This window comes from Ptychodera flava, unplaced genomic scaffold (genome assembly GCF_041260155.1).
Source record: "Ptychodera flava strain L36383 unplaced genomic scaffold, AS_Pfla_20210202 Scaffold_116__1_contigs__length_214205_pilon, whole genome shotgun sequence".
In the NCBI taxonomy this organism is placed as follows: domain Eukaryota; kingdom Metazoa; phylum Hemichordata; class Enteropneusta; family Ptychoderidae; genus Ptychodera; species Ptychodera flava.
The window spans coordinates 10939-155117 of NW_027248298.1; the positions used below are offsets into that span (position 1 = coordinate 10939).

Sequence of the window (144179 nt, forward strand, 5' to 3'; positions counted from 1 at the left end):
TAAAATTTCTGGAAACTTGCCCGCAGGGCAAGTAGGTAAAAAAGTTAAGTTCGAGCCCTGCTTTGACTTTCGGACGAGTCTGTACGTACGGGTCAAGACTGGAGACGACGCGACACTCTCTGACTTATTATACGCCACGATGGTAGACTTTTTTGCAGTCTATTTGAAAATGACCTCTACTCAACAATGATTTTAAAGACTAACATTTTTCTGACCTCGCATTCAACTTCAAGTTTTGAAAAAGCACATTATCGGAACCACACTATTATTGGTGTGTATTGTTGAGAATACGGCCCCGCCTATTGAATAATGGTATAGTCAGGTCACTGTGGGGTCAATATTCCTGTTTGTCATCGCGGAACTTGCAGAATTAGAAGCCATACAAGATATCGATGCTCGATACTTCTATATTCAATTCGTTCGTTCGCGCTCCTGAACAACAAAAAAAACATCACTCAAAACCAACTCATCACATTCCAAACTTACCTAGCTACACTCAGTTCGGTAGATAAGTTCCAGGCATCAGTCGTAGTATAAATGCTGACGTCGATTTGTCGACGCGACGTCAATGAAGTCGGCGTCGACGTAATATTTTTACAAATATATTTATTTATTTGGCGTTAATTAGAGGAAAATCACATCAGAGGGTGGATGACGTATGTATTACAATATCGTGGGTAGGCTAAACTGGCCGTTTTGTTTATCGCTATTATTGCCTACTCCCACCGTACCGCCCATCGTCTGTAACTTGCACGCGATGTTTGCACACGAACGAACGAACGCCCAATGCCAGTCACTCAGAGTCGTCGGTTTTCTTGCTACCCAAGTTGAAATATATGCAATTATGAATGTCATTTTTGAAAATTCACTAATGCATGCAATACCAATTACGATGAACCCACAATTTATTGTTGTTGAGATTTTGTCAACAGTGTTATAAATATAGCAAAGTCAGTAGTTGGGCCTACCCAAGTTAAATTCATCATCACCACTTAACATTCAAGTTGCAGGAGATTTTCTTGAACAGGTTACGGATTTCAAATATTTAGGGATTTGGCTGGACTCTAAACTGGATTTTTCCATGCATGTTACAAAAATTGCAGCAAAAATTACGTCAAAGCTGGGTTTTCTATCTAGAATCAGACATTTCTTGCCTGTACATCAACGTAAAGTTTTGTTTAACAGTCTTGTTCTCCCACATTTTGACTATGCAGCAAGTATTTGGAGTAATACACATCAGAAGTATTTGAACATACTTGAACTCCTCCACAAAAGAGCCGGTCGACTAATACTGGAGGTTCCACGGGATACTAGAACAGAATCAGTGTATGAACGCCTAGGTTGGATTAGTCCATCTATTAGATGGAAGCGCCAACTAGCGGCTCTAACCTATAAAGTCATTAATAATAGTGCGCCAAGTTATTTGACAGAAATGTTCAATCTTTCAAATTCCATACATAGTCACAATACGAGACATGCTAGTAACGGCAATATTTACATTCATAAAGTGAAAACTGAATATGGCAAGCGAGCATTTTCATATTATGGTGCTTGCATATGGAATAGTCTGCCTACTCAAGTTAGATCGGCTCCTAGTTTGGCGACCTTTAAATATAAGCTTAAAAGGTTGTTCACTTTTAACTTTGTGTGAGTGTGAGTAGTGAGTGTTTGAGTGAGTGATTTTGTGTATGTGTTGTGTTTTGGTGCTTTTATGTAAGTTTTTGTTCTTGTTTTATTGTGTTCTCTTTCTTTTTTATCTGTTGGTGTAATTTTTCTCTTAATTGTTGTGGTTTTTGATTTGTACATCTTGCATGACAGGAGATATTGGAAGAACAGTGTTGGACACTGAAATATCGGCCTGTATATGAATGACAAATAAATAAAAAATAAATAAATACCCACGGTACGTTTTGAACTCGTTCCTGTACTTGCTATATATTCAAGCTGAAATCAGTCAAGTCATTACGTGTTTATTTCGCATATTTGCTATATTTTAGCACCCATACTCAGAACCCCACTTTGACATTCTGTTTGGCATGTTTCTACGTTCATTTCGAATCCTATTTTGTCTTTTTTTTTCAACGCTCAGTTCGACGCTGTTTTTGTTTTTCCACGCTCAGCTTGACGCTCACTTTGTCGATTTTGGGACCTGCATTACGTCACTCGTACTTTGAAAGTACGGCACATTACGTCACTCGTACTTCGCTCGTACGAGCTCGTAGGTCTGCTCGTAGTTCGTCCGTTTTGAGACGATTAGATAAATGGAGGAGTAGCAGCCAACAAGTAAAGTGCGATTGGTTCCATAAAAAGGTTTCGTTTTTTTTTATAAAACAATAGAAAAGCAGAATATATTGAATGCCCAGCACACTATATTGAATGCCCAGCACACTATATTGAATGCCCAGCACAACATATTGAATGCTTAGCAAAATATATTGAATGCCCAGCACAACATGAATTAGACCATATAAGGCAGTCATGGCTTTCCATTAAAAACAGTTAATGAGTACTTGTACACGGTGGTTCTCCTGGTAGCATATCGTTTTCAAACTATCGACCAATCAGTCAGCCTCCGCCCATAGTATTATGGGTAGGATTTATGTCCATTGACCCCTGACATCCACGTGCAACCGACAGTTGTGCACATGTGCTTCGATCGAACATAATAGTATTTACGCATATTGAAGTTGTTCGGACATGGTTTCACATTGACAACGATCACATTGATACAGTGTTTATACTTCTTCGAAGCTCAAGCTATTCATGGATAACCTGAACATCAATATTCGCGCAGCCTTGGATTGCTCGTTTCCGGTCTACGAGTATTTCAGGCAAAACAGGTAACAGTACATGTAGTAACAATCACAAGTGCTCAAATCAACCAGTGATCGCGAAGCCCCCTGTAAACGTACATAAATGTACGTTTACACAGGAGGCTTCGCGATCACTGGTTGATTTGAGCACCTGTGGTAACAATTAGCTACGGAACACCATATTTCTTGTGCTATTGCTCGCAACTTTCACCAGTAAACTCGTACGTTTTGGTCAATAGGCCTTGAATTTGAAATGCGCAACGTCCCTGTGTAGGGGTATATCTACGAGCTACAACATATTACGATCACGAGCTCCGATAGCTCGGCGTGGCACTGACAGGGCTGTGTGTTACCGGCGTTGTTTGGCCTCCCACCACAGTGGTGGGAGGAGGCCGTATAACGCCGGTAACACACAGCCCTGTGTAGAAAAGTGCTCGTGTTTGCCTGCGGCCTTTTCCACGGATAACACTACTTGCACCAATGAGCCTAAACGGCGTTAATATTAATGCAAATAATAATTGCTCACCTCTCGTTAGCCTTGAGCGTCGGACACAAGATGCTGTTCATACGTCGGTCAACGGGAGAGTAGGCAGACTTGCCCCAGGGCATGATGGTTGTTGAAGCGCCTCCTAGCGACCAGTTGGCAAGATCCTGTCGATCTGCATTCACCACACTCCTCCCCTGTCTGTTTCAGGTCTGGACACTGGTACCTGCTATCTGCACCTTTGGTACTTGTCACCTCCGGTGTTGGGGGTAATATACCCCTCCAATCATTAACCATTAACTTTAAAATCCCAAACGCTCAAAATTCAAAATTCGAAACATGTTCTGTTCAACTCTTAAAATTCAAATTAACTCTCAAATTTTTTTTTTTTTTGTTTTGAATGAGATGTCACTTTGTTCCCGTAGCCTTTTGGAGCATCCCCCCGGAGACAGGTGCTTATACTCCTTGGTGTCCGGAATCCCACCAGACCGGCTGCCGTAATACAGCTGCCGGGCATTAAGGGTAGTTGCTTGACACATCTCTTCAATCCGCACTCTACGCACTCGAGCTACTATCTGGGCCACTTCCCCCAAGTACGCAGGCGTGTTCACCCATGGTCCTGGTCTTACTCGGTGATGTGGCGAGTTCGATTCAAGGAGGAGTCGGTCAACCGACACCTCCCGCAGAGCCATCTTCTGCACGTCATCAAAACCCTGCACAGCTCCCGAAAAACCAAAATAGCATCGCTGGAAAGTGGTGCTCCACCATCTCCGCATCTCTGGACTTCCGGAAAAGCTGTGCAAGACCATAGGTTGTATTGCGGGACACCAATCTCTCATCTTCAGCAGAGCGTAGCTGTATGTTTCTTCTGCATATTTATCTCCAGGTGTTCCCACAATATGCAGAATAACTGGTTTCTCCGGCCGGATCAGCTCAACCATCTCCTTGAAAACCCTTGTTTGGATACCCCATTCCTCAACGGGACCAGATCTATCGAGTCCAACTGGACCAAAAGCCGCCACTTGTGGTGCTCTCACCAAATAGCGAAGTACCCCCTTCTTCTCTGGCGTGAGTTCCTTCGCTCGGCTGGGATGGACACCCACCGCAACCTTCCATTCCTCCTCTCGGGTCAGATCTACTGGGTATTGGTTTGGATCTGTGAACACTTCCAGCCCTCCGATGACGGCAACGGGTGTGGATGGTAATCGCCCCACCTCGGCTTCCAGCAAATCTGCAACAGATCGCTCTGACCGTCTGCCCCAGATCCTGGTACTTGTTCTTTCTCTGTCCCAGTGCGATCCCATACCCGAAGACGACTTGCCTCTTTACCTAGTCCTACAGATACCAGATACCCTTGTCCTGCAGGTGGAGCAAACTGTCTTCGCTGATCTTCTGTCACCCAACAGAGCAAGATGCACACAACACGCCAATGTATCAATGCGGCAGGTGAGTTTAGGGGATGAATGGTAAAGTGGGGCGGTTCCTTCCACCTCATTTCTACACACAATACAGACATCATCCGTATGTTGTCAGCATTCACCCTGGCTGTCTTGGGAAGCAGTGGTACACCATCATGATTAAACTTGTCTAGCAACCCCGCGATGGTACCCCGTGGCCCTAGAATCCACCGAGCTAGCTTCTCCAGTGCCAATCGCATCATCTTGGGATCGAGTTGCTTTCTTTTTTCCCGGAGGTGGACATTTATATGTCTCTTTAAACAGTGCTCTTTCATTTTTCTCGTAACCTCACGGCACCCGGTAACCGGGCACCGCATGGCTGCCCCCAAATCACCTCCTCGTTCCTCAGTTACGCTTGAGGGCTTTTCCTCCATAGCGCAAGATTTGACTACTACTCTGAACTTGCTGTGTTCTTCCCCATTCACGCTTGAGGGCTTTTCCTCCATAGCATGTGATTCGGCGGCCATCTCGAACTTGCTGTGTTCTTCCCCATTCACGCTTGAGGGCTTTTCCTCCATAGCATGTGATTCGGCGGCCATCTCGAACTTGCTGTGTCCTTCCCCATTCACGCTTGAGGGCTTTTCCTCCATAGCGTGTGATTCGACTGTTGTCCTCTCTTCTGCCTTATCCATAATTTCTCCCCAGGAGGGTTGGTTCCCAGGAGATGGAGATTCAATCTCCTGGGAATTGTCAAACTCCAATTCCTCACCAGATGGCAGCTCTATTACAGCAACATCACCAGAGTCTGCTGGATTTGCTGCCTCAATACCTTTGGTTGATAGCTGTACAGGATCACGCTCCGGAGTCTCCAGTGCTTGACCCAGTGTTGGCATCATCTCCTTCCGCTGACGTTTTATCTCACCTTCAGCACCTGCCTGGATGAGCGCTTGAGTTGTGGTTTCCTTCGCCCATTCCGGATGTTGCAAAAGGCGAATATCTCGATATGCAAATGGAGAGTCCTGCATAAGGGTCTGGTATTCCAGCCCCTTGTTATTCTTCTTCTTAGACTTCCTATGATGAGATGTCGAAGCGGTGGAAGCCATGGTTCCTGTAAAATAAATATACAAAAATTGATCATTAGTCAATATGCACCCCCACGGTATACCATAGGAATACTCTCTGCGTTTTAACCTTAATCTGAATTTATTTTTCCCCTCCTAATATTACTACCCTATTGCTCCTTGCAATTCGGACAGTAAAATGTGCTTGTGGGAGTCACCTCCCGGGGTTCTACTCCGACACATTCAGAGTGGAACCATTCATAACATGAGTCACACTGCACCATGTGTGTCCCAATATCTGGCCCTCTACAGATGCAGTAACGGTCACCATCCTCTGCCCTATCGGTCAACATAGCCACTTTTTTGTACTTCTCTATCCATCGTGGTAGTGGCTCGTCTTGGCATAGTTTCAACCGATCGTGATGTGCGGTGACTACTACTCGTTGTAACTTTACCTTATATATGTATGGGGTGATTTTAGGTATGACGATGCCCGGTCCTTTCCAAGGGGAATGTAGCTTTCTACACTTCCCTTTGGTAGCTGGTGCATTGAGGACATACACACAATCGCCTTTGTGATAACTCTTAATATTGACCCGGAGGTCATAGTCACGTTTCATCCGCTCCTGACTAGCTCGGAGTGTCCCCCGTGCCACCTCATGAGCCTTAAGTATAGACTCTTCCAGTTCTGCCACATATTCGTTGGTTGTACGAGATATCGGCTCGCCGGGTAATCTGAACACTAGATCAGCAGGAAGGTTAACCTCTCTACCCAACATCATTCTATTGGGAGTGAATCCGGTCATTCGGTTCACTGAAGCACGCATTGCTCCTGCAATCTGCGGCAGATAGCGATCCCATGTATGCTGTGATTTACCAATATAGCAACGAACGGCGTCCATCAGCACGCTATTCTGCCATTCAACCTGACCGTTCGAGGATGGACGATACGACGTGGTGCGTTTTTTGTGGATATGCAGTAGTTCGCACACTGCCATGAAAAGCTGGCTTTCAAAATTTCTTCCCTGATCAGTAAACACCTCAAAGGGGTACCCGAACCTGGCGAAGAAGTTGTTAATGGCTGCCTTGGCAGTCATTTCTGCTGTTTGCGATGGCAATGGGATGCATTCGACCCATTTAGTAAACTGATCGACCATCATCAACACGTATTCATTTCCATCCTCAGTCTTGGGAAGTGGTCCTAAGAAATCTAGGTGGACCGGTTCCATGGGAGAGCCCACATGGTATTTCACCATCTTGTACCTGTTCTTCTTGTTCTGTTTCTTGTTCAGATTGCACACCGAACACTTTGCCACAAACCTCTGTATGTCAGCTATCATACCATGCCAAAAATATTTCACCCGAACCTTTGCCAGAGTCCTCCCTTGGCCCTGATGTCCTGCTGACGGAATTGTGTGATGGAGGTCTATAACTTCCTGTTTCATTTCATTTGGAATCACCAGCTGCTCAGGACCACCATCCACACATTTTCTCCATATTACTCCATCCCTGATATGAAACACCTCCCGATTTGTCCAGTAGTATTTTACCGCAGGACTGGCAAGTGCCAACTCACTCTGTTCTGCCTCTTTTTGTTCTTCAAGCCAGGCCCGCAAAATCTGCAATTCCGGGTCTGATACTTGTGCATCACTCAACTTTTCTAGGCCATACCCTAGAGTGGCGGTGTCCTCCTGACTTTCACTACTTTGGGTTACCACATAGATTCGATGTTCAGCTGACTCCTTTTCCATTGAAATTATGTCTATGTGGGATAATGGTGTTTCCTCAAAAGCTCTTTCTTCAGTCATGTTTGACTCTTCACCATTTGGAGTCAACTCAGTGCAACCCACATCCGCGTCGTCTTCCGCCATTTTGTCATTCATCGGTGGTGAATCAGTCACCTCTGATACGTGTGATGGTTCAGCTTTAGTATCTGTTGGTTGGAAGCATGAAAGTGGCTTAGCCTCTTCACATCCAACCATCCTAGCTAGTGGTATTATATCGTCAACATCTTCAATGAAGTCACCCCACTTGGCGTGTGCTCGCTCACAATATCGACAGCCACCACATGGTAGTTGTTGCAAAGGCACACCATGCCGATAGGAGTAGCAATTGACACCTGCAGGTCTACGTGAGAGTGCATCTGCATTGACATGTTTGCGGCCCAGGGCGATGTTCCACCGTCATATTGTACTGGCTGAGCTCCTCCAGCCATCTAGCCAGCTGCCCTTGTGGTTCCTTGAACCGGAGTAACCAGATCAAGCTATTATGATCGGTCCTAACAGTGAAATGATTCCCTAGGAGATAATGCCGGAACTGGCGGGTGAATTTCACCACTGCCAACAACTCTTTTCGGGTTGTACAATACCTCCTTTGTTCTGCTGTCAGCGCAACACTAGCAAATGACACCACCCGTTCGACTCCGTTCTGGACCCGGATTAACTCAGCTCCAATTGCCAAGTCTGAAGCATCAGTATCTAGTATGAAAGGATCCTCGCGGTTGGGTAGAGCAAGTACTGGAGCGGCAGACATAGCGTCTTTAATAGCTTGGAATGCATTTTCCTGCTCTGATGTCCACACAAATGGTTTTTTCCCAGTCACTGCATACAGCGGTGTCGCTAGTTGTGCGAAATCTTTGATGAACGCCCAATGATAGTTAGCCAAGCCGGCAAAACTTTCGACCTCTTTGGTATTTTGAGGGGTGGGCCACTCCTGTATGACTTTGATAGATTCGTCCTCAAGGCCAAGTCCATCATCTCGCACCCGCCTTCCCAGGAAAGACACTTCTCGCTGGAATAGCTCACATTTCCGAGGTTTTAACTTGAGTCGGTATTTCCGCAATCTCTGGAAGACGGCACGTAGATTCTGCAGATGATGTTCAAAATCTCGTCCTAGTACCAAAATGTCATCTAGGAAAGCTAACACTACTTCCCACGTCAGACCCCGGAGTACCAGGTTCATAACGCGACAGTATGTTGCAGGTGCGTTGCATAGCCCAAACGGCATCCTTACAAATTCAAAAAGGCCATATTTGGTTGTGAATGCCGTTTTCTTGCTATCCCCTGGTGCAATACCGATTTGCCAATACGCGGAATTGGCGTCTAGCTTTGAAAACCAACAGTTTCCTGCGAGTGTGTCCATGCAGTCTTCCACTAACGGCAATGGAAATACATCCTTTATGGTATGGTTGTTCAAAGCTCGGTAATCAACGCACCAGCGAACCGAACCATCTCTCTTCCGAACCAGCACTGGCGCAGATGCCCACTCAGATATTGATGGTCGAATAACTTTGGCATCTAACATTTTCTTCAGATGTGATGCCTCTTCCTCGGCAAAACACATGGGTGTTCTCCGCATACGTTGTTTGATAGGTCGAGCATCGCCTGTGTCTATTTTGTGGTGTATTGCTGTGAACTCACCCAGGTCGAACTCATTTTCTGCGAAGACGTCCTGGTACTCAACCAACAAATCCTTTAACTTCTTGCTCTCGTCTGGTTGGAGTTGGGTTGAAGATTTGTTGAACATTTCCTCTAAGTGATTGGGCAATGCTTTCGTATCATTTGTGAGTTTGACCTCGCGAACTTGAAAATCAAGTTCAGAGTCAGCATCTGGTTCCAATGGGTAATCAACTACTTGTATCTCAGTAGCAGTAGCGACTTGTTGACCTCTAGGCAATACAATGGTTCGGTCAGTTGGATTTACTAGGCAGATTTTTGGTTTTTCCCCTGTCGCATGCACTGTCCGTGGAATAAGCAGTTCCAATCCTTCCACCGGCTCTACCAGATACTCATCTAATTCCAATTCCAGGTTGCAAGTGGTGCGGACTACTGAATTCGGTGGTACCCTAGTTTTCTCCGACAAAGAGACTGTTGCCGTTTCACTCGGTTTTCCAATTCTGCCATATGCTAGTGGTATCACTTCGTCATCAAACATTAGGAAATTGCTCTCCATGTCCAACCTTACTTTTCTTGCTCGCATAAAGTCAGCCCCCAAAAGCATATCATCACCGATTGGAGCTACATAGATATTTTCTCGAAAGCAAGCTTGACCAAGCTGTAAGGTAATCGGTCCAACCATCTGTGCTACCATGGTTTTCTCTCGGCTTGCAGTCTGCATAGTGATTTCCTTAATGACCGGCAACTCGACACCCAAAGAATTGTAGAGTTGTCTGAAATGATCGTCACTTCCGCGGCGGTATCCACTACGGCCTGTACTATTTTCCCTTCTACTTCGATAGGGACACTGTACATTGATCTTGGACACTAACAAGCAGACAACTGGATCCTCTGACAAACCATTGTTGACCTGGCCATTGTCAGATGTCCCAGCCCCTATGGCGTCTGTGACACTATATACCACACGGACACCGGGATTATTCCCAGTCTCTGTCTGGACATCGGATACAGTCCTACTAGTATTGGGGATAGAGTTCTGTGATCCATGGTCATTGTACTTGTCGACGAAGGATACTTTCTTTTCAGATAAGTTATCTGCTCGTTTCCTTGGACAATCCTTGCAGAAATGCCCTCGTTCTCCACACCCAAAACACGCACCTGGAGACGGTGAACGGCTAGTCGCTCTTGGTCTCCATGTTGTGGTCTGCTTGAGTTCCCTAAGCTGCGCGGTAACCAGTTCGAGTGCAGCCCAACTCCAGCCATCTGGGTACCTATCTTCGCCACCTGTTTCTCCAGTCGTGACATTCTGCCTTCCCCATTGGAACTTTGATCTGATCGGAACCGATCTGTTCGCTCATACCTCCGCTCCGGTGAGGGTTACGTTTTTCTACTCTCGTTAGGTTGTGACTTTGTTGCAGATCTGATCCTCATTGTATCTTCATCCCCAGAGCACGGACTAAGACGGCGGACATCTTTTCGGGTTGTTTTTGTACCAAAAATTTCTTTGTTGTTGTACTGGTACCAACGCACACCATCAATGGCATCTTCCATTGTTTTTGGTCGTTGTGTGGCTGCGGATAATCCCGCGTCCCTATCCAAGCACCCTTGACAGAACCTCATCACCGCTTGTGATTGAGTAGCTTTTTCTGAGAGCTCCGGAAATGCATGAGCAGCAAGGGTCAATACCCTGTCTGCCCACTCCTCCAGTGTCTCATCGGTTGATTGTCGAGAGTGTTGAAATTTCATTTGTGCTGCCTGTGGTAATTCGCTGTACCCAAAACGTTTTTCCATCCTCCGTATCAATCAGAATAACTAATATTCTCTTTCCGTTCAACCAACATTGTATAGAAGTCACTAGCGGCACCCTCCAAACACCAACATAAATAATCTCTACGTTCGGAATCAGACCACTGCTGAGCATCGGCATATCGTACAAACTTCGTGAAGAAAGTCCGCCATTTACCACCTCCAGAGTATATCAACGTTTTAGGGATTGTCGTCGGACCACAACGTCGCCCCCCGGTTCCACCAGTGGGCGTATTGTCTCCTGGTTCGTCGTTATTATTCCCATTTGATGTGTTGATGTTCCGACCTTGACGGCCCATAGGGTCAACACCCCTGGGATGGTCTGGGCGGACATCACTTCTTCGATAATCCATTAATAATTCTCTGTTTCCTGAATTAACCCTGTTGGAATATCGGCCTTGCCTACCCATAGGGTTAGCATTGCCATCAGATTGTCTGTTGTCAATACCAGGCCAATCAACCCGGCTATTTGACCTCTGACCTGTGAAAGGAATTTCCTCATGACCTCCACGACAGGCGGTTCCTGATATGGTGTTTGACCAGTCCCACCACACCTCTGGGAATTGTCCATGTTTTGACCTTGATAATAATCTACCACTGAGGGCGCTCCGCCAGTTGTTTGTTGACCATAGCCCTGGCTAACATTTCCAACGCCAGCTGTGTAGTAAGTGGGATTGGCCGCTAAAGGGAATGGAGGCCGAAGAGAAGGCATCATCATATAAGGCCAGCCTGAATAGCCAAGAAATTCCCTGGCTAAATACGGAGGTTGATGAGTTGGTTGTCCCAACCCAACGGTAGGCTGATTAACTGACCCCTGTCCACCCATGTATATACCCTGTTGGACCCCTTGATCAAGTTGTCCGATCATCCTTTCTTGATTTCGGTCACCTCAGCAAATCCAGGTCCTCTATTGAGGGTACATTGACTGGGGTCTGTGCCCTCCCGTCAGAAACAAATTCTCGTCCTCTATTGGAGGGTAAACTGACTGGGACAAATCCTCGTCCTCTATTGGAGGTATACTGACTGGGGTTTGGTGCCCTCCCCTCAGAATAAGTACCCTGGGGTGTCCCATTGAACCTATATCCTCCATCAGAATCACTACTCCCATCCTCACTCTCCCCCTCAGCTAAGAGATCACAGGAGTTCCTCCTCTGGGTACTACTGGTCTGACCCTTATTCCTGTCATTAGAATTATATTTGTCCTGTAATTGGTCCACAATTTTTGCCAATCCTGCAGGACTTACTTCACCAGCTATATTATCTTGAGCAGATTGTACGTCAACAACATCAAAGGTCACCTTCTCATAAAATTCATCCGATGGACAGAAATGTTTTATTTTATGAAGAAGTGATGATGTAATGGTCCATGCTTATGCCTTAACTTCATTATCTCTTGGGCTACTTTCTTACCCACCCCGGGCAAACTTTTTAATTCCCTAATATTACAAGTGTTCAAGTTAACTTTATCCATGTTTAGACTATTATCTAACGTCTAATATTAACTAAATATTGAAATATTTCTAAACGTCAGTTATATAACAGTGAAGTTTAATTTATATGGATAATAAAAATCTAGTTAATATATCTAGTAATTTTGGAACAATAGACCAGCAAAAAATCACTCCAGTCTATGCAAACAACAATTTGTTAATTTCCTACTTACTTGTAAAATCGCAAACAAGACCTAAAATTGTTTACCTATTCTTCTAAAGCACACCAAAAATGAACAATTTCCAATACGAATAGAAATATGTCACTACCTTCCTGCACCCACTATTTAAAAATTGAGAAACCTAGTGCCGGGAAAATGTAACGGTAAATTTACTGCTCAAAAAGATTTTGTTTAAAATTCACTTTCTAAAAAATGCTATGAATAAATCGGTTTAAGTGAACACTTTTTTCTTTTTAATAAATAAAATCGTTTATTTCTGAAAATTTTCAAACAGAAAATTGAATAGATTCTCGTGCGCGCGAGCGAACACCCACACGCAACGAGAGAAATCAACGGACGACCGATTCTCTCACCTGTCAATCACGAGCACAGAACAAAAGACGTTAAACTTTAAACAAAGGAAATGGTCACGTGAGCAGATCGCGGGCTTTGCCGCACGCGACCAAACGTCTAAAAATTTACACAAAATTTCCCGATTGACAAAAAATTCACAGAAAATACACCCAAAACTCTCTAAAATTCACAAATAATTCAAATGCAAACAAATTCAAAAGATTTAATATCACCACTGACGTGCAAACGGTAGGTACGGGACGCTTGATTCGCCCCGAACGAACTATTTGCAAGTTAACAATGCCTCCCCGTCGCGAGGCCACCGAGAATTTTTTTTTGGAAAAAACGCTATTTATCCCCAAAATATATACGTATTGTACGCTGGTTAGTTAGCTGTCCCAATAAAATTTCTCAAATGACGAGGGCCACTAGTTTCAGTCACGAAAGTAAAATTAACGGGTGTTTTCGGGTCTTGACCAAAACGTTTGGCACCCCACTATCCTTTTTGCTGAACGACTAACAGCTCGCGCTGCGGCTTACGCCAACACTGTCGATGCAAAAATTCAAAATTTTACCAAACGTAAGGGAAAATCCCCTAGGTTTTGTGCTCATACAAGCTGGTTTTTGACGAGTGCTTCAAACCTTAAAACACTCTTTCCCTTCCTTTTTGATAAAGAAAGAGCGGATCGCTGGGAAAGAAACGAACGGTGGATAAACCACCAGTCGGGTAGGAATATGTATTTCAAATTCCGCGGCTGGAAATTATCGCACAAAGTTCGGATTTCTCGCAGCGCCAATGTAGAAAAGTGCTCGCGTTTGCCAGCGGCCTTTTCCACGATAACACTACTTGCACCAATGAGCCTAAACGGCGTTAATATTAATGCAAATAATAATTGCTCACCTCTCGTTAGCCTTGAGCGTCGGACACAAGGTGCTGTTCATACGTCGGTCAACGGGAGAGTAGACAGACTTGCCCCAGGGCATGATGGTTGTTGAAGCGCCTCCTAGCGACCAGTTGCAAGATCCTGTCGATCTGCATTCACCACACTTGCCACGCAGGGCTAGTACCCAACATCGTGTTCATGTACCTATGGCATGATCTATTTTTTACATCCATGATCCACCGAACAGGTGAATATCGCGTCAGGGTACACTGTTCTACACATAGAAAATGGGGACCTTGTCAATTATGCTACCACAGAAGTACCAACTTGGGCAAACGTGCTGTCTATCGGCTATATTCAGCCCTTTACACCCGCCAGACACCCCTAAAAATAATGATACAGTCCGCTAGGTACTCCCGTGGCAGCATACTTGACAAGATCCGAAAATGGTGGCTGTGGATATGAAGACTGGCCATGATGCTTTGATCATGGAGCTAAAAAAAGGATTCTTTGATGTAGACCAGGGTGACTGTATGAAACAATTGATAACGGGTAAACGGTATAGTGAACGACAGATAGACGTTCATCACACCCGTTTGGTGTTTATTGAGGCTGTGTCTAGTAAAACAACTTCGAACGAGTAACGTTTATGCAGCATTGCGGTAATGCCTTTTCACTGTTCAGTTCCATGATTGTAAATCAGTTCATATCCCACACGTGTTTTCAATCCTGTATAAAAATCAAACACACGCTGTAATTCAGTGTAATACATACAACATAGACATGCTAGAGAGAGAATTTTTTTTTACTTACTGGTAACTTGAGTTTTAAAAGAATGAAGTTAAAGAAAGTTCAGCTGCTCTTTATAGGAAACTGTTGTATCCCAAAGTTTAGTTTAAGAGTTATCCAGAATTACTTGGAGATTTGTTCCCTGTTTTTACAGTCAAACTAGTTGTGGGTCCATAGCTGTGGTGTTTTCAAACTGGATTCCTGCCTAATACGGGCTGATTTTGACTTTTATGATATTTAACTCACCACCTCAGTGGCGAGTTAAAAATCGTAAAAGTTAAAACCAGCCCATAAAAGGCAGGAATCCTGTCTGAAAACACCACAGCTATGGACCCAAAGCTACAGTCAAACTGAATTACGTATGGGATATACACATAATACAGTGTTCTCACCAGAAAAAAAAATTTGTGGGACATTTTGTCCCGCTGACCAAAAAAAAGCGGGACAACAGATGATTTTTGTGAGACAATATATAAATATGTTAAAAAAGTCAAACTGCAAATACGAACCTTCTTCTATGCATGGAAAAAATAAAGGACTCAACAACTCATTCAGCTTAACAACTTTTTTGTAAACATTCGGTAAACATATCAACTGATATTGAATATCAGTGCCTTTTAATGAAAAGTCTATGGGACTTTTGTTCTTTCCAGTGTGAAAGTCCATTTTGGGACCCTCTACCATAATAGTTGCTAGAGTGTCCAGCCGTTCAGCACCAAGTTGATTTCTGTCATAAGTTATGTTGTTTTGCACACTAAATCCCCTTTCACAGTCAGCAGAAGGAACAGGCCAAATCAGTGCTATGGCATCTATTTAGATTAGGAAACATATCCCTATGATGTTTGTAAATAATCATCACATTTTGACGTGAAATTTCGGTCGCCAGCCAAGGCTACAAATTTTGCCAATTGATCGAAGCATGGAAAAAAGACGTCCATGTTCTCACGTATGAGTTCGCCTGGAATAATATACTTATCACATGCGCAAGCCAAGAATTGATAATTTTTTGCATAATAAGAGAACTTTCCTCCAACAATTCCACATTTAAACCTCTGAACTACTTTTGGAATAATATTATCAATCGGCAGTGGGCCAGTTGTCAATCATTTCCAGTCGTAGGTACTAGGTCGCGTGGGCGAGGAACGGAGCAAATGCCTGATAACATCACACAATGTACCTCCCGCGAAGTTTATACATGATTCCAAACATAGCAAAGACCTAAAAATTACCTCAGACAAAGTTGCGTTATTTTTCGAGAACAAAAATTCACTGAATCTCAACGGCACGAACACTATAACGTCGCGCCCGTCCAGACCCTGGTTGCCATGCGGAAATCACAGTATAATGCTACCAGCTTCGAGTTCGTTGTAAATGTTCATGTAATTCCTTAGGGACATACAAGCTTTACATCTTGTGTTTTCGTAGTTCGGATTATTGTTGTCGTAGCCTATGAAAATATCTATCGTGCCCATGACGCCTCCAGCTTCCGCGAATTCCGTGGACATGTCCCGGTATGCATGCAACGCGAACACGTCCAGTGTGTCAGACTATCACAGTCTCGTGTAGTTCAATACACGACGGCCGCTGTGTGGTATACGTAATGCATACCACACATCGGCCATCATGTATCGAATCACAAGTGACTGTGGTTTAAGTACGCCCTCTGACGGGTATTGCTTCCAGATTGCCTCGGTTTCAAGCAGGAAGTGTAATTACTCGCGTCAATCATTTACGTCCATTGTGAAAAGTACTGGCTGTATGATATGGCCGGCCGGCCATACCGCTGGCTCCACGAAAGTTTATAATTTCAAAGGCGCGCCACTATTGGCGCGCACGCCCAAGAAATCCGCGACAAAACAGAAAAATACGCGAGAATGTCGCGGAATCGCGGCCTGGTGAGAACGCTGCATATAATTTAAATACATACCATGTAACTAACAATCTCAGTCATACAGTGAATATAAGTTGACATACAGATTACTTGACTGTCTTGCCAATGATGTCAACTTTAGTAATTGTTTCCTGTCTAACTTGATCTCAGATATGGACACAGCATGACAGACATGAGATATTGGAAACTCTAGCCAAGTACTTGATTGTCCCATGTTGTACCATTGGTATCAGCATTGCGTTCAGACCCCTTCTACTAGATTTGCTGGAAAGAACACTGAGTAAAGCATCCAAGGGAGACATTGGAAATTTGACCATCATGAACAATTATGTATTGCCCTTGGAAAGTTGGTGCGCATAACTCAAGATGCTCTTGGGTGAGTATTGCGATGATTTAAGTCTCATGAACATGTTGTTTGTTATGTGAAATGTGCCCTGTTCAGACAGGCATCTTTGGACCACTGCTGCACCAATGTATATCTGAGGGTGGCGTGAAAAATTGTACATGTGAACAGCGGTCACTAGCTGTCTCCAGGGCTTGCCCAAATTAGGGCCATTTTAGATGGCTTGATCTCCGAGTTGGAGTTTTGATCTAAATTAGAGGTATGTATTGGTGTGAGACGCCCTTGTATGGAGAGCCATAATGTTGAAATATCTTATAAAGAAAGTTAATAGTGATAAAAATGTAAGATAACTGTGGCAGAATATACATAAATACCCTCCAAGAGCAATAGCAATAAAACTAATGAAATTTTTCATGAGTGATATGTTTGTTGAACATGGAGAGTATTTTAGATACATTCCATTCTCCAAACCTCAAGGAATCTCATCTGGTGCAAGTGTACATAACATACATGTACATTTCCATATATAAACAGTGTTCTCCACAGCTTAAAGAAACAGAGGATGGCTAATTTACATAATAATATATAATTTGCATATTCTTTTGTTGTGAAAATGTATTCTTTTCTACAGTAACATGTATGAACATTTGAATAGATTGCTCAAAAAAACAGGGGGAGGCCCACGCTAAAAGTTCCCTTGTGGAAAATGCTGATAAAAAAATATTGAAGGCCTACTTGCAGCATAGACCTCTTGGGAGTCCATGTGTGCAGACAATCATAGACATTAGTCACACCTTATGTTACAAATGAAAGGAGAGAGTTGTGATGAGAATATGATAACCATTCGCACCCTCTGGAGAAAATGATATGAATGGTTCTGTGAAGTGAGGTTAGACAAGTGTACATGATGACAAATACAGAGATTGAAAATTTGACTGTAAGTGATGGTTATGTTTGCACGAGAAGACAGTTACCTGCTTATTTCATCAGATGCATTCATGAAAGTATGCTGAAATTTCTCTGAAAGTGTTCATTCTTATTCTTTTTCTTGGTCTAAAGTTTTACTGTAAAGTATTTCCAGACTGCTCCACCATTCTTCCAGCGGCTTGTAGATGAATCGAATACAGGAAGGCCACCACCACGAAGAAGGAATGTAACAAACCCTTTACCATGACAACGTAACGACAACGTAAAATATTTTTAGCAAATGTTAGCAGGGTTATCATTGAATTGATGACATTCGTAGACATTCGTGATTGATTTGAAATAACAGTTAGTTTGTAAGACTACAATTGTTCACAGAGCCTGGATAGGTGATACTAACTTCAACAATTTTCCCTATATCTCTCAGTACCACACAGTGTATACATCCAAGATCACTTTACCTAAGATTACTTCATTTCTCATTCCAGATTAAGACCAGTACAATTCAAAAAGGTGAACACTGTGACCTAGCTGTGACTGCATATAGATTTCTTAGCGTGGTGCCGGATAAATTCCGGGATCTCTGAAACTAGAGTCTGTTCATGCAACTTGTGCAGGACAAAGACACAAAAACGAGATGGTAAGAAAAAGTTGACCTTGTTCTCAACAATCATATTTCCTCTTATGAATATACAGTACCTGTATAACTCTGTTACTGTGCTTTGAACTCTGAACTCTGTCATACCCATGTGCTTTAAACAATGGAATCATTACAGTTTTCTTGATATTTACATGTGTATGAAAGACGTACTTCAGTTATTTAGTGGATTAAAGAGGTAGGTTTTGTTTCGGCTTTATCTCTGAGCAAATTGACTGTGCACAAGGTTCAAAGGGAAAGAAAGGACTAAAATCACACAAACAGTCAATGTAAACAACCACTGATGTGAGAACCAGGGACTGAAGACTTCCCCTTTAAGTAGTTCCCCATACACATTGGTATAATTATAGGTAGCAAAGTGTTCAAATCTGTCTTACTATTGGCATACAATCACATTTATCTTTTCTACAGGTTTGTGACCCAGAGCATTGCTATTGTACTCAGAATGACAGATTTACAGAGGAAAGAACTAAACATGAAGCTCTTCACGACGGAAGATAGAAGAAGTGCACACTCAGGTACATTACAAATATGCCCTGATCTTAGGTGGCTTTGAACACAGTCCCTCCATCACACGATGGAGGGACTGTGTTTTGAAGGAGGATGTAAATGCAGGATTTCCAGTGTTCTTTCCAGTATTTAATCATCCTGGTTCTGCCATGCTGACTTCCTCCACTGTGAAAATGGCCATATGAAAGCCATGTTCCATGTCTGTGATGCTGCACTGTATTTGTAAAATCCTTTCACTTTTGCTGATGTTCCTAGTTTCAAAAAGAGGTTTTTTCCTTTGCGTTCTTAATTCACATGGTGTGACACATGTGGGCTTATGGTTTAGCAATGTCTGCCTGTGTATGTGCAAATGTGTGTGTGTGTGCGTGTCTGTCTGTCTGTCTACACAATATCTCAAGAAAGGCTGGACTGATTTCAACCAAATTTTGTACATATCAAATGGGAAGAACTGATTAGATTTTAGTGGGCGTGGTATGCATATTAATGAAGTTATCAAAGTTTTAATTTTTCTGTTACATGGGTGTCTATGGGACGCGTGATGGAAATTGTGTTATATACCAAGACTTACTTGACTAAATATGATGAAACTTGCCATATAAAATGTAATATGCAAGAAATGATAATATTTGAAACATCATGCCAAATAAATGCTAATTTGAAAATTGTAATTAGTGATACAATTCTGAAATTGGTTCACCAATTTTGATAAAACATGCAGATATTGAAGTGACAGACATTTGACGGTGCTGTGAGACACTCAGCAGAGCCATGTTAATTAACAGCTCGCAGTATTGATGGTATAATCTAAACCTGTGAAGGAAAGGATTGTTGAGTACTGAATGCTGGATTTTTCATGTCTTTGTCACCTCAGTCCTGTGGTGAAAGAGGCTAGTGATAGGGCCACTGTTGTGTGGAGTGTGAATATGTTAGTAAAACGATAGTTTGACCATATCGGCCGTTTGAGGGCGCTGTAAGTACCATGCAAATGCATATGTGTGACCGGACAGAGACTTTGAATATCTACTGGGATAACTATAAAAGTCCTTGTTCCAGCTTTTAAATTTAGACAAAAAAGTGTCAGCAATGCTTTAAATGACCTAAACTGGAAGACATATCATATAGGTTTAGTCACAGAAAGTTTGGCAAAAAATTTCAAAGTTAGTGATGGGAAATGCCACATCTGTGGGGACGAAGAGACCATTGAACATGCACATTTTGATTGCAGATGTGCAAACAAACTATGGGATAAATGCAAATTAATCTTAATAAACGAGCATGGACTACATGAAGACACTGACTTGAAAAATATGGCAATAACTGGAGCAATAACTTGATCAAGCATGAACTTATCGAGGTTTCACTTCAGTGACGGGAAAATACTTTGCTTTAAAGCTAAAATCGGCTAAACAATTCAAAGTGAACAGTGTCCACAAAAAGTAATATTACATGCTCGAATATTAAACGTCGCACGCTCCATAGGATTCAATGGTAACTCGTCGATGACGTCGCAGGCCGCATAGTCATCATTGGACTGAAAGTGAACCGGAACTATTTTCAACTTGACAACTTTTTTATGTAAAAATGTCGAAATTTCATGTTTTGCACAGGAAATCCGGTTTTGAAAAATTTTGCAGAAAAAAATTGATAAACCGCATAACAGTAGTTTAAATATATCATTGCGCCATTCGATGATGAAAATCGTTCCATTTTTAACGGATTTTCGTCTAAGATTGAAATAAAGCATTGGATTATCATTTGCCAATAAATCTAAATATTTTGAGAGAAAACTGTGTAAGAGAGGCATGTAATAAAAACATTATAGCCCAAACATGGGACTATGTACCCTCGGGGCAGGAGACCATTTGCCCTCCTTACGTCGGGCAAATGGTCACCTGCCCTCGGGCACATAGTCCCATGTTTGGGCTATAATATATAAAACCACATCAAGGCATCATATTTTTTTAAAGAAACCTATTTATTCCGTATATTTTACACAATAAAATTGTATATGGAAGTGCTGATATAGTAGCAAGAAAGACATTTCAGGATAAGCAAAATTCTATCAAAATTGGGGGTACGTGAAAGCATCCTCAATGCCAAAGATTGAGAGAAACAGACCGTAACTTCTGCACCTGCACACATAAGGGTGCACTTTTTACTCCACTCCACTTTTAGGTATCGCAGTTACATAAACAAATCCATACTGAACCCTCTTCTACAAAGACATTTCCAGGAAAATTTGTATAATGAATAGTAGGGCAACACTCCAAAATCTAATAGCATCTACACTGTATCAAACCAAAGGAGCAATTTCTCCAAACATTCTATGATCAACTTTTATCATCATTTTTTTCTGAAAACATATTAGCATATTAATCTTACAGACATCTTTCTGCACTATGTGACTACATTTAAGAATGAAACTCATCAGCCACTAATTATCATATCCTGTAATTAATCACAAACATTAATGAAACTTGCTACTTATGCTTATGTCACATACAACTCACATTAGAACCTTATTAGGGGTTGACCATTTGATATCCTTGGGGGGGGGGGGGCATTATTTTTTTTTTCACACGTTCCACTGGATGTTTTGTTTTTTTTTTCCTTGTGCATCCTGGCAATTTTTTTGCACTCTTCCTTCAAAGAATTTTTTTAATGCAGCGATGTTGCAAAATCAATCTGTTTATCATACATCAACGGACTTGTACATAAAGGACTAGTGAGTTTCTTTGCCATGAGGAGGCGGTGGATTATTTTTTAGCGACTTCAAAAAGTGGCTACCCCTCCATTCCAACTTTCAAAAACAGGGTGACCCCCCTGCGCACGACAAAGGTAAAACAAAAGTGGAATATAAATTGAATAATTCAGTGTGTGTATATATATATATATATATATATATATATATATATTATATATGCGAAGTATGCAGTTTCGACTTTCGACTTGTCCGATACAAAGTACTCAATACATATATATGAATATATATATATACGAAGTATGCAGTTCGACTTCGACTTGTCCGATACAAAGTACTCAATACAAAAGTAGAGTGAGATATATAATAATAATAATAATAATAAACTTTAATTCAGGATAAAAGCACAATAAGTATTAAAAATACAGTTTGTTGCATCCCATATAAAAAAAGAATAAACAAAAAAGGACATAACATAGTACATAGACTAAAAAAAAAACTTGCCACAAAAGCTAAAAGAGTCAAAAGTTACTAGGTTAAAATATACATCGACTTTCTATATGTCGCATTAAAGCTAGAATAGACAAATGCATCCGAATTTCGAATTGTGGCTAACACGCTATTATCACTATTTTGCAATCGGTCTGAGAATTTAAACAAGAAACTTGCGTCGCAGAGCTTGGAAAGATGGAATTGAATTTTCAACAAACATTGCACTTGCACTACAATCACGAGGCAAATGCATGAGAATACGAAACGCATTGTTGTAAGACACTCTGAGGTTGTTCATACACTGACGGCTGAAATTCCACCATAATTATGACAATACATGTTGGTACAGTATGAACGGAAAATAGTCACCTTAACAGCATTATTACAACTATGAAATTTACGTAGCAGTGAATTCGCATAACCATAAAATTTACGTGTTTTGTCTCTTAATGTCATAGTCATCACACAAATTATCAGTGAATACATATCCCAGGTAAGTATGTTTTGAAACGGCATTCAGTTTCTTGGCGCTCAAATAGACAGGTGGAACCAGGTCAACAGAAAGCCCAAATGAACGAGGGATAAAGTACATGCATTCTGACTTTTTCGGATGATATACAATGTCATGTTCCACTCCATAATTTTCACAAATTGAAATCAGTGCACGCAAACCTGCAATCGATGGACTCATTAAAGCAGTGTCATCTGCATACATGAGGTGGTTTATCATCAAACCACCTACATTGCAACCTTTGTTACATATAAGGGTTGCTGGAGAATTGATTTTACAATTCATCTCTACAACGTTGTATCGTGAGTCATGAGACTCACTCATCAGGAGACTAGTCTAGTCTCCTGATGAGTGAGTCTCACGACTCATGAAACAACGTTGTAGAGATGAAATTGTAAAATCAATTCTCCAGCAACCCTTATATATAAATATATATATATATATATATATATATATATATATTATATATATATATATAAATGGGATTGTGAAATATTAGTGCATGTTGCTTTCTAACACTGAATTCTCATAGAGGAAACAGAAAAGTATCAGGAACTTGTAATGCTTTTCATATGAACTGCAGATTTCATACTGATTAGTACACTTTGCAAACAGACTTTTAATTTACAGACATCAGATATTTCTGACATATATCTCTGATATAATCGTTTTACTGCGCCAAAAGGGCATGCTGAAAAATATTAAACATCCAGATATCTGATATATATATATATATATATATATATATATATGTATATGTATATATGTATATATATGTATTTATGAAAGTCATGCAGCTGAAGGACATGCTGAAAAATATTGTTTGATATTTAAAAAATGCGCCCAAAGAGCGCGCCGAAAAATTTCAAACATACATATATCTCAGATATATGTATGTCTGATATATTAAAGTTTTGCTCTAGGACGGGGCTCTGAAAAATATGTCTTATTATCATTAAAGTTACGCGCCCAAAGGGCACACCCAAAAATTTTAAACAGACAGATATCTCAGACATTTGTATGTCTGATATATTAAAGTATTGCACTAGGACTGGGCTCTAAAAAATATATCTTATTATCATTAAAGTTACGCGCCGAAAAATGAAATTGAATAATGAAATTCATGGCTAGCACAATGTATTGCAGGGCTCGAAAATTTTTTTAAAAATTCACTTGCCATAGGGCAAGTGAATTTTCAATTTCACTTGTCCGGAAGAAAAATTCACTTGCCCTGAATTTCAGATGATTTAAGGAGTAAATGTGTATGGTTTTATTCATGTCATTGTAAAGAAACAGTAGCTGTAACTTACTGATAAATTTGTGTCCTTATTCTGTGTATCAAAAATAATATCTTATGTAATGTATACATGCACAGTGTTTCGGCCAGCTTTTGCTAGCATGGGGACACAGTGACCCATAGTAGGTCTTAATGGGGACAAATTAAATTTTGGGGGGACATGTAGTGTATTTCAATTAAACAACACCAGTACATTATCATTTTGTGTCATCATGACCTGGTACCTTGTGTTAAATAGGCAAGTCTTAGTCAGGTTACTGAGGTAGGTGCACTAAGGGTAAGTATATAATAGGCCACCGGTGTTGTGTCAAATTGTGCCCATGTGAAACTTTCAGTATCATTTAGTTTACTGCTACCACATGGTATGTGAATAAACTGCAGGGTTCCCCATTAAAGTCACCAAAATGATTAGCCAACTCATTAGCCAGATCAAAATCTTGTAGCCACTTTAAGCAACTTTTAAACAGTTTATGATCTCAAGTGTAGCAACAGCTTTCTTGGCATTCAGGAGTTCCTAATTTTACAAATCAAGATGTTTGGTATGTTGTTCATGATAGTTTTAACATTAAAGAAATAATTTTTTAGTTTTTATTACATTAATTATCTGTTATTTTTATGACATTGAAGGGATTGAAATACTTTTTCATTTCGAGTGGTAAACTTTTGCTGCAAGAAATATTTAGGTGGCAATTCTAAAAATCAGGTAGCAATGTGAAGTGTATATTACCACAGATACAGAATACTTCTGCAGCATTGAGTCAGTGTTCACAGTATGACAACTTATCATACATATACACTACAAGCTCCTTGTGTGGTTTTGTTAGCCACACAAATACAAATTTTCCATGCAGAAGAAAGCATTCGGTAGCATAGTGACAGTGTAGATACAAGTATTGTGGTGTTGTGTCATAGTTGTGATCAAGTAGGCTCAATAGCATCTTCAGCATAAGTATTTTTCTTGAGACAAAAAGGGTCAGGTCAAAATCCTTTAAAACAAGACACAATGATATTGTTCAATTCATTTCCCAATGTTTTAAAGAGAATAATAGTTTTGATGATAATGATAACATTGTAGCCCAGGAACATTTTCATATGATATTTTGATATCATCAAGAAATGTCTGGTGATGTTCACTATTGCATCATTAAACTGGAGGAATCTGCAGAAATATTAATGTGATGATTTAAATGGATATGCTTACTGCAACTACTGTTGACAATTTCCCTTTGCCACAACTGTTAATAAAATTTAATTTAAAACTGACAGTCAAGCTAAATGCCATTAAATTGGAAAGCACAAGAAATTACCTTTTATCATAAGATTGTACCTATTAGACCTCCCTAGGTGGTTTCTTTTGAACGATAATTGTGTACTTAAGGGTCTTTATTTATGACATCACATAAGATGACCCAGATTTGACCTTTCAGAAAACCTCAAGTTTTTCTCCTTTTCTCTTGTATTCTGACTCTGTTTATGAAAGTTTCCTTTGAAATAATGGTTTTTACTATCAAACTGAGTAATTGCAGGCCAAATTTTGATTCAAGCAAAGCAGGTAAAACTTGGACTAAAAAGGACGACCGGTACGCGGGACTCACAGAGGCAAAGCCAGGCCTCAGTGTATTCATGGTCGTCCATGATGTATTGTAGCACGGTCCGTCCATGAGGTACTAGAGGGACTGTGATTGCAGTATCGAACAGCAACAATGTTTGCTTCACGTACCAGGGAATTTGTAACTTTGTAGAAAGGAGAGTAAAGTGTTTCAATACATTGTAACGTTGTAGGAAGGAGGGTAAATTGTTTCAACACCTTACAACATTTTATTGTAAGCTGTAGTTTTCTGTTGAGGAGGCATCGTGACATGATTTCATGAGAAGAAAAAAACATCAGATCGTGCAAAGACGTCAATATTTTGCCATTTTGTAACCAAGCAGAACAGAGCTATTTTATCAGCCGGCCATATCGAAAGCGGTACACTCAAAGAACTAGAGAGTGGCAGCGCGTACGTACAGTGGCCTCATTGAAATTCACTTGTCCGTCGGGCTGGGAGAATGTTGTTTTCACTTGCCCGGACTCAAAATTCACTTGTCACGGCGTCGGCGGGCGGCGAGAATTTTCGAGCCCTGTGTATTGGTGCATTTTGGGCAAGTATGAGCCTGCATCGAAATTTAAAAACGCGCTGACCTCCAATTTGGCATTTCAAAATAGGTGACTCCATCACCAAAGTTAAAAAAACAGGGTGACTCCGTGAATCCACTGGCAATCTAGGCCGAAGAAACTGCCGCTAATTTTTAAAAGTATCTTGTGTGAATTATCATAACCAAGCCCTCCCCCAATATATTTAGTCACACTGAGATAAATGGTTACAGCTTAATTCTTATTCGATACAGTTATTTCTGCCATAGTAATGAAAAGATACTGGGCCATGCCCCGAATGAAATGGGAAAATTGGACATTTGGTTTATTGGAAATTGAAAACATAGAGCCAAAGTTCCTGAAGCTACTATAGACATGGATACAAAATTAAGTATTTCCTGACTGTATGAAATTATCTCACTAAGGTCATCCTAGGGACATGTATACCAAATATTAAAGCTGTCTGACCAGCGGTTTTGAAAAAACAAGAGACCCAACAGTCGACAGAGCTCTGCTGTGTTATGTAGAGAATAACTTTTTGTGACACATGTATTGATGAAGAAGGTGGATATCTTTGATAGCTCATTTCAGGATGGCCTGACCAAAATGGCAAAATTAGCTGCAAAAATACAAAATTGAAGATTTCATCATAATTTCAATATATTACGTTAAGATAAAGCCCAGGAACCTGTATACCAAATATAAAAGCTATCAGATGAGTAACTTTTGAGAAACAAATATTTTGACCAAAAATGGCAAAAATTGACCCAAAAATACAAAAATTGAATATTTCATCAGATTTCAATATATCACACGAAGATAACACCTAGGAACCTGCATACCAGATATCAAAGGCATCAGACAAGTAGTTTTTGAGAAACACATTTTTTGACCAAAAATGGCAAAAATTGCACCAAAAATACAAAATTGCAGATTTCATCATATATTCAATATATTATATTAAGTTCATCTGTAGGAACCTGTATACCAAATATCAAAGCTGTCAGACGAGCGGTTTTGATGAAATAAAGTTTTGACCAAAAATGACAAAAAAATTCCTTAAAAATACAGATTTGCATATTTCATCACAATTTGAGCAAATCTAAGTTGGGTTATCCCTAGGGACCTGTATACCAAATAACAAAGCTGTCTGACCAGCGGTTATAAGAAGAAGATTTTTAACCAAAAATGCCTTTTTTAATGTTAATTTGCATATTTTCAACAATATCAAAAATTGAAAAAAAAATGGTTTCTCATAATCATATTTTTCATCTACACAACAAATATCAAATCAGTAAGTACTGCGGTTCTCAAGATATTTGAGTGGACGGACGCCTCACAAACGGACATACATACATACATACATACATACATGACGCTGGACGCCGGACGGATACCCATCCCAATAGCTTCTATAGACTATGTAGTCTATCTTAGCTAAAAATGGAAATGTGCATTGTTGGAAATAGAGTTTGTCAGAGGGAAATTTGAATGGCCGCAAAGTGCCATCCTCAGTATACACACCTATACATATACAGTATACATACCTGTTTCCTATATTTCAATTTCAGCCAAAGATTTTAAATTTAGAAATAGGCCTAAAAGTTATAATCAAGATGGTAAAACCATTTGAAATTGAAAATTAGTTCCGTTTCGATTTTCTTTTGAAACACAAAATGCAAATTGGTTGGCCAAAGTGTGCCACGGATTATAATACTTGACGATGACAGTTTTGTTTTAATATCTTCTGAAATTCTGTCATTTGACTTGTCAGTGCAATCTCTCCATGTCGCAATCATACCAGAGAAAAAATTATCTATTGGTCAACACACAAGAAATGATTTGCCTGTATCTACAGAGTGTGTTCACTTATCTAAAATCAGTGAACAGTTCAAAAAGCCAAATGTAACTGAAAATTAATTTCAAGAGGCTTTTGGAAAGACAATGGTGCACGGAAATGAAAAAGGTACATCCAAAAGGTTCTTGCTGATACTGTGATAGATTTTTTTTCTTCCACATTAACTTGCCAGTTTTTTTTTTTAAGTCATCTGAGGCAGAATTTTTTTTTTTCCCTTGTATCTGCTTGGAATTTTTTTTCGAAAATCTTCCAGACCCCCCTCCAGGATATCAAATGGTCCACCCCTTAGTGTTGATTGTACTGTGAACAAAATGGGGTCTTACTCGGCTGAGAGTGTACTAGTAGTACATGTAATATTGTAGTCAGTGGTAAGGTGTGAATGCAGAGAGTGTTCTCCCAAATGCATCAAGTTTACAATACTGGTACACAGTAGATATACACAATGTTATAAACTCACAGGAATGGTGCATGGTACTGGAAGAAGTTTTGCTAGGGCATTACTCTACTTGCTGCATGTTGTACTGCTGTCTAGGCACTGTACTTCACAGGATAGTACTGCTTCAAGATTGCCATTCACATTTTTATCATTGCCACTCTCTCACAGGTCTGATGAAGTTATCGACCAAAATACAGAGAAAGCCGTCTTACTGACCAACCCAAGGAACAGGTGGCAACTGAGGTCTCTGATGCATTGACGCACACACAAGGCAGTGTTGTCAGTAGCGATCTCAGTGATACCCTGGTATCTCTATGCGGTGTTGTATTACAGAAGATATCTGTTGAAGAGGTAACCGTTTTTGGCCAATATATGGCGGTTTTAGGGTAATTTAATTTGTGCTATCAGCTTTGACCAGCTATTGTGGCATTCCTTGTCGGTATAAGGCTCAGTACGTGTGTAGTTAAAGTGATGTCTTTTCATTTACAAACTCAGTTGTTTCTTTCGATAGAAGTCTTGGCACAAGTGAAGATACTATCAGAACTCTGTTCAGTTATATTTTCAAAGATGGAGTCTTTTTGAACAACAGAAACAATTTTTGCTACTTTTAAAAATTCACATTTAAAGGTGTGTCTCATTGCACTGTTTTACACATGCGCTGTGTAAAATTCACATGTTAAAAGTATGTCCAAAGCATACATGTGTTGTGTGGCAGACCTGCATATACAGTGTAGGAGAAGCATGTCTTCTGAAATTTGTTAATTTGTTTGAGAAAATATGCACTTGTTTAAATTTGCTCAGTGTGTAAAATGAAGCACCTCTGCTCTGTGATGTTAGCTGTAATTGGCATTTGATATTAGACAGTGGTCAGACCTAGTAAGATTTTCAACTTCAATTGTGAAAGAAAACTTCCCCTTATTGCATTATGGTACAGCCATATAAGTTATTCTGATGTTGTCAGGTCTAATTTGTTATGCATTTGTTTGCTTCCAGACACCACCAACAAATCTAGTACCAGTGCCGTCAACACCGAGGAATCTCCACAGTCTAGCCCTAGCGGTAGCCAACAATCAACCAGTCTTACTGGAAGGGCCAGTGGGCTGTGGTAAAAAGCCCTTGTGGAACACCTAGCAGCTGTCACAGGCAGGGTGAAGACTCCACATTTGATGAAAGTACAACTGGGTGATCAAACAGATAGTGAGGTAATGTTGAATAGCTATTTGAGTGTTGTGAAACATCATATCAGGATATCAAGGCATTTACCAGTGTATACCTTGAAGAGACCTTGAAACCACTTTGAAGTGTTTGGAAGAGGCCATTCTTGCTGCTAAATAAACTAATGAATAACCAAGATATTTTGATTACATAACTTTTGAATCCTTACTTTGAAATTGTCGTTTGAATAGTATCATCATTTTGAGAGGGGGATGTGTGCGCTTTGAGAAAGTTTTTGAATTGTAAAGCCTGGGAAAGCCATTGGAAAAGAATCCTTGAAAGTCTTTGAAAATTGAAAATTTGTGAAAATTCAAAAATTAATATTGATGATGCCACAAAAATAGTTTGTAAAATGATGTCTTATCCATGATACTTGAAAAATGGTAATTTGGATCCCAAGAATCAAAAAGTCCTTGAATATTGCTGAAAACGTTGTTGAATTTCAGGTGACTTTAGTGTTTGGAACTTGTGGGAAATGTCATTAATTTTAGGATGGCACTCTTTTCCTGTGAAGAGTAAATTTGAACCCCGTGGAAAGCCCTCAATCTGATTAAACCATCCACAACTCTAGAGAAATATGAGTCACACAGTAGAATGGCACTGCCCTTACAAAAGTTACCTGCTTGTAACAAACTTTAGGCAAGTTATGTTTTCAACTTTGTGACAAGTGTACAGACCATATGACTCTCCACCTTGTCCACATCCGTGTTAACAAGCTTGTCAACACGCTTGACATGAAACTTACACAAGCGTGGGACAAGTTTGAATCTTACAAGCTTGTAACAATTCAAAAGGTTCAGGAAAGTGGAAGGTTGAGAATTACAAGCTTTTAACAAGGTTGTGGAACACTATGTGTGTCTGCTGGTATATTCATCTATCAAAGGTTGTATCAAGGTTGTATATTACCCATAAGCCTTTGCTTCGCTGCCAGCATTATTGCTGCCCGTTGCCATAGGCAACTATATTGAGCCCAGTTGGGGTCATCATGCCACAGGCACTCAGGGCACATTTGTGGGATATTAACCAGATTTGACTGATTTGATAACACAGTGACTTCATTGTTTATTAAAAGAACCAATATTGTATGTGTTACGAGTGTAGGTTTGGCAATCAAGAATGAGACAACAACATGCTAGAGAGAATGTGTACACAAAGTATGTCCTCAATTATGGCTGGAATATGGCTCTCATCACCAAACCTCTATTTGAACTACCCTACCCAAAATCCAAAGTACATCGTTGGACTTACAGCAAAAAACAGGATGGTTGAACAGTCTCATATACATTACGATTACTTTTTTGTACGTGGCACACAAGTTTTGTAGATAACATTGTAGATAAAAAGAACAGAGTCATTTGAGTGTCTGGATAGAACACACAAGGGAATTGCTAAATTAGTTATCGTGTTGATAGTAGAGACCGAAGTTAATTAGGACAGCACTCTGGCTAAACAAACCATAATACAATGTATAGGTACTGATGCCAATCTGTCTAGACACACAAAGATAAACAGTGGAGTGGAGAGTTACATGATTAGTATTTCACTCAAATGAGTGGGTTCTTTTTATCTACAATGTATCTACAAACTTGTGTGAGACGTACAAAAAAGTAAACGTAATGTATATAAGACTGTCCAACCATCCTGTTTTTTGCTGTAAAACTTACCTCTTACATCAACAGATCTCAATTTCAATTACCTTACCAAAATTTTCGGCCTCTCGCAAACTATTACTGCAAATTTGCCGCAAGCTTTGCAGTAAATTTGCAGCAAACTTTTTTCTGCAAATAAGCCGGCGATTCATTTTTCAGATGCAAATTAGGTTTCTTGTGAACTTGCTGCAAATATGCAGCAAACTCCCTGCTGCAATGTTGCTGCAAACTCTTTGCAGCAAATTTGCGGCACAATCCTTGCAGCAACTTCCGCCAAATTAATTTAATGTTACTGAAAATTTGCCGCAAACTCCATACAGCACATTATTTTCCATGTTACTGCAAATTTGCTGCAAATTACACATGCAAAATTGCCTTCAAAAGTGGTATAATTCCACAACAGTCAGCTCTGGATCAGTAATAGTAAGAAAACTGAATACATATTGAAAACCAAGAAGCGACACAATTTCTTATATTGTACACAAGTTTCAAAATTTTTCTTTTCTCCAAAAATATAATAAGTTCAGCTCAGATGTGTACACACAGTTGTAAAAATCACTTGTAGACATGGTTAATGAAAACCTGGCAAATCTTAAGGCAGACTGTGGACAGCACAAGATGTGTTTTATCCAACTAAGGTCTGAAATATCAGTTTCACGAGAAACATTGGTCAGCGCAAATAAAGTTATTATTTAATAAAAAGACAACAGAGAAAAAAAGGTTCAATTCAAATTGTGGTACAATTTATTTTATATGCCATGTTCATTTCATGCCACATAAGTGTCTTCAAGATATTTTCCTTACGGTTTGAGAAGTTTCATTATATTTACATTACTGTCAAAGGCTGCGATTTGGCTTTCTATTCTCTGAATTTCTTGTCCCTTTAGGCTTCAATTAGAGAACCGGCAATGCATTCTGAAAAATACAAATCGTTCAGGGAAGAGTGTAAGTCTTTTACCGTTTGACCAAATATTGTAAATTTCATGAAAGAAATCAATAATTATTTGAAAATGAGACAGAGTCAAGTTGAAAAATTGATGCAGAAAAATGCATAAATATTCACGATCGTTTAATGATTTAATGTCCGACAACGGACAACTCGCCGTATGTTGTTTACATACACGACGGCGACAATCTGCAAAAATCTCAGCACTTAGTTACTGCATGGAGGTAGTACCACCTCCATGGTTACTGTAACTGTTGTGAAACGAAAGTGAATTCAGTATGAATCAGTTCTCAACGAAAATTTATCTGTAGGTAAACATAGGAATATAAGGATTACAGAACATAATAGCGATGTACAGACGGACGGTACATTGACTTACATTTGTGAACGGCTCGCAGACGCTGGAAGATTTTCGGTTGCAGGTCTCCCGTCTCCGTGCTGTACCACGGTCCCTCCACGACGACCGTGGCTGTACATACAAATATAGTCAGCATCTTTACTGCTTTTCGCGTTCACAAAATTAGAACTCCGTCTGTCCCTGGTACTGTATACACGTTTTTCCAACACTGTGATATCATTTGGCTGGCGATTCCATAGAAAGATCACGAAATTGTCCACTAGTCTAGATAACTCCCTGATCACAAGTACACAGCCGATGGTACCAAAATCTAACTTCGCGCCGATCAAGCCTCATGACGTTAACGGAAGTGATATCTATATATCATTACGCGATTGATAATGTAGTTCCGATTTTAAACGCTGGAATTGACTCTACATCTGCACCAATCCGTTATATATCATACTTAATATAGCATTTAATTTATAAGTTTAATGAAAATGGTTATTTTTACCACAGAAAGACCAAAAAGAGAGTTCTTTCAGCACGAAGAATCAATATCAATACGCGAACTGAACTTGATGAACCGTGACCTCAGAGTGTAAACATGTCGGTTAGGCTCCTCGTCGCTGGATACACAGGACCTGTTTGACGTTGCAAGTAGCGCATTTGATTTGCGTACAGCGGCTCGGGATGGAGTGTAATCCTAAACCTCAAATTTGTGCTCGGCAATATAATTCTAACGCTGAACACATGGACAAAAGCCTTTTACCTCAATTCATGTCATCAGAAGGCGAGATTTTGTTAGCGACATCGATGGGACGGGACACACAGTGTGGATATAGAGGGACTGAATGTACGTACCATGGCATGGCCTGAATGTTACGTACCATGCATAGGCCTACTATATGATGTGATATTTAGCTAGCTTCGAGCACAGCCACTACTCTGCTTGGAGGGAGTAGCGGGTCCTTGCTTATACCAAACTCGAATGCATTGACATTCACTTGTCTGTTTCTACAATGAAAAGTTCTCATCAGTCGTTTACAAAAGTTTACGACGTGTCCGTAACAGACGCACATTTCGTTCGAAAGTGCTTGCATTTTGGTATCATTCGTAGAACATACACGGTGTAACTTGCAAGACAGACAAGTCTCTGTTTTAAAAATTTGTTTTCCAAAAATTCAGTTGTCGATCCAACCATGATTTACCCAATCGGATTGTCAAAGGGTACTATTATTAATGTCACTACGGCATACACTATAGATGCGCTCTTTATGCCAGCTTAACTGAAGTATCAATTATATACCAGTTATTATTATTTTAACAAGAGGATTGTCTGTTACGAAATAAATGAATATAAAATACAAATGAAAGATCAATTTTGTGTTGCTTGCATATGACAGGTCACGAAGTGCAATGGTACACACTATACTCCCTGGTAATGAAATAGTGGGCAATCTGTCAATCATGTGTTGCTGCATATTTGCAGCAATAACCTGGCTTGACTGAAGTGCTTGTGAAGTGCTTGTGACAAACTTGAAGTTACAAACCTTGCAATTTAATTATCACAAGCATGGTACAAGATTGTAAGTTTTCACTGTGATGTCTTACAACCTTGTCAAACCTTGAAACAAGTTAAGGTCTTGCCTTTAAAACTTGTGTGAAGGTTGTCGCAAAGTTGTACAAGCATGGCACAAGATGATATCTTTGGCAAGGGTGAATGGCTTGGACCTGTTCACCCCAATTCCCTGTAAACAGGTCTCACCGTAGATAACAGTGACTGTGGGGTCAAACCATGGTGTTTGAAGGGTTAATCTAACCACATGCTAAAATCGTGTGACTGAAATATGTTCCAGTGCTTGGCCATTCAGTTTGGTCAGGCCACCTGTGAATAAGTATTTCCAGACCAAATGGTTTGATGGTGGAAACTGCACTGGAAACCTTAACAAACTCAACCATGATTTAGAGAGATGTCATCATGTAGGTGTATTTCTATCATTTGAGTTGATAGTATATGGTACATACCTTGAAATGTGAAAGGCATCAAATTTCATACATAGTCGGTATGTTTTTGCCATTAAATGTTGTTTATATTTCTTTTTAGGCACTTCTTGGCACATACAGATGCACTGATGTTCCAGGGGAATTTGTATGGCAAGCTGGTGCCCTCACACAGGTAAAATTCACTTTTGTTTGAAAACTTTCAAAAGGATGTACATTGATAAGACATCTGAATGTGTAATTATAGATAACTCTTTTAACAATAAAGTACCAGACTACTGATAAAACCAGTCACTTTTGTAAGTGTACAATGTAAGGGACAAATACTGGTGTGTGTGTTATGTTTAAAAAAGTAGATGTTAGATTTTGTGGTAGCATACACACCACTGCATGTGCGGTACACATGTCAGTAACCTTTCTGTACTCAGTCAACCATTATACTTGAATGTTGATTGACAGGGCATAGCTCCGTTTCATTTCATGCATCTCAATGGATGGTGCTTCTATAGTTCATCAACCACATTGAATTTCATTGAACATTTCTGAAGAGCTCATGACATCTTTAAAAATACAAGGTGACAAGTGAATTCTGGATGGGACTAGAATTCAAATATAAACACTAACAGTGCATTTTGCACATATAGACACTGTGTTAACAAGCTAAGAAGCGGGTGATTCGACAGGGAGTACAACAAGAACTCACAATTGACACAAAATACAAAAGTAGTGAAAAACCATCAAACATCAAAATAGTGAAATTAATTTGCCATGAAAATTATGAATTTTACAGGCAGTGACCCAGGGTCATTGGATTCTTCTGGAGGACATTGACTTTGCTCTGATGGATGTCGTGTCAGTTCTTGTACGCTTCTTGAATCTAACACTCTGTCAATCCCTGGACATGGAGACACCATCAGAGCAGTGCCGGGGTTTCAACTTTTTGCATCTCAAAGGTAATAGTATTCTATGTCTGTTTAAGATAAGTTTTGAATAGATGTGTGTTTCCTGAGAGGACATGGTGAGTGGTTGTTGGTGTGTGATGGGGAGCAATGATAGAAGTATGAAATGGATTTCAGAGAGGATAGTTTTTACAGCACATGTAAATCTGCATAGCGCACAATCCTCTTCAGATAGTACAGTGGTTTGCATTGAACCATTGGTGATAAGGGAACGAGACATACTGTCAAAATTAAGGAGTCGCCAACACTGTCAGGTGTAATTATCCTTTAAACAGCAGGGATTACCCTGGCTCAAGAACGGCATGAGATAAAATCGCACATGAAAAAAAACAGTGGGAGAATTTCAAAGTCTGTGGGAACCGGACCTAACTTCCCTGATTTTCTGCATATTGGTTAATTTGCATAACAATACACTCAGTGAGACAGTTTTCGGACGACCTCAGTTTTCAGACATTTGATGACATGCTGTTCGTTATACGCACTTCGCTCCGTTTTGATAGCGTTTTACAAGTCATGCTACAGCATATTAAGTCAGGTGACGCTGCCATCCCGTTTTGGATTTTTTGGGGGTATAAAGCTATTTCGGGCTACAAACTTGGTGAAGTTAGCCCCACCGTACAATACGAGGCATAGAATGCAACACACAGGGACAGCCCGTGTCCGATATCTAGAAGCGCTATACACGTTGAAATATACAGTTGCGTCGTCCATGGATTAAACGTAACTAATTATCACGAATTATTTCCATATAGTTTTCTAAACACATTGAAATTGAAAATCGGTGTTTGAAGTTTCAAAATATCGATATTTAGCCCCTTATCACATTCAAAATACAACGTCCGATTACTGCGATAGTAGTCCGATTACACGCGCTAAACATGGGGCAAAAATTTGGCAACTTTGACCCCCCTAAATCAGTGTGTGAAATTAACTTGAAATGCATGCTGGTCCGAAGGACCAATAGCAAACGGAATCTGCTGGTCCTTCTTGATGTATGTTGGTCCGACAAAAAACTAATAAAAAAACCTTCAAAAATGTACTTTCAATCGAAAATAACTGATAACATGGTACTTTATCTGTCTCTCCTACTCTGATGTTGTTATATAATATTGATACAAATAAATGAACATTTAATTTTTTTTGTCAATAATATATGCCATGATTTCTTGGTGACACCTACCTCTAGTCATGGGCCATGACTAGAGGTAGGTATCACCAAGAAGCAGATCTCTATGGGAGAAGGTTTTAGTTCATTCCAAAATTAACATGAGGAAAAATTCTTTCAGTTTTCAAAAATTGTTTCAGAACTCATTTCCAATTAACATGGGAAATATTATCAGTTTTCATTTCAAATGAACATGGGGAAAGTCTTTCAGTTTTTATCTTATATCTCTACTACATGGGAACAAGTCTTCAGTTTTCATTTACACCAGCAGCTATTTCAAACAGATGATGGGCATCATCATCCTCAGCGCAGCTAGAGTCTCCAATCTCAAAGTCAGATTAATAGTCTGATTCTGCATCAGTATCCTGATCAGCACACTCAGTAGCAACTGCATTTGCAGCATCTGCCTCCTTTTGCACAGTTTCCTGTTCCTTACTAGATGTAGATGCAGTGACTGTCACAGCATCTGTCAGCAACTCCTTTTTACGTCGAGTGAAGCCATCCAGACAAAATCTTTTTATGGACGGTTATTCATACATTAGCATGGGCATTACGGAACAGCTACTGAGATAGCAGAGTTTTGTGAAGACAGCACTGTTCATATTTTGCTGTGTTACCTCAGCTGTGGCGTATTGCGGTTCTTAGCGTGTTCCACGGTGATGTTATGAACCTCTGACTGACTATGTGAGGTTAAATTCGAGTGTCTATAGTAGAGCCAAAAAATCGTACCCTTAGAATAAATTGAGAAAGCAGGCTTACAAGATATGCAGCTACCTTATTGGCAGAGAGATCGCCTTCGGCATGGCATGGACTACAAACATCTTCGACTATCAAGTAACAACCAGGCGCGGAACTGATTCTGCCTTGTATGCTGAAAAGATCGCGGTTTTCGTCTTTCTCGATCAGGCGAAAAATGAAAAAATAAAAAAGTAAATAGATCGTGCTGTTCCGATAACATGGTTTCCAAAAATAGGGTAGGTAGGTCGGCAGGGACTTTTTTCCAAAATATTTATATTTTCAAATATTCACTTTTCAGGGATTCGGGGCGATCAAACACTGGCCAAAACATTTCCAGAAATTAAAAACGTATCTTACATATAAAAAGAATAAAGACATAATAAACTCCTCGTTCAAGTAAAACTCAAATGTCAGGTAAAGAACTCTTGATTTTACGGTTTTTTCTTTCTTTTTTTTTACTTCGATGTTTACGTAGCTCTTAAAAGTTTAGGGTCGGCAGGCAAAAATAGGGTAGGTCGGGTTATCGGAACAGCACATTTTTTTTCTTTGGCCTCATATTCCCTTCGTGCCTGTTGCTTCTCCTTGTCGTTTGTTTTTGTATTCTTCTTGGAGGGCTCACACCCTTCAAAAAAACGCCACATATTGGTAGGGCGATCCGCAACAGCATAGTCAGGTCGCGCACGTGTGACAACAGACTTGCAAGACCTATTACCTTTCTAACAAACTGTGTTAGTATCAAGAATTTTGATTGATCAAAATAATAGCCTGCACGTGAATCGGCCAATAGCTGTTGCGGCTGTCGGTCTCTGTCCGCAATAGCAAAACTAAGAAAAACACGGGGATCGGACCGACAAGCGGGAATTGGACCGAAAAATAGTTGGATACATAGCCATACAAATTCGGTTTTAAAAAATTATAATGTGAATTTTGCGCTGGTCCGAAGGACCAATGGTGTGGAAAAACTGCTGGTCCGTCGGGGATTTTGTTGGTCTCGGACCAGCGGACCAGCGTTAATTTCGCACGCTGCCCTAAATGCCACTTCTGTCGGTGTTAACAGTTTGAGGATAAACACAATAAAGTTTCGAAGGGTATGGTAATAAGATTTCGTTGTGCTCGTCATTTATGAAACGGCTTTGGGCGAAATTCACTACCCTGTCCGAAAACTGTCATTCTGAGTGTAGTTGTAATCGGAGGCGGTCGAATCCATACTTTCCAGTGCGGGAGTAACGGAAGTACAGTAGTCCAGAATAGTGCATTTTCATTTTTTCTTCGCACTACCACTCGTACTGGACACGAATATTCCTTCGATTCGAAAGCGCCATTTGAGCTACGACAACACACTGTACATCAGCAATGAACACTCGCTGTATCGACTCCAATGATTTGTCAATGAACGCAAAACTTCCTGTTGGCAACCAATCACAAACGCTGTTGAAACGGGTAACTCTGCAACAGCTTTTTTCTAGCGTAATTATAGCGCTCTCTACGGCGACACAATGAGTGGTTCTGTACTGAAAACCGGCCAAATGTTACCGATGAATTTAGATCGCGTAAAGGTATCACGTACGCGCCATTTGAATGATCGGCGCGACTTTTTTGCCCAATTGATTTTTCTGAATGCGATTTTTCTGATTTTTGAGCGTAAATATCGCGTTATCGCGCCCCAAAGTGATCCCTGAACAGTAATCAGTGTTCTCCACGGCGCCTTTTAAGTGGGCGGTGCGCCCACTTTATTTTCACGGCCGCCCAGATAAAATCTACGCCGCCCAGTTTAATTTTCGGCCGCCCATGCTTTCGAAACCCACCGTCAGCCTTTGTTCTGGGGTGGCGGGTTTGGTTCACGGCAATGTTTTTATGCCGTGCTTTTGTTTGTTTCTGCATTTAATTTCAATAAGGTGTTAATTTAAATCAATAAGGCTGTTGTTGAATGTGTGAATTTGTCATTTTATACCTCGTCAAGATATGTCACGACGACCATATAGCGGAGGAAAGATCGCGAGAGAAGCTCGACCAGCTTGTCAACCCATTCACACATCACCGTCCCGCCATTCGGACGGCGACACAATAAACTGTGCGGTCGCATCAAGATCTAAGTGTTGTCTCGATTGATTCTGCCGAATTTCCCCCCAAGAAAGTACACATTCTTTTAACACCCTCAAATTCAGGGTTCTCCAAGCCCAAAACAGCGTCGCGACCCGCGACGCTATCGTTCAACCCTTGACTCCACCGACCCATCCAAAGAAATTGTAAAGGACAGAAAAATTGATATAAAACCATAGTCAAAAGACAGCAATAGTTAGCGACGATTTCTGCTCTTAATTGACGAAATATTTGAAATCAAACTGATTACACATTCCCTAGATACAGAAGTGGCAATTTGGTGAAATTTCTGTTTGACTCACACCTTGAAATAAAAAGTAAACGTGGAACGAAGACATGTATGCCGCCGACCAACAGCGTAGCATAGCTTACGGAACTGTCTGTCACTGCACCGGCATGCGTTGGCTGCACCATGGATGCTGCATGTAAAAGCAACTCAACTTTCCAAGATCGAACGGTCAGTATCTTGTGAAAACAGCAACATAGCAATGAAAATTGTTATAGTCAGCGGTAAAAACTCTTAACAGATGGAGCGTTAATTGCTTTAAACAAATGGAAATGCATGTGAAGAGAATAAAATCCTAGATCGCGTGCGTGAATGAAAATATACCGTAAACAATGGCGGATATGACATCAGAGTGGGACTCTTCTATTTTGGTACCGGGGGTGCGCATTGTCAGAGAACCCTGATAAACCGATAAACGTACTGACAAACGTAGTTTTTTTCCTAGCGATGCTGTCGAGGGAACTTCGATATCTCATTGTTTTACATCTTTTAATAGTTTCTTTGATCTGAGCAGTTTTACCAACTTTAACGGTATATTTTACTCTCCTAACCTTTCTTTATTTGAGTTAAACAAGGGTAGGAGCTTATGGAACTTAGTGAGGATGTACTGAATTTTGAAAAAATCAGTGGAGGAGCTCTGCTCCATGAGTACCCTGGTTTGTCAATTTTTGGTGAACACAAACTATATGTTAATATTATGCAAATGATTATGTTAATATTATGCAAATGATTATGCAAATTAGCCACCCACTTAATTTTTTTATTTGTGGAGAACACTGTAATATCAGTCAATAACAAAGAATCAATTCTGCAAAAGTTGAAACATTGTCTGGAAGGAGGGCATGGGTAGTCAAAAAAATACATCCACACACATCCCGCTAACTGTCCAGAACGAATCATTTGCAAAAGTTATTCGTAGACAGTAAGCACAGTACAATAAATTACCCACAATTCTCTTTTATTTGTATCCTTGAAGGTTACTTTTCTTATAACTTTTTCAGTTCTTTATGCAAACAATCATGTGCAGCATCAGAATACGTTTACAAATTTCAGCAAAAGTTTACAAATAACCATTAAACAACCATGGAAGTCACGTTTTGTAGGTACTACAAATGCCATACTTTTTAGGCAGCAAGTAATGACGAACTGAAGGGGTCATTCTCTGAGAAAACTTAGAATGCAAATTTCTTTTGTCATTTCCATTGGAAAAAATCAATATCCTTTTGTTTCAAAAAACAGGTGCAACTGGTCTCCCTACTTTCCATCACATTATTCTGTATGGCTGAAGACACAATCAGTGGAAAATTTTTCAAAAATGCTATCTCCTCTCTCAATCTTGCATGATTTTCCAAATCATTTAAATGAGAATTGAGAAGAATGGTGTGCTTAAAAGTATGTTTTCAGAATTTTTAACTAGTCTATGAATATGTCTACACATGGGAGACCTGATAGACTTCTCTGGGGAATCTCTGAGGATACAAATCGTAATGAATTTTGGAAATTTACAGTTCTGTGGTAAGCCTGCTTCCCGCATTGCCAATTGTTCAATGCAAATCACTATCAATCAATCAATCAATCAATCAAAATTTTATAAAGTGCTGGTATCCTTTGTTTCCATAGTTCAGAGGGGCTGATGGGTTTTGAAGCAAATGCTTCAGTAAATAAGTTTTAAGATTCTTTCTGAAGCTAGTGGTTTAGGGCTTCTGTCTAAGTTCAAGAGAAAGTTTATTCCACAATCTATAATATCCTTGTTCCAGAGAACATCAACGTCCTTCTTGAGACAGTGCAACACAATTGTAACCATAGATTTGTTATTTGCTTTAGGCTGCTTAGCAGTACCAGTGGCTTGTATAAACAACACAATTCAAACTACTTTGCTGGAGAGAATGTGGACAAAGATAAGTGCGGAACCACTATCAAGGGATGAACTCAAAGAGGTCAGTTTCTTTTCCGGGGGGGGGGGGGGGGGGGGGGGGTTGGTTGGTTGGTTGGTGTTAAATGGTTGGTAGTAAACTGAATACAAAAACAAATTGAAACATCAAATGTTTCAAACAACTCTCTGTTGTATAAAGGCATGTGTTGGGTATGAAAAGCCCCCTAACTTTGTAGGGATTCATCTTTGCAGTGACCACTTCAGCTCCCAGAAGTTGGCATCTCTTTACCATTCTTCAGATTCAGAATACATGTTTGTGAATATATCTATGATATGACATGGGTGTAATTGTCACCAAATTCCTATTATAAGTCAGTCAAGTTGGGGAAAATGTCACAAAACTCAAGTGTGCATCGCATGGACACAACACTTGTTTTGACTTCATATTTAGGTTCATCAATATAATAGGTAAAATGGAAATAAAGTGGAAAAGATTTCATAAATACTTTTCATGAATTTTCTCCATAATGTTTTTAAAAAAGTTATTACACTGTGAAAGTGCTGTCAGGGAAAATAAAAGACGTATTCTGCATAAACAGTCAATATCAACTGATACAAAGAATCATATCTTTTGCACTTAGTGTGTAATCCTTCTTTGCCTTCTTCAGGTGATTGTGATTTAATATCCAGGACTACTTTCTGTAGTAGATAAATTACTTGACATCTACTCTATGCTGTCTGTCTATTTGAATACTGACACTGAGAGCAGGGAGGAATTTTCAACCATGAACATTCATCACCATGAAAGCCGACTCATATCAACAAGGTAGGGTTTATCATGAAGGAAGTATTGTGGATACCAGTTGCAAATCGTTTTTTCCAGAAATGAGTTTTTCAGTTCAGTATGTGGGATTGTGTTTTCATCTATCAGGTGTTGAAGTGCATCTCATTCCTGAAACAAAAAGCTGTCAATCACACAATGGATTTCAATCAAGGTTTAGTGCAAGAACAATGCCCTATGGTAAATCACCGTCCCTCTATCACCGGTCTGGCAATGGCAGGTGTCCTATTGTCCCTATCTGCAATGACGGCAAACAAACCATTCACACTTGATACGATACCCAACGGGTTGCCGTCTTATGAATATTCAGATCTACGTCAGAAAAATCACCAGCATGCAATGAAGTTTGGAGTTTTGCGCTTGCATACTGTGCGTTTGTGTACAGTTGACATAATAACATATGCAACGTTACTGCCGCGGTTGGAGCAGAACATGTGGAAATGACGTGGCAGTTTTGTCGATTTGGACAATTAAAATACTAGTAGTGATTGGAACTTCATTCTCGAAGAAACTGTCAATATGGAATGCCAAATTTTTAATGACGATGAGGTGAATGCAAGCATTCAACAGCAGCCCGGGGCCAACGTCACATAATGACATAATGTCACGATTGCAACAGAGTGGAACACTGATAAACAAATCATGTTAACAAAAATAAATGCTACGAAAAGAGTCTAAACTTCACATTAGGTGGTCGGTCATTGCCAACTAAGGATCATCCATTATTATGCATTCATCGGATTGTACCTACTGAAAACAACTACCAAGTCTCATTTCGTGTAACATTTAGATCGCTCAAAATCAAGAATCCACATTTTTGTGACCGATTTCAAACAACTATCACAAGTTTACGTACTAATATAACTATAGGACATTTATCGACGAGGTTTAAGTACACGAGGTACTGCTCATGATAGCCACCATCTTGACTCAAAATATCAATCACTAGTTTGAAAAATCACTCGATATTTCAAGCGGCATTATGATATGTAGTCGCCAAAAACCTGCCCACCAATTACAAGTAGGTTTAAAGCATACGATGAGGATAGTAGTAATTGTGTTCTTAAAACGTACACCAAGAAAAAGAGTCTAGTACAACATCGAATATGTTTCGATCAGCATACAGGCAAAGGAGATCAAACACAAACACAAAAATCATTGCAAATGTTACAAGGAAATGCTGCTAACTATTCATATAAGGCAACACTCACCCGAGAAAATGTACATTTCTGCTCATTGTAAGATGATTCGGACTCAAAAGGTTTGCTGATTTTACAAGAAAATGGCAATAAACTTGCTAGAAACAAAGAGCACTGCATTGGAAAATGGCGTTCAAACACTCAGTTGATTGCATCGCTATGGACTGACACAATTATCACAGTGATTCACACCTTTGACAATTAATGGAAATTGATCTGCATTGCCAGACTGGTGATAGAGGGACCGTGGGTAAATCTATGGGTAGTTCAAAATGATCAGATATGGCTGCCGCATGCATGGCAAATGCATTTCAAAATGTTTTTGATGGAGTACGTGCTAGCACTTGGATGCTCTGGCACTTGTCTCATTCAAACTTCCATAAGTAGTGCGTGTACGTGATACAAACATTTTCCAAATGTCAGTTTGGTCAGACTCTTCAATGTAACTCGCAGTGCATATATTCTGAAACTGGTTTCTCCCTAAAGTGACTTCCTCCATGGTTGTCTTTGCTATGTGTTTCAATATACAAATGTAGCTGAATAAGTCATTTTGTTCGAATCACTCCATTCACGGGTCAGTTCATCAATCTGTTGGGTCTTGTGACATTGTTATACATCACTGTAGCAGCCATACTTCTATCCAACAGACACGTCATAGACAATGGTTTATTAGTCCCCACGGACACCGTCCGGGGGGACTTATAGGTTTGGTCATGTCCGTGCGTGCGTGCGTGCGTGCGTGCGTCCGTCCGTCCGTCCGTCCGTCCGTCCGTTCATGCAGATATCTCAGAGATGCAAGAAGCGATTTCATTCAAACTTGGTACAAGGATTACTTCATATGTCATACAGATGCACGTCAATTTGTTTTGTGATACAATCCAATATGGCCGCCAGGCGGCCATTTTATTACGATTTTTTCATGTACAGAGCCATAACTCAGACATGTTTCAACCGATTTTATTCAAAGTTGGTACAAGGACATTGACCAATGTCATACATATGCACGTCAATTTGTTTTGTGATACGATCCAATATGGCCGCCAGGCGGCCATTTTATTACGATTTTTTCATGTATAGAGCCATATCTCAGATATGTTTCAACCGATTTTATTCAAGCTTGGTACAAGGACATTGATTAATGTCATAGATATGCACGTCAATTTGTTTTGTGATACGATCCAATATGGCCGCCAGGCGGCCATTTTATTACGATTTTTTCATGTACAGAGCCATAACTCAGACATGTTTCAACCGATTTTATTCAAACTTGGTACAAGGACATTGACCAATGTCATAGATATGCACGTCAATTTGTTTTGTGATACGATCCAATATGGCGCCAGGCGGCCATTTTATTACGATTTTTTCATGTACAGAGCCATAACTCAGACATGTTTCAGCCGATTTTATTCAACGTTGGTACAAGGACATTGACCAATGTCATAGATATGCACGTCAATTTGTTATACATATATACGTCAATTTGTTATGTGATACGATCCAATATGGCCGCCAGGCAGCCATTTTATTACGATGTTTTCATGTACAGAGCCATAACTCAGATATGTTTAGACCGATTTTATTCAAAGTTGGTACAAGGAGATTGACTAATGTCGTACATATGCATGTCAATTTGTTATGTGATACGATCCAATATGGCTGCCTTGCGGCCATTTTGTTACATCTTTTCATGTACAGAGCCATAATACTCTCAGGCATATCTCAACCGATTTTATTCAAAGTTGGTACAAGGACATTAACCTATGTCATACCATGTATGTCAATTGTTTCATGATATGATCCAATATGGCTGCATGGCAGCCATTTTGTTACAATTTTTTCTGTGTCCTTAGCCAAAACTTGGGCATGTCTCAACTTATTTTATTCACCAATTTTAATCATTGTACAAGGACAGTGACCTATGTCATACATATGCACATTGATTTGTTTTGTGGCCATTTTTTTCCGATTTTTCATGTCTGGAACCATAACTCAGACATGTATCAAGCGAATTTATTCAAAGTTGGTACAAGGACATTCACTTATTTATGTATGTTGATTGGTTTCACGAGATGGTCCAATATGGCCACATGGTAGCAATTTTGTTATGGTTGTTTCATGTCGAGAGCCATAACTCTGGCAAGTCTCAACTGATCTTATTCAAAGTTGGTACATGTACATTGACTTACGTCATACATATACGTGTTGAGTTTTGAAACAGTAAGATCAAATATTGCTGCATGGCGGTGATTTTGTTACAATTTTCAAATGTACAGAGCCATAATCAGACATATTTCCACCAGTATCATTCAAAGTTGGTACAAGGACATTGACCTACGAGTATTTCATACATATGCTCGTCAATTTGTTTCATATGTCATGTAGCAGTAACATGTCAATTATTGAAGTTTTGTAAGTAGGCTGATATGTCAAGAAATATGTACTGCATCAATTCATGAAACTTTATACAGATGATAACTGATGTTAAGCTCACATTGCTTTAACATTGAAAAAGACATTTATCAGTGTCATTTTAATTAATTTGTAATTGCATAAGTAATGAACTTTCCTAATTAGGGTGATATAGCCATAAATTAATATAACGTCAAATGTGATGAAACTTGATACAGATGTTGATCTCATAGTGTTGTAAATACTGCATCAAACTTTATGAAATATGGGTACCAGTGATAATCCGTCAAGTGTTAGAATTGTGTGCACAAATGTTTTGCACATCCTGTTGATTAATTCCTAGTTGACTCATTTTCTGAACTTTAGGATGGTAGCCTACATTGGTTTTATGTTTTCATCACCATGGAACTCATTCTTGGCCATTGGCGTCATCTGTATCAAAGTATTTTTATCACAGACCTAATTAATGAAGAGGAACTCTATCCTCTCTGAGGACATGTAATCAAAGTACCCATTAACAAGTGGGGACTGTGTCATCAACGATGACTTGTTTTATTCAGAGATTTGGTGAAATGGTGTGCAAGAATTGTGTCTCATTACGAAGTTGCACTGTCTTCGACTGCCAATATGGTCTTTCAAGAGGTAAGGTCAAGGTCATATTAGGTCTCATTACCTATCCCCAGACTCAATTATCAGTCATGCCGTTGTTCTAGCTTTAACTTAGTTATATATAAAAAATGTGTTCAACAATGCGATAATGACTTACGCATAAAAATATGGCCAGTTACATGTTGGGCAGCACAAGAACAAAATCTTGCAATTACAGTGTTCTCCCCAGAAATTTCTGAAACAGGATCGGCTAATTTGCATCACAATAACTATGTAAATGTATGTTAATTATGCAATACACACATCACTCCATTGCTCCATAGCATCAGAAAAAATCCCACAATAAAAGGATAAAGTAAAATCTTTTATGCACTTTAAGAACTTCATATATTACATCCTTATTTTCATTCAAAGTCTTCCAGTTCTCTCCTGAATAACATTCAAAATCAGACCTTTTATGTGATCCTCGTTTACTAAATGTTTGTCTGTAGCCGGATTGCTAAAACCATGGACGTCTTTTTTAAACGTCTATGGCAAAACGGTTACACGGACCACAAGTTCATACGGGACTCAAGCAGAGAAATATGTTGACCTTAAAACTCAATTCATAATAAAGAGAAGCCCGAAAATATTGATACCAGGTATTTTCAAGAACAAGATTTGAAATTGCATCCACTTCTACTTCGACAAACGTACGAAACTTCGACAACTGCGCGGACACAGCCGCCATGCATTGTGTGGAGCATGCGTGAACACACGCGACCTTTGAACTTATACTGTATACCCTAACTGTACGTACATACGGTACATAGCTGCTGTATTCAGATGATCAAACGAATGATTATTTTCGCTTATGCAGTTCCTTTTTGTTTCATTTCATGGTGCCTTGAATATTGTAAAATGGGTCATGGGTTTTGAAACTGGATCGAGTGCAACTGTTTCTCAAAGTCAATTGAACAAATCCATGCAAGTTACGAATGCGTGAAAACCTCACCCAATTCATAAATCTGGACCATCACTAATTTAACATGGTGTGTCTGTTCCAGTGACATTTACCTGATTACCATTTTAACTTTATGCAAATATTTCTCTTTACACCAGGTGTGCTTGTTTCTGCCATGCGTAAAGGTCACTGGCTTATTAGTCCCCACGGACACCGTCCGGGGGGACTTATAGGTTTGGTCATGTCCGTGCGTGCGTGCGTGCGTGCGTGCGTGCGTGCGTGCGTGCGTCCGTCCGTTCACGCAGATATCTCAGAGATGCAGGAAGCAATTTCATTCAAACTTGGTACAAGGATTACTTCATATATCACACAGATGCACGTCGATTTGTTTTGTGATACGATCCAATATGGCCGCCAGGCGGCCATTTTATTACGATTTTTTCATGTAAAGAGCCATAACTCAGACATATTTCAACCGATTTTATTCAAAGTTGGTACAAGGACATTGACCAATGTCATAGATATGTACATTGATTTTTTTTGTGATACGATCCAATATGGCCGCCAGGCGGCCATTTTATTACGATTTTTTCATGTAAAGAGCCATAACTCAGACATGTTTCAACCGATTTTATTCAAAGTTGGTACAAGGACATTGACCAATGTCATAGATATGTACATTGATTTGTTTTGTGATACGATCCAATATGGCCGCCAGGCGGCCATTTTATTACGATTTTTTCATGTATAGAGCCATAACTCAGACATGTTTCAACCGATTTTATTCAAAATTAGTACAAGGACATTGACCAATGTCATAGATATGTACATTGATTTGTTTTGTGATATGATCCAATATGGCCGCCAGGCGGCCATTTTATTACGATTTTTTCATGTATAGAGCCATAACTCAGACATTTTTCAACCGATTTTATTCAAAGTTGGTACAAGGACATTGACCAATGTCATAGATATGTACATCGATTTGTTTTGTGATACAATCCTATATGGCCGCCAGGCGGCCATATTATTACAATTTTTTTCATGTACAGAGCCATAACTCAGACATGTTTCGACCGATTTTATTCAAAGTTGGTACAAGGACATTAACCAATGTCATAGATAGGCACGTTGATTTTTTTGGTGATACAATCCAATATGGCCGCCAGGCGGCCATTTTATTACGATTTTTTCATGTAAGGAGCCATAACTCAGGCATATCTCAACCCATTTTATTCAAAGTTGGTACAAGGACATTGACCCATGTCATACATATGTACATCGATTTGTTTTGTGATACGATCCAATATGGCTGCCAGGCCATTTTATTATGATGTTTTCATGTACAGAGCCATAATACTCAGACATGTATCAAGCGAATTTATTCAAAGTTGGTACAAGGAGATTGACTAATGTCATACATATGCATGTCAATTTGTTATGTGATACGATCCAATATGGCTGCCGTGCGGCCATTTTGTTACGATTTTTTCATGTACAGAGCCATAATTCTCAGGTATATCTCAACCGATTTTATTCCAAGTTGGTACAATATTACCCTATGTCATACATATGTAGGTCAATTTGCTTCATGATATGATCAATATGGCTGCATGGCAGCCATTTTGTTACAATTTTTTCATGTCCTTAGCCAAAACTTGGGCACATCTCAACTGATTATATTCACGGATTTTATTGAAACATAGTACAAGGACATTGACCTATGTCATACATATGCACATTGATTTGTTTTGTGATACAGTCCAATATGGCCGCAGTGGTGCCATTTTTTTTCTGAATTTTTCATGTCCGGAACCATAACTCAGACTTGTATCAAGCGAATTTTTTCAAAGTTGGTACAAGGACATTGACTTATTTATACATATGTATGTCGATTTGTTTCACGAGATGGTCCAATATGGCCACATGGTAGCAATTTTGTTATGGTTGTTTCATGTCGAGAGCCATAACTCTGGCAAGTCTCAACTGATCTTATTCGAAGTTGGTACATGGACTTTGACTTATGTTATACATATACCGTACGTGCTGATTTTTTAAACAGTAAGATCAAATATCGCTGCATGGCTGTGATTTTGTTACAATTTTCGAATGTACAGAGCCATAACTCAGACATATTTCCACCAGTATCATTCAAAGTTGGTACAAGGACATTGACCTATTTCATACATAATGCTCGTCAATTTGTTTCACGTCATGTAGCAGTAACATGTCAATTATTGAAGTTTCGTAAGTAGGCTGATATGTCAAGAAATACTGCATCAAATTCATGAAATTTGTACAGATGTTAAGCTCACATTGCTTTAACATTGAAAAAGACATTTATCAGTGTCATTTTCATTAATTTTAGTAATGAACTTTCCTAATTAGAGTGATATAGCCACAAATTAATACAACGTCAAATTTGATGAACCTTGATACAGATGTTGATCTCATAGTGTTGTAAATACTGCATCAAGAAATATGGTAACAGTGATAATCTGTTAAGTGTTAGGATTGTATGCAAAAGTGTTTTACAACATCCTGTTGATTAATTCCTAGTTGACTCATTTTATGAACTTAAGAATGGTGGCCTACATTGGTTTTATGTTTTCATCACCATGGAACTCATTCTTGGCCATCAAGCACCATCTGTATTGCAGTATTTTAATCACAGACCTAATTAATGAAGATGACTCTATCCTCTCTGAGGACATGTAATCAAAGTACCCATTAACAAGTGGGGACTGTGTCATCAACGATGACTTGTTCTAGATGAATTAAACCTTGCTCCAACTGATGTTTTAGAAGCCCTCAATCGTGTAGGTTGTTTCACTTTTTTTAAATGATCTATCCAAGCTATGTGCTGTGCTTTTCTTTGCTGTTTGAAACTCCAGTGCTCTGTCGCGACTGAATCAAAGCAAGAAAAGGAGTTTGAAGTAATTATGGAATGATGATTTGGAAATGTATCAGATGTCTAAGTGGAGTTGATTATAAATTAATCTTGTAATAATTTTAAACAAAATTGTAGAGGTACTTTGACAATCAGTATATTCTTAACAATTTCAGATCTGATACAAGTTTTCTGTAACGATGCCTTTTATCCTGGTTCATAATTACTATAAAAGAAACCCAGTTGACTAAAATTGGTGGCCAAAGGATTTAATCAGTGATCGCTATATCACCATAATATGATAAATTGCAAATCTAAGTTTGATAATGTGCCACAGGAAATGGAAGTGTTTTTAGCTACTGTAGACTATAGTCTATAGAAGCCATTGGGATGGGTATCTGTCCGGCGTCAGTCTGTATATATGTATGTATGTATGTCCGTTTGTGAGGCGTCCGTCCACTCAAATATCTTGAGAACCGCAGTACTTAGTGATTTGATATTTGTTGTGTAGATGAAAAGATGATTTTGAGAAACTGTTTTTTTTATTTTTTGATATTATTGAAAAGATGCAAATTAGCACCAAAAAAAGGCGTTTTTGGTAAAAAAATCTTATTCATAATCGCTGGTCAGATAGGTTTGTTATTTGGTATACAGGTCCCTAGGAATAACCCAGCTGAAATTTGCTCAATTGTGATGAAATATGCAAATCTGTATTTTAAAGGAATTTTTTGTCATTTTTGGTCAAAACTTTATATCAGCAAAACCGCTCTAGATTGTCTGTCTGATAACTTGGCCAGCAGATTTGATGAAAGTGATCAGATGTAATTAGTGCCTCATTTGATATACTGGTTCCATCAAAATCCCCAGCTGATGATGGTGAGCTTTTAGAATATGGAATTCATGAGATTTAAACTTTGGGTGATTTCTTTGGTACAGAGAAAGTTGCAAGTGAAGGTAATACTGTAAATCCACCATTATGTAAAGAAAAACTTATCAATGATGGTCAGTTTTTAAGTATGTCATGTGAATGCACAGAAATCAGAATTTCTGTGAGTTTTGGGAGTGGGTATTGAGATCACATGGGCAGTCCTATCCAAATTGTGTACCCTGGCAACTATCTGCTTAACATGCCCTGTGACATCAGTCAATGTAGAAAGGGGTTTCTCTAGATATAATATCATTAAGACAGCACTCAGAAATGCTCTCCACACAGAAAATGTAAATAACCTTCTTGTGATCAAAATAGAAGGTCCAGATATCCATCTTTTCAACTTTGATGAAGCTTTTCAGAGATGGTGTGTTAAAAAGATAGAAGAGCATTCAAACAAACATATATTGAAAAAGTAAAGAGTTGTATTGATGACTCTGGGGAGACTGAGCTGAAATATTCACAAGAGGATTTTGATTTTGTGGTAAAATATGTTGCATCAAAGTTTATTGACAATATTGATACCACATCAGGTGAAAATCTGTAAAACCAATACCATCAGTGTAATGTGTATTTTCACGTTTGAACAATAAACTGAGCAACTTGTCATCCATATAATGTTTTTAATCTTTCTCATTTTGAGTTCCACAATTATGGTGCATTGGCTAATGGTTGCTTCATTTGGCTAAAGAAAATTATATTTGGCTAATCAGATGGCTAATGATTGTCATAGCCTAGAGTGAGCCCTATATCCATGTCTATAGTAGCTTCAGGGACTTTGGCCCTATGTTTATCTTCATTTGACTTCCTGTAAAAATATTCACTATTGACATGGTTGTTCTCACCATTGTTATTGTTTTTACAGCTTCTTGATGACAACAGAGAGCTGTTTATTCCAGAAACTCAAGAGACTGTGAAAGCACACAAGAGATTCATGCTGTTTGCAACTCAAAATCCACCAGGACTGTATGGGGGAAGAAAGGTAGGTGCAAACTTTTATGTGAAATTTAAAACCTTACATTTTTTTCTGATCAGATATGTATACAAAAAGCAAGAAAATAGGTAAATGCATGTAGTCAGGTTGGTACATAGTTACATGTATATGAATAGGCACACTTTAATTTTGGGTAATTAGATGTAAATTTTTGAATGATTAATATTGTTTATGATTTTTGTTTGTAATGCCAACTCTTCTCTTTTTCTGATCTTCAAAGCATATTTAAATACACAGCGTTCAGCTTTTCAACTCGGCCTGTACAACAGCATTCTTATTGTTGACAAGTGAATTCAGGTCCAGACTAGAATTCATGTTGACAAGAACACTGCAGTTTACATATATTGACACTGACTTCACAAGGAAATAGCAGGTGTTTAGACATGCCTTGGGGAGTAGAACAAGAACTGGCAATCGACGTATCAATAAAAAATTGTAAACTCCTTTTGTCAATAAATATTTGTAAAAAAACTGTCAAAGTTACAGATACTGGCCCGTTAATGTTAAAAAATACATATATTTCCAAAGTTTCTTTTTTTCCAGACTCTTGAACAATATGCTTCCAAGAACGGCACAATTGGTACTTTCTTTCTGCCAATCCGATGATTGACATGAAAACCGTGTGTCAAGGGACCCTCCCACAGGGCAACCATTAAGACGGGTGTAAAGAGACAAAATTTTGCCTGAAATTCTGTTGGCTGAAGCCAATATATTATGTATACAGTGACATAATTAGTAACCAACCTTTGATGCCAACAAGTTCTGGTTAATTTCTGTTCAATGTCAATTTACCTGTATACATCCATTTCTGCTTTGTGCAAGAGTCATCTAAAATTTGTGTATCATGCCAGAACAGTTGACAACTTATGACCGTATGAAGATGATCGTTTTTTTTACATATCGACTCCCTTCCTCTAAACTTAGGTTTTGTCCAGAGCCTTCAGAAATCGATTCTTAGAGCTTCACTTTGACAAGATTCCAAGCAGAGAGTTGGAAACCATACTCCATCAGAACTGTGAAATACCTTTGTCTACTGCAAGAGAATGGTTTCTGCTATGTTAGATCTGCAGGTACGTATAAGCAGTCTTGATAGTACCCAGTTATACATAACATTTCATTTACTTTTCAGTCATACCTTAATTACTTTTCAAGAATGTCAAAATCTTGAAATATTTGGAAACGGCATGGTTCACCTTTGACCTGCATGTTTTCATCACAGACTTCACTGCGCGCATAGAAGAGCTAAGTCTTGATGATAGTAACCGGTGTCTGGTCACCTTTATAACCCCACTTCCAGAATCATGTCGTAATTTCAACTTTCTTCTGATATCAAGACTTAAATTTATTCATAAACTTTTTTCATGCAGAGTCATACATAATATTGATTATGAAATAGGACAGATTCTCATCAAGCAGATTTTTATACAATTCTTCATTTCAATTGAAAGTCAGATCTATCAACCATTGCAATTGGAATTTAGATATACCCATCAATGTGTAGTCCTCAAATCATATTGAAACGTCCCTCTATTTTGCTTTTCAACACAGCGTCTGTACATGTAAAATGCACTGTTATTGTTTACATTGGAATTCTAGTCTGGACCAGAATTCACTTGTCAACAATAACAATGCAGTTTACACATGTACAGTCTAAGTTGACAAGCTGAATACTGTGTATCTTAATATATTTTGAGGAGAAGGACAAGAAACTGTAGTTGACATTAAAGACAAAAAGTATGAAAAAGTCATCAAAAGTTACAGCTATTGGCTGTTTAAGTCCATAATCATGACATCATTACTACTATCCACAAACTTACTTACAACGCAGTTTTACAGGTTTAAATTCTGTTTTGTCAACAAAATAGTGGATGGTGAGCAGAAAAGAAAATTCAATTGAATTTAAAAACATAAATAGTTAAAAAATCATTGAAAGTTACAGCCAATGGATCTTAAAATGGCATGCCACAAATTCAGATACTGCACCTATAGCCTCATATCCAGATTGTACTTTTGTAAACAATCTCCTATCAGGCCTTCGACACGGTTTTCATACTGGCATACATGAAGCACATATATAAAGTGACGTTGATGAGGAGCAATGAGAACATAGTTTGTTTTATCCTGATTAACTGTAAGTTTGTTGGCTTCACACCATTTTACAACATGTGAGAACTCATCATTTGCTTCAGTCATATCTACTATATTGTCTGAGAAAGCATGAAAAAAGTTAGAGTCGTCAGCAAAAAGTTTTGATGAAAAGTAATGAGAGCAATCAGGCAAGTCGTTGATGTAAATAAGAAAAAAAATGGGACCTAGGATTGAACCTTGAGGTACTCCATGTGTTATGGATTTGAGTGTTGAAGTATAATTTTCTGTACAAAGATATTGTTTCCTTGAAGTCAGATAGCTTTCAAACCACTTCAGAGGGATACCTCTAACTCCATAACATGGCAATTTGTCTAATAAATACTATGGTCGATGGTATCAAAGGCTTTAGTCAAATCAAGACAGATCCCCAGGAGAACATTTCCCTCATCAACATTATGTAAAACTTCGTCAATAAGATTAATAAGAGATAATTTTGTACTATAGGTTTTTCTGAAGCCATACTGTTGAGGGTAGATCAGAGAATGTTTATAAAGAAAAGCAACAAGCTGTTTACAAATTGTGCGTTCAAAAATTTTACTTAGTCATTGTCAATGACTTGTTGAGTTAATGGTTGTATCACAGTATTCGATATTTCTAATTCTGTATTTTTTCCATTTTATATTCTGAATAAATACATTAAACATATTTCACTGTATCCAGTAAATTACATTTAAGTATTTTCACTTCATGCACTTTATCCCTTTCATTCTGACCAGAGAACAAACACTAAATAGTCCAGGATGGGAGCTAAGTGTCATCGACGCTATTTTTATTAGCACACATTTGGTGTACCAATGTGAGGTTATCGTAAAAGCTGAATCAGATCATTTGAATCTGATTTGCATGTCTGTATGTCTGTATATTTGTGGGTATGTGTGGATGTATGTCCGTCACACAAAGGCTCCCATACTGCCAAAGCTACCATCTCAGTATTTGGTGTACAGGTAGATGCAGGGTTGAGATGTGAATTTGTTCAAATGAACACATCAGTGTCAAAAATGTGCAAATGAGGTAAGAAAAAGTGAAATCCTGCAAATGTGCAGGAGGCATGGCAGTGAAAAACAGGCAAACTCCACTGATCTTGACTCATTTCCTGTCATTGTTTATGAACTGTTACATATTAACAGACCAGCTGCAACCATAGACAGTAGATGGGAGAAAGACCGTTTATACTAAACTAAGAGGGGCTTGTTTCTGCTATGCATGTTGCTAAAGTTGACCATCAGTACCTAAAGTTAGACCTTAATTACTTTTGTCATTCTTGTTTTTCTGGTTTAAATATTTCTTGTTGTTTTTCTGGTTGTACTGTGCAGAAATCATTGCCATAACATCAACGTAGAATTTTCCTCCACTGAACAGATAGAGACAACATTTATTGTAGATCATTGGTATCCCATACTGGTATATACCAATTCTGATCAAATTGCGGGTTTTTTTATTTTTGGAAAGTGATATTGAAATTATTTTGTTTTATTTTCAGCATGCTCCCCATAAGAAGATGTAAACATATCATTTTCATATAATCTTTCTTTTCTATTTCATTTCTTTAGCAAGGTTATATGGTGATACATATAACCTTTGTCAATAAGTCAATGATTTGTTAATTCACCAAAGATGATAAGATCCTGAGGTATGACAGATTTGTCTGTCTGTCTGTATGTCTGTCTGTCTGTCTGTCACTACTACAGCCAACATTGATTCACATTGCTGTACAAGACATCACTCTTTCACATTCATCATCATGTTTGTCTTCATTTGATCAAATAAGGCTTACATCTGTGTGTCATTTCATTGCGTGGTACGTTGCGTGGTTGCGCGCAGGCTTCTCAATTCATTTCATTCATCTCAAAGATTGTCTTAAACTGTTACTATAAGCATACAGATGTAAGTCTTACAAATTCAGGAGTCTGGAATCTCTCCAGGTTTTCAGATCTCTGAATAAACCAGACAGATTTTGGATCAGGAACTCTATCATTTTGAACCACTAGGAACTTATCATTGACATCAGCTTCCTATTCCAGGAAAACATCCCCTTTGCTGTACATGGAAACCATCCCAGTCTCACACCATCCCAGTCACCCAACCCCAGTCATTTTCCAAAATGACTTTGTGTAGATTTAACAGTTACCTTTTTGTTGTTGTAGGTATCTGGTGAAAAGGTCAGTAAACTTAGCTTGGTTGATTTGGCGGGTAGTGAGCGTGCTCAGAAAAGTGGTGCAACAGGTGAACGCCTTAAGGAAGGTAGCAACATCAACAAGTAAGTCATCCATCTTGAATTTGTTCAAAATACGTGTGTTGTGGATCTGTAGCCTTAAACAGCTGTTGCCTAATGTTGTGAGTGCTATACCAGGTCTTCAAGAAATAGATTTTACTCCAAACTGTCTTTGTTATGGAACAAAATAGTGCCTGTATGTCTTTTCAAAATGCCAAGAAGATACGGAATTTATTAGTTTTATATGTAACCCTTTGAGCACCAAAGTCAGTTTTTGTCACCTTTATAAAATATATTCCAAACAATTTTTTTCAGAGTTTTGCCAAAATTGTGATAAAAATCTGTAGCCTATGAAATATGATGTCCATTTGGTCAAAATTATCAAAAAAATTGCAGAAAAATGTCATAAAAATTGGTAAAATGTTGCACTTTAATTTTGGCAGGAAAAATTACAGGACTCAAAGGGTTAATACAACAACTTTGCTTTGTAGTCTTCAAGAAGGCTTGGCTAGTGAACGATGATTTCCGTATCACATTTTATATGACCACAAATTAAGTCGTACACATGTAAAAATAGTGTGCAGATTGGAACTGAAGGTCAAGATTATTGTTTTCATAATTGCAAAATTGTCAAGAAGGGATGCTCTGTGTCTGGATGTTTAAGAATTTTGAAATAATATAGTGTAATAGGGAGAGAAAACTTTGTGATTAGGTGCTCAATGAAGAAACTTTAAAAGGCTGTGTGAGTAATGGAACATGGCTTGCATGAAAAGATAATTTAGTACAGTGTCAAGTGTCATCTTCCTTTAGAAGTGTACAATTTCAATTATCTTGCCTCTTGAAACAGAATAGATCTGTGTGAGCTGTCAATCAACACAGAGGTCATGTGAGGATATAACCGGTATCAGATAAGATCACATGACCTTATCTGGTTGTATGATTCAATGACCTCAACCTCTACTTCATTGTACTTGCTTCTTGCAGTAAACACTGAACTGTGTCATTATACATCGGTAAAATTTGTTTTCAAGGAGCAATCAAAACAGTATGTTTTATTAGTTTTTAATAAGAAACGGTAAAAGAAAGAAATGCAAAGATATAATGTAATATTCCTCTTTTTTCAGATCTCTGACAACCCTTGGTCTTGTGATATTGGCCTTAGCTGACCAGTCTGTTGGCAAACATAAACAAAAGTTTGTTCCATATAGAGACTCTGTACTGACATGGCTACTAAAGGTGGGTCAATAAATGTGATTATTTCCGTGTTTTACAGAGTATGTTATCATATACCAACATTTGTGAATGGTATTTTGTATCAATATTATTGATATTACACACTTGTAGTTTTGTATGTTTGTTTAGTGTGACTTTCAGTCTGACATTGTGAGAATAATTGATGTCTCAGTGTGTTGAGAGGAACATATTATTGCAAATTCCATGATCTCAAAATGTTTCTATTTTGAATGCATGGATAGGCAATATGTATAGGATAAAGCCCGAGTACGAGGGCTCTTCTGGTATATAAAGTCCAACCAATGATAAAATGTCGAGGCCGCAGGCCGAGACATTTTATCGCAGGGTTGGACTTTATATACCAGAAGAGCCCGAGTACGAGGGTTTTATCCGACTTAAAAACTATCGCCCCTAACTGATATATTTTCGTTTTCAATGTGTTTACGTCAACCGTCCCTTTGTCAATGTAACATGTTTAGGATATGAATTACAACTTTTATTTGTGAAATAGCCTTCCAATGTAATGGAACATCCTATAAATGCCCTAGGGCACAGCAGATTTTGTGTTGCAGCTGGTTTCCGCTGTGTTACCAAATTTGAATATTAAAACGTACAGATGTCTACAGAATATGACATGTTCACTCTTGATTGGACAGTACTTTACTACGGCGCTGTCATTCGTTTCTGGAATTTGGTGACCAAGGCTTTACGAGTAGATAAAACACCCTGAATTGAGCACTCTGATTGGTCAATCAACAGTAGATAGTTTTTAAGACATTGTTATTGACCGTAGTTCCTGTTTTGGTAGGAATGCCTTGGGGGAAACAGCAAAACTGTGATGTGTGCAACCATCAGCCCTGCAGCTGACAATTTTGATGAAACATTATCAACTCTAAGGTATGCAGACCGTGCCAAGAGAATAGTGAATCATGCAGTTATTAATGAAGATCCAAATGCCAGGGTAAGTGTAAAGTTGTCATTGACCACCTTTAGGGCAATATAATCTCATATTGGGTTAGGTGTCTGGTTGATTGCACCAAGTGAATAGTGAATCAAGAGAATAGTAAAACATGCATGGTTAGATATCTGCCAATATTTACTAAATGTAAAGTCAACAATATCTACTTTTAGGGCAATATTGTGTCACTTGGGGTTAGGTATTGGTCAATATTTACTTTCTCTTGGCAAATGTGATGCTTCATTGACTCATCTTTACTGCAAATAATGTTTGATATTGACTAATTTCATCTTGATGCTGGTTTTTGATTCCCATAAGAGACATGAAGTGGCAATTACTCTTTCTTTAATCTGAACTGTGAGAGCTGCCATACCAACTACATGTAAGTATACTGATCTTTGAAAAACAAACTGTAGTAATTGTTAATTAATGTACTTTAGAAAGAATAATACAGGTTTTGGTTTTTCACATAGATTATAGAGAGCTCAGAGATGAAGTTGATTCATTGAAGAAACAACTGAAGGTAGCAGAGGTAAGATTAGCTAGTACAGTGATGCAGTATGATGTAATTGTGTCTGGTTTCTACTTATCTGTATGTGCAGACATAATACTGTGACATTTCATGCCTTGCTTTGCTGTTGTAGATTAATAACTAAAAATGTCATGATTTTACTGACTTCCGAAATATAGATTCAGTTTATGCAGTTTGATGTAAGGTATTGTCTTATTTATGTTATACTTATGTATACAATACTATGCGGACTGCTTGAAATTATTGATTTGATAAAATTGTGTCTATTTCATTGCTTCAGAGTATGAAAGCCGACACGCTGAAGGAACAGCTTGTAGAATCTGAAAAATTGATGAAAAAATGACAGTGACTTGGGAAGAAAAATTGCAGAATACGGAAAGAATCATTCAGGTAAGATATTGCTGGCAGTATTTCAGGGTTCGTACGCTCCTGGAAAGTCCTGGAAAGTCCTTGAATTTAAAACCACTCCTGGAAAGTCCTGGAAACTCCTGGAAAATCAAATTTACTCCTGGAAACTCCTGGAAAATCGCTAGTTACGATCGCACACGGTCGAGAACGGCCAGATCGTAAAGGCGAATGTCAAACAGTATAATTGTCGAACGTCAAAATCGTAAAATGCGAAAAGTTGTTTTGCGACAGGTGGGGAGCCCTCCTGAGACAAAATTTGGAAAGCGTAGTAATGTTTCTTATAATGTCGTAAAGGGGTACTCTTGCACTAGCGTGGGCGAGATCATATTGTGTATTCGATTGTCCATGGTTTTGCACGCACGTACAGTGACATCGAAGTGGGCATGAGTTGCTTGTGGAGGGACCGTGTTGAAATTTTAAGTTTGTTCGGGTCATCAGTCACAGTAATGCCTCCTGGAAAGTGTTTATTCAGCGATCATTGGTTTAAACAGCCCGAGTACATAGGATGGCTGGAGCGGGCACAAGATAAATTCCCGGCATGATGCAAACTTTGTGAAAAGACTTTCGATGTATCGAAAAGCCTAGCCCTGCGTATGATGCTCCGTGTTTCTGTGGCTCGCCATTCGGTACCTTCATGCCAGATATCGCTGGCCTTTGGGCCCTTGACCTACGGTAGCCCTACGTACGATGCTGTGTGTTCCGCTACAGCTAATCGCCCGGGGCGATTAGCTGTAGCGGAACACACAGCATCATACGCAGGGCTATCCTTGACCGTGCATCGCCAGCAAACTAATGGTTTTGGACGTCATGCGAACAGTTCTTTTACAGTCTGTGAGCGGTTGAGTTATTCGGGTAGGCATACGGTAGATTGGAATCGAGTTGATTTCAGCCGAAAGTAGTTAGAAAAATAGTTTTTCGTGTGCGGTCCAAATTGGTACCGCATGTCTATGGACCTTAGCAGGGCTGTAGTGGGAGGCTTCATAACGCCGAGAACACACAACATTGTACGCGGGGCTATGAAAAGCCATGCTAAAGGAGCAAAACATCGAGCTCTGGTAGGAAAAAAACAGGAGCAAGTAAATCACAAATTAATGATTTCTTTGCCCGATCTTCATCAAATGTAAAGTCATCGACTAATTCTAAGCCTTCCCCGAGTTTATCTTTCCCAACGCCACACTCTCGACTCTCTCAGTTGTCAGGGATGTTATTCAAGATGTCGTCACCGTCAAAACCTGTCAACTCGTCATTGACTGCATTTGTCAGCAAAATGATGTCTTATGGGCTGAAGTTTTGTGGACAATGAAAACTTTAGAAAAAATTAGTGTATGATGCTTATTAAAATTGCAAGCTTTATCGTGCAAACACTCCTGGAAAATGGCATTTTTCAACCACAAATACTCCTGGAAAATGGCAAAAAACTCCTGGAAAGTCCTGGAATTTTGATTTACTTGAAGTGTATGAACCCTGTATTTGGTTTCAGTCAACTTTATGGTTCTATTTGTTTTAGTGTAGTTACTGATTTGAAGTTGATATGTTATAGTTATTTTAAGTCTGGAGGTACCACTATTTAACCAGGTAACTGGTTGGTTTTTTGATGGATTACATGTTTGTTGGTGTGATTATCAGATGGGGATTGGTTGTATGTCTCTTTGTATGGCATGGTAATTTGTATGGTTGTGTGTCTCACAGTAAGTGAGGCTACCCACAATTCTCCATGATCTGTACACACGGAGATCACTCAATGAACTGAAGCAAATTTCTTCTGTACACAGAACAACTCGGTCCATATTTCAAAATTCTGGCAACATAGTTCTGATAATCATAATTTTCTGATTTCCCACTGTGAATAATGAGAAGATCAACCCCTTTTCCGCGGAGGAGATAGCAATTTTGTAATTTTGTCAACACAGAATTTTGACAGCCATACACAATATTTTCAAGGAAACTAAGGGAATAAGTTGCATCTGTGTTGGCAAAAGAAAGGGTATTGATTTTTTTTAATGTTCGTAACAAAGGAAATTTGCATGTCTGACAGGTGGTATGATGAGACCATCTTAGTTGCTGATAACTTTATCTTGAAAAGTGTGCAATTTTTAGCACCTCTAAACATCGACTTCTCATTCAATTTACTCTTGAATTTTAAACATAATCAATAATTTTGGAACATAGTTTTAACAAATAATCTTGAACTTAAATTGTAAGTTAAAAATTGTTAAGAAACTGATAAAATTGAAAAAGCCTTTAGCAAAAAATGTGTGTGTGAACAAATCCAGGGGCATTGTGGGTAGCCTCGCTTACTGTGTGTCTGTTGGCTTGATTGTTTGATAGCTTTTATGTTGATTGACTGGATTATAAAGTGATGTTAATAAGGATGATTTAGTGGTTAAATGGGGTGTTGAGTTTCAATTTTGTGATGGGATAATTTTTCTGTTGAGTGGAATACCTATGCTTGTTGATGCTATGTATTAATACATTAGAAAAAATTCATGAGTATTTTTACACTTTAGTTACTCCAAGTTTATTACAGTGATGAGATTATGTTTGCTCAGGATATTTTTGACAGTTTTGATATTTAGTGAAAGATCGTGTTTGCAAGTGGATGAGTCAATTATTTATGCTGTTGTTGCTCATAAAAATGTTCACAATTTTGTTTTGACAGGAAAACCAGCAAGACTTAGAGAAGATGGGAATTTCAGTACAGACACGTGGCATCAAAGTGGAAAAAGAAAAATGTTTTCTTGTCAATCTGAACGCAGATCCTGCACTTAATGAACTACTGGTCTACTACCTCAAGGTGAGAATATGATTAACCCTTTGAGCGCTGTAATTTTTCCCACCAAAATTATAGTGTGCAACATTTTACCAATTTTATGAATTTTTCTGTAATTTTTTACAATTTGAACCAAATGAAAATCACATTTTATTGGCTTCAGATTTTTATCAAAATTTTAGCAAAAATTAGAAAAAACTTGCATGGTGTATATTTTGATATAGGCGACAAAAATTGACTTTGGCGCTCAAAGGTTAACTGAACTGTAATTGAAAATAATGAGTTTTGTATGATACTTCTCATTTCTGTAACTGCAGAAGTGTTTGGTGTTTAGTTATAAATGTTATAAGTAAACTGGTTGAATAAAGCATGTTAAAAATGAAGTATTATGGGATAATTGTTACAGTACTGGATTCACTATTATCTGTGGTGAGTTTGAACACAGTAAGTCCAGAGTAACAGACTTATGATCACAAGATGGTGAGTTCAAGACTCCAGCACCGTGCTGTGTCCTTGAACAAGGCACTTTACTCCTCATTGCTCTGTTAGGTTATGGGTAGTGGGTATCTCATCCTGTAATGTGGGTTCACCTGTTGGACGACAGAATAAATGAAAAATATGGATAAAAGATCAAGAAAATCAGGACTTTACAATTTCTACATTGATCTCCATAAATTTTAGGATCACACATTGGTTGGTCGACCTGATGCACCATCAAATCCTGACATTCAACTCAGTGGACTTGGAATAATGCCAGAACACTGTGTCATTGACATTGACAATGAATATGAAGTTTATCTGACACCAATGGCAAATGCAAGGTAAGACGTGAACTTTGACCCTTCTCTTAGAAATTAGCTCTTTAAGTTATAGGTATATGGTGTATGTGTTTGGCCACATTTCATCCTTTCACCACAATTGTTAGGCCCAAAACTTTTGCTATCAATGGTGAGTGTGGACCAGTTTACAGGGCAATAGGGATGAACAGGTTTCGAGAGAAGAGCTGAGTGATCTTCTGTATACTTAGACAAAATAATTAAAGCTGTACATAGCACCAATGAAAGATGTGCAGGTTTTGACACAGTACTGAAAATATACCATCATTCATTTTGATTTTTTTCCCCTCAAATATTCCTCAGTGAAGCACTGGCATGTCTTTCAGTTTTAGACAAATTCACAGACTAGTTCCAATTAGAATGATTTGAACAAAGATTTTTTTACAAAGAGAGGATATAGGATTGTTTATAAACTTTTCCAGCCACTATGACCTCAGTCATACAGAATACAGTAGTGTAAGGAAACAGTAGGAGACTACTTGCACCTGTACTGTAAAACAAAACAGTTTTGATTTTTTTCCATTTGATTTGACAAAGGACATACACATGTCAGCTTTTTATGTAGAATGATTACTTCAATGAGTCAGAACTTGCTTCCAAAAAGTTTGGCATTTGTGGCACGGACCATGACTTTTGTAGGTATTTTACGGCAATTTTAGAACTTTTACCATATATCTAAACATTTTTTTATCAGATATAATTAGATAATTATTGGGATCCTTCTCAGCAAATATGCAAATATGTAAAACAGAAAAAGTCATTAAACTGGCAACCTTGAAGTGTACCAATCAAAGGGAACTCTGGGTAATTTATTGTACTGTGTGATTGTTCATTTCATAGAGTTCAAGATTAACCCTTTCCCTGCCAAGTCCATATTTCACCATCAGGTCAAGATGGTTAAAATTAATGAAACACAACATATTCCATATGGTGTATTTTAACATAATACTGTACATTTGAAGGCTGTTGAAAACATAAATACTGAAAACTTGATTTTTTTGGACTAAAGATGCTATAACATACCAAGCCAAGCGGGTGAAAATACGTCATGTTTGGACTCAATACCGCTTTTTACTGACTTGGCTGATGGGGAGGTAATAGTCTTACTACTGTCTGGCAGGAAAAGGGTTAACTGCAACGTTCTTTGCGTCTTGAAAATTTAACTTTGAAAAACTTGGACATACCAAGCTCAAGAAAGTGACAAATTAATCTTTTATAGGAATGAAAATTGAGAGTCATCACACAAATATGTGGATTAAAGAAGCAAATTCACTCAAATTTACTGGTATATGCAATTTCAAACTGGCTATCATTCATTGTGTAACTTTATGATAAAAAAGAAATGCTCAATTTTCATGAGTGTAGCAGAAAGGTTTAAGTCCAAGTAAGCTATCAGCCAGCAGAGAAGAGTAAGGTCATCTATCATTGGCATACTCATCTCTAGAACTTGAAAATGTATTTAGCAAAAGTTTTTTGTCCTTTTCCCATATAAGTATTCATTTGCAATTGAAACAATATTAAGTTAAAAAAGACAGAAGATTGTAAAGAGTGTAGAGTTTTTCACCGCCACAAATGTTACTATAAACAAAAAACCACTTTTAATTATCACAAAGCAGTAATCAATATGACCTTGAAGTGTTCCTTTCAACATTGAGTTTGCTGGCGGAGCACTCTCATTGATTTTTTTAGTCCCCACGGACACCGTCCGGGGGGACTTATAGGTTTGGTCATGTCCGTGCGTGCGTGCGTGCGTCCGTGCGTGCGTGCGTGCGTGCGTCCGTCCGTCCGTTCACGCAGATATCTCTGAGATGCCTGGAGCGATTTCATTCAAACTTGATACAAGGATTACTTCATATGGCATACAGATGCACGTCAATTTGTTTTGTGATACGATCCAATATGGCCGCCAGGCGGCCATTTTATTACGATTTTTTCATGTACAGAGCCATAACTCAGGCATGTTCCAACCGATTTTATTCAAAGTTGGTACAAGGACATTGACCAATGTCATACAGATGCACGTCAATTTGTTTTGTGATACGATCCAATATGGCCGCCAGGCGGCCATTTTATTACGATTTTTTCATGTACAGAGCCATTACTCAGGCATGTTTGGACCGATTTTATTCAGAGTTGGTACAAGGACATTGACCAATGTCATAGATATGCACATCAATTTGTTTTGTGATACGATCCAATATGGCCGCCAGGCGGCCATTTTATTACGATTTTTTCATGTACAGAGCCATTACTCAGGCATGTTTTGACCGATTTTATTCAGAGTTGGTACAAGGACATTGACCAATGTCATAGATATGCATGTTAATTTGTTTTGTGATACGATCCAATATGGCCACCAGGCGGCCATTTTATTACGATTTTTTCATGTACAGAGCCATAACTCAGGCACGTTTCAACAGATTTTATTCAAAGTTGGTACAAGCTTATTGACAAATGTCATAGCTGTGCACGGCAATTTGTTTTGTGATACGATCCAAAATGGCCGCTGTGCAGCCATTTTATTACGATTTTTCCACTCAGGCATATCTCAACCGATTTATTCAAAGTTGGTACAAGAAGGACATTGACCTATGTCATACATATGCACGTCAATCTGTTTTGTGATACGATCCAATATGGCCGCCAGGCGGCCATTTTATTACGATTTTTTCATGTACAGAGCCATTTCTCAGGCATATCCGCATGTTTTGACCAATTTTATTCAAAGTTGGTACAAGGACATCGACCAATGTCATAGCTATGCACATCAATTTGTTTTGTGATGCGATCCAATATGGCCACTGTGCGACCATTTTGTTACGATTTTTTTCATGTCCTGAACCATAACTCAGACATGTATCAAGCGAATTCATTCAAAAGTATTTTTATCACAAACCTAATGAAGAGGACATTGAGGACCTGTAATCAAAATACTGATTAACAAGTGGGGACTGTGTCATCAACGATGACTTGTTAGTCATAGTCCTCTTTGTTGAAACATTTACATAAAACATGTTGTCCTTTGCAATTAATTATGTGCGTCATTGACACGTTGTGATAAAACTGAAAGAGTTTCAAGAATTCCGTCACGTTGTGATACACAGTCTGTTAACGTCAGTGACCAGTCTAGGTATGCTCTTTCATGTTTTGTAGTGGTATCACTTCTTGATTTTACTCCAGTCCATTAATTGCTAATACTGCAGAATGTGACTATCAGGTTTCTAAAGTTTTTTTGTCAAATTCTGATGATAGTTTGAGAAACCTATAAACATAATAAATATGGAAATTAGATTTCAGTGTTGTTGAATTGAAAATATCTGTTTTGTTCAGATCTATCAACAGTTTTAAAACTTCATAGAATATTAACTCTTTTTTTATATTCTGCAGAACGTGTGTAAATGGCTCTCATATCGAAACCAAGACTGCACTTCGTCACGGTGACAGGATACTTTGGGGCAATAACCATTTTTTCAGGATAAATTGTCCTCGTCCACCTGGAGCAGGTAAGATAGACATTGTGACAAATTTTGTTGGATTAGGGCCATGAGGATGAAAGGAGGGTAGCAGAGGAGGGGAGATCCAATGAAGAATATGTTGATTTGGCATGTGGAGATATTATGAATAGATTGTGCCATTTTAGTAGAGATATTATGATAGATTGTGCCACCATTGTAGAGATATTATAAATAGATTGCTATTATATTCCACTTACCTGTTTAGATCTGTTCAAATAAGGCATCAGTGTTAAGAAACTACACAGAGATTTTTCAAATTTGTTGTGGAAAGTTGTCATTGTTCAATTTTACATAGGCAGTACCATTGGAAGATATTGGCAAGAACCGATTTTGAACTTTTTTATATATTTTAACATTGTTAATGCATTTATGGCTTAGATTAGTCAGTCTCCCAAACTGTACACAATGTTCATTATTTTATTGCAATTCATTAAACATTAATGATGTAGATTCTTATAACATCAAAAACCCTGATTGTCACTGTAACACTCTTACAGGTTCCAGTGGTGCTAACACTCCAGAATCTGAAGTTCCAGCAGACTTTGACTTCGCACAGAGTGAAGTTGTTATGAAAGAACTTAGCAATGGTGAGTTATTTACGGACTCTGCTTATTACCAGGTCTGATCCATGTGGGCAAAATAATCCACTCATAAACATTTCATGGTAATATATGTCTTAAATGGAACACTTAAAATGATTTTTGCCAAGTTGGCAGTGTTTCTGATACAAGTAAAGCATTAATGCTATTGATTGTGTGGCCAACCGTGTATTACTGTGAACCACCTGTTGCTTCAGCCAAGCCATGAGTGCATGATATAAACATTATGTCAGAGACTTCTGAATCAATTACAGAGAGTATTACATTTCTATAAAGATAGTTGTTGGCTACTTCCATTAGTACTGTCTGTGTATTGGTTACATCATACAAACATCAACCAATCACAGAGAGTATAACATAGTACCGGTAGATAGTTCTTGGTTACTTCCACCAGTACATTCTGTTTACTGGTCACATTATACATACATCAAATTTTATAATAATCGTTTTGTTTCCCCAAACGTTCTCAGATCCAATACAAAATGCAATGAAAAATCTTGAAAGCCAACACAGAGAAGACAAAGACAAGGCTCTTGAAAGACAGAAAAATATGTATGAGAGACAACTAGAAATGCTGCGAAATAACTAACACCAAATCAAAGACAACAACTAGACAGATTTGACATTGCACAGTTGAGTCCACAGTCTGGAAACAGCAATGCTATCAATATGCAAACACGGTACCAGCAATGGGAAGAAGAGAGAGATGATGTCTTTAGGCAAAGTCTGTCCAAACTCAGAGAAGAGGTTGTGAAAGCCAATGCAATGGTCAGAGAGGCTAATTTCCTTGCGGAAGAGATGGAAAAACAGACGGAATTCCATGTTACTTTACAGATCCCGGCATCCAATCTTACTCCAAACAGAAAGGTTGGTTGAAACTTTCACATCATCCAAAGACATGCCACAGAATATATATCAGTTTAGGGCATTGCGATACCAGTAACATAAAGCCGCATTTTCAGTCCCAGGTTCTCGCATTAGTGGACTTCTCCCAGTCAAATGCTTGGCCAGTATGACGTTTGATTTCTATAACATTAATTACACAAACTGATCTCAACCTTTTGTCACATTTTGCTAATCCTGCAAACAGAGTTTATGCAAGCTTTTGATTGACGGTCGGTTCAAATCGCCAACGGTCATTGATTCCCCACCACAAACGCTCGAATTTCCTAAAAAATTGTCTTCCAGTCGTGTTAGACTTTGAATATAACCACAGAGTTCGATTGGCAGCAACTTCACGCTGACCGCTTGGCAGTCTGTCTGTGTTTTTTGCGGCTGGGGAAAACTAAAAAGTGGCATTTTGTGGAGCGTTTACCCACGTGTTGCCTGTTTGGTGTCCACTTACACAATACACGCCACCATACCTTGGTGTCCTTTTAAAGGGAGGCTCCGCCTTTAACAATTGTTTAGATAAAAAGGACAAACAGCAAGACTGATAAGACTCAAACCAGCAATCTTTAATCAAAACTTTCATATCAGAACTTTATTAATTCATTGACATATTCACTCAGTAGTCCTAAGATAAGTATCAAGATAAAATCCATGAACATACAAATAATTTTTTTGTTGTTGAAATTACATATTATTCTCTTACATCCATCGTGAAATGTTGTTCAGTAAAGAAATAAGCCAAATTTGTGCTCCTGTAGTGACATACAAACGCTAAATATTGCCCGATCGAGTTGGATTGCCGCGCGGGTTTGTTGACAATTTGTAGGCTGTGCACGTGATCGAGAACGCCGATACTGATGACATCATCGAGCCTGCAACATTCCTGGGGCCTTGCCATACCACGCCACACTGCCCGGGTAATCGCCCATGGTCGCCGGCTGAATGACCTGCGAATGGTTTTATTTTGTTCTTCTCCGTTCAAATACGTACTGCTACTGTGTTTCAGAGGATACAGAACTTTGGCAGAGGAGGCTAACATTCTATTCTGGTACCGTGTGCGTTATATACGGATTATTCAAACTGCAGTCGGCAGTGCACCGATGCGAACCCTGCAGTTGGTCACTTCGAGCTCCGGGTACCGATGTAAAATCAAGACGACACTATATACACTTTGCTCACTTCTTTAGGCAAATAGCTATCAAAATTGAGTAACTTGAAGTAATAAATTACAGCTGATTGTCGCTTTAGGGGCAAGGTGATTGCGAAATCGAAGCAACATAGTTTGGCAGTGTATGGTTGCCTGTCGAATGCAGTGAACGCGATGGCCTTTGGCAGCAAGTAAGGGAACCGTCAGTATTTACAACCTGGGGGTCATTCAAAAATTGAAAGTTGTAAGGGGGTGCTCAAAATGTTTTTTCTTTGTCTTACTCTGTCCTCAATGACATAATGATTAGTTGATTATATATATTTTACTCTGATACATATTAAATAAAAACAAAATAAGTACTCTAACAGTACAAATAAATATCAACTAGATGAAGCAAGGCGAAAAACTACAAGAAGGTGCTACTACTAGCAATACTCATTATGAAAGAGAAGATAGTGACGATGAGAATGATATCGTGGTTTATGTACTCAATGGCACCAGCGACATTAAAGATGAGGATCAACAGTGGTGATGATGATGTCACACAGTAGTTTTCTGCAGTCGTTACCAGGGTTGGAAGGGGAGGCTGGGTCATGGAGAAATGTTCTCGACAGATATCACTATAAGTGCACAGGATCTAGGACAAAACTGAACTGTTGTGAATTCATCCTTTATATTATCATAGAAGTGTATATTTTATTTGACTTGAGTTCAACAACCACTTGGACATTTACCATACTATAATGATATGCTACCCATCCAAATTTAACAATACTATATGGTCGGAGACTGCTTATTAGGTGAGCTTTTACATATTATTACATGGGCTCAGGTAAGGGAAGCCAAACTTTCTGTTAGAGAGGGGGTTACTCAAAGTCATCATGGTTGGCTGGGGTGCGACTCAAAATTTCGGAGTTTCTAATGTAATTCCTCCGATCCCCAGATCGTAAATAATGACGGCTCCCTAAACAGCTGTGAACGCCCGAGTAAGAACGATCGGGACCAGTATACGCACGGCTGTATCTCAGCGAAAATTTAGAAAAAAACGATGGAGCTACTGCTAAGAAATTTACAGACTCTTGGCTCTTGATGCATCAGTTACTGGGCTTTTATACTGGTAAAAAGGCATTCTGGATACAGCGGTAAATTTCCTCCCAAACGAGATAGGATAACACGCGGGCATTCTGCAATGGACGCTGTCAATTTTACCTTGCTGCAGGCCCCACACCAATCTCGGCCCCGCTGCACTTGTACAGTCTACTACCTCCATGTAGTACAGCCTTACAGGTCTAGTAGCTGGCCAAACACACAAAAAACAACGTCGCAGTGTAAATTCCGTAGGTTAGAACCGTTGATCATAAATTTTCAGAACCAGTGATGTTTAAAAGTTTTGTATTGATCACTTCATTTAGGTTTAGGCCTATGTGAATGACTTTCTCATCGAGCTGCGTCTATAATTGTCCCGGGCATTGTCCATGCAAATTTGGGGCCTGCCTTAGCTCCCTCCGATCGTCTGTAGACTACAGCCTGAGCAAATTGTACAGTTGTGAAAGTCAGATATGTATCATGAATTTTATACAAAAATATAAACAACAGAATCAAACCAAGAGGTTAGTTTGCTGTCGGGCCGGGTGCGCAGGGGACGACTTTGCAGTGAGGCCGGGATCTCTCTTGTGTTCGAACTTCCATCGCATCGCAGCTAGCCGATACTTGTTGTACTACTGTAGTCCTTGTGAGGATTAGATACCCGTTACGTTAGATATTATTTTGAAATACTTTTAAATTTAATAAGTAAAACTTTTGTACTGCATTCAAGGTATAATTTTTCCTTTCTGAGTGTTTTCAATTACGCCGTACGGCAACGGTAAGCGAAGTTGATAGGCTGTGTTCCCTGCAGCGTAGCCTGGCCGTACACAAAACTTCGTTTGAGTAGACGGAGCAGAATCAGTCCCGTCATTTATTTTCAACGAAATTTTCATTGTACTCCATAATGGAAGAAACGACTAGTTCAATGATTACAATGGTGAAGTGTTGAATTTTTATTCATGTATGTTTTTCTCTCTCAATTCACTCAGCAAACTTGATCTCCGTACCATCGGTCACAACGTGCAGTGCCTTGCATGAAGCTTACAATCGACTGCCTCCGTCGTTAGTTTAGCTGTTCAAGACGTTTGTTTGCACGGCTCATTATAGTCGGAACAATCTGTAAACACTTACATATTTATATCTTTCCGGTATTTCACCCAACGTTAACGCGTTTTTAGGTGAGTCTCCAGTTTCGATGGACCAGACCTTTTCGAAGAGCGTATGGTTTCTACGGACGCCACAGTAAAACTTGCGTAGATGTGGTTGAGCATGCGCGGCGGTGTGATTACGTTTCGTTTCGTGTGTCAACAAAGCTGACTTCTGGTCCGGACAAGAAGTCATTTTTCACTCCTTTTACTGTTAATCGTGAGGCGGGCTGGGCATGCAAACCATGCGATTCAGTAATAATTATGGTCTACTTTCACATACTGAGGATGTCATTTTAATCAAAAATATGAAAAAAATTGTTAAAAGTTACAAATACTGGGGCTTTAAGCTCTTATAAAATTAGTCTAGTCGACTTATATTCACATTTTATCAGAAAGATGCATCATGTTCAAAGACCTAAAGATGTATAAAACATTCAAAACTACTGGTTGCCGGTCAACATCAACATAAATATTATTTACTTACCATTCAGTGTACACACTTTACATTAGAATGACCAAAGTGTCAAATGTACATATTTTAAAATCCATTGTCAGTATGTTTCACATCATATCAAAATTAAGATGTTACATTCCCGTACAGGTTTTATGACATTTTGATATGACTTTTGACCCTAGAATGTAATGATCATTAAAACTGACATCATCAGAGAGGTGCTATTGTAAGTGAACCAGCCATACAAGTGAAACGGAAAGGAAAAGGTACACAGATCTGGGCCATGGAAAAATTAGAAAATAAAATTATTGATATGAGAGATATGTATGAAGATCAAAAGAACGTGGTCTTCCACTCAAGGTGAGAAACATAGTGTTATCATTCTGATGCTTTGTCAATTTCTGTCGTAGATTTCACTGTTTGCTTTAATTATTGGAAAAAAGTTGTTGAGATTTCACACCAGCCAGTAAATGCAATGTGTAGTTTTGTCTGCTTTCACTATTGCATAATGTTTGTACATCTGAGAGTAAAACAATGTGATTGACCACTTTCCAACAGATGTAGAGTTTTTATACAAACTTTCCACAAACCTAATCAAATACTATGATCAATTTACAATTTTGTATATTACTTTCAACGATATTAGATTCAGATATGAGATCATTCTGTAATTTGCTAGAATCAATGATGGTATTGTACATGTTTCCATCACGTGTGAATCTAGACTGAAAACATCAATTATGAAAATGGTCTCCACAAACTCCAACCTCAACCAGGACTTATTCTGTTCACCCCAATTCTTAGTAAACAGGTCCACATTCACCATTGATTACAATGGGTTTGGGCCAAACCATGGTGTTGAAAGGGTTTAAGGCACAGTGTAAGTTGACTGCGATGAACGTAAAGAAATAAAGTACCGCACGCAACTAGCACAGCAGGCTTCTAAAACACACAATATAAGGTTTAGCCCAATTTGACCAATATCATATTAACAAGAGGTGTTATAATTCATTCTTGGAGCCATGTGGGTGGTCTTCTTGCCCAAATATGGTGTCAATAAACTTAGCCATGCTTTATAATTGGTTCAAACAATATTTTGTTGGAGAACAGATATTCAACACTATGCCGTCAGTCATGGTTAGTGTCAGAGATGGCATAACATGGCAAAGCAACTGAATCTTTAGTCTGATGTAATTCTGGCTCAATTTTTGTAGTGATTTTACGCGTTTCCCCCTCCTACCTAGCATTTCCCAGTCATTTTACACTTGTCCTGACTTCCATAATACAGCAAAGCCGTGATATGAAGGGACAGATATATAGATTTCTTTGACCATTTACTTCTGTCTTCTAAACTAATGAGAAGCATTTGTGTTTTGTTGCTAGGATACTGAGTCCAACTTAGTTTTAGTTTCCTGTGATACGTGTTTGAATTCCTCTCAGTGACAAATACATCACTTTGTTGCTATTGTACCAATATTAATTCTGAGATAGTTTCAACTCAGTAATTTTATTGATTGTGTTCACCAAGGTACTGATTTTAACTTTCTAACTATATTTCCTAATTTCAAATATTATTTCATGTTGCTAGGATACCGGTGTTCCGATAAGTGGAGATCCTTTCTATGAAACTCAAGAGAATCACAATTTGATTGGAGTTGCTAACATTTTCCTGGAAGTTTTGTTTCATGATGTGAAATTGTCTTATGCTGTGCCAATAATCAACCAACAAGGAGAGGTAAGTATGAGGCAAAGATGAGGCAGTACAGAGCTACAAAGTCCTTGAATTTTAAGCCTCTTGGAAAGTCCAGGAAAATTCCTTACAATCCACCCACAATTTTCAAAAATGACAAGATGGTCAGTCGTAATAACGTAAAAGTGAGATGTAAAATGATGTATAAAAATCATATATATTGTAAAAAATAACATCGGCAAATTGTATTTGGACCTCGAACTGTACTATGGCGCTTAATACGTTGAAGCCTGTTATTGCTCTTCACAATATAATGAAGTGTCATTTTTCATAAGTTAAAATTTCTTACAACAATATTTTGTATTGAAAACTCAGATAATAGCATGGCAATATCTGTGCCTTTGAATTTTTTCATCCATATTTACAAAATTTCTTCAAACTTTAAGGTAAATCTTAACCTCTTTGCTGTGAATATTTTCTGTGATAGGTATCTGGCCAACTTCACATTGAATTACAGCGTATCAGTGGTCCATTATTAGACCGTAGTCCAGATTCAGACACTAGCACTGACAGTGGAGGTTATGAAGTCTTAGGTGATGTGGAACCAGAGGGTTTGTCATTAGGATCACAACTTACGTGTAGGGTAAGTATTTAACATGGCGGCCCCCTTAATGCCCCACCCCCACCTGTGCTGAGTAAGTACTTACCATGGCGGCCCCCTCAATCTCCCCAACCTCCACCTGTGTAGGGTAAGTACTAACCATGGTGGCCCCTCAACCTCCCCCATCTGTGTAGGGTAAGTACTTAACATGGTGGCCCCTCAACCTCCCCCCACCCGTGTAGGGTAAGTACTCACAAGGCCCACCTGTTTAAAATACAGCTGTCTGTGTTATGTACTAGCTGTTAGGAAAGTTTTCAAACGCAGTGGAAGAGAAGTTTGCACAGTCAAGTTTGTAATTTGCTCATTTTAAAATATTTTTCCAGGACAACGATGACAATTATATTATATCTTTGTCAATACCAGTGAATTTTTGACTTTATACCCTCAAATTATTACTGATAATGTATCTGATTATCCAACATTGTGACCCAAGATGTTTCTACATCTACAAATTCACCAGCATCGTCAAAACTATGAACTACTAGCAATACGGTACCCTCTCCCAGTCCATAATAGACTCATCAAAACTTTGTACTCCCTAATGTATGTGGCTTCGTCTTGTACATTATGTCATGCAATGTTTGCTGGGAAGGGGTACATTATTGCTTAAAGGGCCTATGACATGATTTCCAAAGTTTTTATTTTTTCCCTTCAAAAACTCAGCTAGGGGACCTGTCTATGGATTGCATATTGTGTCAGTTCAGAAAGATGTGCGCGAAGGGCAAAATTTGACTCCCTTTTCTTGCTTGGTGATCAGGGGGCCTCTTCGCACCCGAGCCAGGCAGCGGTATTTGCATATTGACCAACAGGTAGAATTGACGTCATTTGTACTACGCTATTGTCACGAAAGTGTATTTAGCGGTCCTTGTATAAATTAGACCACAAACAAAGTCAGCTATATAAACAGTGCTCACAGACGCCCAGTAAACACTGGCAAGGAAGCCACACCGGCGGTCCAGCTGCAGGGACTTATCAAGTTGCTTCCAGCGAGAACAGTGTTGACCAGAATTCAGAAAGTGATTTCGAGGGGAATTAGCTTAAAGGCGCATAGGCAACCCCAGGCATCCGGGACGAGTGGTTCCAAATCAGAGTCAGATTCTGACTCTGAAGGACAAAGCGCGAGTGGACAAAGCAATGGAATGCTCGGGACAGATTTGACAGTACGACAAGCCTACTTTCATTTCTTTGTATGAAATAAGACAGTATCAGTCTTAGTTTGAATTTTCACGGTTTAATTTATTTTATAAAAAAGTGGAGCAATCCCGCGCCTGAGTGTTTCGATTCAATGCATTGCATGTTGTAGCTGCAGTAGGCCTACAGTACACTCAGTGTGCAGTTTTCGGACGACCTCAGTTATCGGACATGCAATCACATTCTGTTCGTCGGACTCACTTCACTCTGTAATGATAGCGTTTTACAAGTTGTGTGACCTCATATTAAGTGAAGTGATACTGCTGTCCCGTTTTTAGCTCCCGTATATGCATATGTATATATGCAAATGGGAGGTATTCTTATAAGGTGGCAAAATGGCGTCTGTGTGTATGTATGTATGTCTGTTAGTCCGTCCAGATCAAAAACTCCTAAACCGCAAAGGCTGCCGTCTTAGTATTTGGTGTACAGGTGCACCTAGGGCTGGAGATGTGAATTTGTTCAAATGAACATGTCAGTGCCAAAAATATGCAAATGAGGGCGAAAAAAGAAAAATCCTGCAAATGGCTAAAACTCAGTAGCAATTTTTTATCCAAAAGTACTGATCTGATAGCTTTGATATTTGGTATACAGGTATCTAAGATTTATCTCGATATAATGTATTGAAGTTAGGTTGAAACTGGCAATTTTTATTTTGGGGGCAATTTTTGCCTTTTTTGGTCAAAAAAATTTTTCTCTTAAACTGATCTGATAGCTTTTATAGTACAGGTTCCTAGGGTTTATGTTAATAAGATACATGTATATTGAAATTAGGATGAAATCTGCTATTGTGTATTTTGGGGGCAATTTTTGACATTTTTGGTCAAAAAATTTGTTTCTCAAAATTTACCAGTCTGATTGCTTTGATATTTAGTAACCGGGTTCCTAGGGTTGAAATTTTGAATTTTTGGGGCAACTTTGCAAAACTGTCAATTTTACAGGGATATCTTTCATTTTGTATTTTTAAGATTGTTTTCGGTAATTTTATACCTACTGGAACTAAGAGTATATAATGTGGTGATTTAGTAAGCATTTGATATGGTAAACTGTATTTGGTGTTGAAATGAGGTAAAAAAAATCATTAGAAAACATAGCTGAGGTGACTTTAGCAGGTTTGGTTTCCAACAAATATATTCCAAAATTTGTCCAATGTTTAAGAGTATCAAGGTTGTAAATAGTTGACACACTTCCTGTCATCTGCTCATTGTATATCTCATGCACACCGCCCCCTTTATCAAATGCTCCACCTCTGATGCCTTTTTTGCAGGCAATTAACCCATGCAGTGTATATTAGTCAAGTTAGGTAAGGATTTAAAAGGAATAGTCAAGTTCATCACAGTTAAATTTCTTCACTTAATTTCTTGTGTCATCATCCTTGTGAAATTGATTAAGTTTGTAAGTTGTTCCAGATGTGGATGCAGCAGTTGTTCTGGAAGAAAACAACCCTTGATAAGGGAGGGTTACTTTTCCCTATAGTATGGGCAAAATGTTTGCTGTGTGCTTGTAAAAGATAACATATTTGTCAATACATAAACTGCCTTGCAGATTGATTGTCTTAAAAATTATCACAGAAGTAGAAAAGGAAAAGAAACTAATCAAATTGCTGTAACAAATTCACCCTGAGTGCCTGTTCGCCTATATTTAACTATTTTATCATTACATTCAGCTATTTGTTATATCTTTATCACTCTCCATGGGCCAAGGCACACTCGAGGGCCAATGTCATCACTCTGTGCCAGTCTGTGTATGTCAGTCTGTCTGTATGTATGTCCATGTTTCATACAATTGTTGGCTTGTTTTGATAACTATATGGGAGCGAACAGTGACATTGCCACTATTTTTGATAGTTTGCTTAGTAGAAGCTATTTCGGGCTATACAAATTCAGCAATGTTAGCCAGACCATATGATAAAATGGTGCCGAAAGCAACACACAGAGACAGCACATAGGTAAGCGCCAAACACGTCGAAATATGGTTATGTTGTATATTAAACGTAACTAATTATCACCAAATATTTACATTCAGTTTTTTAAACACATTGAAAATAAAAATTGGGTTTTGAAGTTTCAAATTATCAACATTTAGCCCCTACTCACTTTCCAAATACGACGTCCTATTATTGCGATAGCAGTCCGATTACTCCGCACTCAACACGGGGTCAAAAATTTTGCAACTTGACCCACTATATACCACTTCCGTCGTGTTAACACTTTGACGATAAACACAAAAGGTATGGCACGGTCCCTCCACAAAATGAGGGACCGTGAGTATGGTAATAAGAATTTGTAGAGCTCATCATTTATGAAGCGACTTTGGTTGGGTGAAATTCACTACCCTTTCTGAAAACTATCACTCTGAGTGTAGCTGTGTTGGACGTCGACCTTTGACAGAACTATCATTTCCTTGGAGCACGAGACAAATGGTGCAATCGACCCATGTTCCCATGCATTTTCAGAGCAAACAAACCCAGCAAAAAATGATGTGTTAGGCCTATTTTGTACATGTTTTGATGAAGAAAAACAAAGAAAGCTTGTCGCCGCATTGTCGGGTTGCCATTTTGAATCGCCGTCTTCACCGTTCACAATTGTGTAGAGACGGGAAGCTTCCTGGCTCGCAAATGTTTCCCGATGAAATTTCCCATATTTGACACAAAAGCATAGTACACCTAATCAGATACCCTGACAAGTCATTTTAATTTCAGTCATTTTAATTTACTCGATCGGCGAGGCGATCGGCAGTACGCGACATGTGACCGTTGGTAATCTCCTGAAAAGACCATGTCACTATAGCAAACTAAACACGAAGCTTACAATGTTCTCCTGTGCGTTGCGCGCCGGTGTACATTCTGAGCAAAGGAAGCCCTTGCCTCACACTCTTACGGACATGAGATTGTGAAGGTGTGAAAGACTGTTTGCCCATATTAAGATAAGTCGTCGGCTCAACTTCGAAAAGCCGAAAAAAATCGAACGAGTTGGGCTAGGGGTACACGCCCACCGGTAACTTTTGTTTGCCTTTTATCTGGACAAGGGGTGAAACGCAATGCAAGACCCAAAGAGTGATTTTACATTTGGTTGTATGGAGCATGTCATAGGCCCTTTAAATAAAGACAGAAAACAAGAGGAACTGCTCAGTTTTGATATGTTTACAAATTAACATTTTAACTCAATCACTGGTAAACTCAGATAATTATAATATCAAAAATATTTATGCATGCCATGACTGTTTGTGTTATAATTTAGCTTTATTCAATATTTGTGAACTTTTCTATTTTATCTGTTGATAGTTTAGGATATCCCAAGCATCTGGACTTCCACCGAGTCTAGCCAACTTTGTATTCTGTCAGTATACATTCTGGGGTGAAGAAGATTCTAGCGTAGTGCCACCTATTTTCAAACAAGTTACAACCAGGCGGAAAATTCCAGAATATTCCATGAAATTTGATCATGTTAAAGTAAGTAGGTCTTTAAATAGTGAATTATAAAATGTGATTTCTTAGTGATTATCAGACAGCAATATAATTTATGGACAACAAGAGCTGAGGAACAATGGAGGTGCGGCTGAGGTAAACCCGCTGAATAACAATGACCTCTGCATTATTGCATCGAATATTCCGGAAGAAATGGATGAAAATTTAATGCACGTAGTTGATGATATATTGAGTAAGTTGAGTGATCTACCACAGGTTCAAGTTGTAAAAGTAGCCCGTCTGCGTTCCCGACGCCCAGGCTCCCCTGGGCTTGTTAATTTGCTATGGAAACGCTTGAACAGAAAATTGAGATTCTGAGGCGTAAGCAGGAATTGAAGAAAATTGCCAAGTATCAAAAAGTGTTCCTGCGGGCAAGCAAGTCACATATAGAGCGTTTATTGGAACTAAATTCGCGTACCCTACTCAATGAACTGCCAAACGGTTCGGACTTTCGTATAACTGGCAGTGGTCGCATTGTCAAAAAACAGCGTGATTGGACAGCTTCAGGAGATCGTCGACAAATAACGGAAAATGAAGATAATGATGACTAGGTAGAACACCAAGCCCAACGAAACACTGATCCTTCCCTTAAAATAGCACATTTGAATGTTTGTGGCTGGACCGAAGCAATAACGATTGAGAACAGAATCGTGAAAGCACATAAAGCCGATATTATCAGTGTTAATGAAACCCATCTTTCAGCAAACGCTTCTATTTCTGTTGATGGTTACCAATGGTTTGGTAACAATAGACGGCAGTCTCATGTCAATGCTACTAGATCATTTGGTGGGGTTGGTATTTTGGTGAATAATAATCTTCATGAAGAATTTATAGTGTCTGTCGAGAGTTGTAATTATGATGGTATTCTTGGTCTAAAATTTGTTAATAGATTCACTGACTTTGCTTTTGTTGTTTTTTACTTGCTATCTTCCACCCGAAAATTCCCCTTGGGGAAGAGATTCGTCTAACTTTTTTGGATTCTTATTGAGTGAATTGTATATTTTAGATGATGTTGACACGATAATCATCTGTGGTGATTTAAACGCGCGTATTGGCGCGTTACCAGATACAATAGCTGGTGTTGATGATGGCATTCCATCTCGACAGGTGATTGATACATATGTTAATCAACATGGTCGTTCTTTTGCGGAATATTTGATCGATGCTAGAATGCATATTATGAATGGGCGTTATGATAATGAATGTAATGACTTTACATCTGTTTCAACACGTGAAAAGCCGTTGTTGACTACTTTGCCATTCCATACGAGTCAACTAGTTCTTGTAAGAATTTTACCGTGCAGAGAATGTCAACTTTTATTGAACAACATAATCTGTATACAGTATTTAAATGACAGATCCAGAATTCCGGATCATTCACTGCTCACTTTTGAGCTATTGGCTAGACCAACCACAGACTTAAATGTAACAGTGTCAAATAACGCAATGGATGGTACTTCAGATAAATCAGCTGTACAAAGGAAATATCGACTAGACTGTATCCCGCAGAATTTTATGCAGTCAGAGACAACGAGACGTGCCCTTCTGTTACTGATTGAACGTATTGAGAGTAATATTGAAACACAAATTAACCAGGACTTGGTTTACTCATCGCTATGTGACTTCATAATTACTTACATGAATGAGTCTATCCCATATTTCGATTGTACTAAGAAAACTCGAAACCGTCATAAGTTTCACATACCTTACTGGAATGAAGAGTTAAAAGTATTGTGGAAAATATGCGAGACAAAGAAAAGGATTTTCTTAAATGTAAGAAGCATGAGGTTGGGAATGCACAGTATTCTTACCTTAGAACACAATTTAAGATTGCCCGAAATACATTTGATAAACGGTTGCGATCTCATGAACGTAAATTTAAACTTGGTCTTCAAATGGAAATTGAGGAAATTTGTACTGCGAATCCTACACGCTTTTGGGAGTATGTTGAGCGTTTGGGACCCAGTAAAACGGTTAAGAATTCCATACCCATGGAAGTTTATAATGACGACATAATGTTATTACTGACTCGAATTTTGTATTAGGTTCTTGGAAGAGAGATTTTTCTGCTTTATATTCACAAACCAGTGACGCTAGGGATCAGTTTGATGAGCATTTTTATAGTGATATGAAACATCATAAGTCTGTGTTAGAGAATAATTTATCTGACCCGTTATATGAACAAAATCAACATTGAATAAAAATTTCAATTTTGCTGAAGTTAAATGTGCCGTATTAAAGGGTAAAAATAGGAAAGCAAGTGGTATTGATAACATTCCATATGAAGTGCTTAAAAATGACAATGTTATTGAAGTTTTAGTTCATCTTTTTAGCTCCGCTGTCAGCGACGCGGAGCTTATCAAATAGGTTGATTTTCCGTCGTCGTCTGTCGTCGTCCGTCGTCGTCCGTCGTCCGTCGTCCGTCAACAATTGCCTTCTCCTCTGAAACCGCAAGTCCGATTGCTTTGAAATTTTATATGCAGTTCACTTGGGGTGACCTCACTTACGTTTCTTCAAATCGTGGTGAAATTTGCATATTTGTATTTTTGGGGCATTTTTTGGTGTTTTTGGTAAAAAAATCTTCTTCTCTCAAACCGCTTGTCCGATTGCTTTGAAATTTGATATGCAGTTTACTTAGGATGACTTCAGTCAGATTTGTTCAAATCATGGTGAAATTTGCATATTTGTATTTTAAGGCAATTTTTGTCATTTTTGGTAAAAAAATCTTTAAAATCTTCTTCTTCAAAAGTACCAGGTCAGATAGCTTTGATATTTGGTACATATGTCCCTAGGGATGATCTATTTCAGATTTGTTCAAATTGTGCAGAAATATGCAAATTTCCATTTTTAAGGCAATTTTTGCCATTTTGGTCAAAAATGTTTTTTTCAAAAAGTACTACTCTGATAGTTTTGAAATTTGGTATACAGGTTGCTATAGATGAACTTAGTATATATATTGAATTTCTGATGAAATCTGTAATTTGTATTTTTGGGGCAATTTTTGCCATTTTTGGTCAAAAAATGTGTATTTCCAAAACTACTCATCTGATAGCTTTGAAATTTGGTATACAGATTTCTACAGATGAACTAAATGATATTTATTGAAATTATGATGAAATCTGCAATTTTGTAATTTTGGGGCAATTTTTTCCATTTTTGGTCAAAAAATGTGTATTTCCAAAACTACCCATCTGATAGCTTTGCAATTTGGTATACAGGTTCCTACAGATCACCTTAATGATATTTATTGAAATTATGATGAAATCTGCAATTTTGTAATTTTGGGGCAATTTTTGCCATTTTTGGTCAAAAAGTGTGTTTCTCAAAAAGTACTGGTCTGATAGCTTTGAAATTTGGTATACAGGTTACTACAGATGAGCTAAGTAATATATATTGAAATAATGATGAAATCTGTAATTTTGTATTTTTGGGGCAATTTTTGCCATTTTTGGTCAAAAAATGTGTTTTTCAAAAAGTACTGGTCTAACAGCTTTGAAATTTGGTATACAGGTTTCTATAGATGAAGTAAATGATATTTATTGAAATAATGATGAAATCTGCAATTTTGAATTTTTAGGGCAATTTTTCCCATTTTTGGTCAAAAAATGTGTTTTTCAAAAAGTACTGGTCTAACAGCTTTGAAATTTGGTATACAGGTTTCTATAGATGAACTAAATTTGATTGTTTGAAATTATGATGAAATCTGCAATTTTATTTTTGGGGGCAATTTTTGCCATTTGTGGTCAGAAAATTTCATTCTCAAACAACTACCGTAAAATTCCCAATTGAGGCCGCACCTCTAATTGAAGCCGCACCCTGACTTTGAAACATTGTCTTGGCTCATTGTTTGCCCATTTGGGGTTTTTGAATTGTACCATAATAGAAGCCGCACCCCTTCTCTGAGCCCATCATGAAACAATGCATGCTGAAATTCACACCAGCTGGCTTGCAATGCGTCATTGACTTGTGCTAATGATTGACAGGTGTCTTTCTTACAGAAAAAATACACAATAAAAAGTTCCTTTTTAACACTTCTACCATTGTGCATTTTGTCAATGATAGTAACAAAAGTACAAACAATGCCCCATGTATCGGTACGTTTGTGTGTATGTTTGAACACGGCCGAAGTTTTTGTCAGTGTGGTAAACACCGCCATAGTCAATACCTGATGCAACAATTTTGAAGCAACGGTGTTTGTGTACAAGTTAAAATAGTTGAGAGATTGAGATACCATGTTTCAAATACGTAGTTTTCATTCAATACCCACGTACCCTTACCGATGCCTGACGTACAACACCACCACCTGCATCATATTGCCATAATGAACTGCCATGCCTATACTGTACTGTGGCTGTTGAATGACCATGGTGGGTGCGTATAAGCTTGTACACGTTCCGTTTTTGATCATGAGAAAATAAAATTTGACCGCAAAACAGTTCACAAAACATGCCAGTAAAGTTACCAAAGGTCATTCACTTGCCTTTATTGCACTATTCGAGTACGAGCCACCGGTTCGGCAACACAAGACGGCTGTAAATCAAGGGGACCCATCTGCAGTGGATGCTTAATTTATGCTAATTTTATGCACGATTTTTTTTCAACACCATTTGATCTTCTATTGCTTTCAAAATCGACTTACACGTCCAAAGAAATTGATTGTACAATCTCTGAATACAGAAGTGACATTTTTGTGAAATTTCAGCGTCCAAAAACCCCTTGAAACCACTTGAAACAAAAGACATCATGCCCGCTGCTGATCAACATGGCCGACCTTAGTGAGACTATTCTATTTAGAGGACGGGGTGACCAGGGTCAGAGAATCAAGAAAGTGCTGGAAAAACGTGTCATTTTCCTTACGATGCTGTCAAGGGAACTCCAGTTTCCCATTGTTTTAACATCTTTTAATAGTTTCCTTATTATCTAAAAGGAATTTTACCAAGTTTAACGACCAAATACACTCTCCTAACGTTTCTATATTGGAGTTACACTAGGGTAGGGACTTTTTATGCGGGTAATTTATTCACGCAGAATTCATTGGTACTAATTTGCATAACAATAGCGATTGCCCCTGCAATGCTTGGTGAGCATTGAGAAAAATATCGAAACACAGGAAATGTACGTAATTGAAGCCGCACCATGACTTCAGTGCGTGGTCCCAGGGGTCCCTCAAAAATGTTTCTAATACAAGCCGCGGCTTCAATTGGGAATTTTACGGTACTCATCGGATAGCTTTTGTTTAAATGTTCTTAGTGATGATCCAATGTGATATATTCAAAGTATGATGAAATTGTGTATTTTTGCAGCTTATTGTAGCCACTTTTTTCTGGCCATTGCATTGAGCTATCAAAGATTTCCACCTTCTTCATCAACTTGTGTCAAAAATAGTTATTCTCTACATAAACACAGCGGAGCTATATCGGCCGCTAGGTCGCTTGTTCAAATGTGTTTTGATTCTGGCAAATACCCAGTATTTGGCGTAAAAGTGTTATTTATCCTATTCCTAAGTGTCGAACTAATGATGTGAGAGTTCCACTTAATTATAGAGGAATAAGTTTGTTGTCTGTCATTTCAAAAGTATATAGTTCAATTCTAAATAAAAGACTTACTGTATTTTTAGATAATAATAATATTTTAGTTGACGAGCAGAATGGATTTCGTAAAAACAGGTCTTGTCAAGATCATGTTTTTGTTCTTACATCCATTATTAGAAACAGAATGAACAACAGTCTTCCTACTTTTGTAACTTTTATTGATTTACAGAAAGCATTTGATTTTGTCGATAGAAATATTCTTTTGTATAAACTTTTACTTAATAACATCGATGGGAAAATGTACAATTCAATAGCATCATTATATTCAAATACGTCAGCTTGTGTCAAAGTTAATGACAATTATACTGACTGGTTCAATACATTGCATGGTGTAAGGCAGGGTGATAATCTTTCACCAACTTTATTTTCTATATTTATCAATGACTTGGTTGTAGATTTAAAAGAGTTAAATTGTGGCATTCAAATAGGGGACGATAATGTATCAGCTCTGTTGTATGCCGACGATATTGCTGTAATTTCACACAACGAAGAGAATATGCAAAAGATGTTAGACTACATTACTTCATGGTGTAGAAAATGGCGTCTTTTGATAAATAAAAGTAAATCACATGTTGTTCATTTCAGACGTAGAGGTATAGAGAGAAGTAACTTCACGTTTCGATTAGCAGGTGCTGAATTAGAGTATGTTACAAAATGTAAATATCTTGGGGTTGTGTTAGAAGAATCTTTACATTTCAAATATATGTATGAGATGCTTGCAGAATCTGCAAGCAGAGCTCTTGGTAAAATTTGTTCAAAGTTTAAAACTGTTAAAAATATGGGTTTTTGTACATTTACAAAATTGTATGACAACTGTGTAGTACCTATTATGGACTATTGTTCTGCTATCTGGGGATTTGCATCTCATGTAAAGTGTGACAATATCCAAAATAGAGCTCTTAGATTTTTTCTAGGAGTTCATAAATTTGCTCCTACTTCAGCCATTGAAGGTGATACTTGTTGGATTTCATCAAAACCTACACACTGGACCAACATGGTCAGATACTGGAATAGACTGGTGAATATGGATCATAACCGATTGTGTAAACGAATTTTCTTATGGGACAACTCTTTATGTATTAATAATTTTAGTTATGAATTGCATGAAATTTTTGACTATTTAGATATTGATGTTTTGGAAAATGGAGGTTGTTGTGATCTGGTAAAAGTTAAAGAAAAAGTTGAAGCAGACAGAGTAATTCAATGGTCTGACAAAGTAAACAACCAACCTAAACTACGTACCTATAAATTTTAAAGTGACTAATAAGCCCGTAGTGGCTTGGTGTTTATCACTAGTCACTATAATAAATTACTACTACTACTATGGTTTTATTGAATGTGATTACCTATGTATGGTATTCAGTAATGCTGTATTAACAACCATGGGCAAATATGTTGTTTAGTTGAACTGTTACTAATAAAATATTAGAACAACGTAATCTCTCAGTAACTTCAAAGGTTTTGTTTTTTGTTATGAATTTGTAAAGTGTTGGCTTATTGACTGCTGCAACATTTTACCAATTTTTGTTAATTTTTCGGTAGAATGTTTAAACAAACAGACATCACATTTCATAAGCTTAAGTTTTTTTTGCTTTTGCACAATCTGCCAACGGCAGAAACTTCATTGCTGATTTTTTGACGTGTGGTGATAAGCTTGAATTCTTTCTTGTACTTTGCAACAGCCTTCTCATTCTGTCTATGTATTGCTGAACAAAGGCCGGTGCCTTGGACCTTGCCTGTGTAATCACTGCTTCCCTCTTGTCATCCTCCTCTGTACTGAGCCAGGTACCAGTCCTGTTGTTGGAAAAGAGAATCAAGCCTTCCAACGATACCGTAGAAGCGTTTGGTTTCTCACGCAGTAATCTGTCTCGAAGAGTTTTGAAATGATCCCCCACAAGCAGTAAATCAGAAAAGAATTGTAGAAATTTGAGAGTCAGACTACCTGTCCCCTAGGCGTGTTCTAGCTCAATGTAAAGGAGACGATTTTTAGCTCACATTTGGTTTTACCAATGTGAGTTTATCGTATAGGCTGAAGTCGATGGCGTCTGTATGTATGTGTGTATGTATGTATGTATGTATGTATGTATGTATGTACGTACAGTATGTCCGTCAACATCAAAAACACGCAAACCGCTGCACGTTTCAGCTTGGTATTTGGTGTGTGGATGCATCCTGGGCTATAGATGGGATTTTGTTCAAATGAAGTCTGCATTGCCAAAATTATGCAAATGAGCTTACAAAATGTGAAAATGGTTAAGAATTAATAACTCAAGAACCGCTTTTTTGATTGCTTTGAAAATTTGTGTGCAAGTACCTCAGGTGAACCTTATACAGTTTTATGAATATTGTGAAGATATCCTTAATTTTGTATTTTTGCTGAATTTTTTTGGGATTTTCTCATTTTCATTAGTAAAAATTCTTCTTCTCTGAAACCGCCAGCCCAATCGCTCTCAAATCGGGGTTGTCTCTTTGCAAGGGTGTTACTCTTCTTATTTGCTGAAATTATGACAAAATTGGGAAAATTACTATTTTTTTTGCAATTTTGTCATTTTTGGTCAAAAAATCTTAGACAGTATTTCCTTTTTAAAACCCCTGGACAGACAGCTTTCATATTTGGTACACAGACGTACAGAGATGACAATAGTTAGATATGTGGAAATTGTCCTGAAATGTAAAAAATTGTATTTTTAAGACAATATTGTCATTTTTGGTCAAGAAAACTTTATCTCAACATTACTTGTTTGATAGCTTTGTAATTTGGTATAAAGTCCCTTGTTTGATAGCTTTGCAATTTGGTATAAAGTCCCTTGTTTGATAGCTTTGTAATTTGGTATAAAGTCCCGAAAGATGTTATTAGATAAATTTTCTGCTCAAAGTGTTGGGAAACCCCAAAATTTGTATATTTTAGGTACTTTTCTCAGTTTGTGACCTTAAATGACCTACACCAACCCAGGATATGTTGTGAGACAATTTTGAAGGCTGTGAACATAATTTTGTCATATTTGGTACCAATTTGTAGGAAAATTTGATCCAAAAAAACAAAGTTGAGGTGATTTTTTTCATTTTGGACCATTTTTGCAACTTTTCTATGTAAGACATACAAGAACTGATGAGACATTTGGATCCAGGATAATTCCAGATGTTGTAATCACCGCCCACAGTGGAAGGCATTTCACTATCTGTAACTAACTTAAGTGCTGTTTACATTAGCATGATAACACTCATGGCATTAATTAAAAATCTCCAAGGTTGTAAATGTACTTCCTGTCATTTGGTCTTATGTAATACTAAGGGGTGGAACATTTGATATTCAGGAGGGTGTAGGGTCTAGAAGATCGATGATGCAGCAAAACTTTTTTACCAGATCCCTTGTGCATTTTTTGCCCACTCCCACCTTTTCTTTTTATCAAGCCTTCTCTGTTTTTTGTTGTTGACATTTGCTTATGTATTTAGGATCTGCCTGTCCCATTGCTATAGAAGTTGATATGCATGTTCCTAAAGATGACCTCCAGTACCTAAGTTGGAGACCTTATTTGCTTTTGTCATTCTTGTTTTTCCTTGTTTAAATATTTCTCGAATGGACCAATTCAACCGAATGTGAGCACATAGTGTCCTTGACGGTATTTTTAAATGAAGTGTAAATAATAACCGAAAGCTACAATAATTTTGGTCCAGTAATGAACCCTGAAATGAACTCTAATCAAAAGACATTTTACCAACATACAGTTAAATCAACAGTCTGTTTATTTTGCTCTCAGAGTCTCTGGTATCCATGTAATATAGATCAAAATATGGTTGTCATTGTGAATTTTTATCACTGACATTTTCTCAATCCTTACATCAAGCATTATAGTGCAATGACTCTGCCAACAGATTGCATCAAAATAATCTCTATGTGTTTTCACCTCTCTGGTACATGAGTATATAGTCACTGACCTTTACTGACAAAAACGGGCAATTTGTAAAAATTCTGTGATATGACAATTGAAAAAATATCAATGTTCTGTTTACAGGTGACAGTGGTGTCTGCCCAAGAGGGTATAATGCCAACTTGGTACCACCTTACATCTCTTAGTTGCTCACTCGATCGGAAAATACCAAAATCAAGATCGAGGGTTCAAGTGACTGTAGTGTGTGTCCTAAAGGTCAGTGTCACCCCTAGCAGTAATGGACTCATCCAGTCTTTATGTTTATTTTAGCACAACCTTTGTCTGAAGTCGATACTTGTAGTCTCTCAGAGTGATTCATGATTTCACCAGAAAAACTTAAAAAAGCTGTTCAAATAATGCAACAGTTCAGTCAGGAGAAATGTCAAGTCTTTTAAGTTGATGATATGTTGACAGTCGTTAGATTAGTATTTCATTGTCAAAAGTAACAGGAAAAACTCTTATGACACGTCCACTGCAATTCCAAAGGTCCAATTTATGTTCTGTTCCAAAGGTCATGAAAGTTCAAGGATCATAGAAAGGTCAAATTTTGCTGAAAATTACTGAAGTCTAACATATTTTATATACATGTGTGTATTCCTAAGAGATTTCACTGGTGAACTATCATCCACTTGCAGGTCATTACTACGAGCAAATGCAACTGTGTATCTGGACACTCCTTAATTGTCCAGTCGGCCACGTCTGTCCCGAGGAAAAAAGGATGCCACCTTGAGGGCCAGACCATGACAGTTCCTGCATGCTACTGTCAAGGTGATGGCAATGAACTACCAACGGCAAACTGCAGGTAGGAAAATAGTCAACACTTTTATTTGGCATTGCAGCTTTTTATAATGATAAGCAGCTCTTGTCAAATTGTGAGTGAGTTGCTGCACTTTTTATATTTTGAAAGCTATGATACTTGTTAATTCTTGATGTATCACTTCTTATGTTTAACCTGGTCACCCCTAATGCCCTTTGAACAGATCCACAATCATTACTGGTAACAATGGGTTTGGGCCATAACCATTGTGGTGATAGGGTTGAAAATGGAAGCTCTCAATCCTGTGAATGCCATTTTCACACTAAATTTAAAATCCATGAAGCCTTTAAACACAAATTACTGCAGGATTGTATTTTGTGTGCATTTTCTCAATCTCTTCACTGTCAAATTTCCAATGTAAGATCAAGACAAATCTTTTCTCTGTTACTAGGAGGTAAATTTATGTATCAGAGTAATTTGCTAGGAGAATTTACTTTTCAATAAGGCCAAAGTAAGTAAATTCTTTGTTTTGCGTCCACTCAAAATCCTAAAAGGTACTGGCTAAACGGCTAAAAAACACACACAGAAAATTTAACACAAAATCTGTTTGCCTTTATTGGACAATTTTTCTCAAACCACATGAATACTCCTGTCACAGTGTGACACACTGTATGATCACTGTATGCATTTTCATGACAAATGGATCAAAATTAACAGTCATTCTTTGACGTTTGCTTTTCTTTTATTAGTTTTAGATTTCTTTCTTGTGCATTCAAAGTGTCCACATGTCAATACCATTGCACAGCAACTTGACAGCCTTGACAGTTTGAGGAATGGGTACACTATAACAGTATACAGTAGCAGTCTTTTGTCCTCAAGTTCTTGTACGTTTTTTTCAAGTTTCTTGTAATGCCTATGCTCTGATGGAATGTCATAGTTTTGCTGAAAGGTGTCTGTTTTGAAAGAAAACACCAAACAGAAATGGTAACTTGTAGCCTCTGCATTCAATTTTAGAAAGATGGGGCATCAGAGAGAAGAAGAAATTGATGATATAATTGACAAAAGTATTCCCTGTAGCTTCCTCGGGACCATCCGTAAAACCAGCACCTTTCCTTTCCATCAAATAAAAGAAAGCATTTCGTAATTGTCAGTCTCCACACACAGACTCATCAGACCCAAATTTAGGTGGAAGCTTCACATCTATATTCCTTGCACTTTCAAAGTACCACACCCCAGATTGATTGAAAAGATGAAGTATCATGGCATAAATGGAAATTCTACAGTGGGTCAAAGCATGATTGACAAAATACAAAACAGCGAGTAGTCATAAATGGAGCATCATCTGAATGGAGAATACGTCACAAGTGGTGTCCCAAAGGGTTCAGTTCTTAGACCAATACTCTTTCTAATCTACATCAATCACACTGGCGGTGAAATTAGTTCTGAACTCAAAAATTTACTGACAATAGCAAGACATATCATCCCTTGCGAAATTGTAGTGATCCTGAAATTCTGCAAGCTGATTTGGACAAGCTACACAAAATAAGTAAACACTGGCGGATGCATATTGGCTACATCAACCCCTTCAATAAATACTCAATGAACAATATTTCACTGGGACGTACAACTGAAGAAAATGATCTACTTCATTCTACCTTAAAACCTTCAAGCAAATGTGATAAGTTTGCAAAAAAGCAAACAGAATGTTGATCTCATCAAACGATCATTGTCGATCAAATAAAAAAAATGTCATTCTCCGTCTTTGCAAGCAACTTGTGAGACCACAGCTCGAGCATGCAGTACAAGCTTGTTCACCATGGCTACAAAAGGACATAAAAATCTTAGCACGGCAAATAATACCTAAACTCTAACACTACAATTATCAAAATAGACTTAGGGACCATCTCAGATTGTCGCAGAAGTTCAAGAAACGAAATTTCTTCGTTTAGATCAAAACCCCCTCCCCCCTCCCCCTAAACGAAACTTCAAAAGTGCGAATGTTCATGTCTGCCTGAGAGTACAATGTTGCATTTTGCTATAGCTACTTAAGACGTATTCCCCTTGCCACATTACAACATTAAACAAACCGAGGCTTGGTCTGCAATGCCCTAATGCCAGCACTTGCAAATGTATAGCTAGAGTCACTCCGGCGAGAAACTTCGACATGGGGGCCAAGGCCCGGGGGCCCAGGCGTGTTCAATCATATTAAAACGACTATGACCAGGTGCATAACAAGTGAAGTAAGAAATCTAGTGGTTAGAGCAGACGCTTATAGATAGCACATTTTAAAAAATGATACTTTTTGTCTTTGAATAATTTGATGAATGAAAGGTTTAGGATACAATGTTACTATCGGTAAATTGTGTTTGGGGAATGAACGAGATGGAAACAGTTACAAAGTTGTTGGCACGAGTGTGCATTTTTTTCTTTAATTTAAAATAAAACACGAAAACTTGTGATCACAAAATAAAAGTGCGAAAGTGAAGTTCACTAATTGAATGGAGGTCAAACCCCCTCCCCCCCTAAACGAATAAATTTCGCTTTTTGAACTTCTGCGACAATCTGAGACGGTCCCTTAAACAGCTTGGTTTAATAACACTTGAACAGAGAAGAATTCGTGGCGATATATGATTCAACTCTAGAATTAGTCATCAAAGGCGATGACCACTGTAACCTTTCACTTGAGTTAGCAGCTGACTTGAGAACTTGAGCACACTGTCCCAAACTTCATAAACTAATCGTTTGACTTAACACAAGAAAGTAAACGTTCGACTCAACACAAGAAAGTACTTTTTTTTCAGCAAGAGTTATGGACACCTGGAATAAATTACCAGCCGATGTCATAATGCAAAAAGTGTGACCTCCTTCAAGAGCAACTACGACCACCTACTACAAGTTTGAACTTTCACAGAAGGATTCTAATATACTTTCCCATACCCAACCTGAACAAAAAAGTACGTAAAGACCTTTCGTTTACAGGACTGATCACTGGTTTAGTTTTTGTTTCAAGTTAAAATGGACGAAATAACCAAATTTTTGGCAAACCTAAAGGACCAATTAACTAGGATAGGCCTCAACACTCTCTGATTTTTCCGTCCGCCATACTCTCTGAGTCGTTGTACCCAAGTCCAATTGGCAGACTGAATCTCTCTCTGTTCAAGTCCTGATTGCTCGCAGTGACCATGCCTTCAAGTTGCCGTGCAAAGGTTTCCTGGTTTTTAACTTCGATTATTTACCTGCTTTCATCCATTTTTTTATCGTGATGACAAAGCCTCAATAGACAAAGCCACAACAGACAGCAAGTACATGAGGCCCCGGCGTGAGGCTAAGAGTATCGACAGGTGTAAATGTGTAGAGAGTACTGTTTTACGTCACCGCATGGTCCATTTGTGAAATGTGACTGCTGTAAAGGAGTATTTCGTCACAAAGTTAAATGCCACGACTTGTTTTTTGCGACAAAATAGCACCACCAACGGCAAAATTTTGAAAGGAAGGTTTGTGTTTTTTTTTCCGAAAAATCTCCAAAAACCTAGGCGCGCGCGGGACGCAAAACAAAGAATTTACTTACTTTGGCCTAAGCTGATTTTTTGAAAGCAATTATTGTGGTGTAAACATTTTGATCGTTCACTCATGTAAAACTCATTGAACTATGTTTCTTGCCACCAGTGAGGGATGATTCTGCATAGAAGGGCGCATCCAGCCGCAGACCTACTGACCCATCCATTGGTAGTAATGTGTTGCTGGGGAGTACTGTCCCAGTATGTCAGTGTATCCGACACCATGTGACCCTGGCTACTACTGTCTCACAGACAGACTGGCTGCTCCAACTTCACAGTGCAACCAGGGTGAGTATCAAGTAATATGTAATGCTGTGTACATATGGAGCGTATAGATGATATATCAGAGCCACAGTAATTGCTGAAAAAATAGCAAAATGTATGTTTGAATGAAAAAGAATCATGTTAGCCTTATATAGGAACCTAAGAAATGTTTCTGCTTTTACAGAATCAAAGTAGCACTATGATCAGATGCACAGGTATGAATTGAAAACATTGATAGTCATGAGATGGAAAAAGAGAATAGTTACTTTGTTCTGAAAAACCTTTTGATTTCGCATGAGTTACTGATTTAGTTAACATGCACAGTGTCTGAATTGTGTGATTGAATTTTACAAGGGCGGATGTAGAAAATCACAATATACTGATAATCTATATGATGTGACATTTTCATCCATATCCTACCTGTAGCTTTGACTACTGTGAGTGGGCCCTACATACCTGGTAACTATTGTGTGGAAGGCTCCAACCAACCTACCAATGCAATCTGTCCCAAGGCCACTACTGTGGATGGGTAACCTTTGACCCAAGCCCATGCCCTAACAGAGACAGTTGATCAGTGCCTGCCTTGCAACGCTGGCTACTACTGTGAGGGCCTTGGTAATGTTGTGCCAACAGCTGAATGTGATCCAGGTATGCCATATCAAAAAGAGTTTGACAATCTGGTTGTGTGTTCACTGTTCAAGTTATTACCCTTGTGAGATAGAAAACGTACAATTTTGGCATAATTTGGTTTGCAGAATGTATGTCCAACAATGGAAATTTGCAAAAAATCATTAAAATCTACTACACCAGATAATGTAAAACTTGTCAAAATAACAGCAATCCCTTCCACTGTGTATTCAGTATAGGATGATATATCAGTAGCTGTGTGAGCATAAGGATAATATGAAGTTATTGGTATTTTTGGTTGATTTCACATTAAAAATAAAACAGAGACAGACAAGGACAGAGAAGGACATCAGAAATACATGCAAATATACTATTAAAAGCTCCTTTAAAACAGCGTTTCACAGTTGAAGTTTTTTAACATTTTTATTTCGGACAAAAAGTTTCCGTCTGTCAAAGTGCCGTACCTTTGCAAAATTGTACATTAATTATTAATCTTGCGTCTTTCATTTGTGTTGTGACAAGGTACTATTGCCCAAGCAGTGCTAATATAGCAAAGTTCATCATATGCCCAGCAGGTAAACACTGCCCTCAAGGCAGCCCTGTACCACAGGACTGTCTGCCCAGAACATACTCCAACTATGAGGGCACTGCAGAGTGCACACCCTGTCCTAAAGGTAAGAAGTTAATTTCATGAAAAATAAGTTTCCCAAAGTGGTCACATTTGATCATTCCTTTGCAAGTCATCGTCTTGGAAAAATAAAAGATATTCTGTAAACAAAACAATTTTGAAAAGGAAGCTTTGTATTCAATTATTCTTCTTTGAATTGATACCAGTACAATGATAGTCAATAGGATATCCCAGCCATTACAGCTTCAACCTTTCCATTAGTCAATAGGATATCCCAGCCATTACAGCTTCAACCTTTCCATTGTCTCTTTAACAGTATGAGTGCTTTAATATTTCCCAACAAAACTGCCCAGTTGGTCATTACTGCCCACTAGGAAGTGACCTACCCACACCATGTAGCAATGGTGCTCACCCAACCACTAAGAAGGATACATTTGGTGACTGTCTGCCCTGTGACCAAGGAAGCTTATGTAATGAAGTGTGAGCTAGTGGAATCACTGGACAATGCTCTGAAGGTAATTCAGTTATTATGTCATTCAATAATTTGTGTTGTTTGAAGGATTGTTCAGTGTTTCCTCTGGCTAAAATTACCTGTTAGCCATTCTGGCTAATTGAGACCAAAATTGATTAGCCAGAACTAACAATCCAAATTCACATGTATTTGGAATTTGTGATTTTGGACAACTGGCAGACGAATATTTAGTGACAGTCACATTCACAAATAATATACTCAGGCGAGGCTTATCAGCTGCTACAGAACAGTAGCAAAAATGGCAAAACAAGTTAAGAACAACTTTTACGGAACAAATTGCTTTCTTTATTACTTGTAACATTCACAACAAACTTTATTTCCTGAGTGCTTCACACTTATGTGACTTCTGTATCACAAGTAAATCATTTACAGGGTAATTTCAAGATATTCTCTGCCTTATAGTCATCAAGTGCTTTCAGTTCTCTAATCACAGAGTCTAGTAATATCTGTACCAATTGTTCACTGTAAGAAAGTGTACTGGTAATTACATTTTGTACACGAGGTGTAAACAGTCTCCTATCTCTATTGGTAGTCCAAACATTTAGTTTCAAAATAAAACTGCTCTATGGGTGGGCCTTCAATAGCTTTTCTCAAAAGTGTCAACGTTTTCTGACTTACGTTTTTTCTCAAGGATGTTTTTAGCTCACATTTGGTATACCAATGTGAGGTTATCGTATAAGCTGAATCAATTCATTTGCATGTCTGTATATTTGTGGGTATGTGCGGATGTATGTCCGTCACACACAAAGGCTCCCATACCGCCAAAGCTACAGTCTCAGTATTTGGTGTACAGGTAGATGTAGGGGTTGAGATGTGAATTTGTTCAAATGACACATCAGTGTCAAAAATGTGCACATGAGGGAAATACTGCAAGTGTGCAGAGTGGTGGCAGTGAACTGAATCAGCCCACACATCTGAATAAGAGGATTTTGACCTTTAACCTATTTGTATGCAGGGTACCTATTATAATGTTTGGGAGTGGTAGCAGTAACTGAAACAGCTAATTGGTTATTTCCTGTCATTGTTTATGAACTGTGACATATTAACAGATCTGCTGAAACCATATGGATGTCTATTTTTGTACATCCATGGTATAGTTCAGGGTCACTTGTCGTGATTTTGGCTTCCGTGTGCATTTCGTGAAGACTCTTGTCAACATATATCATTTTGTTCCTTAATACCTGGACAGTCCAAAAAACATTGTTGGCATTTTTTCTTTCCACTTTGTCAAGGTTAAATTCAAGGTCATTCGTTACTCAGCAAATTCCATTGATTAAGCATTGTAGTGCATACAAATTGACTATAATCATTGACCAAACTACTTTACAATACCTTCAGTGGAGTGAGGGAACTTCACAGATCTTAATAGATTTTTAAAAAAAAACTTTCTGGGGGTTATTGGTTTTGTTTGTTACCGTTTTAAATGGATTGATATGCAATTACAAGGATTTGCTTGTGTTGCAGTTGTACATCGTTTCCCATGCACTGTGTTCAATAATGACACGGATCGGTTTCTGACATGCACTGCGCTTGACAACTACATCATAGACTTTATTTTATCAATTTCCGTGTATTTCAGCGTAAGTCATCCGCAGTATTACCAGCTCTGCTAGGTTGTAAAATCCAGACTTTTGCGCAGAATTTCATTTTTGTTGGGACTTGTTGCTAAACAAAGGCTGCATGTAGAAGCCATTTATCAAAACTATATAGCCTTTGTGCTGAGAAATATAGACTATTACCTGTGCCTTTTGAAAATCAACTCCAGTACACACAATGTTGAACTAACCAAGACACCCATTGTTAAAACATTGATGCAGAGTACAAAAAATGATACATTAACAATATGTTGATCCTTTATTGAGACACAGGTTTAGTCCATAGGTTGTTTACGGTTAAAGATGACAAGAGAAGTCAAAGACGATGTTAGTAGTTTCACAGAAACCATTATCCAAAGGCTATTTACTCGATATTTTAATGTCACGGGATAGTCGACATTTAGTAGTTGCGTTTCGCATATAAATATTTCACATAACTGACATTGCATGCAAATAACTTCGTCAAAACTTTCAGTATGGAAAAACATATCATTCCTCTGAAAAGCGGATGTTCTAAAACAGACTTTAATTTATGCCTGATATGTCAGGAAGCGAGTGGTGAGCTTGTGCCAAATTCCATGCATATGATACAGTGCACAGGACGCTAGCTTTCCCACAATCCCATTTGATTTGTACCAACGCATATACAGATTTGGTCGCTAGAGGGCGCTGTGAAGAATCTGGGAAATCTCAGACTGCCGCGTTTACAACAGCTGTAAGGGCATGACCCAGACCATCCTCGATCCAGGAACAATTTTCATAAAGTGCAATTTCTGCCGATTTTCATGGTTTTTTCCGATTTCTTTTCAGTGAAGCCATTGTTTAGCAATTAATCAGAACATTTTTGACCAAAAAGCTGTAAATTTTGCTGTTTTAAGCCTACTTCTTTGACATTTTCACTCCTACCCCGACGAAAGGAGTACAAGGCCATTTCTTGGAAGTCGACGGTAAAAGGTACGTTGAGATTATCGTGATTTTGTCCATTTTTTCTATCAAAAATATGAATTTTAGAAAAAAGCAAGGATTTCATTAATTTTTGGCGCCTTTTTTCTTATCAACTGTGATGGTCATGAATTTGGAGAACGTACTTTTGTTAAGCAACTCGAGAGCTTTGCAATGGTATGCCGATCGCCCATATTCACCCGATGAATGCAGGAGGAGTAGGAATTTGACTATGAGCATGTAAAAACTACTTTAATTTTCTAAGTTTTACGTCAGTAATTAGCCTGTACAAAGGCAGGCTAGGCAGGTAGGCTACTGACATAGTAGGTTTTGACAACGGAATATTCCTGCAGTATCTACCTCCGGCAGTGCAGTGTACTGCAGCTGTGACTGACCATGGCGTGGCCACTGTACTTTTTTGTGTCTGTCAGTTGTCAGCATTTTACTTTCATGTTAAAAGGTTTAGGAAAAACACAAAGACGGGACATATGTTTTTAAAAGATGCAGTGCAGTGTATCAGAATGCAAGATGCATACTGCGTCTGGCCATCTAAATATATGCCATTATTATGCTTTGCAGTATAACCTTTCTGAACAAATGCAAATAAACATATTTTTATTGTTGTTTGTTTGTTTGTTTGTTTGTTTATTTGTTTGTTTGTTTATCTATTAATCATTCTATTGTTTATTTATGACTTTACACAATGCCATCAATAGAAAATTTCACATAGTATTGTTTATTGATTTTTATTTTTATTTATTTTTGTTTGTTTATTTATTTTTTTAATGTACAAGAATGTTCATATTCTATGCATATGCAGTCATTATAAGTTCAAAATTTCACAGGAGAAGCAGCCAAAATTTCAGGATCAGTTCTGTACAACCATCTGATTAAAATAGTCTTTGCCCAGTGCCCCCCACCCAGGTGACGCCTGATATCCATTTTCATTCGTTGATGGGACATTTCTATTCCTGAGCTGCTGTGTACATGTATTCCCTTATCTCTTTTCAGGAGTTGGTGTCCATGTGCAGCTACAGTATGCATATAGTAGGTGAGTGATATGTGAGGTAACTCACAAATCATCCTTTTGACCCAGTTAACAGCATTGGAATGAAATGTTGAAATTAAAGAATCAAAATCTATGATATTTGTATTGTATTGATTGTTGATTAGTTTGAAAGTGCTTGCATCAAATTGTGTAATTGCCATTATGCTATTTAAAAGTCTATATTCCCTTATCAAAGATATGATTGTGCTTGCATATTTTGAATCGGTTAGAATTTTATTGCATCCACCAGCGTGTTCATTTTTAGCCGGATACCGGCCAAATTGACCGGCTACTTTCGTATTTTGGCCGGCTACTTTACAGCACTGTTTCGCTCTCTGGCCCGGAAATTCTGGTTTTGATAACAATAATTAGATTTTTTGGTGGTCTTGCAAGCCGCAGATAATATTTCGGAAGTGCCGATGTGGTATATGTAGTCTAGCAATTTACGCGGTGAACTTGTTGCTATCACTGTAGTACCGCGATCAGCGAACGTGTTGTACTATACACTGGGAATCGCTCTCAAGGTCAACCTCGCTCGCCCGATCACAGCCCGAATTATTCCGACGTTCACATCGGGTATAGCCGAAAATTGGACTAACATACAATTACGTTATGCCCGCGAATAGCCGACCATTTCCGAATGAAGCCGACTTTTGTTTCGCTCAAACGCGGAAGAGAAAGTCGACGCTTGAGAGCTTTGGTTTTCTGCGTAAGAGTAGGGCCTAGTCTGATGGGTTTGGTAGGTTTTTGATCAAATCTAAAGCAACCACAAGTTACTGAGTCTCACTGTTCATACTTTCGAAACGCCACGTCAATCTATCCATGGTCGATCACGATGTCAATATTCAACTCAAGTCGTCGACATCGCGCTTTGAGGGGCTGTGGTTGTGTGCATCGCGGAAGAGAAAGTCGACGCTTGAAAACTTTGATTTTGTGACTTTGTCTGTTGGTTATGGGAGGTTTAGGTCAAATCTAAATAAACAAAAATTACTTAGTCTCACTTTTCGTACTTTTGAAACGCTACGTTGATCACAGTGTCAATTTCAGGTCGACCGATATCGCGTTGTGTGTACTGTGTTACAATTGACTACCAGTGTAGTACAGGCTGGCGTTCAGTGTCGTTTATAGTTTGAGGTTTTATCAAACATGAACACTGAAATTTAGCTCTCTTTTTCAATTATATTCAACATCAGCAAAAAATCAATAATCAGCTCGCGGATTCGTTTTATTGTGAAATTAGTACAGTGAATTAAAATCACTGAAAATTGTGTTCCTATAATTCATTGAATTGAATAAACTCTTTGATTTTACTGTATCTTCAATCAAGTTTATTTAAATCAGTAAAACACTTTGTACAGCCAGGCTGGTCAGGATTCTAGCGGATCGTTACCTGGGTTGTGAAAACCCTAGGCCCCATTCTATGATGTATTTCAAAATGTTTGTTCAGTCATGAGCTAAACATAATTCTACACAACAGTCTGGTGAAATTTTGCTGTTATCCTTGTCAACTGAATGTAGTTGACAGGCCCAAGTGATATCAAATTAATTTTTCTGACTTTTTTTTGAAACTTTATCCCTTGAAAACATGTTGTAATTGGCAATGATAATGATTATTCTGTATGCTGAAACGGTCTTTAATACTGTACAAGAATGCATAAAATTACTCCAAAATGTCTTCAAATTTTAAAAATTTCTTGCCCACCCCCGTCCCTGAAACCCTCCCCCTTTGTGTATGTTGAAATAGCCTTTTATACACTGTATAAGAATGCATGAAATTGCTCAGAAATGTCTTCAAATTTAAAAATAATCCTTAACACTCTCATGCTGAAATGGTTTTTCATACAGTACAATAATGCATGAAATTATTCCAAAATGTCTTCAAATTTTAAAAATTTCTTGCTTTCAGGGAGGGGACCCCCTCCTTGAAACCCTCCCTCCTGTGTGTATGTTGGAATAGCCTTTTATACACTGTATAAGAATGCTTGAAATTGCTTAGAACTATCTCTCCCCCCCCCCCCTGCCCAGGGAACCTGGTTGCACACATTAGCTAACCGCCTACTTTTCTGAATTTTCCGCCTACTTCAAAAATTTTGAGAACCCTGATCCACTGAGGACATCATTGTCCATCATGCGTGTGCATGCACCACCTTCGTAACCGCCCCCATATTTTTTGACAATGCCTTTTATTCTTAAGAATGCTTTCAGTTGACAAACTCTACTGGTGGGATTTTCAGAGATATACATTGCATTCTCAATGGTAGAGAGGCTGTCTTGAATGGCTTTGTTTTGTTTGTTCTTTGATAGTCTGTTTTGTTCACTCTCCTTACTTCCACAGACCTTTCCTTCACTGTCTTTTTTAGGAGGGGAATATTTTAAAAGTGTATTCATGTGGTTTATCAAAACTGTGTATTTTTCTGTTGTATGGTTTTCAATCATTTTTGCCATTGTGTGTCTGTGATATGCAATTAAGTCACCTGCTTCACCTACTTTATTAATTTCTTCATCTATACTTTCATATTTTTTTGAAATCATCATCAGTCTGTCTCTATTTTTGACTTTGACACTCAGATTTTCTGGTTCTTTGCCATTGAGGATGCTCTCAATAGATTTCACAATACTGAGCTTTTCCTGTTCTAATTTTGCTTCACTGTTCCTCTGTTTTTGTTCCAGGTCTTTTTTATGGAGTTATCCATGGACATTTTGCAGATGCCTGTTGATACTTGGCCTCGTCGCATATTGCATACTGCACATTGAACATTTGTGTGTTGTTTTATTATTTACAATTAAAGATTCAATATTTGACTCAATACTGTCTGAAATATTAATGTCCATGTCTGTAGTCTCATTTATTGTGAAATCAAAACCGTCAACGGCTGCTTCAAGTTTCCTGTTGACTTTTGTCATGTCATCCATTTGTGTTGCTGTAAGCAGTTTTGTTTCATGATTTACACCATGCACTTCCACCTTCAGGTCAAATTGTTCAAACAGTTTACTTTCATATTGTTTTATCTCACTCTGTACAGATCCTGGTAGCTTGGCAAATTTTGTACAAACTCTAGCTGCTTATCAATTTTTTCTGCCTCAACAAAGAGCTCATCTGTAAGTTTTCCAATATTTCGCAATTTGGCATGAAGGTGGTCCATGGTGTAATCATTGATTGGATTATATGCAATTAAAGGATGACTGGTCTGACCAAAACTGTTAGTCTCTGCCCACTCAGTCATCTTTTCAAGTGTTACTGTCATTTCCCACTCATGATGTAGATTATGACATTGCTCCACAGATGTCAAACACAAATTACAAAAAAATTTAGTACTTTTTCGTTGCAAAACCAAATTCTTGTACTTTTCGTCACCCTCTAATTTTCGTCGATATACCACCCCTCTAATTGTATTTTTAGTCCCCACGGACACCGTCCGGGGGGACTTATAGGTTTGGTCATGTCCGTGCGTGCGTGTGTCCGTGCGTGCGTGCGTCTGTGCGTGCGTGCGTCCGTCCGTCCGTTCACGCAGATATCTCAGAGACGCCTGGAGCGATTTCATTCAAACTTAGTAAATGGATTACTTCATATGTCATACAGATGCACGTCGATTTGTTTTGTGATACGATCCAATATGGCTGCCAGGCGGCCATTTTATTATGATTTTTTCATGTACAGAGCCATTACTCTAGCATGTTTCAACCTATTTTATTCAAAGTTGGTACAAGGACATTGACCTCCGGGGGGACTTATAGGTTTGGTCATGTCCGTGCGTGCGTGTGTCCGTGCGTGCGTGCGTCCGTCCGTTCACGCAGATATCTCAGAGACGCCTGGAGCGATTTCATTCAAACTTAGTAAATGGATTACTTCATATGTCATACAGATGCACGTCGATTTGTTTTGTGATACGATCCAATATGGCTGCCAGGCGGCCATTTTATTATGATTTTTTCATGTACAGAGCCATTACTCTAGCATGTTTCAACCTATTTTATTCAAAGTTGGTACAAGGACATTGACCTATGTCATACATATGCACCTCAATTTGTTTTGTGATACGATCAAATATGGCTGTCATGCGGCCATTTTGTTACGATTTTTTCATATACAGAGCCATAACTCAGGCATATCTGAACCGATTTTATTCAAACTTGATACAAGGACATTGACCTTTGTCATACATATGCATGTCAATTTTTTTTGTGATACAATCCAATATGGCCACCAGGGGGCCATTTTATTACAATTTTTTCATGTACAGAGCCATTACTCAGGCATGTTTCAACCGATTTTATTCAAAGTTGGTACAAGGATATTGACCAATGTTATAGCTATGCACATCAATTTGTTTTGTGATATGATCCAATATGGCCTCCATGCAGCCATTTTGTTACGATTTTTTCATGTACAGAGCCATAACTCAGGCATATCTCAACCGATTTTTTTCAAAGTTGGTACAAGGACTTTGACCTATGTCACACACATGCACATTGAATTGTTTTGTGATAAGATCCAATATGGCCGCCGTGTGGCCATTTTATTACGATTTTTTCATGTCCTGAACCACAACTCAGACATGTATCAAGCGAATTTATTAAAAAGTATTTTGATCACAGACCTAATGAAGAGGACTCTATCCTCTCTGAGGACCTGTAATCAAAGTACCCATTAACAAGTGGGGACTGTGTCATCAACGATGACTTGTTGGCCAAGCCCTCAGTCAGATTCAAAATAGGAAGTATGTCCTGTTGTATCAGTGTGTCACTTTCAGGTGCGTTGATGATGGCAAAGGGGATACGGCTGGCATCAGACTGGGGATTTGGGTCTCGCCACACCTCCGCACCATTATACTTAATTACCTGAATTGCCCCACTTATTGTAAAAACTTTAAAATTTTGAGAAATCCCTTTGAAATCCTGAAAAGTATCGCCTCCCTCCCCAACAATCACTTCAAGTTTTTTACGTTCACACTCATCTTCAATGTTGAAATCTAATTTATTTTCTTTCAATATACAAATTAAATGTTGCCAAATTAACCTCTCAAGATCCTTTATGTACCAATCCTTTTTATTCTTGCTCTCAGTCTCTTCTACCATCTCATGAAAACGTCTTAAATTACTCCGCAAGGCACTAAGTCTTGGAATTCTGGAGACATTATTAGGTGTCCTGATAAACTTTTCAAGCCCATCATAGTCTGCTTCTGACAACCCCCACCTAAATGAATAAAGATGTGTTCAGCCTCCTTGTCATTCCATAATGCTATGTTGTCAATATCCTCATTACCGTGCTGCTCATCATTATCTAGTGGTAGCAGGGTATTAGTTAAAGCAGTTTGAATAGGTTGAGGGAGAATATCTAGAGAAAGGGCTTCTTTAAAAAAATCAAGTGTTAAAATAGATTTTGCAAACGTTTTGTCCCTTTTCATTCGTAATTGCCACAGGGTGGACTCATCATTTCCCGATATTTTTCCCCAATAATCTGATGTTGCCGCAAAATTTTATTCATATAGGCCCTCCCACCCATGGATTTTTTAGAAATGGCTGATCGATCTGAACTAAATAGAACCGAGACAGCGGCATCAACATACTCCGTGTCTGCACCTGACTGACGTTTCACGTTTTCCACAAGTTTTCTTATGACCTGGCGAACCTTACCAAACCCCTTTTCAACTACAAACGCAGAACATCGATTAAGTTCGTTTGCAAGTGCGGATCGGGCTTTCATTAATTTGAACTTGTGGAACACTCGACTCTGTTGAAAATTGTCCGGCTCATTGCCGCTGCCCAAACCGTGATCTCGAACCATTCCCCTAACAAACAAGTCACTTGTCCCGATAGCGTAAAATCGGCTGCAAACCATACGTAAGTTACAGAAGTTTTTCACTTTCATAAACTGAACATGATCATCATCACCTTTATTAAAAAAACAACAATACTGAAAAATTTCGGTTAAAACCTCCAATGGTAAGTCAACAATTGAACAAGGTCGAACAGGCTGTGCCACAGTGCCAATTTGCAGCGGCCACGGACCAACCTCGTGTTCGCCTGATGATTGCTCTCGGGCCTTTTCAACACTCAATCTCCCCGCCTTTTGCGCCTGTTTTGCCCGCTTTGATGGCCTAGGCATATTTGACTAATTTATCTTTAGAAAATATCACAGAATGAGCATTAAAAAACACGACGATGTCTGAAAGTACGTTTTCACAGAGCCGATCGGTCGAGCCAATCCGCGTACATGCAGTGTCTAGGCGTAACTGAGCGTTGGAGGTCAACCTGCGCAGTTGGTGAGAAAAGAATTGAGTTCTGCGCATTTCGATCTGCGTTGGTACAAATCGCATTGAATTGTGGGAAAGTTTTCGTACCGTGCAGTGCTGGAGTTTGTTCACCAGAAGTGAATTTGGTGATGGTGTCTTTCCAAGAATATGTTCAAGACTTAGGGATGATGATTCCTCTTCCCTTTGAGCTTCTGGTGCTATTAGGCATACGGAATGCTATGCAAATACTTGCCAGAAGGTCTACTCCAGCTACTAAAATTGCACTATGAAAAAGTCATCAGAGCACGATGATAGCTCTGTAGTGTTAAGTAAAGCTCGTGGAGGACACTCTACACCAACTTCACCCTTGCTTTCACTAGGTCATCAGCTAGTACATACGACAAAAGCATGTGTTTTCTGTCAACAATATAGTTTTTCTTTGGATTCTCTCTTCATGAGGTTTCTTCATTCAATGCTGGGGAAAAACTACAAAGAGCAGTAAACCAAGGAAAATCAGACTTTTTTTTCATTGACATTAAATATCACAAAAGATGTTGGACCAAAATCGTTGAAAATGTCTTGCGAAATTTAAACACAAATGCAGACTTACACCCATTGTGTGAGACTGGATCTGCAAATGTTGGTAATGACAATACCACCATGCTTGCTGCAGATATCATTTTTTTCCTCATTGGAAAATTCTTTAGCTGAAGGTTCGGTTTTAAACCTTGGTGAAGTACATGACTCCTATTTGGCAATACGTAAGGAACATGGAACCCATCAATTGGAAATAGGAAATTAAAGAAATTATTACTGATCACATAAAAAATACGGAATTTGTAAAATCTGCACGACGCAATGAACCGGAATTGGTTTTGCTTAATGCTACTAAAGATGCAGCAATATTGGGAGTTGCTGAGGAAAGCACAGAGGAAAATGTAAGAGTACTGTTCAAAGCTGCCAAAATTTTGAGAAAAGCAATATCATGTTCTATAAGCACACCTTGGCAGTTCATGGGTTCTTTACAGACTCAAGCTACAGATGGTCATGTACCTACAGCTCTCACCACTTTCCTTTGGTGGGGTTTAGTTGGCCCATCAACTTTAATGAATAATCGCAATCATACCAATCCATAATCCAATAACACTAGGTCAAAATTTGTAAGACAATAGTTGTAAACATAGACACAAAACAGCACAGAACAGACAGTAAATAGACAGTACAAACAAAGTCAAATTCATGAAAGAAAGATATATGGACCTCTGGCCAAAAGACCAAGAAGTGATGTCAGGTGTTTCGAAAATAGTAAGCGCATCCTGCCCCACATGTGGCACCCGCCATATATCAATCTGTAAGTCAGATAGGTAGTGGTCACTAACTAAGGCCCAATGTCACCGATCCCATCAGTGATCATTTGTCGAAGAGAGATATTGTATTTATCTACCAGCTTGCGATACCTGCCAAAAAAGAATGATCATTGTCGTGAGGCATCAGTAAAGAAGTGTATTGATAATGTTTCTGACATCATAGTGCAGTCTTTCAAATCTGAGCGACAGGTATCTTACAAATCAAGGGCCAATACGGCTGTTTTTAGACAAAGAGTTAGTGATTTGCCATTGTAGTTGGCGGTTGGCCTCCATATCCACCAGACTACAACACAGGAGTCTGGTTGAAATCATGCATGGGTTGGGTTTATATGTTGATTACACCACATTTTACGTCTAGAGACCCAACTAGCGGAATCTGTTCAAGCAAGTACATTAGATTGAACGTATATTCCAACAGGTTTACAAAAGGGAAAGTTTCTCTTTTTCGCATTGATAACATTGACTTTAGTGAGGATACTCCGGATGGCCAAAAAACTACCTATTCAACAGCCACAGTTGTGTTTCAACAGAATAAAGAGAAGATAAACAATCTTTCCCTTTCCACAAACGCTACAGGCAAGTCACTAAAATGCGTACTTGAATCAAACCTCATCCCTTGTCAGAAAAGGAAAAGTATACCGATCAGTCAAACGTTCAGAATATATTTGCTCTAATGAAAATAAATTCATGCTAGATCTTCTGTTCTACAATGGCTTGTTTCAAAGTCGATGGTCCGTAAACGTTTATCTGATGATAATGTTAGCAGAATAGGTTGTTGTTGTTGATGATGATGATGATGATGGTGGTGGTGGTGGTGGTGGCGGCGGTGGTAGTTGTGGAAATGGTGATGGTGATAATGACGATGGCCCATGGGGGCAGATATTCCTACATGGGCAGCATACAATTCCATGTTTTGTGATACTCTGCTAACTACAAATGTCTTTGCCCTCCCAATGCTCTTTGCATCACCTACGAACTGGTCATGTCTGCTAACCGAATTTAAACAAGTTGAAAATATAAACACGTTCATCCTTGGACCAAATCGCAAATCAATAATAACGCTTGACATGCAATTATATATAGAAGGTAAAAAGCTTGAAAGGACAAGAGGTGACTGCAAAGATAAGTGGAGAACATAGGAGAACGGCACACTGTCATGACAGCTCTTAGAACAGCAGGAAAAATGATTTAGGGAAGTGGCATTGATGAGGTATGGATAGAGGCAGGCTTGTTTGGTCCTACTACAGTTAGACAAATCCTACAATGTAAGCATATGAAAAGAATGCAATGACATGTACGGAAATGTGTCACTGTAGGGATAATGAATATTATTGTCAGAACTGTTTACCTCCTATAAGTGACATTTTTGTTGATGATTTTGATAATGATTAACAACTTAAGCATGAAAATCTTCCTTTTTTTGAAAGTCACTAATGCAGAGTTATTAACATTAGTTTTAAATTTACTGTGTGATCGTATTGCTTTAATAACTAAACTTTCTTCAATTAGAGATGACGGTATTAAAAGTCATTGACCTTTGACAGGACATGTTAGACATCTGACTTTCTGAGACTGATGTATAAGATTTATGAATCTGAAATTGTATACAGGATAATAATTGTGATGTTTTAAGATATGGAAGGCATTTCTACAAAAATTAGAAAGAAACTAATACTGACCTTCAATTGACCTTGGTAAAGTAATTCTATATATTTTAATGCAATAACCGTTTTTTCAACAAACCTCAATGTTAATGATTGTAAGGAATAATCCATATCAAAATGTATGTTTTCAAAAGTAATTTTGTCGCAAACTGGGCATAAAAATCTTTTCGTGGCTAAGAATAACCGATTTTTGTTGATTTTAAGGAAATGACCTTCAAATGACCTTCATAGTTGTCAGAAAAAATGCCAACAATGTTTTTTGAAAATCTTGGCCATTAAGTAAATCGATGAGCTAGGTTGGCAAAAATCTTCACTCAAAACACACGGAATGACAATTGACCCCGGACTAATAGATATACTTGATTCTTTGCTATGCATGTTGCTAAAGTTGACCTTCGATCAGTACCTAAAGTTTCAGACCTAATTTACTTTTGTCATTCTTAATTTTCTGGTTTAAATATTTCTTGGTTTTTCTGGTTGTACTGTGCAGAAATTTTCATAACATCAACGTATAATTTTCCTGCACTGAACAGAGATAGAAATAACACTTATTGTTGATCTTTGGTATGTACCAATCTGATCAAATTTGAGCGACACCGTATAATTGCGGTATTTTTATCAAATTGAAATGACTCATATCAGCGGCTGCTTGCGGTGCATTCATGGCAAGTCATGTCCTGGTGTTTTCTCAGGTTTCTTGAAATTGTCCTTCTCAGATCGCCTACAGGATATTGTCCTGTCTGGCCGCCTGACACTTTGTATGTGGTACAGAAAATACTTCTTCTCATTGTCACAGACTTAACATGGAAATTCAACAAACCATTCCTATGCAGTTTCCTCGTTTTGCATAGCTTGTTTTACCCCGCAACTTGGCGGACAAGCTGCAGTCACGGTGAAATTTCTTTTTCCACTGACGTGGAAGTTGTACTCTGCAGACAGGTGCAGCAGTGGTGCAAGTTGTATTTAGCTGCCTCTGAGGTCGCCGTCCTGTCCTTCTCGTGTTTGTCACTGTGGCAGAGTCCAGTTACTTTTGTATCCGCTAAGTGCCAACCACTCCAAGAAATAACCACCCTCAGTTGCTTTAGTTTAGGATAGGTTTATTCAAGAAGCGGTGAAAACTGGGTAAATAAAGAGATTAAAATACAAGGTCATTCATTGTCTACATCGGAGAGTCGAGGTAAATCAAGTTCAAAGTAAACGGAAGAAAAGAACTAAATTCTACTAAAAATATCTAAGCACTGCATTCAAAATGGTCCTCTAAATAATTGGAAAGTCATAAAGGGAAATCAACTTACATCGTTGCGCCTACAGTCCTACTTTTGGCTGGAGTGTTTGTGAGATCCACGTGGCATGTCTACACTCTCGAAGCTGGGTCCGAAATTTGCATATTTCTACACTATGCAAATAATATGTTAATGAGGTTTGGTCGTCCGCGGGTACAATCAAAGATGGCTGTTTCACAAAAATTGGCCATGAAAGTATCGGACTTTGAAGGTCCATAATTCGTCTTCATTCCTTTAATTGCTCTTCATTTAGTCATTGTTGGCCAAATTTTACCCTAAATATTGAAATCAATGAGGTTTTCAAAAGGCTAAATAAAATAACTTTAAGAATCAGTTGTTGTGAATTTTGCGTACGGTCTCTCGCTGCTGCCTCAGCTGAACTCTGCTACATACTCGGGTATGTAAATTTGGTTTTATCCCACGTAAATCGTCTTGAGCAGAGTTCATAGTTTGTATACATATATTCATAGTGTATCTCTGCAGTCTGATTGGAAGTTTGAATGCTTTCTGAACCTTGCCAACGAAAACGACGTAGTGTTGAATGCTGGCGTGTAGCACTGATGGGCAAATGCGGAAGTAACTTGTGGACGAGTATTTTGCTCTGGCGACTGTTTATTTGAAGATACCAGGCAATCACGCTTCACAATGATACTTGTTTTGCTATTTACTTCCTTGATAGGAATAATTAGTGAATTTATAACATGAAACCCGTTTTTATAACATTTGTGCACGGCAACATGGTAGTAATTGTACAGACAACAGTTTGTGAATGACAGAAAATTGATCAGGGTATCATCAGTCATCGAAGCTGTCTCCATCTTCTTCTTCGTCATCTCCATCTGTGTATTCTATTACTTCACCATGTTTTCTTCAGCAAGATCATATTCAATATTGATCTCATCAGTTTCTGTGGTTTGCCCTTCGTTGGTTTCGTCAAAAACAATGTCATCAATTAAGCTGTCAACTTGATCTCCAGTATTGGCACAATTTAAACAATTGCACCCTGGGCCACAGGCATGATTTGACTTTTTACATTTGCAAAGTTTATTTTTGCACCCAGATTTTTCACATTTACACCCTTTGGTATAGAATGCCACCCTTTCCTGTACTTGGGACAAATTTTCTGGTGAATCCCATATGGGTGATAACTTGTTGCCATTGACAACATAGCCAGAGTTGTCATATCCATGTAAGACAATCTGGCCCCTTTCTGACTGTGACCATAAATCAGAGATGAAACAACTTCTGAGCCAATGGTATTTCAAAGCTGTTGGGTTTGGAATTAGATCCTCCTCCCTCTGAATTCTAACTTGGATGGTATTTCTGATTTTTCAAGCCACTGAATATGCAATTCCAATTCAGTGTCAAACGTTTCATCCCGTTTCATGGCTTTAAACAGGTCATATGGGCTGTCATGTTGTGGTTTAAACTCACGGTGATGTTTCTGGTAGTAAATAGTTCCAATTAAACGATAAAAAGACAGAAGGCCCTTTTCCCAGGTGTCACTCTCTGTGTCTGCAAGAGTGTCTGAGGTGGCAATTCCACCAGAACAAATTCTGAATATTGGAAAAATTCTTTCAGAAATGCTGCTTTTCCACAGCCAACAAAAAATGACAAAAAGTCACAACCAGATGTGATATAGAGAGTTTGGAGACATTTTGCTCTTATGTCTTGATCAATTTGAGCAAGATCTGGATCATTTGCTAAGGCTTCAATTAATTTATTTAAATGTAGATATGACTGATCACCTGCACGTGCATTGAGTTGTATAAGATGTTTCTGTCTGATAGCTCAGATGCCATCAGAGGTAATCCAATGTGGTAAACATCTGTATCTGGCGAGTATATGAGTATGTTCTTTTTTACTGAAACAGTGACATGGCGCCATATAAGTGTATCAGTTTCTTCATGATTCGAAAAGTATGCAGGGTATTCATGAGAAGGGTAATTTCCACTCACAATTATTGCTTTGTCTTTCTTTTGCCCATCAAAACCCCCTGCAATGACAAACTCCTTGTCAACTCCAAGGTAGGGCTTCAGAAAGTCTGGAATTTCTTCACACAGAAAATTCACCAATAAGCGCTTATTTTTTCTGTCACCAAGAAAAACCATCCAATTTCTTTTGGAAGTACTGTTGCAGGTCAATTGATTCATATACTGTACATTTTTTGCTTTACCATCGTCTCTACGTGTTCTTTCCAAATCTTTAGGACTTGGTAAAGTTGAACTTAAAGAATGTGGGTCATCGAACAGCAAATGAACTGAGAGTGCACCTCGTCTGAAAGGGGGAACAACCCACCTACTTATGGTATAGATTAAGTAGTCTTTGAATGTTTTATGATGGGATCTTATTGGCGCACACTGAATCAAAAACATACCTTCAAGTATTACCATTTCAGCTGTCCAATTCTCAGGCAGTGCCTCACTTATGATGCTGCTTGTGTCATATCTTTTTTGTAATACTTTAGTTGTGTTTAATTTTGAGCTTTGATGGTGCATAGACCCATCTGCATCACAGATTGCACGTGGGAGGGGAATAAATTGCACAAAGCCTTTAATAGGCACACCAGATTTTATTGAGTGTGCAATTTGCCTTTTTAAACAGGCGTCAAGTATTTTTTTTTCAGCATCAGCTGTACGTGTTCTCCTTTTTACTACAACCTTCCCTGAAAATATTTTAATTTCCTCCTCCTCACAGGAGCTTCTGTACTAGGTTTATGTAAAAGCCTAGTAGAGATGTAGTCTGCTAGAGCTCTTTGACCTACTTCATAAAATGTCATCAGGTCTTCCTGTATTGCCCCTGTTGCTATTTCATGAGAGAACAACTTTTCCAAAGATTTTTTTTCAGAGGTGCAGCAAAAACAGAGCTCTCACAGATTTTTTATAATACACTCGGCACAACCCTTCATCAGTCTCCCTCATTCCCTTCTGCATTTCTCTATATCTGTTTTTGTTGACACTTTTGCCACTCTTTTCGGGAGTTATTTCAGAATGCAGATTTTTAAGGCATGAAGCCCTGAAAGGTAAATATTTTGCCATGTTGTCAAGCAATTCAGGAGAGGGCCTATGAACTGCAGTTTTGCACTTAAATTGATAAGTTGTTCATGGGCTTCATCAAGCGCAAGCTCTCTCCAGCTGAAGCCAGTTATGCTTGTTGTAAATCCCCCAGACTGCAGGTGATCTAGGATGCAAGATGGTGCTTGCAGCAAATCATGGAGATGCCTTGGTATGAGACGAAGATAGGTTGACTGATCAAAAGCATGATACAAAGGGCTAGCTGCTTGATTGATGCCATTTCAGTGGCCAATTACTGCTACGGAAAGGCATGTAAGAGAGATATAAGCAAACAATCTCTGTGTATGAAAGTTGACCAGAATTTGTAGCAGTCATCTGTTTTACTTCTTGTGTCAATGTAATCCAGAAATTCTGTGTGAAATTTTTCTATGGACATGTACAAGTCCTTTACAAGCTTTTATAAGGCATTCTATATCATGAAAGTCAGTCTCATTGTTGTTATCAAGTTTCTGTAGAGTGACGGCTTTCTCCAGTATACCTTGCATGATGGCTTTGGTATCTGATGATTCAGTTTGTGTGGCCTGTGAGGCGTCCCGTGAAAGAACAAATTCAGATATCTGATATCTGTAAAATGCTTCCCACACATTCATCAAAAATCTATGACAGCGTTTGAAATTATGACACTGTATCAGGGACTGCAATAGACCCTCCTCTTTAAATGTAGTCTTAGCAATGTCTTTCAGTCCGGCTTCCAAATATATTTGAAAAGAACTGGCTGGGTATTCTTTAATATATGCCAGTCACCTGGCATGATAACCAGCCAATTCAATTCACTACTGTACATGTATTTAATTTTGTCAGATGTTCAAACGTTTTCCCGTCCCCTACAACCACCAAATATTTCAATCTGGTCCCAACATGGAATATAGCATACAACCTTTAATGACATGCTTCACTGTTTCAAGGTTATTGCAAGGTTCATTGAGAACACCTAGATACATACAACTCTAGAAGTTTCTGTTGTAGGTAAACTGGCCTTTGACAACATGCATTTAAAATTGGGGAGCATTGTATCAGGTTGTAAGTTGAATGCTGAATGCTTCTGAAAACAATAGATGAATGCATCCAATTTCAGCATACTGAATGCATTCATTTCAGTGGTAGTAATTTTGAAATCCTCAAGATTGACTTCTTTCAGTTTTGAGCCCGACCCTTCAGATATTGAGACATCAGGTAGAAACTTCTCCTGACTATACTGTGTTTCCTTGACAGACTGAATTTCCTCTGTTGTTGTTTTCTCTTTTTTTTGTTTTGGTGAGCTGCATTCACTTTCAGATTTGACAATTGCAGACGCACAGGGAAACAATCTCACACCAAAAATCTCATTCATTTTACTTTGTATCACCTGCGGTCCAGCCAATTTGGCATTAGCCTGATACCATGGATTTAAGGGCATATTTTCATTGTCAAGGTCACAGAGGTCATAGTCACTATCAAGCCATTCTGTGTGTAAAAGCAATGAATACACACCATACCCATGTCGAATGATTCGAAAAGGCTCAACATTCTGATACTTTGAGCCAAATGTGTACAATAGCTTTTTGTCAGGGGTATATATCTGAACAGGGCATTTCAGGGCATAGCATAGACAGAGAAGCTCTGTGTAATCACCAGGTACTGTACTGAGTTTGACCTTTTGTGACCTTTCAAAAAAGTAAAAAAATCATTGGTCAACAGGATGTTTTGTTCATAGATTGGTAATATTTCCTTAAGATAAGTAAGTGTCTCATCACTGCCAAGCAATACAGCAGTATAATTTCTTATCACAAGTTCTAGCTTTTTCAACACGGCTAGACTTGTAGGATTTTGCTTTAAAGTGCCCTGATGGGCTAGTTTTCTGAGTACAGGATGTGCAGCTATTGCAAAACACTGAAACAGTGAAGTGGACTGACATTGCTGTATCTGCAACAACTCTGACAGTTGCCTGACTCTTGTACTGCAGTCAACAAAGTCTGCAGCAGTATTTCTTATTTTCTGAGGTTTGGGTTCAACTGCCTGGTAGGATGTGGCATGGATGCCATGGTTCTTAAATGAGCTTGTAACACCAGCATAGGGTTGACCAATTCTCGACCGCGGAGTGACGTCAGTAGGTGAAACACATACGAGCGCGGTGAATGAGTGATCAGACGATACAGAAGAGTATTTCGGACTCTAATTACCAACGCGCCATTAATGCTCTTAAAAAGCGTTACGGACAAAGACACAAAATAATCCACGCGCACATAGATTCGCTATTAACTATGCCGAAGCCAAATTACGATCGCACAAGTCTGAGAAAATTCTACGATGATATAGAGAACCACATTCGCGAGCTAGAAAACCTCGACATTACTGTTGACAAATACGCTGTTATGTTAGAAAGGGCAATCTGGATAAAACTACCGAAAAAGATAATCGCTGTATTCAACGAACATTACGGAGACAAAAGTTGGGAAATCGACGAACTTCGCGAAGCACTATGGAGACACATACTTTACGTGGACGAAGAAACCGAATCTACGGAAACGCCAATAGCTACCGCGACCTTCTTCGCGAACGCCGAGACGAACGCAAAAGGCCGCCAAGCCTCGAAGCCGAAAAAGCCGAAAACTTGCGCGTACTGCAAGGGACCACACTTCCACAACGACTGTACGGTAGTAACCGATCGAAGCAAACGCCACGAAATCGTTAAAAGGGATAAATTGTGTTTCAACTGCCTCGGGAAACACAAAGTCGGAGATTGTAAATCGAAAGGGAAATGCTTTCGCTGCGGAAGAAAGCATCACACCTCGCTGTGTACCACGGAATCGAGTCACGCTACGACGGGACCAAGTCCCAACAATCAAGTTACGGACACTCAAACGCACGCTACGGAAAATAGAGGCGACGACAAGCCTACCTCATCTACTCAACCTGCCACGCAGATTGGAGTAAATGAGGTAGGCTTGTCGTCGCCTCTATTTCCCGTAGCGTGCGTTTGAGTGTCCGTAACTTGATTGTTGGGACTTGGTCCCGTCGTAGTGTGACTCGATTCCGTGGTACACAGCGAGGTGTGATGCTTTCTTCCGCAGCGAAAGCATTTCCCTTCGATTTACAATCTCCGACTTTGTGTTTCCCGAGGCAGTTGAAACACAATTTATCCCTTTTAACGATTTCGTGGCGTTTGCTTCGATCGGTTACCACCATACAGTCGTTGTGGAAGTGTGATCCCTTGCAGTACGCGCAAGTTTTCGGCTTTTCGGCTTCGAGGCTTGGCGGCCTTTTGCGTTCGTCTCGGCGTTCGCAAAGAAGGTCGCGGTAGATATTGGCGTTTCCGTAGATTCGGTTTCTTCGTCCACGTAAAGTATGTGTCTCCATAGTGCTTCGCGAAGTTCGTCGATTTCCCAACTTTTGTCTCCGTAATGTTCGTTGAATACAGCGATTATCTTTTCGGTAGTTTTATCCAGATTGCCCTTTCTAACATAACAGCGTATTTGTCAACAGTAATGTCGAGGTTTTCTAGCTCGCGAATGTGGTTCTCTATATCATCGTAGAATTTTCTCAGACTTGTGCGATCGTAATTTGGCTTCGGCATAGTTAATAGCGAATCTATGTGCGCGTGGATTATTTTGTGTCTTTGTCCGTAACGCTTTTTAAGAGCATTAATGGCGCGTTGGTAATTAGAGTCCGAAATACTCAAACCACCGACTACGTTCGCGGCTTCGCCCTTTAATTGACCTCGTAGATAATGAAATTTCTGAATGGGTTCTAGCGCAGTATCATTATCGACCATGGACTTGAAGCTATCGTAGAAAGTCATCCATTGATGAACGTCGCCACTGAACGTAGGTAGTTGAAGTTTTGGTAGACTTACCGTCTTGTGAGGTGCTGAGACGGGCGGTGTGCGAGCTTGCCTGAAGGTTGAATTTGGGGTTGCTTCGATGGGTTTATTTTCCTTCTCTCCGATGAAACGCTTGATTCTGAATATCTTCTCGTGTGTCTCTTCGTTGAATTCCTGGAGGTCGGCAGATATGTCATCGATGTCTCCATCTTCGGCGTTAGTGATTATCAGACTGTCGAGTTTTTGTATCTCTTCGTACGTTTCCTCTACTCTTGCCAGTATCATCTCCAGTATGAACAGTTGTTCGGGGTCGCCCTGAAACGCAGACATTGTGGTTTCGGCTTTCTTGAGTTGTTCGTCACTATTCCGCGGTAGACTCCTCGTGCCTCTTCTTCAGGTTGGTCGTAGTTGGAGTTGCCATTCCCTCTGCTTGCGCTGACTTCGGCTTAGCTTTCTTCTTTGAACTCATCCTGGTCTCGGCACCAAAACAATGTCTGGGATTGTTTACGAAGCAGGATCTTTTGAGTTCAAGTGATGGAGACAGAGGCGTCGGCTGTATTTCTTCAAACTTTATTACTACAGCTACGATGAACTACTGCTACAATAATATAATGTATCAATGGGTGGATAAGTGACGACCAGATCCAGTGGTGAGCGATGTGCTCTGAGTATACGCATACACATACACTATACTGTGCGTAAACATATACTAAAGTAAAGTGGCTAATTCAGGCTGTGATATAGCCGATTTTGGCGGAAAGTAAGAAGCGTCTTTGACTTTGATTGGTTAGAGATGAGTCACACGTCAGAAAGAATTAAAACTATGTGTAAACACAGGATATTGGAAGGAACTGAAGAGATTACAATCTGTCTTCATTGTCAAGGAATTAAGAAGTAGCTATCTTGTATACGTTTCTCAACAAAGAGCGAATGATACAGAAATGTGTGGAAAAAAGTTTAACTAGAAGTTATGTCATTTATTTATATTGAAACTTTGAATATTGCTTTGGTGGTTGAAATATCCAAACTTCACCACAGCGCCGTGACGCAAAAATGACGTAAAAAACCGCAAGTACCCGATGACCCGCGGTGGAGAATATCAATATTGTCAAGACTTGTAATGACAAAACTATCTGGGGTGAAGCAACTGGCAAAGTTTTCTTTTGTGGTACTCAAAACTGTCCTATTCATGATATCTCCGGCCTTAGACTTTGAACAAATCATGCCAAAAGAGTTGAGTAGGGTAATTAGTTTAGTTGAGCCACTATATGAGTCAACACAGTCTGCCAGTATGAAGTGCAATGGATATACACAATCTGTTGCAATATATGAAAGGTGACACAAATTAGAGAACACCTTTAGCATACGCTTATGTTTGTTTAATGATGTTGGACTGTAAAACCCAAGATAGTGTTCATCCCAGCTGAATGATAGCCTATGTAGATCAGATCTTTCACTTTTGTTCATTGTGATCAAAAATAAGAAATTCCACAAAGCTGGATCTGTGCTGGTAACAGCATCATTGATTTGAAGCTGTGATAAATCAGCAGTTTCATACTTTTCAAAGAAACTGTCAGCCTGTTTGTATACTCTGCTATTAATGTCATCAGCTACAGCCAGTAACATGTTTGTAAAGCTTGGAGACTGATCTCTTGTTGTCTTTATAAGATTTTGCTCCATTTCCTTGCATGTGTCCTCAAGTTTGTCAACATATATTTTTTTGTGTGAAAGTAGTGCATATGAAGCATGTCAGTTACATTTGCTCCCTGACGCAGAATTAGAGTGCCATATTTAGCATTTACCCTATACCCAGTACGTAGAGATGTAAATTGAATATGGCCATCAAATATTTTTGCCAATTCCATTCTGAAGAATGTATTTGATTTACTAGTATAATACTGCAAATCTTGTTCATGGTCACCTTGTGATCCATACATTTGTCTTACAATCTCACAATAGTGATCTCTAGCCTCTTGAAGAAGGACAGGCTCTTTTTTATCACAACTGGAAGTTGTGATATAGAGGTGGTTTCAACCGGTGTTTGATGTCGTCCATTTCCGTAAACGACAAAAAGTAAAAAACTGCTGAACAGATTGCGTTGATATTTGATACCGATACATAGACTGGTTCCAAGGTTCCAATTCGGACAAATGGAGCCAAACGGAGCGCCTGTTAGATAGTTTTGGGAAATTTCTAACCCCCCTTTTTATCTAATTGATTTTAGGGGTCTTTCATATATGTAGTTTTGGAATGTACACCAATCCTGCATTGTGGACTGTTTTATGAGTTGTTGAACAGAAATGAGGTTTTGATGAATGTTAGAAATATGCAGGATGGCTGATTCGAAGTATAAGAGATTTCTATGGTCTTTTGGGCATCAAAAGCATTAAAAAAAACATTTCTCATAGTTTAGATTCTCACTTTTGAGATGACCCTAGGCATTTGTTAAGTAAACATCCTTGAGTCAATATACAGACTTTGACATTCCAGAGATTAAGTATCCACAACCTCACATGTTACAGTCTTTCACTACAATGGTATGGCCCAAACCCATTGTTATCAATGGAGAGTGTGGACCTGTCTACAGGAAATTGGGGTGAACAGGTTAGACAATGACGTTACAAGTTGTAGGTTAGTTATCAAGGTAGCACCAGCATAGAGTCCTGAGCATCTGTCCATGTATTCTCACAGCAAATTACAGGGAAAGAAATTATTTGAGAAGTTTCTCTCCTTTAAATAGAAGTATATTACAATTTAAACCTATCATGGATAGATTGCTCTCAAATGATCTGAAACACAGTTATTGCCAATTAGCAACAAATCTATAGCAAGATTTATGTAAAGTTCATGAACTTACACAAGGTATTAGACAAAAGATGACCATGACTTTGCTACTTTTCAACATTTATTTCAATCAGATTTCCCCAGCTTAGTGTATAATTTTGTAATCTTAATACTGTCAACTTAGCTTTACTAACTTATTCATACCTCATTATTCTTACACTACTGTTATACCTTATAACCACAAAATTTCAAGAGATGCATATATGATTGTCACTTAACAAACAATTTACAAATATGTCTTCTGCTTTTTCTCCATATACATATACATGTCTCTTTTCTCATAAAAATGAGCTTAAAATCGCAATGTGAAAAATAGTCTTTCAGCTATATGTTGCTCATTGACTTCGTGGTCTGTCTAATTCACAGTGAGTGTGGTTGTTGATAAATGCCGATAATACTAGGTGGTCATTATGTCCAAGCGCCGGCAGATAGTCTATGTAGCCGACACGAACATGGGGTTACACGAAAAATATGTAAATGAGAAGACAATAATAGATGACACGGGCCTCTGCCCTCTTGGCAACTTACTTGACAACTGGAAAGTTGGTGGGGCCCCCTGACAGCTTGCCAACTTACTTACTTGCCAACTTTCATGAGTCAAAGTTGGCACAGGCCCCCGCCAACTTGGCAACTTACTTGCCAACTTTCAGGGATGGAAGTTGGCGGGGACCTCTGCCAACTTGCCAACTAACTTACTTGCCAACTTTAATGGGTGGAAGTTGACGGGGGCCTGTGCCAACTTGCCAACTTACTTGCCAACTTTCATACAGGGAAGTTGGCTGGGGCCTGTGCCAACTTGCCAACTTACTTACTTGACAACTTTCATGGGTGGAAGTTGGCGGGGGCCTCTGCCAACTTGCCAACTTACTTACTTGCCAACTTTCATGGGTGGAAGTTGGCAGAGGCCTGTGCCAACTTGCCAACTTACTTGTCAACTGTCATTCAGGGAAGTTGGCAGGGGCCTCTGCCAACTTACTTGGCAACTTACTTACTTGCCAACTTTCATAGGTGGAAGTTGGTGGAAGCCTCTGCCAACTTGCCAACTTACTTGACAACTTTCATTCAGGGGAGTTGGCGGGGGCCTCTGCCAACTTGCCAACTTACTTACTTGCCAACTTTAATGGGTGGAAGTTGGCAGGGGCCTGTGCCAACTTGCCAACTTACTTACTTGCCAACTTTCATGGGTGGAAGTTGGCGGAGGCCTGTGCCAACTTGCCAACTTACTTGCCAACTTTCATGGGTGGAAGTTGGCGGGGGCCTCTGCCAACTTGCCAACTTACTTGCCAACTTTCATACAGGGAAGTTGGCGGGGGCCTCTGCCAACTTGCCAACTTACTTACTTGCCAACTTTCATGGGTGGAAGTTGGCGGGGGCCTCTGCCAACTTGCTTACTTACTTGCCAACTTTCATGGGTGGAAGTTGGCGGAGGCCTGTGCCAACTTGCCAACTTACTTACTTGCCAACTTTCATGGGTGTAAGTTGGCGGAGGCCTGTGCCAACTTGCCAACTTACTTGCGAACTTTCATGGGTGGAAGTTGGCGGGGGCCTCTGCCAACTTGCCAACTTACTTGCCAACTTTCATACAGGGAAGTTGGCGGGGGCCTCTGCCAACTTGCCAACTTACTTACTTGCCAACTTTCATGGGTGGAAGTTGGCGGGGGCCTCTCCCAACTTGCTTACTTACTTGCCAACTTTCATGGGTGGAAGTTGGCGGGGGCCTGTGCCAACTTGCCAACTTACTTACTTGCCAACTTTCATGGGTGGAAGTTGGCGGGGGCCTGTGCCAACTTGCCAACTTACTTGCCAACTTTCATACAGGGAAGTTGACGGGGGCCTCTGCCAACTTGCCAACTTACTTACTTGCCAACTTTCATTGGTGGAAGTTTGCGGGGGCCTCTCCCAACTTACTTTTTGCCAACTTTCATCGGTGGAAGTTGGCAGAGGCCTGTGCCAACTTGCCAACTTACTTACTTGCCAACTTTCATGGGTGTAAGTTGGCGGAGGCCTGTGCCAACTTGCCAACTTACTTGCGAACTTTCATGGGTGGAAGTTGGCGGGGGCCTCTGCCAACTTGCCAACTTACTTGCCAACTTTCATACAGGGAAGTTGGCGGGGGCCTCTGCCAACTTGCCAACTTACTTACTTGCCAACTTTCATGGGTGGAAGTTGGCGGGGGCCTCTGCCAACTTGCTTACTTACTTGCCAACTTTCATGGGTGGAAGTTGGCGGGGGCCTGTGCCAACTTGCCAACTTACTTACTTGCCAACTTTAATGGGTGGAAGTTGGCGGGGGCCTGTGCCAACTTGCCAACTTACTTGCCAACTTTCATACAGGGAAGTTGGCTGGGGCCTGTGCCAACTTGCCAACTTACTTACTTGACAACTTTCATGGGTGGAAGTTGGCGGGGGCCTCTGCCAACTTGCCAACTTACTTACTTGCCAACTTTCATGGGTGGAAGTTGGCAGAGGCCTGTGCCAACTTGCCAACTTACTTGTCAACTGTCATTCAGGGAAGTTGGCAGGGGCCTCTGCCAACTTGCCAACTTACTTACTTGCCAACTTTCATGGGTGGAAGTTGGCGGGGGCCTGTGCCAACTTGCCAACTTGCCAACTTACTTGCCAACTTTCATACAGGGAAGTTGGCGGGGGCCTCTGCCAACTTGCCAACTTACTTACTTGCCAACTTAAATGGATGGAAGTTGGCGGGGGCCTCTGCCAACTTGCCAACTTACTTGACAACTTTCATTCAGGGAAGTTGGCGGGGCCTCTGCCAACTTGCCAACTTACTTACTTGCCAACTTTCATAGGTGGAAGTTGGTGGAGGCCTCTGCCAACTTGCCAACTTACTTGACAACTTTCATTCAGGGGAGTTGGTGGGGCCTCTGCCAACTTGCCAACTTACTTACTTGCCAACTTTAAAGGGTGGAAGTTGGCAGGGGCCTGTGCCAACTTGCCAACTTACTTACTTGCCAACTTTCATGGGTGGAAGTTGGCGGAGGCCTGTGCCAACTTGCCAACTTACTTGCGAACTTTCATGGGTGGAAGTTGGCGGGGGCCTCTGCCAACTTGCCAACTTACTTGCCAACTTTCATACAGGGAAGTTGGCGGGGGCCTTTGCCAACTTGCCAACTTACTTACTTGCCAACTTTAATGGGTGGAAGTTGGCGGGGGCCTCTGCCAACTTGCTAACTTACTTGCCAACTTTCATGGGTGGAAGTTGGCGGGGGCCTGTGCCAACTTGCCAACTTACTTGCCAACTTTCATGGGTGGAAGTTGGCGGGGGCCTGTGCCAACTTGCCAACTTACTTGCGAACTTTCATGGGTGGAAGTTGGCGGGGGCCTCTGCCAACTTGCCAACTTACTTGCCAACTTTCATACAGGGAAGTTGGCGGGGGCCTCTGCCAACTTGCCAACTTACTTACTTGCCAACTTTCATGGGTGGAAGTTGGCGGGGGCCTCTGCCAACTTGCTTACTTACTTGCCAACTTTCATGGGTGGAAGTTGGCGGGGGCCTGTGCCAACTTGCCAACTTACTTACTTGCCAACTTTAATGGGTGGAAGTTGGCGGGGGCCTGTGCCAACTTGCCAACTTACTTGCCAACTTTCATACAGGGAAGTTGGCGGGGGCCTCTGCCAACTTGCCAACTTACTTACTTGCCAACTTTCATGGGTGGAAATTGGCGGGGGCCTCTGCCAACTTGCTAACTTACTTGCCAACTTTAATGGGTGGAAGTTGGCGGGGGCCTGTGCCAACTTGCCAACTTACTTACTTGCCAACTTTCATACAGGGAAGTTGGCGGGGGCCTGTGCCAACTTGCCAACTTACTTACTTGCCAACTTTCATGGATGGAAGTTGGCGGAGGCCTGTGCCAACTTGCCAACTTACTTACTTGCCAACTTTCATGGATGGAAGTTGGCGGAGGCCTGTGCCAACTTGCCAACTTACTTGCCAACTTTCATACTGGGAAGTTGGCGGGGGCCTCTGCCAACTTGCCAACTTACTTACTTGCCAACTTTCATGGGTGGAAGTTGGCGGAGGCCTGTGCCAACTTGCCAACTTACTTGCCAACTTTCATACTGGGGAAGTTGGCGGGGGCCTCTGCCAACTTGCCAACTTACTTACTTGCCAACTTTCATGGGTGGAAGTTGGCGGGGGCCTCTGCCAACTTGCTAACTTACTTGCCAACTTTAATGGGTGGAAGTTGGCGGGGGCCTGTGCCAACTTGCCAACTTACTTACTTGCCAACTTTCATGGGTGGAAGTTGGCGGGGGCCTCTGCCAACTTGCCAACTTACTTACTTGCCAACTTTCATGGGTGGAAGTTGGCGGGGGCCTCTGCCAACTTGCCAACTTACTTGCCAACTTTCATGGGTGGAAGTTGGCGGGGGCCTCTGCCAACTTGCCAACTTACTTTATTGCCAACTTTCATGGGTGGAAGTTGCGGGGCCTCTGCCACTTGCCAACTTACTTACTTGCCAACTTTCATGGGTGGAAGTTGGCGGGGGCCTGTGCCAACTTGCCAACTTACTTTGCCAACTTTCATGGGTGGAAGTTGGCGGAGGCCTGTGCCAACTTGCCAACTTACTTGCCAACTTTCATGGTGGAAAGTTGGCGGGGCCTCTGCCAACTTGCCAACTTACTTGCCAACTTTCATGGTGGAAGTGGCGGGGGCCTCTGCCAACTTGCTAACTTACTTGCCAACTTTCATGGGTGGAAGTTGGCGGGGCGTGCCCTTGCCAACTTGAACTTACTTGCCAACTTTCATGGGTGAAGTTGGCGGGGGCCTCTGCCAACTTGCCAACTTACTTACTTGCCAACTTTCATGGGTGGAAGTTGGCGGGGGCCTCTGCCAACTTGCCAACTTACTTGCCAACTTTCATGGGTGGAAGTTGGCGGGGCCTGTGCCAACTTGCCAACTTACTTACTTGCCAACTTTCATGGGTGGAAGTTGGCGGAGGCCTGTGCCAACTTGCCAACTTACTTACTTGCCAACTTTCATGGTGGAAGTTGGCGGGGCCTCTGCCAACTTGCCAACTTACTTGCCAACTTTCATACTGGAAGTTGGCGGGGGCCTCTGCCAACTTGCAACTTACTTACTTGCCAACTTTCATGGGTGGAAGTTGGCGGGGCCTCTGCCAACTTGCCAACTTACTTGCCAACTTTCATGGGTGGAAGTTGGCGGGGGCTCTGCCAACTTGCACTAATTACTTGCCAACTTTCATGGGTGGAAGTTGGCGGGGCCTCTGCCAACTTGCCAACTTACTTGCCAACTTTCATGGGTGGAAGTTGGTGGAGGCCTGTGCCAACTTGCCAACTTACTTGCAAACTTTCATGGGTGGAAGTTGGCGGAGGCCTCTGCCAACTTGCCAACTACTTACTTGCCAACTTTCATACAGGAAGTTGGCGGGGGCCTCTGCCAACTTGCCAACTTACTTACTTGCCAACTTTCATGGGTGGAAGTTGGCGGGGCCTGTGCCAACTTGCCAACTTACTTGCCAACTTTCATGGCTGGAAGTTGGCGGGGGCCTCTGCCAACTTGCCAACTTACTTGACAACTTTCATGGGTGGAAGTTGGCGGGGGCCTCTGCCAACTTGCCAACTTACTTTCTTGCCAACTTTCATGGGTGGAAGTTGGCGGGGGCCTCTGCCAACTTGCCAACTTACTTGACAACTTTCATGGGTGGAAGTTGGCGGGGGCCTCTGCCAACTTGCCAACTTACTTTATTGCCAACTTTCATGGGTGGAAGTTGGTGGAGGCCTGTGCCAGCTTGCCAACTTACTTGCCAACTTTCATGGGTGGAAGTTGGCGGAAGCCTGTGCCAACTTGCCAACTTACTTACTTGCCAACTTAATGGGTGGAAGTTGGCAGAGGCCTCCGCCAACTTCCCCATTGAAAGTTGGCAAGTAAGTTGGCAAGTTGGCAGAGGCCCCCGCCAACTTCGGCCCATGAAAGTTGGCAATAAGTAAGTTGCAAGTTGGCAGAGGCCCCCGCCAACTTCCCCATTGAAAGTTGGCAAGTAAGTTGGCAAGTTGGCAGAGGGTCCCACGAACTTGCTAACTTCCACAACTTGGCAAAGGGCGCCACCAACTTCCACGCATGAAAGTTGGCAAGTAAGTAAGTTGGCAGAGGCCCCCGCCAACTTCCCCATTGAAAGTTGGCAAGTAAGTTGGCAAGTTGGCAGAGGGTCCCATGAACTTTGAAACTTCACAAGTTTGCTATTGCATTATGTAACAGACGATAGCCACCGACTTGGTATTTCAGAGTTTGAAGTTGTACCCAAGAGGGGGAAGTTGGTCGACGAAACCTGAAACTTGTACATTCTGCATATCATTAGCATCTCATTGTCGGCTACATGGACTGTCTGCCGGAAGTTGGCGGGGGCCTGTGCCAACTTGCCAACTTACTTGCCAACTTTCATACAGGGAAGTTGGCGGGGGCCTCTGCCAACTTGCCAACTTACTTACTTGCCAACTTTCATGGGTGGAAGTTGGCGGGGGCCTCTGCCAACTTGCTAACTTACTTGCCAATTTAATGGGTGGAAGTTGGCGGGGGCCTGTGCCAACTTGCCAACTTACTTACTTGCCAACTTTCATACAGGGAAGTTGGCGGGGGCCTCTGCCAACTTGCCAACTTACTTACTTGCCAACTTTCATGGGTGGAAGTTGGCGGAGGCCTGTGCCAACTTGCCAACTTACTTGCCAACTTTCATACTGGGAAGTTGGCGGGGGCCTCTGCCAACTTGCCAACTTACTTACTTGCCAATTTTCATGGGTGGAAGTTGAATTATGTAACAGACGATAGCCACCGACTTGGTATTTCAGAGTTTGAAGTTGTACCCAAGAGGGGGAAGTTGGTCGATGAAACCTGAAACTTGTACATTCTGCATATCATTAGCATCTCATTGTCGGCTACATGGACTGTCTGCCCAAGCGCCATTGGCGGTATTTTTTAACATAATGACTATAGGTCATTATCACATCTGGAAGTTGTGATATAGGGTTAGCTTCAACCGGTGGTGGACAGTGTCCATTTTCCGTAAACGACAAAAAGTCAAAACCGCTGAACAGACTGCATTGATATTTGGTAGAGATATTCAGACTAATTCCAAGGTTCCGATTCCGAAAAATGGAGCCAAACGGAGCAGCGGTTAGATAGTTTTGGGAAATTTCTAACCCCCCTTTAACTAATTGATTTTAGGGGTCTTTCATATATGTAGTTTTGGAATGTACACCAATCCTGCATTGTGGACTATTTAATGAGTTGTGGAACAGAAATGAGGTTTTGATGAATGTTACAAATATGCAGGATGGCTGATTCAAAGTATCAGAGATTTTCATGCGCTTTTGGTAATAAAATTGATAAAAAACAACATATTTAATGTTTTAGATTTCTCACATTTGTTATGACCCTTAACATTACAGACTTGATGACATAACTAGCTGCTGGACCTGTTTACTGGCGCATTGATTTAAAGACAAAGATCATTTTATTTTGTAATAAGGACGTGTGATTTCGTAAAACATAGTCTATTAGCCTGGAAATGTGATTTTTGCGAATATTGCTTACCCCACTGACAAACAGTGTGGTTTGAAAATGGCTGGAATTCGCTACTTCGGGAATTTTGTTTTCTGTGTGCATTTACTGACAAACTCCAAACCCGCAGCACCTACCCATTCACATTAAGTGAGGCTACCCACAATTCTCCATGATCTGTACACACGGAGATCACTCTCTGAACTGAAGCAAATTTCTTCTGTACAGAGAACAACTCGGTCCATATTTCAAAATTCTGGCAACATAGTTCTGATCATTATAATTTTCTGATTTCTCACTGTGAATAATGAGAAGATCAACCCCTTTTCCGCGGAGGAGATAGCAATTTTGTAATTTTGTCGACATAGATTTTTGACAGCGATACACAATATTTTCAAGAAAACTAAGGGAAAAAGTTGCATCTCTGTTGGCAAAAGAAAGGGTATTGATTTTTTTAATGTTCGTAACAAAGGAAATTTGCATGTCTGACAGATGGTATGATGAGACCATCTTAGTTGCTGATAACTTTATCTTGACAAGTGTGCAATTTTTAGCACCTCCAAACATCGACTTCTCATTCAATTTACTCTTGAATTTTAAGCATAATCAAACATTTTGGAACATAGTTTTAACAAATAATACTGAACTAAATTGTAAGTGAAAAATTGTTAAGAAACTGATAAAATTGAAAAAGCCTTTAGCAAAAAATGTCTGAGTGAACAAATCAAGGGGAATTGTGGGTAGCCTCACTTACTGTGCCATTCAGTATTTCATGTACAGGTGTACCCAGAGATAGAGTAGTTTCACAATGTGCCAGTTGTGATCAAGTGCCATTGGCGCTATTTTTTAATAATTTTGCCCAATAAAAAGTGACATTTTGTTCAGGGCTATATCAGTGATATCAGTTGTATTTTTAGACACCGTGGTGCTAAGCACCAAAGGTGTCCTTTGTCGCCACAATGTCTGTGTGTGTGTCCGTCTGTCCGTCCGTCCGTCCGTCTGTCCGTAGACAGATTTTGTTCCACTCATAACTTAAGAACCCTTAGGTCCAATGTCATGCAATTTGGTATTTGGTATTATCATGATGAGACTTAGATCTGATTAGATTTTGGTGGGTGTGGCTTATTAATTAATTGCTCATTTGCATATTTTATGACTTTTTTGCCATAGGGCTATATCTCAAGAAATATTGAACCAAATTTGATGTGACTGTACACATACTTAATTAGTCCCCACGGACACCGTCCGGGGGGACTTATAGGTTTGGTCATGTCCGTGCGTGCGTGCGTGCGTGCGTCCGTCCGTGCGTGCGTGCGTCCGTCCGTTCACGCAGATATCTCAGACATGCCCAGGTCAATTTCTTTCAAACTTTGCATAAGGATAGTACCCTACCCCATACAGATGCACGTCGATTTGTTTCACAATGCGATCAAATTTGGCCGTGTTAGAGGACTTTTTAGTTTTCACCTCCATAGACTCCCATGTATAAGGCCAAGAAAAATAAAAATTTAGTTTCTCATCGTATTCATATTGCAAAAAGGATGCAGTGACACAGTTGTTAGTCCCCACGGATGTGACCCTGGTGACCTTTGACCTCAATATATATATTTGTCCATAACTCAGTAACCACAAGTGCTACACCCTTCATATATGGTATAATGGACAGCTTATGACGCCACATATTGTACCTCATTAATTATGTGCATATCTAATTTTGAGCAAGCCAATAGAGCTAGAGGTCTGATTTTTGGTATATAGGGATAACTTAGCAATGCTTTTTTTTTTTTTCAAAATGTCACATGACCTCGGTGACCTTTGACCTCAAATATACATATTTGTCCATAACTCAGTAACCACAAGTGGTACACCCTTCATATATGGTATAATGGGACAGCCTATGACGCCACATATTGTACCTCATTAATTATGTGCATATCTAATTTTGAACGAGTCAATAGAGCTAGAGGTCTGATTTTTGGTATATAGGAATAACTTAGCAATACATTTTTTTGACAAATGTCACGTGACCTTGATGACCTTTGACCTCAAGTATACATATTTGTCCATAACTCAGTAACCACAAGTGGTACACCCTTCATATATGGTATGATGGAGACCTTATGATGCTTCATACTGTACCTCATGAATTATGCGTATATCTATCAAACACTATCCATGAAATATCTACACATCTCCCTAATACATACTGATGACCCACGGTGTCCACTCAAGTCTCACTTTGATCGATACTAGAGGCAATGTCTTCAATGACTTGCTGAAGGTCATAGTCTCGAGAGATTGCACCTGATGTTTTTTTCCATTTTTTCAACAATGTGGTAAAGTTGCATGTAACATTTTCCACACAGTGGACTTTTTCCATCCAAACTAAAATTCATGTAGTTACGATGATCATGGAAAAAGCCATTGATTAAGTCAACATTTGACGGAAACCGCACATTCGATGTAATGCGCTTCCTACAATCTGGCATGCTACAGTATTTTCTGTTTTTTTCCATCCATTTATTGTAGTGTTCTGGACAAAGACACACTATGTCAGGAACGGAAGTATCGATATCACTGGAGTAGAGATTAAACTGTGTGAGAAAGAGGTTTTTGTCATCAACATCAGTGGAGTGTAAACCTGGGCCAGTTAAAGTACAGATAAAACAATTGGCCTCTGTGACATCAATTATTGGTGCTTTCTCATCATCCCCTCCATCTCTTCCAGAAATTCTTTATCTATATAAAGCTAGGCGACACGCATTGCAGAAACAATACTGTCCATTCATGCCCCTAGATTTTAACCAGAGGACATATTCCTCTGGTTTTCCCACAACATGGTACCATCTGTTTGTTTTTTCTATCCCACATTTACCACATGGACCACACTTATTCTTATCTGGATGAGCTTTTGCTTTATGTGACCTCACACCTCCAAGTCCAGAGATATTGATCAAAAGCACTTTCTTGTGCAATGTGTGTGACTTGAAACAGCCATACAATGGCTGGCCTTCTGAGAATAACTTAAAACTAGACTGTGGGCCACCTCTTTCTGAATATCACATGAGAGCAATGATTTTAAAGGAAGAATAAATTCTTTGCCTTCTAGCACAACAGTTACATGGTGCTTTTGAAATTTGTGGCATCTTTTTAGCACATACTGGCCAATTCTGGACAACCGCATTTTAATATCAGAGAGCAGGCTAATGCTACTTTTATTTATTTCCATGACATAAACTGCATCAATCTACGTCGTCCCTTTCTAAGTTCTCCTTTGCCGCTGCATGTTGACAGTTCGTATTCAAGGTCTGGGCCGTGTATCTTCAGTGCGTCGAAGAGGTGGCTGTCACCCATACAGGCGTTAGACTGGTCATCTAGGACTACGTACGTTTCTATGTAGTCTGCTGGTCGGTCTTGTGTATACACCTTTGCGAGGACTATCTTACCACACGAACGTCCGGCTGGGCATTTCGTGAGTCTGGTACATTTTGTTGTAGCTTCTGGGTTTCATTTTCCTTATCTTCTGGTTTGGTTTCGGTTGCTTTCTGCTTAGATCTGTCACCGGGTGTAGCGTGGAGACAGGTGATGTGTTTCTTGCTCTTGCATATAGCGCATTCGATGGTCGATGTGCAGTCCTTGGCGAGATGTTTCTCAGTGCATTTAAAGCACAAACCTTTCTTCTTACACAGTTCAATTCTGTCAGCAACTGGTTGCTTTGCAAATGCTTTGCAATCTTTCAGGTCATGTCCTGTAGCTTCGTGGAAGAGACATTGTTTTTCTTCATTTGATGATTTCGTTGTGTGTACACGCGCTCTAGTCTTCATTTGTTGACTGGATTTTGACTTACTTGTTCCAGGGGATGTGTCGTCCGGTCTTGGAATATCAGGATCACATACTGCTTTCGCTGTGTCTTTCAGGAAGTCTGTGAAGAACTTGAATGGAGGAAATGTTTTGTGGCGTCGTTTGTATGATGCCACGTTATCTCTCCACTTGTTGAGGACGAATCTTGGTAACTTCTCCATGACGGGCTTGAGTCCCTGTGGTGTATTGAGGGACGAAAGGTCAGGAAGTTTTCTCATGTGTGCCTCTGTGTTAGAGCACAAGTCTGATAGTTCGAGTAACCTTTTGCTTTCGTCTGGTTTACTTTCGGGAAGGACTTCAGTCTTTCCAGGATTACTGCGGTGATGACTGCAGGGTTGCCGAATCTGTCTTCTAGTTCTATCCAAGCCTCTCTATATGACTCGTCTGGGTCGTCTACATATCGTTGTAGATGGTCTTCGACGATTTTCTGCGGATCTCCCTGTGTGTATTTATGCAGGAAGTCCAGTTTCTCAGATGTCTGTATGCAGGCCGTTGTCACAGTGGCTTCGAATGATCTTTTCCATGACATGTATATGGTTGGGTTGCCTCCAAATGTTATTGGTTGTTGTAGTGGTAAACGTTGACGGGCCATCATTTGGGCTATCTCCGTCAGAGGTTGCATGTTGTTGTTCTGGCTTGTTGTAGGTGTCTGTTAATTTGATTTGAAGTAGGTGTGACTGTCTCACCTGATTCTGTTGGTGTTCCCTGTCCTGGTTGTATCAGTAGAGGGGATGATTCTAAGTCTTTGTTTTGTGCTTTGGGTACGAACTCGGTCAAGTTCAGTGCTGGTAATGGATCATGCTTCAAATCTCTTTTCATTGCAACGTATCGAGATACATGGTCATTTGATGACTGGTCTGGTGTAGTAAGTGTCCGTACTGGTAAGGAATTTTCTTCCGCTACTTGCTGGAGGGTTTCTGCGTCTATCCTTGCCTTTTCTGCTTTCATTTCAGCTTCGATAACTTTGATTTTTGCTTGATGGTGAGCTATTGTCTTCATATACTCTGCCTCTCTTGCTGCAGAGCGTGCCTTGCCTTGTGCCTTTAATGCGTTTGTTCTGGATGATGTTGATGATCTGGTTCTGTGTGAACTACGCAAGCTGCCTAGTGTAGATCCTCGTTCGGATGGTGATTTGAAGTTGAGGGCGCTGTTTTCAGCTCTCCTTGTCTTTGCATCGTTAATGTATTCATTTGCTTGTTCAATGTTCCTATTGAAGCTTATTTCCGTTAATTCTGCTTGCTCCTTACCTTGTGGAGTCTTGTCTTGTTGATAAAGTCTCTGAAGTTTGTTCCAAGTTTGTTCATATTCCTTGGAAAGTGTCTCTGCTGTACCAATTTTGCTTTCTGTTGGGTCCTGCATTGCCCTAAGGTCGATTAGAACTCCCCTTGTTTGGTTCCAAATGCTTGACAGGGCCTTTTCAGTGTTCAAGGTAGCATACAGCAGTCCGCTTTCGTTTTTTCTACTGTCCTGTAGAGGGCGCCCTTCAGCACGTGCAGCAGATCCACCTTCAGCAGTGGCCGTCCCACTGGGAACCGCCCCTTCATTTGTTTGTTCTGTGGTATTTTCTGCCTTAGAAATATCTCCTTGATTTTCATTTTGAGATTCTGTGTGGGCTGGTTGTTCAGCTCCTTCGACTTTATATTCATCCATAGTTTCTTTGAGTCAGTTGTAGTTGGCTGTATATGTGTATACAGTTGGCCTACCTTGCATAGCCTATATGCCAGTGTCCGCTGTGCACTCGAGCCAGTGTCTTGTCCAATGGTTCGCTGGTTTTCACTTCCAACGATGTTTCACGTGGCATGTCTACTTGCTTTAAGACAGTGGAAGAAAACGTGTCTGCGTAGGTGTAATTTAATCTTTAACCTTTTAATTGTTTTACCAAGAAGTTTCTTGACCTCTGTGTCAGAGGGCTTAAGAAAGATAGATGGCGATCTTCAGAAAATCTAGTTGGGGTCATGAAGGGTCAATTCAACACAGTCACACTGGTTTCATTCTGTTTACCACCTAGCGACCATCGGCTGCTGCTGTCTGCTAAGCTTTTGAAAATACCCTGTAATCAAATAGTGTTTTCTGACTGCGGAGGGCCATTGTTTACAAAGTACTATGCACTTGACGTAACGAAAAATCGAGGTCACCGCATGCAGGTATCTGAAAGCATACCAAATTACTCCCTAAGTTACTGATTACAGTATAAGTCTTAGACTGCGCACTACAGCAAGGAAAGAATGGCTACACAGGGATGTTGAAAATCTCTCTGCCCGTCTGCTGCACTCTCGATCTGCGAATCGGCCCCCTGAAAAGTTGGGTTCGCCTGTTTGGCGAAGAGGGCTGAAAACAATCGCCAATCCGACATTTAATTCGCCATTTGACTGTCTGGCAAGCCGCAGTGAAAACACTGTTGTTAGTTTCGCTGACTGCTTTTGAGTGTAAATCTGATCAAGAATTAAGTTGATTTTATGTGACTGTTCAGGGATGAGTTCAGTATACAAGAAGAAATCATTATTTTGTGTTTTCTTATGTCAACATACATAACAACAAATAACACAGTGAATAAACAACACCAAAAAATCAATAATGAATAGCCGAGCGTTGTTGCTCCGTTATTAGTCATATTCATGTTTGAAGGGTAATAATGAAAATTAAAATGATCATAAACTTCGTAAGTTCACTCACAAGCTCTCAGTTTATTCACTGAATGCTATCTTTTCACTGTTGTCTGGTTTACTTTCCAGAAAAACATGTTGAAATCAAACCTTAGCTCAAGTGTGTACTGTCATCTCAATTTTTGCATTACCATTACCGGTATATCAAGAAAGTTTCATGAGTCTGTCCTATTTAGCATGGCTCTTACTCTAAACTTTTCTGTCATTCTGTTTAGGTTGCCAGGTCATGTGACCCCAACACCGGGATTACCTCTGTCCTAAAGGTCACAAGTGTACCACAGGGTCAGTCACACCAACTTGCTGCAACAGTGGATTCTACTAAGATGAGATGGGACAGTCATTCTGTGATCAGTGTCTTGCAGGTATGTATGGCAGGTTCCATTGTGTTAAAAAGGAACCTGGTGTATAAAAGGGGAAGTATGTGAAATATGTTCACATAAGACCAAATGAAGTTTTGACTAGACGTATACCATTTAGGACATAAATTTGTGTCCTAAACCCCAGTGTTGCTCACGTTGATTGGTAGGTCGTATGTCCCTGTGTTACATGTGAAGTGTATTTACAGATGTTGCTAGAAACATGCAAATATTTCTCTTTAGTCTTTGTCCGAATCTTTATGTATCTAAGCAAGAAATATTTTTTCAAAGAAAGGAATTGATTTCTCTAGAGTTTTGTTCCAGGAATGGTTCAATAACAAGACACAATACAATTTGCTGACAATGACCATAACACTCTTACACCTTACAGGGTCTTTCAACAACTTGACTGCCTTGTCTGGCTGGTAGGTATTGTGAAATACCAGGACTCATGTGGCTCACTGGCTCTGCAAAGCTGGTTATGTCTGTGGAGGTGTGGCCGTTACTGACCAACCAGGAGATAACGGCTTGAATGGACCATGCCCTACTGGTCACTACTGTGAAGAGGGTAATTTATACAGTTTGAATGTTTCTGATGCATGTTTATAAAAGAGATTTGTCAATAACAGTGGGCCAATAAGCACATCACATTCAAGTTACAGCGAGGTCAATATGCTTATGTAGTGGGTAGAGAAAATCCAAACCCAAGGTAAATAATTTCAAATTTTGTGCCTTGTCAGTTATTTTGCAATTCTGTCTGAGGGGCAGACAAGTGACCAGCTAGACAGCTGTAAAGTGTCTATATTACCATCAAACTCAATGACACAACAGCATAGTGATCTCCACTACTGAATGTGTTTTCTGACCGTGTGATATAAAGCCTGTGTGAATGCCTGTACTTTGACAAGTATTCCCTATGTTGTTGCATTGAAATAGTATTGCCTGCGATGCAGTGTTACAAGGCATTCCAACAATTGTCCATAAAGTTATGTCTGCCACACATTAAGGATGAAATGTTGATGATACATCCTTTATTGCAGGTACATCAACTGCGACTGCTTGCCCTAGAGGTACTCTAAACCGTAACACCCATGGTGCTGCCGTCAATGACTGGCAGCACAGGTTTGGATGAACCACTGATCATATCTGAAAGGTTCTACTGCCCAGATGATGCTGCCATTAATGTGCCCGACCCAACCGACTATCCGTCCTGTTGGGTTCTACTGCCTAAACAAAACGGGCTCACCCTTCGGCTGTGATCCTGGTGTGTAAAATTGTAATCTTTATGACTCTCTCTGCAAGCATGAAATGCCTAGTTTACCTGTCTTATTCAATGACTATTTTTCGCATGGTATTATAATCATAGCACCGATGTCATGACAACCACATGACTGTGACCGTGATTTCAATATTCTGAAAAAAATTTATGGGTAGAATTAAGTTAGGCATTTACTGTCAGTCATTTGTTATTCTCCCTTCCACATCCTGAGTAAACTTGCCGTGAATTTGGAAAATGATAATTCGGAGAAACAAATGTGAATCTGCCATGGTTTTAACCATAGAGACATTTTGTCATGTGACAAAATGTCAAGTTGACTTTGTACGTGAGTTTTAGTGGAAAAGGTAGACACATTATCACACTTGTGTGCAGGGAGGAAAATTGATTCCCAAAATCTCGAACTTAGATTTGTGCAGTCTGAAGTTCTTATTGCCTCAAGTATCACGATAAGTGAAGCTGCCAGCAAAATTTTGTAGTTTTACTTAAAATCATTTATTAAAGTCAATTTTATTGATGTTCTTATCAGTGCTTAGGGATGTAGAACATTTGATAACAGGTGGCCGAATAAAAATGTGGGTAGTTACAGGTAGCACAATAAGTTTGTGCAAAATGTCCTTATTTTTTCCCTAAACTTATAGTTTTGGCGGCTGGCAAATCTGACTGCCGTTTGTCTTTGCCTGCTGCAAGTTACTTTCTACGTCCTTGGTGCTGCATTAAGTTCAGATGAAGTGGCTGGGTTTTCAGCTGGCGTTGCCTTGTACCATCGTTGTTGTCGCTTGACATTAAAGCCCCAGTAATGCTAACTTTTGATGATTTTTTCATTATTTTTATTCTATAAATCAATTTGAACTTCTTATTCTACTCCCCAAAGAATGTTGAAACACCCACTATTTAGCTTGTCAACTTATCATACAAATGTTTAAAGTGCATGTTGTTTGCATTTTAATTGTAGTCTGGACCAGAAGTCACTTTAAAACAATAACAATGCAGTTTACACACGTATGGGCTGAGTTGACAAGCCGGATATCAACATTCTTTGGGGAGAAGAACAAGGAATTATGGTTCACATTCAAAATAAAAATGGTGAAATTATCATCAAAAGTAGCATTACTGGGCTTTAATGCATAATTTGGTTGCATGCCGACAGCTGTGAGGATAATCAGTTAACTGTTTTCTCTATATTGCCAACCTTCTCAGGTACTTATCAACACTATGAAGATGCAATAGACTGTGATGACTGTCCAGCTGGAAAATACTTCATGCACAACACCAGCATGCTGTACCCTTGCTGACCCTACTTCAACTGATGAAATGAACGCTATATTTCAACTAGATAATATTTATCAACTGTACCATCCACAATACCTTTCACCTTTGGGTTATTAATATTCATATAACCCATCGTGTCAGGTTGATAATCACGTACCACATTCCAGTCACTGCCACATACAATAGATTCATATTCAAAGGTATCAAAGTAGTTATGTAACTCATTAAACATCAAAAAATGAGGGTTATGGTCATTTGGAGCGTACATATTCACAAGTCAACATTTTATCACCAACAGAAGTATCAATTGCAATTATTTTACCTTTTAAATTTGAAGGATGCTGGTTTGCAAAGCATTCCTTCTAATATTCAGTGTAATAATGGGGCTAAATCAATTCCAGGTTGGAATCAACATGTTAAAGATTATCATGCCATTGCTCGTGATGCTTTCCTGTTGTGGCAGGACTCAGGCAGTCCCGGACAAGGTCCGATTTTTGAGCTCATGAGGAAATCATGTGCTAAGTTTCAGTATGTTTTTAAGATCTGTAAAATTAGTCTCAAATGAGAGCTAACGCCTTAGCAGACAACCTTTGTAACAATAATAACAAGCAGTTTTGGAAGCATGTTAAAAGTAAAAAGAAGTCTCCTTTGTCATCAACCATTGATGGCTGTAATGGGCAACATGACATTGCTAATTTGTGACGTGGCCACTTTGCAAGTGTGCTTTCCTCTGTCACCAACGACAGTAATGAGTGTTTTGTGAAAGACACTATTTCGATTTTTCATTTGATGAGGATATGATTGTCACTCCAACTGCCATTAGAAATTCCATTGCAAAATTTTACAAGTGGCAAATCTGCTGGTCCAGATGGCATTACAGCTGAGCAACTAAAGTTTGCGCATTCACACCTGCATGTTCTTCTCTCAGTGATGTTTAATGCAGCGCATACTCATGGTTACTTGCCATCTTGCATGATGGACACCACCTTGGTTCCACTTGTAAAGAATAAAAATGGTGATATTACTAATTCTGGGAATTATTGCCTATTGCTATTGCCACTGCCATTTCTAAGATGTATGAATTATTCATTCTTGATAAGTGTGATAGTCTACTGTACACAAGTGATCATCAATTTGTTTTAAAGAAAGTCACTCAACTGATATGCGTGTGTTTTATTAAAAGTAACAATTGATTTTTATAACCGTCATAATACCCCTGTTTTCTTTTGTTTTCTTGATGCGACAAAAGCCTTCGATAAAGTGAATCGCAAATTGATTGATAGAGGTATTTCGAATTTTATAGTTCGTATGTTGGTTTATTGGTATAGGCATCAAGAATTTGCTGAAGATGGGGTTCTGTTTTATCTAAGCATTTAAAACATGTAATGGTGTGAGACAAGGAGGTATACTTTCTCCACATTCTTTATTCAGTTTATGTTGATAAATCGGCTGCTTCCTTGGTGGAAAGTGCATGAATCACCTGTTATATGCTGATGATATAGTACTGATTTGTCCTAGTGTAAAGGGTATCAACAACCTCTTGAATATTTGTACTCAATATGCTAATGACCATGATATTGTCTTTAATGCTTTGAAATCTAAGTGTCTTGCCATTTTGCCTAATATGCTTAATATTTGTAAGATTCCGCATGTGTACTTGTATGACAAAGAGCTTTCTTTTTAGAGAAGCATTCTTACCTTGGTGTCATTTTAACAGTTACTGCAATGGCGATGATAATGATGATATTAAGTGTCAAATGAGGTTGTTTTATGCCAGAGCTAACACCTTAATCCGAGAGTTTTGGAACTGTTTTTACTCAGTCAAAACTAGACTTTTTATAACTTATTGTACTTCTATGTATTGTTCACACCTTTGGAGTAAGTTCACAAATCAGTGTATCAATAATGTTCTTCGTTGCTTATAAAACGGGTTTTAGAATTTTTTTGGTATTGACAGAAGATTAAGTATTTCGAACACTTTTGTTCAGAGCAACATTTGACTTTCGAAAGTAAACAGCGCACTTTACCCTCGAAATTTTATATGAGGTTGATGAATAGTGAAAAATCTCTTGTTAGTGCAGCTATCAATATTATTTTGGGTAGCCTGTTTTGGAAAAGACTGTTTTCTGATTGCTTTTAAAGTTGTCTCTGTCTGATATTTTTCACTTCCATTGTGTATTAGTATTTTATAGTTTGTGTCCCCCTTTTTTTCTGTACATTTTTTGTGTATGAGCTGGCTCTCAAAATAGATAAATAAATTGAAAGTGAAAATTGAAATCACATTTAGTATGAAATAACGTTTTCAGAGACAATGGGGACATTGAGCGCCAAATGAGCACATTTTGCAGCTAATATGCTCTTGAGAAAATTATCATGATGTACTGTTCATGTCAAGTGTGTTCTTTTCAAAACGTATTGCTATCAACTGTATGGAGGTCTACTTTGGGTCAATTACTCCGGCTGTAAATGTTATGAGAAAATTGAAAGTCGCTTACAATAATAGACTGTAAATCGCAATAAGTTGTTGAAAATCTCGCAAACAGCTGCTAAGATAATTGGTAGACCCACTCCGGCCCTTTCAGTGCTCACAGATAATGCAATACTGCGCAAAGCACAAGCAATCACTGCTGAGGTAAAGCATCCTTTGTATTCCTCATTTGAATTATTGCCTTCAGGAAGGAGATTTTCGCTGCTTGAAATGTAACAAATTAAGGTACAGCAAGAGCTTTGTTCAACAGCCATCAAGAGACTCAATCTCTGAAGTGTATTTTTCGTTGTGTTTGCTGACTTAGTCTGTGTTTTGTTTTGTTTTTGTTTTTATATGTCTGTCTGGTTGTTATTTCTATCCTCTGAGCTGTAAGGTGATTATCCTTTTTTTAGGACAATAAAGTGTTATAATAATAATAATAACAATAATAATTCTGTTCGTCTTTTATTGGAGTACGATGTAGTGCCAGTTCCATGTTCGTATTTAACAGAATTGATAACTTCGATGCTTTGCGTTGAAAACAAATTTATGGTTTAAGACAGTGACTGATGAAATGTAGCAACACAATGGTGTGACAAGTTTGTGAGTCTCTGTATTTTACATCTGAGTATCTTTCACTGTACACAGTTGTTAGAAATATTTGAAACCAACTCTGTACTTGAATCGGACCTAAAAAGGATACAGAAAACAGCATCAGTTTTGCTCTTTAGATGTATGGCCTTAGTAATGTTTTTCACGTTGACATGGACGAAAAACTAAACGCATTGACCAGTCGTGTAACTTCTATCATTCCTTTCTATGCAGACTCGGTAGCAATACATTGGTTCAGAAGATACATGACCTTGAAAGATAACCTTTGGTCACAGATATGATTTTAGAATGATCAAATATTTAAAAAATATGATTGACAAGCTAAGCCGGAATCGCTCAGACATCATTGCACAAATATTGACCTTGAATCGCAAAACGAATAAAATTTTACCATCGCATGAACCCCTAATAAAAGCTCGTCAAAATTATGTCAGAAAATGAATGTAAGAAAAGGAGTCCAAAGTATAATTTAATTCAAAACATCTTCAAAATCAGAAATGTTAACAGCTGAAAAAAAAAACTTCTCACAAAACGAATCTGTAAATCAGTGTGTTTGCTTAAAGACATGTTTCACAAGTGAAACAAACTGTTTGCGCAGCATCATATGAATTTGTGACTGTGCTATGGATGACGACAACAGTATTTTCAACGCCAGGCTTGTATAAACATTTGAAGAACGACTCCGCACACGACATTCAATAACTGGTGGCGCTGTTCACTATGGTCATTTTCGAACACGTCCAGTGGCCTGTTACCGCAGGCATGACTATACCGAAAGAATCTGCACTTTTGTAAGTCCTTTCATCGATATGGTGTAAATATGTGCATGCATCCTGAGTATTTGTATTTGAAGTGAAGCAATAAAGTGTAGATCTAGACTACATTACAACAAATTAGGCATACGCGTTGTTGTTTTTTACTGTATTGTTTTTACTAATGCTTTGACAACACGGAGATTAAGTTAACAAACAAAACAGTACTGAACTATGGAATCAATCGCATTAGGGCAAGAGACACAGTGCAAAAAAGTGGCCACAGAAAACTTTCAAACCGTATTCAAAGTTACATGTATGTTTTGTACCAATGTAATGAGAGAGAGAGAGAGAGAGAGAGAGAGAGAGAGAGAGAGAGGAGAGAGAAGAGAGAGAGAGAGAGGAGAGAGAGATGACATATAGACAGACAGGCAGACAAGACAGAGAACAAGACGACAGACAGAGATATGAGACGGAAAGCTAGTAGACTAATATGCAGGAAAAAAAAGATATTATCAAACAATAATTGGACAGACCCCAATACGCTTGAATAATTGACATAACGTGCCGACACTAATCAATAGAAATCGTACATTTAAACGAACGGTCCATCAGCCAATCTCTCGTCGGATTCCTGCCAGTGAGAATACCGCCCTCACTGTAATATCGGGCTAAACGTTTTGATAGCATGACGAAATAGTTTAGTTCTCTGTCTCGCATTTTGAATCAATAAATTATATCATTTTGTTTGATGCAGACGACACTCTGTTTAACAAACTCTCCCAAAATATAATGGTTGATCCGTATCATAAGCTTATCTGCCGCAGTCACTTTGCCACAACAGACATACGGATATCGTTATGGAGTTCAGAAGACAGATGTTAGGTCAGTCATTGACAGCTGTGTTGCATCTGCTTGTTTAGTTGTGTGTAAGCACTTAACTTTACAAGAAAGTCACATGTGGGCACGTAGGCAGTTAAAGCGATGAAAATGAGAACAGACAGACACGACGCTGAAGGTACGCTGGCAAAGATGGTGAGTTGTCGAGTCTTAATTCCAACGAATAAAACAGAAAGTCCAAAACAATATGTCTTCTAAACTGTTGGCGATCGAGCCAGCCTGAACAGTCTTCAGCTGGAGTTCTTTATTAATACGGATGTAATCCCGGGATGTAAAAATGGCGGATTTATGATTTTATCACACGCTGGAGAGATTGAACTTTTTAACTCGAGTAGATAGCGCACTAAACTAAACAACCCAATTTCGCTAGATTTTAACTGGAGATACTTTCAAGTAAAATATTTTTACAGGGTATGAAATGAACACGTAAGTGCCTTCCTTTATGGCTCAAAAATCTTCACTTTCACTGGCATAGTGCGCCCTCGCTAGGGAAACTTAGAGCTTGCTCTAACTCTATCATTACACAAGCGTTCTATACTGGCATCTCCCCAATACGTATTGTTTGAAAGTAGTTGAGCAAGTTGTTTTTCTCCGAAGGTCTTTCATCTCAAAAGCAATAATTGCTGGGTAGAAGTTGACATTTTGAGAGAGAGAGAGAGAGGAGAGAGAGAGAGAGAGAGAGAGATTTCGTCAGCGATTCGTCGTGTAGCGTCTGAGAGGTCGACGTTGATTCCGGTAACTTGGACAGTGTTTGCTTCTGTATTTATCAGTCCGATATAGAAGGTGATGTTTCAGTGTTAATTTTGTAAGACGCTGGGACTGTCGATGTGAAACTGGTTGCGAGAACACCCGGCCCTGAACATGGCTGGGAAAAGAAAATGAATTCAGACGAATCATAAAATAGAGCAGCTTCCGACAGATGACATGAAAAAATCTGTGGAACTGACCTTAATCATCTCAATCAAATCGTTATTACCTAGGCAAACCTGGGTTCCGGCTCCGGTACCTACAGTGGTACCAAACAGCAAGCAGCCATCATCATCATCATCATTATCATCATCATCACAGACCAATAGAAAGACAGACTACCAACGGGTATTGTTCAAGTAGTGAAGCGGTTACGTAACTCCTCCATGTTCGCCTCGCCTCCTTCAGCTCTCGACTCTCTTTTCCAAAGAGTGCTGACCATTCACCCATAGGTAGTTTCCGGTTTTTCGCCAATTTTTAAACAAAAGTATGTTCGGCAAAGTTCGGCAAAGTGTGGTGCTGAGCAGAATTGGCGTGCTGGCCAAAACGGGAAAGTTTCGAGCTTCGGGGAGGTGAGTTTTACCATTTTAAAAATTCCTCTCTCATTTTTATGAATATATAATGAGTGTGTTTGAACCAAATTTGAAAGTCTTTTATCGATACTGTCAGGTTTTACTCAATGGTTTACGGTCAGTCATATTGTCTTGTAAAAGTTCGTAATGGGAGGAAGTGTTTATGAAACTGCTGGCGTGTTATGTTTTTATTGGCGTGAAGCAGTGTTTCTGCCCTTAGAGCACACAAAGTAAAAATTTGAAACACGGTTGCTACGCGACAGGCAGCACGACGCCATCGGCGTGTTATCTCGTCAAAACTAAAGACAAGGAGAAAAAATGTGGTCTCATGTAATTATCAACCACGCATGAAATCTCCAAAAAGCCTAACACCTGTGAAGCTCATTTTAATATGAAAGGCCATAGTTTATCGAGACGACCATGAATCAAACGGGGTGCCGCTTTGCTGGGGAGCTATCTATACTGAATAGTGATTGGTTAACCAAAACGAATATACATAAGATGGCATATATAAGGGCTACCCAGGTGTACCAAGTGTGCCTTATCACTGGTAGTGAGAGGCAACAGCGAGAGAATACCGCGTACGCATAAGAAGACGTCGCCGTACTCTACATCTGATCACAGTCCCTCTATCCAGGACTGTGATCTTATTTTAATCAGATTGCGTTTATCCGATAACACTTCATTTCCTGGGTCTAAAACTTGGTGGCCTATTGAAACTTGTGATCAGTCGAGGAGAAAGCCACTGAGGCCCCTTCAGGTCATGAACATCTGCCACTGCTTCTTGTTGTAATCGTGCAGCGGGAGAGAATGGGAGCATGACTTTAGACATTTGTATGTAATATGAAGCAGTTGACTCCTGTGACCATCCTACAAGTTTCATTATCTCTGGTACTGATGATCCTAACATGGCTAACGCGATGGCACATGCACTACGGAAACTGTGTATAGTCTCCCCCTGGTACATTCCTGTCTTTTCACAGTAAAACCTCAACCTAGAACCCTGCGACAATATGGCCTATTTATGATAGTGTAATGAATCCAAATATGTCACGCAGTCCCACTTTTAAAAGTAATATTGATATTGCAAATGCTTTCAATGAGCATTTTACTGGCATTGGTAGTTCTGATAACCCGTCAATTCCTGTTAACTTTGAACAAACTTGTGACTTTTGTCAAAGATAAGTTGACTAATATTCCAAGATTTAAAATTCCACTTATCATAAAAAGTTTTGTTTTTTCTTATTTATTTAAAGCGAAATCAACTGATGTGGATAATGTTAACTTTAAATTGTTAAAAGTTGGTGCTCCTGTAATTTCTGATATTCTCACTCACCTGTACAATTTGAGCTTTCGGTTTCTGTCTTTCCTAACGTTTTCAAGTGTGCGAGAGTTGTTCACTTTATACAAGGGTGGAGGTAATGTCAGTAACATGTCAAATTATCGGCCGATTTCAGTTTTACCGGCCCTTTCAAAAATCCTTGAGAGACATGTACATAATCACCTTTATAATTATTTGATACGTACAAACTTGCTAATTGACACAAAGTCTGGTTTTAGGAAAAACTTTTCCTTTCAAACGGCGTTAATACGGCTCACGGATGAAATCTTGCAGAATATGGACAAGGGGTATATGAACAGTCTTCTTTTACTTGATTTATCTAAGGTTCTTGACCTCATCAATCACAATATTTTATTACAGAAACTGTCTTGTTATGGTTTAGCAGAAACTGTTGTTGCCTGGTTTACGTCTTACCTTTCTAATCGCCAGCAATTAGTCAGTTATCTAGGTTGTTCATCAGAGAAACGTAATATTAAATCTGGCGTCCCACAAGGGTCAATCCTAGGTCCGTTGCTATTTTTGCTTTTTATCAATGATTTATCATTATGTGCCGATACTACAACTTTACACATGTATGCTGATGATCAAATTTACTGGCAAGTGGAAAATCTATTGATGATGTTATTGAAATAACGAATAATTCAGTTTTGCCAATTTCCAATTGGATAACGGC

The 144179-nt window shown here is 39.2% G+C and overlaps 3 protein-coding genes, 2 long non-coding RNA genes and 1 pseudogene across 5 annotated transcripts; 4 read left to right on the forward strand and 2 right to left on the reverse strand.

The window, feature by feature from the left end:
• Nucleotides 1-2646: 2646 nt before the first annotated feature.
• Nucleotides 2647-59073, forward strand: LOC139126664 (kinesin-like protein KIF13B). The gene is made up of 17 exons (XM_070692725.1): nt 2647-2840; nt 16676-16901; nt 18281-18432; nt 18862-18968; nt 28558-28740; nt 29383-29591; nt 34644-34715; nt 35331-35493; nt 41613-41725; nt 42330-42487; nt 46674-46755; nt 47824-50484; nt 52349-52465; nt 53402-53547; nt 56770-56882; nt 57962-58073; nt 58879-59073. The coding sequence occupies exons 14-17, from the start codon at nt 53521-53523 to the stop codon at nt 59071-59073; spliced, it is 447 nt and encodes a 148-aa protein (XP_070548826.1). The 5' UTR covers nt 2647-2840; nt 16676-16901; nt 18281-18432; nt 18862-18968; nt 28558-28740; nt 29383-29591; nt 34644-34715; nt 35331-35493; nt 41613-41725; nt 42330-42487; nt 46674-46755; nt 47824-50484; nt 52349-52465; nt 53402-53520.
• On the reverse strand, nt 3710-4601 carry LOC139126673 (3'-5' ssDNA/RNA exonuclease TatD-like; the record flags this gene model as incomplete). The annotated part of the gene is made up of 1 exon (XM_070692729.1): nt 3710-4601. A coding segment is annotated over exon 1 (892 nt), but the record flags the coding sequence as incomplete, so codon positions are not given.
• A 67-nt stretch (nt 59074-59140) lies between the features above and the next one.
• On the forward strand, nt 59141-74141 carry LOC139126671 (kinesin-like protein KIF13A; annotated as a pseudogene).
• On the forward strand, nt 68358-92596 carry LOC139126672 (kinesin-like protein KIF13A). The gene is made up of 7 exons (XM_070692728.1): nt 68358-68555; nt 74003-74149; nt 74592-74747; nt 79237-79404; nt 89024-89155; nt 89575-89741; nt 92498-92596. The coding sequence occupies exons 1-7, from the start codon at nt 68358-68360 to the stop codon at nt 92520-92522; spliced, it is 993 nt and encodes a 330-aa protein (XP_070548829.1). The 3' UTR covers nt 92523-92596.
• Nucleotides 92597-97059: 4463 nt separating this feature from the next.
• Nucleotides 97060-101696, forward strand: LOC139126668 (uncharacterized). Its single transcript, XR_011550680.1, has 3 exons — nt 97060-97853; nt 98853-98892; nt 101560-101696. It is a non-coding gene; the product is annotated as an uncharacterized lncRNA (long non-coding RNA).
• A 7537-nt stretch (nt 101697-109233) lies between these two features.
• On the reverse strand, nt 109234-109559 carry LOC139126669 (uncharacterized). The gene is made up of 2 exons (XR_011550682.1): nt 109449-109559; nt 109234-109271 (listed from the first exon to the last, which is right to left on the reverse strand). It is a non-coding gene; the product is annotated as an uncharacterized lncRNA (long non-coding RNA).
• Nucleotides 109560-144179: the final 34620 nt, after the last annotated feature.

Coding starts and splice junctions, on each gene's coding strand:
- LOC139126664 (XM_070692725.1), top strand. CDS start 53,521: ATGGTTTCTGCTATGTTAGATCTGCAG. Junction 53,548..56,769: donor CTGCTATGTTAGATCTGCAG/GTACGTATAAGC, acceptor TTGTTGTTGTAG/GTATCTGGTGAAAAGGTCAG. Junction 58,074..58,878: donor TACTGACATGGCTACTAAAG/GTGGGTCAATAA, acceptor CTGTTTTGGTAG/GAATGCCTTGGGGGAAACAG.
- LOC139126672 (XM_070692728.1), top strand. CDS start 68,358: ATGCAAACACGGTACCAGCAATGGGAAGAAGAGAGAGATGATGTCTTT. Junction 68,556..74,002: donor ATCTTACTCCAAACAGAAAG/GTTGGTTGAAAC, acceptor TCATGTTGCTAG/GATACCGGTGTTCCGATAAG. Junction 89,156..89,574: donor CTGTAGTGTGTGTCCTAAAG/GTCAGTGTCACC, acceptor ATCCACTTGCAG/GTCATTACTACGAGCAAATG.